Genomic DNA, 121,896 nt, shown 5'->3' with positions numbered 1-121,896 from the left:
AAAGACTCAGAGAAAGAAGAGGGCTGGTCCCCTGTGCCCTGGAACCTAGGAAGCTCTGTCAGGCTGGTGCTGGAGTTGCAGGGCACATGTCACTCTTGCCCATTCAGGCAGAGCCCAGGAGGGCCGCCTGGTGCTGGAGTGTCAGCTCCAAGCATGTGGTGAGGAGGGTGCTGGCTGGGCTTCCTCCTCCACAGCGAATGTTCCCTTGGGGGAACTGCTTGAGGGGCAGCAGGGGGTGGGGTGGGGGAGGTGCTTATCCTTATCCTGTCAGCCTGGCTGGGTTTCCCTCAGCTTTCTGGTGTGTGAGGCAGCACTTCCAAGCAGTTCTCCCAAATGAGTAGAAAGGAGAGCATTGGATTGGGGTTTAGGAGAGGTCTGGAAGGAGCTTGAAGCCCCTCTGGCTGGGGCTCAGAGTCCTCCTACATCCCAGGTCTTGTGTCTGGGCTCCACTTACTCTCTGCCTGGGTCCTCTACCTCCTTCTGAAGTTCTGTTTGCATCTTGTCAGTCTCCATCCCAGGACAGGGGTCCGTGGCTAGTTCCTGGCTCAGAGCAATACCTGCCTCTGTGTCCCCTGTCCCTTGTTCACTCCATGACACCCCTTGCACGATTACAACAGCTATTGCTCTGCTCTTTCGTTCCTTTATCCTATATACCGGAGGTGCCAAAAAATGTACACACATTTTAAGAGATGTTAACTTTGGTCAACGTTGCTCAAGCAGTAGTTCACCGTAATCAGAAGTGTCTGGACGCTGATGGTAACCACTTTGAGCACCTCTTGTAGTTGCCGAAGTCAAACATGACTTGTATTCATCTTTTGTTATCAGTATATATTGAGTATTACAATTTTAATACAGTTTTTTCCTTTCTTAGAATGTATATACAGGGTGGCCGGATGGCTCAGTTGGTTAGAGCATAGCTCTGAAAAACAGGGTTGCTGGTTCGATTCCCAGATGGGCCACTGAGCTGTGCCCTCCACAGCTAGACAGAAGACAACGAGCTGCTGCTGACTGCTGCAGGGGCAGCCAGATGGCTCAGTTGGTTGGAGAGCGTCCTCTCAACCACAAGGTTGCCTGTTGGACTCCCGCAAGGGATGGTGGGCTGTGCCCCCTGCAATTAGCAACGGCAACTGGACCTGGAGCTGAGCTGCGCCCTCCACAACTAAGACTGAAAGGACAACAACTTGGAAAAAATCCTGGAAAAATACACACTGTTCCCCAATAAAGTCTTGTTAAAAAAAAAAAATAAAGAAAATGGCGACTGGACTTGGAGCTGATGGGCCCTGGAAAAACACACTGTTCTTCAATACTCCCCAATAAAAATTTTTTAAAAAATGTGTATACATATTTTTGGGCTATATACATGTGGCCAAATACATATTACATGGGTGTTCACATTTGTCAAAAGTCATAATACTGTACACTTACAATCTATGCATTTCACTGTATGTAAAGTTTGCCTCCCTTTTTTAAAATGCTAAAACTTTTCATTGAATACCTACAATGTGCCAGACCCGGGGCCAGCAGGGAAGACAAAGTTGCCTGCACTGTGGAGCTTATATTACAAGGGGTGTGGTTCTTATCTTGACGTTTCATTGGCCACTGCTCTCAGTCCTTGAGCGAGCCTCCCTCTCCACCTGCACTGGGGATGGGAGTGGGGGTGGGTCAGAGGGCAGGGTGCTGCCCAGAGGTGTGTTCCTTCAGCCAGTTACATGGTCACATGGAGGAGGCATGGAGCCTGCAGACTCTGCTCCCTAGCTGTAACCTCTACTCACTGTGAAACCTTAAGCAAGTGCCTAATCCCTTTGGGGCCACTTTCTTCATCTTTCATAAGACACTAATGATGCCTTCCTCGTAGTTCTGGCATGAGAGTTAGAGGCTCCATTATGAGAAAATTCATTGCCGGAGGTGGGGTCATCATTATTTCCACTTATTGGCGTGCTATATGGCTAAGAGCACAGGCTGGAGAGTCGCACTCCCTGGTTTCAAATCCTAGCCATTCATCAGCCAGCGGGGTAAGTCACCCACTCAAGCCAAACCTCTCAGAGCCTCCATTTCTACATCTTTAAAACTGGGGTAACGAGGGTACCTACCTCAGAGGCATGTCGCAAGAATTAAATGCAATGGTCTCAGTAGTGCTGGGCACACGTCAGGCTGGCAATAAATGGGAGCCAGTGTTTGTGCCAGGAGCTTTGGCAGGAGGGCTCTGAATGGGAGGGGAGAAGGCAGGGGCACAGGGCTGGGCTGTTGGCGGGAGCATGCGCAACAGGAAGAGTCACAGAATGAAAGTGGTCAGCGTTGGTGGTGCTCAAAGGCGCTCACGTGTCCCAATCCTCTGTCCACCGCAGGCACACAGACTTTGAGCATAGCAGGAGGGACGTAGCAGGAGATAGGGGTGTGAGTACACTAACGAGGAACCTGTTGGGCAATGAGGGTGTCCGGGGCAGGCAGGGGGACCGGAGCCAAGCCCCGAGTCCCTGAACATCCTCCGATGTGACCCACCCTGAAATGGGCCAGAAAGTAACACTGTTCCGAGATACCATCCTGAAGTGATTCGAGCGGGAAGACTGGTCTCATGCCGCTGGACGTAAGTGGCCGGCAGTGACCACAACCCTCAGTCCCTCCTCGAGACCCACGTGTCCAGAGTCCGGGGTCGCGCGCGGGCCGGCGTTTTCTCCGTCCTCGGTCCCTTCTTGGACTTGCCACTCCGGGAGCATACGACAGCACACCGAAACGGCTCGTTGTGACTGAAGTGTGGACAGCATCTAACGTCGGGTCTGTGTTGGCACAGAGCCTGGCCTGTGAAGAGCGGACCTTGGGTTCTTTTGGTTCGCGCTGGCTCCAGGGCGGGTCGGTTGGGCGGACGCGGAGCGGGCCTGGGCGCTCGGACCCCGCACCGGTAGCACCTTGGCCCCGCCCCGCTCCTCCCTCCCTCCGCCTCATTGGCAGCCGCACGCGCGTCGGGGGTTGCCAGGGCGACGTGTCGCTTAGTTGCGAGTCAGCGCAAAACCGAGCCAGTCGGCCGCCCGCGGAGGGAGCTGGGGGAGGCCGGAGGAAGGGCCGCGGAGAGCGGCGCGCGGCGGCCGGGCTCCAAGCGGGCGCCTCCTCCCGGCCCCGCACGGCCCCCCTCCCGGCGCAGGGGCAGGCCGGGGCGGGGGGCCCCGGAGCCGGCGCGGCCTCCGCCCCGTCGGGGAGACCAGGGGGCCGCCAGGTTGGAGCGATGCCGGACGGCGGCGGCGGCCCCGGCTGGGGCCGGTGACCATGGGCATCGCCGAGTCCACTCTGGACGAGCTGCCGTCGGACGCGGAGGAGCAGCTGCGCCACGGCGAGCAGCAGCTGGAGCTGAGCGGGAAGCGGTTACGGCGGCTGCCTAGCGCCGTTTGCGCCCTGAGCCGCCTGGAGAAACTGTACGTGAGCGGCACGGGGCTGCGTGAGCTGCCGGAGGAGATCGAGGAGCTGCGTGAGCTGCGCATCCTGGCACTCGACTTCAACAAACTCGAGCGCCTGCCCGACGGCCTATGTCGCCTGCCGCGCCTCACTCGCCTCTACCTGGGCGGCAACCGGCTGCTGGCGCTGCCCAACGACTTCTCACAGCTGCAGAGCCTGCGCTGCCTCTGGATCGAGGGCAACTTCCTGCGGCGCTTCCCGCGGCCGCTGCTGCGCCTGGTGGCGCTGCAGTCGCTACAGATGGGCGACAACCGGCTGCGCGCGCTGCCCGCCGAGCTGCCGCGCATGACGGGCCTGCGTGGCCTCTGGCTCTACGGCAACCGCTTCGAGGTGTTCCCGCCCGCGCTGCTGCGCATGGGCCGCCTGCACATCCTCGACCTGGACCGAAACCGCCTGGGCGGCTTTCCGGACCTGCACCCGCTGCGCTCCCTGCGCGTCTTCTCCTACGACCACAACCCGGTTACTGGTCCTCCGCGTGTCGCAGACACTGTTTTCCTCGTGGGCGAGGGCGCCGTCGAGCGCATGGCGGAGCGCGACGAGCCCATCCCCCGGCCTCCACCTCGGCGCCGGGCTCGGGCCTTTGAGGACGAGGAGGAAGAAGACCTGCTCATAGGGGGCGGTGGTTCCAGGGCTCTGGGGCCCCCCGGGGGCAGCCTCCGCGCCCTGGATGCCGCTCCAGGACTGGGCACCTGAGCCTGTGCTCTGGGAGATGGGCTCCGGCCACTCTGGGAGGAGGTGCTCTGGGAAGGTCTTTGGAAGCGGTGGGCAGAGGAGGGGCGACTTTGGGTGAGCTGCAGAGGATAGGCAGTCCTGGGGGCCATCTTCAGACATCTGCCTCCTGGATGGTCTCTGGGCAGTCATCAGACCAAGAAGTCCTGGCTGTATCCAGTCCCCTGTATCTCTGTCCTGTCCCTGAGAGCATCACTGACAGCACAGTAGTGGTGCCAGCTTCCCTTTGGAACCAGGGTCACCACTGTCTGCGGAATCATCACCTTGGCTGGGCCGGGGTGTCTAGGATGCCTACCAGCCTCCCTCCTCCTGGAGTTTGGATCGCCTAGACCCACCTTTTCTGGTGCAGGAGCTGCTACCTCTGGGTGGACTGCATGCCGGCATGAAGCAGGACTGCTCTTGAATGAGGGCCTGGCCCAGGAGTAGGGACGTGGAGAGGCCGGTGCCCAGGACAGAAGTGAGAAATGGATTGGGGTCCTAACACCGCAGCTGCCCTTGCCCCTTCAGGGCTCATCGTACATACCTCCCTCCCCAGGCGCCCTAAAATTTGTGTGGGGAAAAGGGGCTCAGGAGGCAGGATCTCCACTTCTGTCTTTGATTCAGTTCTCTTCTTCCAGCTTGTGCCTGGAATCTTGCTGGGAAAGGCTCTGCTTCCCTACCCACAACCTGAACCTTCCAACTGTCAATTTTGAAAAGAAGCCACTGTGCCTCTAGGCCTCCTGCACTGAAGAGAGAGACTCTCTGCTCTGAGGCTGCCCCAGTGCCTCTCCCACTGCCTGCACTCTCCATTCCCTTAAATGGGCACAGCCAGGGTGGCTGGCACGGCATGGGGCATGGGACGAGCACTGTGTGCCTCTACTCCGTCACCAGGGACAGCCTCAAGGGGGTGAGGAGTGGAGCCTCGCTCTGCAATTCCCAGAGCCAGATCTTTCCCATCCAAGCAATAATGGGAGGAGGGGGCCAGGGCCAGGGACACTCAGGGACACTGTCAGGGGCAGTCGCCCCACATGGTAGTGTTTTCTTTAGGAAGAAAAAAAAAAACGAGCTGTAAACATAAATTACATTTCTTGGAGAAAGAATGTGCGTTTCCCACATGCCTGTTTATTTATAAGCCCTGGGAGCACTGGGTCCCATTGCTGTGGGGACCCTGGGCTCCCTCTGGCGCTGCCCTCTGTCCGTGTGCCCCAACTCTGCATTAAACTGGCCCAGCCAACTGTTAGGTTCTGTCTGGGGAACAAGCACTTGTCCTCAGTCACCAATGGCTTTGGCTGCTCAAAGCTGGTCTCAGGTCTTGCTGTATCTCACTCTCTGCTTCCCAGTCTCCCACTGCACCCTACTTCCTTGGTCTTCTCCAGCTCAATTCTCAGGTCCCTGACTCTTAATATGTTTTTGAATCTCCCTCAAGCTGGGCTGAACTTTCTGTATTTCTTCACTGGTGCTGCCCCCCTCCTCCCCCTCTGTAACTCTACTCTTTCCTTCCTTATTCTGTTTTCTTCTGTCTCTTCATCTCTTATTATTCAGTTATAGGATTACTTTCTCCCCTCATTGTTTGGGGGGGGGAATCAAATATTTAAAGGAAGGAAGAAAACTGTAAAGTCTCAAGCCTAGAGGCTCATCTCCCCTGAGACGATGCTGCCAGGCCACCATCACCATGGCAACAGGACTGATGTCATACAAGACCCAAAGGTCAAGCCTGGCCCATCAGCTCTGCTGGCCATTGGGCTGAGCCTGGGTTAGGAGGAGGCTGGGGATGGTCTGGAGCCATTAGCTTGCAAGTGAGAGAGAAGGCCTTCAAATGGACAGAAAGAGCTGGTGGATGGGGAATATTGGAGGCAGCGCCCTTCTTTAGGAGGAAGAGGGGTCTGGGGTCTCTGCAGACTTTGTCTCTCTCAGGGCTTCTCAGGTGCCCATGCTCCCCCTGTCATAGCTCCATCAGGGCCAGTGGGCCTTCCTGGGTTCTGGGAACTTGGAGGAAGGAACTGAGATCTCAGATCACTCAGGTGGGACAGGAGTGGCAGCAGGCCAGAGACTCCTCTGACTCCGTGACTCGTGGGGAAATACTCCTAGTCCTGGAATCAGAAGGTGGGGGTTCCAGTCCTAGTTCTGTTAATGACCGACTGACCTTGAGTAAGTCACGGCCCCCTGAGCCTCGGTTTCTCCATTTGCACACGTGGAGTTGGATTTCTTTAGATATGTTGCAACTGAGGATTCCGTGCAACCTCGTGTTTGCCCACCTTCCCTGTATGCAAATCTCAGATGAAGGGGGTTGGTGGTGCATGTGGAGCCATGGTATAACCCTGGAATAACTGCTGGCACTGCCAGCCCAGGTGTCCTGCCTCTCTCTGGTCTGTTTTGCTAATCCTCTTCCCTTGCTGCATTTGCCTGAGTACTCTAGGTCGGACCAAGGCCCACGATGAGCCCCCCAGGCCATCCTGACACCTGGTCCCTGGCTTTGCCAAAGACACACGCTTGCTCTCCACTATCAGGAGGTAGTTCCTTCTGGAAGTTACAGAGTTTGCTTAAAGTGGTGACGATCCCTGGCTTGGGAGCAATATTGAGGTGCTCTGTCTCCATGCAGATATGGGGGAGATCAGGGTAGAAAAGGGGCTCTTGCCAGGGACAGCTGGGCGTCATAGCTCCCCTTGGTGATGAAGAGAGCGCTGGATTAGGAGTCCTAGCCCACCCCCACTTAACTGCCTGTGACTTCTCACTTGGCTTTGGGGCGCGGGGAGTAGGGGAGCCAATTTTGGACGGGCATTTGTAACAATGCTGTTCCTTCAGTTGTGTGGGGGTAGTCAGCGAGGTTAGGGCCACGGGGGTGTCGGGCAGAAGAGCCCTGGAAGAGTTATATTTGTGCCAGGCATGCAGGGCAGAGGCCAAGGCAGTCAGCAGATCAGAACTGAAAGGCAGGCAGTGAGGACTGGAGCACAGGACAGAGGCTGTAGCAGGGCAAGAGACAGCCCAGGGACGGAGACTTGCCCCTAATATGAGTCGGAGGCCTAACCCAGTGCTGGACCCACACCAAGTGAGGTCACCTCTGTCCTTGGCTGGCGGTCAGGTCTGGGCGTGGTGGTTGTAACCTGCTCTTCCTCCCTCCTGGAGCCTTGCGACAGGCTTCCTGGCGAGCAGAGCAGCAGAGATAGGAGGTGGGGATCGGATCCTTGCTAGCTTTATTACGGCCATCTCCCTCTCCCTGCCCACCCTCAGGGCTTGGGACAGTAAGGACAGGGAGCTGGGGAACCCGAGCCCCTGCCCAGAAGCACCTCCCTGCCTCCAAAGCCACTGCATGGGCTTGCTCAGCCATCTGTCCCAAAGCTTCCTCAAGACGCCTGGGTACTCTTGTTCTGAGGATGGACATTTATTAGCACACCCAGGTGTGCCACACAGAACATGTATTCAGACAGGTGTCCCTGCCCAGGGGGGCTCACAATCTAAACGAGACACAACGTATACACACAGGACACAAACACAGGAGGAGGGCATTTTAAGGGACACAGGTGGTCAAGGGAGCTACGGGCTGGGGCATACAGCGTGTTCAAGCATTGTCCTTCTGGGTGTCTTTGTGGGGGAGGGAGAGGAGAGCAGGACATAGACCAGGATGGCCTTCCAGAAAGCAGTGGAATCCAGGAGGGACTTGCAGGAGAAAGTGAACACCAGAGGGCAGTGGTTTCAGGCACAGGGAGAGAGGGGCAAATTTCTCAGTGTAGTCCTGGATGAAGAGAGACCCAATGAAGTAAAGGTAGAAGAACGAGGCAAAAAGTCCAGGAGAAGGCCCCAAGCCCATGGCTAGAGGCTGTCACCTCTGCCAAGCCGAGCTGTCCCTGCTTCCAAGCCGAGATTTCCAGAGCCATTTTCCCCGAGAAAGCCTGAACAGAGGTTCTGGCAAGGGGCATTCTTGAGAATACTTACCTGACCCTGGGGCTCTCTCCAATCTCTGGGACAGAGATCAGAAGGCAAAGGAAATGACTTTTAACCAGAACTTTAAACAAGGTTGGCAGAAATTGATGGGACAGGAAGGGGGAGGATGGGCAGCGTCAGGTGGGGGTACTTAGTGCAGCTCCAGGAGGCAGCTGCCGGCCAGGTGCTGGGGAGCAGGAGGCGCGATGGCCTCCCTCACTCGAGTGGGGCCGGAGCCAGCAGGTGACACGTGACAACGGAGGGGCACTCGTTGCCTTTGTGCCTATAACAGAGGTAGCACCTTCCTTCTGAAGTACCCTGAGAGCTGCCAGGCCTCGGCTTCCCCTGGTGGTGTGTGGGAAGGAAGGGAAAGGGGCTGGAGTGGTTATTGCTCCTTTGCAGTCTGAGGGAACTGAGGCTGGAAGAAGGAAATAGCTCACCCCAGGCCACAGTTGCTGGAGAAGGAAGACACGGGGCCCTCAGTTCCCTCAGGCTGGGTCTGGCCATGGGCTCTTCTTAGTTGGAGAGAGTTTTCTACTCCTACAGGATTAAACCCAAAAAGGGTAGAGAGAAGCCACAGGCCCAGCCAACAGAGCTAGAGCTCTGCAGGGACCACGAAGGAAGGGGAGATGCTGACCTGTAACCACGGTGGCCCAGCCATAGTTCAGGTAGTAGTGGTGGGTAGTGGAGGGTCCCCCTTTGATTTGTCTGACCTGCCTTGGAGGGTGGGGAGGGTCCCCTGGGCACCGAGGGAGGGGATGTTAGTGTGGGTGAACTACAGGGGTACCCCTCAGACCTCAAGGAGACTCCACTCCCAACAAGCCTTGCTTCAGGCCTGATCCGGGAGGTGGGGCTGCTCCCTTGCTTTCGGGGCAGCTGGTGGGTTTATAGTCTAGATCTGAGGACAGGCTGGAAGGACCTCATTACCAGTGAAGACAAATCTCCAGGGTGACAAATTGAAGGGAGATTCCGCCCCAGGCTCCCCTCACCCGACTGCTGCTTCCCCTGGGAGGTGAAGGAGGGCTGGGACCCACGGAGGAAACAGCCAAGGCCCTACTTTTCCACGATCCTTTATTAATCAGAATGGGCCTCGCCACAAAAAGCAGGGCCCATTCCCACAAAAATATGATTTTGCAAAGAGGAAATCTTGCTGGCTTAGAGGGTGCGTATGGTGGAAAATTTTTGTATGGTTCTTTTTTCCTTTTTTTATCTTCAGTTTTTCTTCATTTCTCTTTGCTGCAAATTTTTTTTTGCGACAGTGGGTTTTTGTTTTGTTTTTTTATAAAACACTTGCGCTCAAGGACTCAAACACAATACAAACAATGGCCATCAACCCCCACCCCTGGGGCCCCAGCCAGGCTGGGGGCTCTGAGACCCCCCTTGGCTTTTTTGTGGCTGTTTTCCTGGCGTCTGGCGCCGGTGGGCAGGTGCGGGGTCCTGGGGTAGGTGGAATTTGTACAGCAGTTCCGGGGAGATGGTCACAAGAAAGGATACATGAACAAGATAACAACTAAGTCTAGGGCGCCCACAAAGACGGCAGGTGACGCTCATGAAGGGACCTGGGACACAGTGGAGAAGAGACAGATAGGCCCAGGCCGGCCTTGGCTATCCCTGGAGGCTCTGTGGGGGGAGGGGCAAGTGGGCCTCGCTTTCAGGGTACAGTAATAATACTTTGCTCGCGGGTAGCACCTTCAGTTCTCCTGCCTTGACCCCTAGGTCAGGTGACGGCGGCCTCACAACCTCCCCTATGAGGTAGGTGAAGTATTATTACCATCATTTTACAGATGGGGAAACTGAGGCCCCGAAGTATGGGTGATTTGCCCAAGGTCCTGGGATGGTGGCAGGGCTCCGGTGCCCTCCCCCACCCTCAAGTTCCCCCATTCCCTGTTCTCCTGTAGGCCTAGACCTCCCCCCGCCCTCACCCCATACCACCCGCCTCCTCCCGTGCCAGCCCACCCGGCCCGCGGCCCACCACTTGCTGCCCCTCCCCCGTGTCCCCGTTGCGCATCTGAGGGCTGAGGAACCGTAGGAGGGTTACACCAACGTGCCTGGGTGGGATCAGACTGGGAACAGACTGCCTGGAGATGCTCTGCATATGATTGGCTAAGAGTCCCATGGGCGGGGCTCGGAGAAAAAAAGGGACGCAGTTACCCCGCCCACTCTTTACAAATCGGTTCAATCCCTGGGGGCTCTGCAGTAGGCTTGGGGGCCTGGGGTGGGCTCGCTCAACCGCCCGCCTCCCGCGGGGTGGAGGGGAAGAGGGTCCGCTCTGCTTCTTGAGACATCACCCTCCCTTCGCTTCCCCCACAGCTTCCAGAGTCTCAGCCCTCCTGTCCCCGCCGGGGGCTGGTCCCCAGCCCGCCCAATAAGGACGGTGCAGTTGGGGCAGACCCCCATTTTAAGCAAAGCTACAATAGAGAAAAATTTGGATTTACAAGGAATGTGGGTGACTGTTTGCTGTACCTTAGCACTCTTCACTCTACAAAATAATTCACCTACTTTGTGTGTTATTCCTCCGGATCCTAGGGGGAAGGCTGGGGGCGGAAGTGTGAGATTCAATGTAAGAAAATTTTGATATGGGCAAAAATGTGACCTGTCTACTGTATAGAGCAGAATGCTCAGCTCAAAGGGGAAGCCTACTGAAGGAAAACGGTTCCTAAATGCCTATGCTTTTGCCATGCTCTGTAAATGGGGACCAGGGTCTCTTTCCTGGGGTGTCAACCCCATCTGGGGTAGAACTGAGGTCCGGGGCCGCGGTCACAGACTGCGGTCTCCCGGCGCCACCTGGCGGTGTGTTTCGGAATGTCAGGCCCAGGCTCTCGGACCTCGGGAATCGAGGCTGTCACCAGCTGTCTTGTATCAATACCAGGGCTCGCGTGGGGATGAGCAGGCTTAAACAGGGATCATCCTGAAATCTGCTGTCTCCAAGGGGAAGCCAATTCTAGAGTCTGCAGCAGCCAAGGCGGAGAGACCACAACTTCTTCGTGTGGGGCAACCCCAGAACTCAGAATCCTGGCATTTTCCCTACTTCCTCTGCCTTAACTGAGAGGGACAGAAGGAGCTGCTCTGAGGGACCCAGAGAAGTGCGGACGGTGAGAAGACATTCCTGCAGAAGGTCGCATGATGCAAGATCAGAGACCACAACAGGGAACACAAGGGAAGGTCTGTGAGCATGGAGGGGGGAGGGGTGGAAGGGGGGAGGGGTGTGTGTGGGGAGGGAGGGCTGCACAGACAGTGAGAGAGAAGGAAGGAGGAGGAAGCTGGGAATCGTGGAGAATATTGCCAACATGGCTGGGATATGAGATCTGGGAAGGATGAGGGTGTCAGGGGAAAGACCTAGTGGGGGCTTGGGAGCCCGAGAAGGAAGGGAGCAGGTGACTCCTCGTGGAATGTGCTGCACACAGTAGGTGCCTAAAAGGTATGGAACAATGTCCAAGAGATGAAATTGCTGGGGAATGAGCTACTGGAGAAGAACTGGAGGCAGAGAGGGACCCTGGGGGGGCGAGGGCTAAGAGTCCCATGGAGGGGGGGAACGGCAGGAGGCAGCCCAGCTCTCAGCCCTCTTGTGTCTGCCCCTCTTTCCCACCCCACCCTGCCCCATCCCTGCCCTCCTCACCCCTCCCCTGCCTGTCCTCTCCCACCCCCTGGCTCAGTGCATTGTCCTCTCTGGGCCTCCAGCCCGGCCTCACTTCATGGAATCCTGCCCTCTCTGCATAGTGTAGTCTTCAGCACTGCTGGCGCCAGCAGGACAGGCAGCGAGCGCCTCACCCCATACACACACACATGCACACTGTGGGCACAACACAAGTACACAGGGCTGCGGCTCCAGGACCCCAGAGGGGGCTACATACTATCCTTGGCGTTCAGGGGCCAGCCGGCACCTGAAACTGCCCTGGGACGGGCCTCTCCTGGCCAGGCCAGGGCCAAATGCCTCGGCCTCCCCTCTCCTAGGCCCAGAACCGGGGGCTGTGGAGGGGGCGGCCTCTCTCCACTCCAGGCACTGCCTTAAAGAAAACGGGGACCGTGTCCACCTGGCGGGCCTCTGGAGGGATCTGCCTGTCTGGCTCTCACGCTTTTCCCCACTTCTTTAGTATCAGCAAGTCAGGAAGGAAAGGGGCAAAGCAGGAAAATGGCTCCCAGAGCCCCTCCCCCGGAGTTGGACTGGTGGAGGACGGGGCTGGTACTTCCTAGAAATGGGGCCCAAATGATTCCTGGGACCCCTCCCTGGCCAAGCCGTCAGGGTCCTCCCCTCATCCATGGCAGGGGGGCCAAGCCGGGCGTGTGCATAAAGTGGTGAGGGCATGATGGGGACCCGGGCCCTTGGTCCCCTGGGCCTCCCTTGGCCCCACTCAGGCCTTCAGCTGGTGCCACTGGGCCACAGGCTGCCGGGGACGGGCAATCATGTCCTTCCAGTGTTTCACCTCCCCGGGCCCGCTCTTCCAGGACAGGTAGATCTGGGGAGACAGGGAAGAGGACAGCATTAGTGGCACTCTCTGAGGCATTGTCCCCTGCTCCCACCAGGGTGTGACACTCCATCTCCACAATGACACCCTCACTTGTGATCATGGGGACCAAGGGGCCTTTGCATGCAGTGACAACCTACCCCACAGGGGCCGTCTCCTCCCTCCCCGACAGCCTAACCTAGTTTCCTTGTTGTGCCTCCCTCGGGCCCGGGCAGGCCTGGCCCTTCCGAATTAGACTCCTGACCTGTTCTGCAGCGTATGGGGGTTGAAGGTGATGGTGGGGGGGGCAGTTCACTACCACGCCCTTCCCTACCAGACCTGTTGGGGACTGTCTTTCCTTAATTGCAGTGGCTCCTACCTCCTGGGCACTTACTACACGTAAGCACTTAGCTAGGGGCTCTATACACATAACTCATCACATCTTGACCTGTGAAGCCATTTTAGAGACAGAGAAACGAAGGTGCAGAGAGTTAAGAACCTTACCTACAGTCACAGAATTTATAAGTGGTGCAGAGGGATTTAAATCCCGGTCTTTGGACTCTACACGACCAGCCCGATCCTGCCGGCCTCTATGTTAGGTAGGGGCTGCACAGCGTCAGGGGTGGGGGTACGCACATGACCTCCCAGCCTTGTGACTGGTGGCTGGCTAAGAGCATAGGGCTACCTGAGCTACCCAGGCCAAAATCAGAACAAACTCACCTCCGCCTTGCTTCAGCCAACAGAAGGTAGGACTGTTTCAAAAGGTATCTAAGGAACGCCCAACTCCAAAAGGCTAAGCTACAGAAGAGCTTAGCAATAGATACGGTTACATGGCTGTTGGCCTGAGCTGGTCAAGGAGGGGGCTCAGCAAGCCCCAGCTGCACTTAGAACACATGGTCCCGCTGGGTATGGGTGATGCCATCCTGGAGCACTGTCTCGCCTGTGATCCCAGGGCAGCCAGCCACGTTCCCTGAGCCTTGCTAGGTTAGCAGACAGGGCCAGCTCTGCTCTTTGAGGCAGCTACTTCCCTCAGCCCCAATAGATAAGTTCTCCATTCCCATCTGTCTTAGGGGTGCCTCCACCTTGGCCCCCTTCTCGGTGGAGAGCCTTTCTTGTTTCCCCCACACAGGGCAATGCCTTGGGTGACCATGTCTCACCTAGCTTGCTCCTGGCATCTACCCTTCCCCTCTATCTGCTTTGATCACTGGCTTCCTACACTGGTCAAAACTCCATGTCTGAATGGATACACATGCCCTTAGTAGGGACGTTTCAAAAATAACTTTTATTCTAACAGTAACTAACATGTACATTCCAAGTGCTGTGCTAAGCATTTCACCTGTGCTATTGAATCCTCCCAGCACACTGTGAGGTTGGGACAGTCTTACTCATTTCAAGAGGAGGAAATGAGGCTCCAAAAGGTTATAGCTATTAAGAGGGAGGGCTGGGACCTGGACACTGGCAAACTGACTGCCAAGCCCACACTCTCAACACTAAAACATAAACACAGGAATAGACATTTCAAAGTAGAAAAATGGAAGGGTTTATGTCACAGAAGCACATCCTGGAAAAACTCAAGGCCAGGCATAGATTTTTTGGCTAATGTATGACAAGGAGAGGTCACTTTCTACAAGAACATCCACATATCTCAGGCAATTCTTACATCACCTTGTAAAGTGACGTAGGGTCAGTATTAGTAGCTCCATTTTGCAAATGAGAACACTGAAACTCAAAGAGGCAAGTGACTTGCCCAAGGACACACGGCCTTTTAGCAGCAGATGAGGTGGACAACAAAGCTGGGGTTTTGGAGTCTGACTGCAGCTCTCAACACTGCTCCCCCCCCACCCCCCCACATAGCTCACCCTCTGCAGATGGGCCCTGGGTGACATTGCTCCCAAGGTCCTTACCCCGAGGGTCTTGTCCAGAAAACTCTCTTTTTGAGATCCAGGGCACTTCTTCCTCCCACTTACTTCTTCCCCTGCCCTTGCAGCAGTCTGTCCTCTGCGGACCGATCCACAGTGTGGCCCTTAGGGGGGATCCCATCCAATCCCTTCATTTTCGGATGCAACAGGTCCCCTATGTCTCCGGCTGTCCAGCCCTGCGCTCGGCCACTACGCCTGCTGCTGCCTGTGAGGACAGAGCCTTGCTGGGCGCCAGCTGGCGCGTCACCCGCCCGCCTTGCCCCTACCTTGCCGATGACGTCGTTGCGGCTGAGTTTATCCTTGTCCATGACGGTGATGATGATGGTCGTCTCCCTCAGCTTCTCCGTGGGGATATCGAAGGCAAAGGACTCGTTGAAGATGGGGTTCAGGTTCCTCTTCATGGTCACTGTCTTCTTCTTCTCCACTCGCTTGTCCTTGTACATCAGCCACACCTTCACGTAGGGGTCTGGGAAGGAGCGGGGGAGGTCAGAGGGGCAGTAGGGGCTCCCCGGGATCCCCTTTTCTCTCCAGGCGTGGAAGCTGGGTGCAGGAGGAGCTGTGTGCTTTCTGCAGGGGGCCAGGAAAGCCCCAAGTGAGAATGAGGGGGACCTGGGGGATCAGCAAACGGAGGAGGTGTAAGGGACCTCAGCCATCACCTTGTGCCCTCCTGTGAACATGAACAAGGACACCGAGCCCCACAGAGGCCCGGTCTCGCCCGAGGTCACAGACAAGTAGTATCGAGCTGGGGTTGAAGTCAGGTCTCCCACCACAGTGTCCCCTTCTTCCTGATTCTGGGCAGGACAGAGTCCCAGATGACACTGACTCAGAAGCTGCTCCAAAGGGGCCCCACCCAGGGCTTTAGGGGACAGGAGCTGAGGCCGGAGGTGGGGCGCGGGGAACAGGAGTGACGGGCACAGAGTGGACACCCAGCATGTTCCCGTGTCCCTATCTCCCTGGCCCACCTGCCCTCTGCCTCGAGAAGCCCCAGTACCTGACGTGCCCCCGATGTCCATGGCTTTGAGGTTCCGGGCTTTGATGATGTTCACGATGATGGAGTTGGCAGAGGGGTTGTAGCAGAGAGACAAGAGCAGCTCCCCTCGGCTCCCCTGGGAGGGAGGGAGCAGGGGACAGCTGAGGCTGGGCCCTGAGGGCTGCTTCCCTCCCCTCCCCGCAAAGGGAGACTAGGAGGGGCGTGGGGACTAGGAAGGGTGAATGGTTATGGAGCTCTCTGGAGGGAGCCCCCTACCCCAGGCCCTCTCCATCCTGACCTGGGTGCTCACTCCCTTCTCTGTCTGCCACCTCTGTCAACACTTGCCCTCTCCTCACCTGGCAGGTCTGTGCGCTGCCTCCCATAGGGCTCCCATACCCCCCGACTCCCTGAACAGAGCCCAGCTTCTTTATCACAGCTCAAGCAAGTCCCCCGAGGTGCCAAGCCCCAGCGCTGAACCGCTGGTGGGAATAGCTCCATTGGGGCCGCCCATCTGCGCCCCCTCCCCACAGCGCTCTTGGCCTTCCTAAGGTTGAGGGGTGTCTAGGACTGGATCTGCCAGCCCTGACCTGCCAGCCCCCAGCCAGGGCGCTCAGCTGGGGCCTTACACTCCCATCGCTGCATGGCTTCAGATCCTTCCAGAAGGTCTGCATCTGGGTCAGGTCCACCTTGTTGAGGGGGATGGACACCTCCCCAATGGGGTCGTTGCGGCTGAAGCGGTCATAGTCCAGGACCTGGAGGTAGAGGACCCTCTGCACCACCTTCTCGTAGGGGAAACCTGGGGGACAGACAGTGCAGGTGAAGAGCGGGGCCGAGGGTCCTGGGTAGGAAGGCCCAAGACGAGCAGGGACGAGAAGGACCATGGGTGGTGCCTTCCCGCTGCCGCCCCCCCAGGCACAGCACGCCACACCTGAATTCAGACCTTCCTGAAGCCTTAGCAAGAACTGTCATTGTCTCCTCTGTGTGTCTCTCGACAATTCTCTGAGGTGGACAGTATTTTGTCCTTTTTACAGATGAGGAGACTGAGGCTTAGACGGCTTAAATCACTTGCCCAAAGTCCCACAGCTAATCAAGAGCAGAGCTGAGACCATTCATTCACTCATTCGTCATGTGTCCGTCTTGGTGGCCGGGCCATGGCCCCCTTGCTCTCTCGGCAGCCCTGCCACTGCCAGTCGTGCTGGCAAGTCTGGGAAGTGGCTCTGCCTGCGATGGCCATGGCTGCCAGACAGGAAGCCCCCGGAGGACTCAGGGTGGAGGAAAATGGTAAAGGCACAGAAGGAGTGGACATACTACCCCTTCGCCTCCTTCCAATGATCAGCCCGTCCGTCCGTCCTTCCTCAACAGGTCCCAAAGCTGTCCCCTTCTCCACTGTCCCCTCTGTCATCCAAGCCACTGGCACCTCTTGCCTAGAGAGTCACAAGAGTCTCCAAACAGCACTCTCCGTTTGCTCACTTCTTCCTACTGTCCATTCTCAACATAGCAGCCAGACTGAGCTTTTAAAAATAGAAATCACATCATGATACTCCTGCTTAGAGCCTTTCAGTGGCTCCCAGTGCACTTAGAATAAAAGCGTGTGCCTCCCTTGCCTTCAACTCCTTCCACAACTTGGCCCGCTGTCCTCCACTCTTCACTCAATGACGGCTCCGGCCACACCAGGTTTCTTCCTGGCCTTTCAGCACCCTGATTTTTTCTGCCTCAGCAGCACAAGCTGGCCTGACCACACCCCACGTCCGCTTTCTTTCCTGACACCCCTGATGGGGTCGGATTCCCTATTCTATCTACACTCAAGCACTTTCCTTTCCCAGCTCAGATCCCAGGCTGTAATAGAGATGTATCTGTCTGTTTCCTTGCGTCTTACTCTCTCACTAGGCTAGGATTTCCAGGAAGGTATCTCTGTACTCAATCACCGGATCCTAGAGTCTAACACTGTTTCTGGCACGTAGTAGGCACTCGATAAATATTTGTTAAGTGAATCAATAATTGACTAAATGAGTAAGTGCCAGTCAAATTGCCTGATGGAGCAGCAGGAGTGTGCTGGGTGGAGTGGGATGTAAAGCCTGAAGGAGAGCTGGGCCAGGAGCTTGGATGGGAAGGAAAAGGTACTAGGAACCAGGAGAAGGTCTGAAGCTGGAGTCATTGGACCTTGGGAGGCTCCATTGGAGGAGGGGCCAGCCCGGGAGGTGCAGAGGACGCAGACCAGCCTGGAGGCCTGATGGGTCAGATCCAGGAAGAAGACAGGACACTTAACACCTTAGCCTGACTGATAAGAGAAGATGAAGAGCTCTGGAGGATTCCAGAGACGCTAGAAACACAGAGAAGCCTCTGACAGGGGCAGGTACAATATAAGAGGAAATCCTATGTTCTCTGAACCCCTTGCCTCTGAATTCCTTCAGGGCCCTTTCCTCATATTGAGGGGGGCTATGTCTTGCTCATCTTGGAATCCCCCAGGGAACTTACCCAGGAGACCCTTGGCATCTATTCAGGTGAAATGCACGAAGACAAGTGTACTGGAAATGTTGGCGTTTCCAAGAGGTCTCTGCACCTGAATTAACTCTCTTCAACACCAGAGGAGGCAGTCTCCTATCTGGCAAACTTCTATTCATCCATCACAACCCATCTTGAATGACCCCTCTTCTGGGAAATGTTCTTCAGCAACACCAAAGGGAGCTCATACTGGGTTCCTGCAACACCTGTCATGTGTTGGCAGCGTGTGGCTTAATTATCTACACATTTGTATCCTCCTTTATACAGGAATGCCTTGAGGGCCACAATTCTGTTCTGTACCCCCAGTCCCCAGGAGAGTGCCCTGCTCAGAGTTAATGCTAGGTAAATGCCTGCAGAACAGACCGGTGGACTGGGGCTCTGCCCATAAACCTTGACCCACCAACTAGCTTCAAACACCTCCAGACAGCTGAGCCTTCTGCTGGCTGTGCCATCTCTAAACTGACCCCCACACTACCCTGGAGAAGAGGAGGGTCCAAAAACATACAAGCACCCACCAGCTCACCCCCAATGATTTATTTAGTGGATGCGCTGGCTGCCACTTTGCGGAAGGGGTGAAGTGCCAGATGGCTGGGACACCAGATGGAAAAGTCCGTGGGGCATACTGAAGGTTCTGGAGAAGAAGGTTTTGTTCTCACTGGTTGAATAGGGGGTTGGGAAAGGTTTATGGCTTCTCTAAGTGGGGAGTAGGGTCTGGGCACCCAAAGAGCCTGGGACAGAAATTGCTCCCTGATCACATACCAGCTTCCTGGTTACTGTGAATCCTCAGAGATAAGAGATAAAGAAGGGCCTGCAGGAGAGAGGACATTTCCTGTGCATCTGGACAGGCCTATCCCGGGTGGGGGAAGGGGGCCAGAAACTGGGAACAGATGAATGTTTTTAACATATAGTAGAGTGTTTTCTGCGTACCAGGCACTGTTGTAAGAGCTTTTATAATTTGCTGATTTGAATCCAAGGCACAGAGAGGTTCAGAAACTTGCCCCCGGTCACACAGCTAGTAAGCACCAGAGCTGGGATCCAAACTCAGGCAGCCTGGGCTATAGCTGTGCTCTTAACTACTGCATTAAGGGCACTCCAGATGCTCCATTTCGCGATCCTGTGGGTGCCTCCCTTCCTTCCTGTCCTCCTCAGGATGAATCCTGTGTTTGGGCTGAAGTCCCCATGGTGGCCCCGCTTCCCTCCTCAGCCTTTGGCTGTGATGCCAGCTCCACTCGATGCTATAACCTAATCCCAGCTAAACACAAAATGCATCGTTAATTGGGCTAGACACATGCTGCGTGGGTGTGTGCGAGTGCACATGTGTGTGTGTTTGTGTGTGTGTACAGCTCTACACGTGCATGTGTGCCTGGGGTCACATGTAGACGTGTGTGGTTGGGTGCGGGGGTTGTAGAGGGGAAGAGGGGCTTTGGGTGGGCGGGGGCCTCACCTTCGAAGAGGAAAGTCTCATTCCAGTGGGGGTTCAGGTTCTTCCTCTTCACCTTGGTCTCCAGCTTGTGCTTCTTGTCTGGCAGCAGGTAGATCTTGACAAAGGGGTCGCTGGTGCCACTGAAGTCCTTGGCCGGCAGCTCCTGGGCCTTCATGATCTTCACGGTGAGCGTGGACTCCTGGAAGTTGTAGCCGACACTGAACTGGATCCGGCCCAGATTCTCTCGGCTGCAGCCCTCGTGAGCCTCATCCTCCTCGGAGCCTGGGGAGAGCTGGGGGTGGGGAGAGGTGCGCTGCGTTGGGGAGGATTCTGCTTCCACAAAGCCTCCACTACAGCCCAGCACAGCTAGAAGGCCCCCTGTGCCTGAGGCCAGGCCAGCTGCGGAGGGCTGCACGCTCCCTCTGGTCACCATGTGGGGCGGGTGGGGCCCATCCCACATTGACACCCTGGAGGATACTCAGGCAGAGGGCAAGTGCCTTGGACAGGGTCACACAGGGAGGAAGGGCAGAGCCAGGACAGCCCCTGTCTGAACCCCAGGGCCGTGTGCACCCCTTTCCCCAGCCTCTCCTGGATGCCCTGGGTCTGCCACCCCCTCTGCTCTGACACAGGCTGCCTTTGCCTCCCCTCACCACTGCTCTCCTGGCTGGCCCTGGGTCCCCAGTGGCCTCCTCCAGTTTTCCGCCCTCCCACAGCCCTGCAGGACGGTTTTGAATATTTTGTGAAATACACCAACACAAATACTTGGGCTACCAAAGAGATGAGGGAGATTGTTCACATCTCCAAAGACTTGACCATGATATTTCTTTGGAAAGTGACTCTCTGGGGTTTTGAGGACGATGTGATTTACAAAATGAGAGAGTCAGGTTTTCAGGAGCAACGTCTATTTGTGTAAGCAGAGACACTGAGAACACGGACTCCCAGACCCAGTCAGGTAAGCCTAATATGACGGGGCTGGAGAGACCTGGGCGTGGGGGTGGGGAGGCGGGCCGCAGAGTTGTTTAAAAGGAGCCTCAGGTGACAGTACTGCACTCCGGACCTGAGGACCATGGGAAGGGAGGCCTACATCCGAATTCAGCCCCCTCCCCCATGGGTGGCACTTGGGCCGACCCAGCAACTGATGGACATGTGGAGGGTGGCATGCAAGTCCCATTCCTAGGCTGACTTTGAAATACTAGTCAGTAATTGGGGGGAGGGTCTCCCAGCCAAATCTTCTCAGCTGTGGCTGCTCATTGGGACTATCTGGGGAGGTTTTTAGAATCCTGCCCAGCCTCAGCCACTTGGGTCCCACCCAGGAGCCTGGGGGTCCATGTGGCCTAGGCATCCCTTTACTAAAAGCTCCTCAGGTGATTGGATGAGAGTCAGGGGTGGGGCTCCCGGTACCACATTTAAGATGAAATTGATGGCCCCTGTTTTCTCTCCCCACTTCCCCCACAGGAGTCTTCTCTGTGCCCTCTCTTTTCTCCTGGAGAGGTGGCCCAGGCTCTCAAGCACGAAACAATACAGATGATAAGAATATGTATAGCGTGCACCTACCATGGCAGAAGACTCTTACATCACCTTCTTACTGAATCCTGACAACAGCGGGCGAGGCAGTTATCACCACTCTAGCTGAGGAGACTGGCTCAGAGAGGTTAAGTCACACGCCCAAGATTGCACAGCAGTATGAACCCTCTCTGACTTGAAAGCTTGTTCCTTCCATTAAAGCGTGTCCTCATCCCAGGGCAGTGTTGGGACTGCCCCCCAAGCCAGTGAGGACTCACCTGTTCCAGGTGAGAAGTATCCAATCGTATAAATAATAGTAACCGCCAGGTACCTGGCCCTGCCCTGTGTGGGGTGCTTGGCCATCACGCTCCCTATAGCACCCCGAAGAGGCAGGCACGGCTGTGTTCCCATTAGGTTTGGGGCACAGAGAGATTACTAACTTGCATCAAGTCGCCTGTGATAAGTAGAGTGGGAGCTGGGAGCCAGGTCAGTGCCAGCCATGAGTGCCCTTCCAGCGGCCCTTACTCTCACATTCAGATCCAGTGTCTGGGGCTTCACCAGCCACACCCCTGATCCCGCCCGGGGCTGGAAGGGGAACTGAGCTGCCTTTCCCGATCTTTCTCACAGTAGAAGGTCCCTCCGGCTCCTGCCCCTCAGCTGGATTCAGACACCCTGCAAGCTCCACCCCAGGCCCACAGAAAGTGTGGCTTCCCTACCCAGATGCAGTTTTCCCCTGGTGAGCCTTCCCTCTCCTCATGCCAGCCCACTCCCCTTGAGCCTCAGTTTCTGCATCTGTAGGGGTCCTGGGAGGGTTAAATAGGCCCATGTTCCTTCCATAGTCCTGTTCCGCAGCCTGACCTCTTCACTGACGCCATGGAGCCTGTAAAGACCACTTGCCCCTCCCTGTTCCTCCAAAATTTGGTGTGGAGTTCCTGGTGACGAGTCCAGGTGGCCCCAGACCCACCTGAGGACGCTCTGGTCACTTGGCTCTTGGCTCCCAATCGAGGTAGTCTGGAAGGTGGGTGGGTCAAGTGGGCTTCACGTTGGAAGCAGGCAGTGGTTTTGTGCGTGCTCCCAGCCTTCCAGAACCACAGCCCTGAGCCCTAATTAACCAGCTGGGGCAGCTCCTGGAGCTGTTTCCATGGCAACTGGGCTGGCCACCCCTATCCCGCCCTGGGGGAGGTGCTGCCTGAGTTCTGGTAGAAGTAAGCATCAAACACCATCCGGGCAGTGCCCTGGGAGATGGGGCGGGGTGGCTCAGATGCCGCTGTGGCCCGGCCTTCTTTCTGACCCCTCCCCTCAGTCCCTTCCTCTGGCCAGCTGTGGGTACCTGCCTCCTCCTGACCCCCAACTTCTGACAGCCTGGGGTCTGGAGACCAGACAGCGGTTTGCTTCTTCCTCCTTCTCGCCCTACTCATCTTTATCTTCACTATCGACGCTAATGACCTGACTTTGGCCCAGGGCCGGGCAATTAAACCCTGCCTGCCCACCTCTGAGCCTCGGCTGAGAGGGCACTGGGCCTGCACTGCCTTCCTCTGCCTGTGGCTGTCTGCCCCTCCCGAGGGCCAGCAAGGGGCAGGCAAGCGGGCTGGGACAGGGCTGCGCCTTTTGGGAACCTAGGTACCGGGAAGCTGTAACCAATTAAGAGCCTGTGCAGGGAGGTGGACAGACTGTGGCGACGATGACAATGGCTGGGCCATCTCCATAGGTAGGGGACAGTGGGGGGCCAGGCATGCCACGGGGGGGGGGGGGGGGGCCCGGGGGGGCGGAGAAGGGGAGAGGTGAGGAGGCCCAAGGGAGACCAGAACAGGAACAGGGAAAATCTGATGCTCTAATCTGCATCCAAGAGCCATGCAGACTCTTTGGGCCCACCTCAGGCCTGCTGACTGGGAATCTGCATTTTAACAAGATCCCTGGGCTGGGCTGGAAAAGGGCAGTGGGGATGGATGATTAGTCACACAGAACCCTAAATGGCAAAGGGTGAGGTCTGGGGGCCCTGGGGGCCTCAGGGAGAGTGGGGGCTGCGGTGCCAAGGCCGTGGGCAAGGGAACTCTGAATTGAATGACATCAGCATCTTCCTTCTCTCTATGGGAGGGATGGAGGAGGGTCCTAGTCCAGGGAAAGGAAGTAACTTGTCCCAGGTCATGACCAGTAGGCACATGGCAGGCACTAGGTTCCCACCCTCACACCCTCCCCAAGCCTTCCTGGGCCTTCCAAGCTGCCAAACCTTGGACTGACTCCTGCATTCAAATCTCTAGCCTTTGGAAAGCACAGGCGGGGCAATTAGCTGTGCCCCACTGCTACCACCAGGGGGTGCTATGTGAAAGCCACAACCTCTGCCTTGGTAAAAAAGTGCCTCAGAACCACAAGGCTGGGATCCCGATGGGGTTGGGTGTGGACAGGAGAACCCCTCATAAAGGTCAGGACCACGGGGTTCCTCCTCTCCTGTTCTCTTTGGGCCTTAACTGGCCCCCAGCAACGGGGGTTGGAGAAGATCCCTGGGATGGAGATATGAGACACGCTCCACCGGAAGTGCTGCCTCAGACCTCTACTCAATTGGAAGCCACTCAGAGAAGGTATGTGCGCACACGTGCATGCACACACACTCACGTGCGGCACACACACACACACACAGAGAAGAGAAGGCACACCTTCTGCCCCAAGTCCTCCGGCCACTAGCCTTTTCTTCTAGGACCATAAAAATGTCTCACAGGAGTAGGTTTTCTTTGGCCCCTGTTCAACCCAGAAAGACACTGGAGGAAGATGGGTGTTCTTATTCCCACTTGAAAAATGGGGAAACTGAGGCACAGAGCGGCTGTTTTGGTGAAAGAGCTGGGGAAAAGAACCCAGGCTTCGCTCACACAGTCACCGTGCTCGTTCCCTGGCCTGAGTGGACGATGCCTACAATGTCACCCGTTTCTACACGTGCCCATCGCCCCGCCCCAGGTTTCCCGGCGCGGCCCCCCGCGTGGGCCCCAGGCCGCCAGCCCTTCTCACCATCAGCATCTCGCTGGTGAGGGAGTTGACAAGGTCTGAGACGGAGGAATGCGGCTCGGTCCGGCGGTCAGACTCATCGTGAGGCGTCTGGCTGGGCACTGGGGTTGTGTTCACTGCCTTCCCTCCTGTAGGCAACCTGGGGGCAGGGGGAGTCCCAATGAGCGTGGCTGGTGGGGGGCGGGGCTAGGCACCACGGGCCTGTGTGGCGGCAGGACGTTCTCTGAGACCCAAGCAGCTGCCGTGTCCTGCGGCCAGTCGGAGCTGTGTTCTGGTCCACAGGGAGACCTGGCCTCCCCCCCACACCCCAGTGTGACCCTCCTTGACTGTCCCTGTGGGTACTATTTTGGGGGTGCTCCCACTCCTTCTGTTCCCCAGAAAACCCAGCATCCTCCAGTCACTGCTTGCATGGTGCTGTCTGAGTATGCCTCCCTCCCCAGAGGCCCCCTGTACCCCTGCTGGGAGGGGAGGCTCCGTGGGGGAGTTCCAGGTTTTCTCCCTGCATCATTACCCTCTGCAAACACACCCAGAATGCCTCTCTGGATGCCCCACCTGTTTGTTCAGGCTCAGCGAGAACTTAGGTGCCCTTCAGACACGAGACTGACCAGGTAAGGCCAGGACGGCTGTCCACACAGCTCTGCCCAGTAGAACTTTCTGTGATGACAGAAGTGTTCTATATCTGTTATCCACTTGTGGCAACTGAGGTTTTGAAATGTGGCCAGTGCAACTGAGAACTGAATTTTTAATTCTGTACAACTTAAACTCATTTAGATTTAAATAACCACCTATTGGATAGGGCAAGTCGTTACCTTCTTGCTCCCCGGTCCCCACCCTTCTCCCACTCTGAGGACTGCACCTTTGAGAAGGCTCTTGCCCAGGGCAAAAACACGGGCAATACTGAAGCCCCGGATGTGACATTCCACCCTGCCCTGTCTACACCCCGTCTGCTTTGTCCACGCTGTTCCCAGGGAGCCAGACTCTCTGGCCTAGGTGGTGAACCCAGGCTATGTCCAGCTGGGACTCAGGAAGGGGGCACTAAAAGCCTGCCCAAGGACCAGGCTGGAACATCTCATGAGGAGGAGAGGTGGGGGCAGGCAGCGAGGAGGAGATGGGGAGACTGGAAGTGTGGGGCTAGGGACAGGCTACAGTACAACAGCTTTGAGAGTACCAGAGCCAATCGTGGAGACCACACAGGCTGGACACAAGCCATGGGCCTCAGTATGGACCAGCCACCGGCACACAGTTGGCCACGCAGGCACAGACAGACATGCATGGAATATGCCAGGCCCTGGCGGGGAGACACCAGGACCCAACAGCAAGGTATGTGCGCACACGTGCATGCACACACACTCACGTGCGGCACACACACACACACACACACGCGCACACAAGCCCAACAGATACCCAGGGGAACAGGGGGAGAATGGCACGGGGGACAAGGCAAGTCAACCAGAGCAGCAAGATGACACGCATACAGCGATGCACACACTTCAATCACGAGAGGAAACACATTTGGGCATGCCACGGTGTGCTGGTGAAGTGGGACAAACTGAAACAGAAAACGCAGGGCGCAGTCTCTGGGACAGACACCCTGAGAATCAGACACACGACGCACCTGCTGTGAGAACCCGGCCTTGCCTGGACAAGACGGAAACACCCCCCTCTGCCCGGGGACACACGGGTGCCCATCCCAGGGGCTCGGCCACAGCAGAGCACGCACACACATGGACACACATGTGCGGACACACACACGGACACACACGCGCGGACACGTGCTTACGCAGGCAGGCACAGGGAGGAAGAGGAGACTGAAATAGCTGGAGAGGTAAAGTCAGGTTAAAAATAGAGGGGGAGAGGAGGAGAGAGCGGAGATTGACTGCTGAAGGTATGAGAAAGTTGGAGTTATTTTGGCCACACCACAGCGTCAGCGCAGCTGCAAAGCAGCCTGGGAAAAGATGGTCAGCGCCACTGAAGCTATTGGAGGTCACAGAACAGAGAAAGACAGAGAGACAAGTGCACAGAGAGGCAGAGGGAGAGGCGCAGGGGCCCGTCACTGGCCCAGGGACATCCCTGTGAGGAGCAGATGGGAGGAAGGAGGGGGAGAGAGAGGCCAAGAAAGGTTAGTTGGAGCCGAGTGAAGAAGGCTGCAGGGTGGACAAGGGCACAAAGAGGAGCGAGGCGGCCGAGAGGAGAGGCAGAGAGGAGGCGGGGGGCACACACCGCAACAGGAGAAACATGGTGGCTTTGGGGCAAGGAGAGCGATGGGGGTGGTCAGGTCCCTGCCCTGCCCTGAGCCCCACTCAGGTGGGGGTGGGGCCATGGTGGAAACCATTTGGATCCCAAGAAGCAGTGGTGAAAGGGATGGGTGAGAGCAAGAGGCTGGGATGGGTGCCGGGCAGAATGGGTGACCGTGGAATGGGCACAGCAGGGTGTGGGAGCTAGGGCAGCTTTGGCCTCCCTCCTGGGCCCAAGAGCATTTTGAAATTCTTGGGGTCCCCTGCACTGGGGTCCAGGAGCTGAGGGATCCTGGATGGGGGCTTCCCAGCCACCAAATATCCTCGGAGTAGGGGCAGGCACCGACCCTCCCATCTCGTGTTCCTTGCTAGATGCACCCCCTTCTTGTTTGGGACCTGGGGTGGCCGCTTCTTCTCCTGGGGTTCTCCTGCTGGCAGACCTCAGGCGTTGAATGTTCTCCCCAACAACAGCCAAGGGCCACCCACCCCTCACCCCAGGTCTGGAGGCAGAAGCTGAAGAGGAAGGGACAGCTGACCCAAGCCTAACATTCCAAGGCCCAAGGAGCCAGGAGCCCAGAGGGGTGGAGCTCTAAGGTGCCTGGGGCCCAGCGGGTGTTGCCAATGCCAAGCTTATATGGGGAGAGTGCCGGGAAGGAAGCACGCGATTCTGGACGCCCTTGCAAACACCCCAGAGGCCATGAGAAGTGAGCATCCAGGATGGGGTGGGCGTGACCAGGTGGGAATGGCATGGGTTCACTTGGAAAGCCAGGCTGGGTCGGAGTGAGGTCCCACAACCTCCACCTCCACACCCACCTTTCCCAGAAAGGTAGGGGACAGCTGATGTAATGATCAAAAGGCATGGGTGTGTTAAAATATGGAATGAGACCTAAGTGGCAAAGAGGTAAAAATAGGCTGTGGGTGAAAATGGAGCCGGCTAATTAACACATGGGTGACGTGAAATCTCGTTTCCAGCCTGCATCTGCTCCCTCACACTTCACACCTTTCCAGGCAAGGGGCTCAGGTGTTTAGCAGGCTTTTCAGGGCTCCAGCCCCTTCCTGCAGCCTCTTAACCTTGGTCCCTGGCCCTCTCCCCACGGCCCTCTGACCTGCCTGTGACCCAGCTCTCAGGCCCCCGCCCAGGAAGCCGGGACTCCTGTGGCACCAGGTGGGGTGGAGGTGGCAGGCTCTGTTCCTCCTGCACCCCAGGACTTGGGCTCAGGGTGTGATATCCTCTGTACCACGGAGTGAAAGAACTGGTCCTGCTCTCCCCTCCCATTCTCTTGGGGACTTCCGACTTTGCCCACCGTAGACATGTAACTGTGGACTAGGGTGGGAAGACATGAGAATGCTGGTCTCCAGAAGCTACCGGAGGGGCAGGCAAGTCAGCTGTCTAACTCTCTGCCTTTCCTTCCCTACCCCACAGGCCCCTGGCAGCACCTTGGGACAATTCCTTCCTGCACACAAAGGCCTCTTAATGAGCAAGCGTCAGGGTCTCTGTCCGGCTGACAAGATCCGACAAGTGCCCCAGCCCAAGGGCCTGTTCCCACATTAGAAGCTTCACATATCTGAGCTGGAAGGGGTCAGCCTGTCCAATCCTTCATTTGACAGGCAAGGAAGCAGAGGTCCGGGAGGGGCTGTGACATGCCCAAGGCTGCAGAACAAGGTTCTGGCAGAACCAGAGATAGAAGCACGGCGTCCTGGCTGCGGGGCCACATGCACTGTCAGGCTTTGGTCTGACGAGCATCAGACCGGAGCCAGGTGAGGAGCCCTCCTCTCGTGACTACAGGTGTGTGGCCATGCCCAGCCTAAGGTCGAGTGAGAGAAGGCAGCCAGGCCAGGTGCAGGACGACCCCGCCTTTGTGACGCTGACAGAGCCCTGGGACCTCCAGCCTTTCCCAGTCCCCTTCCTCTTGAGAGTTCTCCACGCCCTTCCTGAGATGGGGGCATCAGGGCAGGCTTCCCTGAGTTCCCGATGGCTGTGGACAGTTAAATGCCTAGCCCTCTGCTCAGCCTGTGCTATGGCCACATAGGCTATTCCTGGTCCCCCCCAGGGCCCTGAGGGCCAGCAGCAGGGCTGCCAGTGACAGGTTGCTCTCGGCCCCTCACCCTATGACCTCCTCTTGGTACCTTGGGCTCAGGGGCTGCCTTTCTGGTTCCTTTTGGTCACCAGGCCTCTCCCATGGCCCAGACCCTCCCACCACGGGCTCCTCTTCCATCAGCGGAGCAGCCAGTCACACCTCTGCTTCGGGGAGTGTGACCATCACCCCAGCGGGGCCTCCAGGCAAGAGGGAGGTTGAGGTGGTGGGGATGAGGGAGAGCAGGCTGGCGCCCCTTCCCTAACATCCCCCATCCACCAACCACCGGAGAAACTGGGATTTCTGGGTCGGGGGTGGGGCAGAGATGAAAGATGAGGGGGCAGCAGAGGGGAGCCAAGCAGGAGGATGGGGCAGAAAGGCTGGCTTGCTCCGGGCAAGGGCAAACGTGCCCGGGGAGCAGGCTTGATCCAGAATGGTCCCAGGACAGCCGCACTGGCCTCCGACCCAAGGGACACCACCGGGGTGGCCGTGTGTGAGGGCACCGCCTGGGGCGGGACCGTCCTCCCGCTCCAGCATCCATTGAAGACACACCGCCTCGTCCAGCTCTGCCGCCGCCACCGCGGGCCCTCGCCTGAGCTCGTACCTCTTGTCCCCCTGAGCGTTCTGGTTCTGCTGGGTTCCTGGGTTTTGCAGGTCAGGGATATTGGCAAAGTCATCCTGTTCCGAAAGCCCTAAGACCAAGGATAGCACCACCATCCGGCCTTCCCTGCCCGGGGCGGGCAGCCCACCAGCCGGGGTGAAAGGAGGAGGCCCCATGGGCAGGGCAGGGAGGGGAAGGAGAGAGAGACAGAGACAGAGACAAAAAGAGAGAAGAAAAAAGCGTAAGAAACTGGCCCTGCAGGAGAGAAACCAAACTTCAGTACTGTCAACAGTTGTAGAGCAGAGTGGGGTGGAGGCAGGGACGGAGGGAGGGAATGGAGGGGAGGTGTCCATGGTCTGAGACCCAGCTCGCCTGGGGACCAGAGCAAGATTCTCTGGAGAAACAGGGAAGGGGCTGGGCAGAGGCCTGCTAAGGTGGTGTGACTGGCACGGTCCTGAGGGGACACTCAGGGGAGGCTGAGGGGAGCAGAGCCCAGGCCCTGGGACAGAGACGTCCAACAGCTAATTCATCTGCAGCTGAACAAAGGCCAGGGAACACTGGCTCTGGCCATCCAGGCCCCTGGGAGGAGAGGGAGGGCTCTGTCGCCATCTTGCTTCAGGACTGTGCAGACAGGTTTGGGGTCCCAGCTAGGAGGTTCTTAGAAAGTCTGGAAATCCACCCTATGCTTATGGAAGGCCCTCATAAAGACAGCTCCAGGTCGTGGTCAGCCAGGTGTGCTTAATGCCAGGATTCGTCTTAGAGCTTCCTCCCAGGTCCCTGGACACACAGCCCATTGGAGGGGAATGGAAGTCCCTTCTGGCATCTGGTGTGTTTTGGCCATGGTGGGCCTTCTCCTGTGTCCCCCTTCCTAGAGATCCAGGCAATAACCACCAAGGCTTTTGGGTCCAGTTCAGGGGCTACTCCTTGGAGAAGCAGTCCAGAAGGCACCAAAAGGCAAAGATGGAAAGAGAGAAAGTACAGGAACTTGGCGAGGTCAGGAGAAACCCAGGCAGGACTCGAGGGAGCCTGTGTCTTCAGTGAGGACAGTCTGGAAAAGGCTGGCTAGTCCCGGCAGATTAGAAGGTGAGAACCTCTTGGCCTTGTCATGTGGGCAGCAGCATGGGGCCGGAGGTCAAGGTGTGACATCTTTAGTATGGCTCAGTCTCAGAGAACCACTGGGCGACTGCAAGGTCACCTGCAATTTCAGGGATAAACGTGGCCCCCTGCCCCTCAAAGCCATTTGAGTTTGTGGGCATTTTCTGGGTACTGTGTGGAGCTCATCCAGCATTGTGTGTGTCATCCGACAAAGGCAGAAGAATTCTCAGATGGCACAGGCATGAAAGCATCTCAAGAAGGGCCAAGGGAAAGATGGTAAACCTGGTGGAATGTTCCAGAGGGGGACAGATCCTGGGAAGCCTACCATTTCCACCCCCATCCGGGAGGGCGAGGAAACCATAAACAACTGGCGATGGCTGTTTTCCAGACAGGTTATCAAAAGGGAACTCTAGCAGGTGAGAACCGGCCTCTGAGGGGAGGGCGGGAGCACAGGGGGGAGCTGGCAGTGGGCTCTGGGGAGGGGAGGAAGTTAAGTGGTTTCACTGCCTTCTCTGTCTTTGTATCTTTGTCCTGGGCACGATCATTCCAGGCTGACACTTGCACTGGCATCTAACTTTTGGGAAACAATCCACCCTTCCTTCAGGACGAATCCTCATTTTCTTTGTTCTCTGCCCACCGGTACTGTTTTAGAGTTGGTAAAATTCCATTTGCCTGCTTGGGAGCTGGTTGAGCTGGGGGAAGGCAAACCCAGGGAAAACATGTTTTTCTTTTGTTAATGCATTTTTCAGATACTCCTTTTGCGTTTCTTAAAAACAAAATGGCTCCTCGGCATAAATTCCCAATTTGTCATTCTCTCCAGATCGCAGGCCCCAAGGGTGAGACTGGGGGCAAGACAGGGAGAGTTGGGGGAGATGTGGTGGTATTGGGGGGGGGTCACACCCATTAAGCAGGAGGAATGCCTGCCTCCCTGAGAGAGAGAGTTGGGATCTTGGGGGGCCTGGCTCGCCCTCTCACCCTGACCCTTGACCTGGACTACCTGTGTTTAGGTGAGTGAAATGCCTCAGAGTCTAAACTGTACGACAGGCATCTGGGGTCAGCAAACTACAGCTGGTGGCCTACGTTTACATAGCCCACAAGCCAAGAATGATTTGTACATTTTAAAATGCGATTGAGGCGACATGTGTCCCGCAAAGCCTAAAATATTTATAATCTGCCCTTTACACAATTTGCCGGCCCCAGCTGGGAGGGACCACAGCGGAGGGGGTGTGGGTTTGGGTAAGCCCTGCCAGTGGCCGGCAAGTGAGGGGCACACAGCTGCGGTGGGCAGAAGCAGCGAGGACAAAGGATGCTGGCTCATGAGAGCCGCTCATCAAATCCTAGTTGACTAGGGGGGCGGCAGGCAGGGAGGAGGTGGTGAACAGGGGCTTTCCTGCAGCCGGACACTTTCTTCCCAGAGCCTGGGGATAGCCCCTGCCCCAGTCTGATGGCTGCGAGAACAGGAGGCAGGGCTGATGGCTGTGCAAGGAGCAGCTGGAGGTCAGGAGGAGCAGAGGGATGCAGGGACCCGGCTGGCTCTGTTCTGTCCAAGCCACCGCAGCAGCAATTCCCTCGACTCTCCTAACCCATGCCAATGCCACCGCATCCGTCTCAAAACAAACTGCGACCTGGAAGCCAGGAGGCTCTGCTGGGCATCTTGTCATGCAGGCGTCCAGCTGGAGTCCCAAGGGTCCTTGGGTCAGGGAGAGCCCTAGTGGATGTGCTGCCCGGAACTGCCAAGTAGACTCACAGGCAGCATTTGTGGGCCAGGCTGGGGCCCCAGGTCACTTGCACCCGAATGGGAAGCTGGTGTGGAAGAGCCTCTTCTGTTGGGTGCCTCTGCCAGGGGCAGCACTTCCGTCTGCCCTGGACATTCGGGCTGGAATCTCAGTCGGAGAGACAGGATGCTCTGAGGGACCTGCTTGCCTTCAGCATCCCCATATCTTGCCAGTGAGCTGGGCCTTGACTTTGGCTTTCCCCTTCCTCCTCCCTTTCTCCTCTCCCAGGCTCGGTGTGCTGATCTCCTGCTTGTGAACACTGCTCCCAGGAAAGAGCTGGCCGAGGGGAGTAATCCCCAGAGCCTGGAAGGAAGGTCATGTTAGGCCCAAGGAGGTGGTGATACCAGGGACAGAAGCCCAGGCCTGCCCTGGGTTCTGGGTGTGAGCATAGATGCCCAGAGGGATGGTGGGGAGAGGGTGCCCTGGGTGGGGGGCCCCTACCAGCGAGAGGGGGAGAGGGGCACATGGCTGGGGGAATGGCTAAGGTTCAACACTGACGGTGAGTAGTTACTTCTCAGACTTGCACACCTGAAATAAGGCTCTGATTTAGAAACAATGTTCTCTGGAGCTTTGGGAGGAGCCTCCAAGGTTTGTCCTTAGGAGACGGGTCATTACAGGAGACAGGGCAGGAGCTAGAGGACAGGTGGCTATAGGAGGTCGGAGAGGGAGAGGACAGGGGAAGTGAGAGGGAGGGAGAAAGCATGCAGCAGGAAGGTGAGCAGAGTACGGTTACAGAGAAGAAGTAAACTGGAGGGGAGGAGGCAGGGCCTGGGAGATGGAGTGAAAGGAGACCAGGTTTGGAAGGAGGGGATGAGAGAGGTCACAGGAGGAGAGGGCGAGGCGGAAGGGAGGCCACCAGCAGCGAAGAGGAGACAGATCTGGGGACCTCAGCAGCTTCCCTAGTGTCTCCACTTACTTTTAGGGGGGACCTTCTCTGAGCCCCGAGGCACTGAGGGTGGGCTAGGATCATCAAAGGGGTGGCTCAGAGACAAATCCTTTCATGGGGGGCTTCAGGCTCGAGCCATGAGCCCTAAGAAACTGGGGAGGGCGTGGCCAAGTTTGCTTGGCACTCTGCCCGGGAGATGGAGGGCCTGTCGGCAACTAAGGAGATGTAGGGGAAAGATGCTGGGTCGGGGAGGTGGGGAGTCAGCCCGCTCAAGGGGGGGACTTACAGGAAGGATTTCATGTCCAAGCCTCGGTTTCGAATCTGCCCCACCACGTGGTCCCAGCTGCCCGGGTTGGAGCGGCTACGGCCACCGGCCGCCCGGTACTTGGAGCCAGCTGAGGTGCCCTGCCGAACCTGGCCCCGGCCATAGGCCCGGGGGTTGTGGCCCGCCACTGAGGCCGTGTGGGCCTGCAGCTGGCCTAGGCTCTGGCTGGTGGTGGGCTGGCTGGGCTGCCGGCCCCGCTGGTGTTGGCTTAGCGGCTGCTGCAGGCTCTGCTGCCGCGTCAGAGTGCGGGGTCGTTGGCATTTCGGCTCTCCCGTGGAGCTGGGGATAGACTCAAGGGTAGTGGCCGTGGACAGGGTGGAGTCCTCGAAACTTGGGGCGGGTGGAGGAGAGGAGAGAAAGGAGAAGCAGGTGAAGGGATCACAGTGGAGGAGAAAGAAGCCCAGAGCCAGGCCTAGGAGGCCCCAGTGCAGGCTTCGCTCTGCCGGACCTCGCCAGGCCTCCATCGCAGTTGTCACCGCTCGCTGCTGCCGTCGCCGCTGCCACCACCTCACCCAGGAGGCCACCCTGAGGCCCTCAGGTGGGCCCCGCCCAGCCCACCCTCTGTCCTTGATTCAGCTAGTGCCCAAATTCCTCCTGTCTGAGCCAATCTCTCGGCTGGTCTGAGTGGGTCACAGAAGAGGCAGAGGCTGCTGTGTGGTGAAGGCGGGTCCCCAAGGCCCTGCAGCTGCCTGTCATGTTAGAATGGGAGGGGACGGAGGGAGCTGCTGCCTGCCACCCCCTCCCACTGTCTCATGGGGGGAACCCCAGGAAAGTCTGCCTCTGTGTTCTAAGTACTCCTGGCCTTTGGAGACACAAGGAAATCCAGGCCAATGCAGAGCTGGCCTAGTAACACACGGTGATTCGGGGGAAGGTGGCAATTCTTATGCTTTGTCCATGGAAGCCACGAGTGTCCTCAGGCTCCCACACCTCTACCCTGTGGCCAGGGCTGCCTCCAGACTCAGGCTCTGGCACAGATCTTCGCCCTCCTTCCAGGGTTCTGTTTCTGAGGTTAAGGAACCCCTTAACCTCATATCTTGGGGAATGACTCCTAGTTAGAGGAGGGGACCTTGGAAAGGAGCAGATGCGGTGGGAGCCCTAGGAACCACTTGTCTGAACGCTTTGCCACAGTTCTGACAGAAAACAGCATGACTATCCTGTCCTCTATGCATTTGAAAGAGGGTGCCGGCCTCACAGGCCCACCAGCCTCTCAGAAAAACGCTGGGATTTGGGGGCAAGGACCGACAGGAAACACCTGGCTGATCAGAGGCAGGATGAGGTCAGATACATCGGTTCAAAACCCTTCTCTGGAAGGGTTCCTAACTTTGGGAAAGGGAGTCTACCTCTCAGTTTCCTCATCTGTAAAATGGGGCTGAAAAATAAGCCCCGCTGCCTCTGTCACAGGGTTGCCATGAGGACCTAATGAGGTTGGGCCCAGGGATGATGTGTGGTACAGTCAACACTCCCTGTGGTAGCTGCAAATGTCTCAAGGAGACGGAGCTAGGAGGAGTCAGAGCCTCCTGGCCTCCCCGGGCAAGCTGCCTGCTTCCTGCCCTGGCTAGAGATTTCAGCACATCCGACAGGCAGGGCCAGAGCCAGAGGTCCCAACGTCCTCCTCCTCTGTCCCTTCCCTCTGCCACCCAATCCAATGCACTAAGGGAAGATATGGGCCCTGGGCTACCTGTTTTTGTAAATCAAGTTTTACTGGAACACAGCCACTGTCATTAATTTACAGGCACATCTCGTTTCATGGCACCTTTGCTTTACCGTGTTTCACAGATACTGGACTTTTTACAAATTGAAGGTTTGGGGCAATCCTGGGTGGAGCAAGTCTATCAGTGTCATTTTTTAGCAATGAACTATTTTTTAATGAAGGTATGTATACTGTTTTTAGACATAATGTTATTGCACACTTAATAGACTACAGTATAGTGTAAATATAACTTTTATATGCACTGGGAAACCAAAAACTTTCACGTGACTTGCTTCATTGCGACATGCGCTTCATTGTGACATTCGCTTTATTGCAGTGGTCTGGAATGGAACACACAGTATCTCCAAAGTTTGCCTGTATAGTCTGTCTATGCCTGCTTTGGGGCTACAATGGCAGGGTTGAGTAGGTATAAAAGAGACTATGTGACTTGCAAAGCCTACGTATATATTTCCTACCTGGCCTTTTACAGAGAGAACTTGCCATCTCCTGATCTAGGGCACCAGGGCAGCCATGTACCCCCAAGCTGACCAAGGGAGGGGGCCCCAGGGCCCTTGGAGCCGCTTTCACCACTGCAGCCAGACCTCAGCTTTGCTCACCCCCGAGCCTACCCTAGGAACCAAACGACAACAGTTAGGCTGCCCCTGTGGGCTGAGAGAGAGAGAGAAAGAGAGAAAAATAGTGAAAGAAAGTCAGAGAATAGTAAAGAGAGAGAGAAAAGGAGAGAGAGAGAGAGAGAGAGAGAGAGAGAGAGAGAGAGAGAGATTGAGAGAGAAGCAAAACATGGCTTTAGCTGGGGTCTTGGAGTGGGCAGCAACCTTGCCTGGCTCGGGGCTGGAATCAGGGCTACCACCAGGGGCAGGCCCAGGCCTGGCCAGCCAGGTAGGCTCGCAGCTCCTGGGGGACAGGCCGAAGCAGGGGGAGGACAGCACCTGGGCGGCCGCCTCCTCCTCCTTGCTGACCTCATTTTGGTTTCCTATCATATCCAAAATTAGTCCAATTTACAACCTCTCAGTCACAGGAAACTAAAATTGGTTCCTCCAGGCCTTGAGCCAGCGGATGGCATGGAGGCCTCAGCCAGCCTGGAGTCTGTGGCCGGAGCAGCTTAGAGAGGGCGAGGTACTGGGACTGGATCTCAGACGGGAAGTGGAGCTTCCCTCCAGGGTCCTCCTGAGGCCTGACGTCAGGGGCAAAATTGGCCTGTGTTCCCTCAGGCCAACAAGCAAATGAGACCTGGGCACAGTGGTTCCCAAGGCAGGAATCACTGGCCTTTTGAAGAGAACCAGGAGGGCCCAGATTGAGGCAACAGGATAGCTCAGCAGCTAAGAAGGGGTCCGGCCCCCGGCCTTCTACATGAGAGGCTGCTCCATTAGCTGGGAACAAGGCAGTTCTAATAGCTGACAATGGAACTTATGTCCCAGTGGTCAATGAGAATGGTCATAGTTCAAAGGATTTAGAGCCCGGAAGGGCTCAGTTGTGGGGAAATGGAAGGTTCTAAAAGCCAAGATGAGAATAAGGCTTCCCTACGGTGGGGGAGAGGGCAACATACTATCCGCTGAGGATAGGGGCCAGCCCTAAATCCATCACCTAAGAGAGGGACCGACTATCTGCCTGGCAAGCTCAGACAGCCATTAAAAAGAAAATAGAAATTCTGTCTGACGTCCAGACCACCCTCATCAGAAAAGAGATGTTAGCTGGGGCTCAGCAACCCAACCTCCAAGAACACACCATCCCAACAGCTGACGGTGGGACAGCCCGCTGACCAAGACTGGGACAGCCAGTGATGATGGCTGAGGTGAGGATGAACCAATGGGGACAGCCTGGCTGTTCATGGTGGGCCTATGGAACAGATGGTGTTATGGTACAGGCAAGACTGGGACAAGTCAATGGATCACCCGATGGTCAAAAATGGAATGGCTCAACCTCTGGGTCTAGAGCCATCTGCTGACTGTAAGAGGGAAGGCCTGGTGACAGATGAGTGGCATAAAACACAGGCTGAGAGTGGGCCAGCGCCCCAAGGATGGGATGGTCCAGTGGCTGAACAACCACAGGCCTGCTCCCCACGGAGGGGTGACCTGATGGCTGAGATGGGGCTGCCAATCAAGGAGGATGGGATGACCCAAGGACTGAAATAAAGTTGCCCTGGGGGCAGAAAATGGGATGTCCTGGGCACTGGCAAAGAAAGAGACTGATGGGGGCAGGAGCCAGAGGCTGAGATGCGACACTGTATGGCTGCTAGTTGTGCTCAATGGCAAGGACGATGGGAGTCTCGTGAAGGAATGGAATGAGCCAGGGGCCGAGGACGGCACCTCTGGGGGCAGCAGCGGGCATGCCAGGGGTCCCGCTGTCCACCCTGGCGGGGGCAGGCCTGAGCTCGCGCTCCGGCAGCCATGGGGCCATCACTCACTTGGACAAGTTGAGCTTCCCTGCGGCCAGGTGGCTCTGCACCGTGCGCCAGCGGCCTCTCCCCGCCTTGCCACTGCTGCCTGGCTCGCTGGGGGCAGTGCCGCCGCTTCTCAAGGCGTCCTCTCCAGGTGGCGGCACCGGTGCTGGCTTCTCCCCCAGCCGGCCTTCCCGCTCCACCGCCAGCCCCGCTGCAGCGGCCACTTTGGCGCCTGACAGGAGAGTGCCACTGGAGGCACGGGCGAGGCAGCCAGGTGAGGCACCCAGGCCAGAGGGGCACCGGGGGTGGCGGTGGGGGAGAGAGGGCAGGTCACACGTGGGGGTGGGGAGGTAAAAGAGGAGGAAAAACAATAACAGATAAAAGGAAGAAAGAGACAGTGAGAGAGGAGGAGAGGGACAGACGGACAAGAGACAGACAGAGAGAGAGAGAGAGACATCAGCACTGCAAATGCGTTAACAGCAGAGCCTGCAGAGAGGAGAGAGGGGGACCAGGGGGCCGGGAGTCGGAGAACAACGCACCACACAATGGAGGGGGGCCCCTCCCCACCGCCTTGGGCAGGGGCGGCAGGGGTTGGGAGAGGGCAGCCACCTCCAACTCTATCCCACAGGACAACGAAGGGTTAACGACGGAGGAAGAGCGGGCTGTCCAGGCCAGGAGGCCCCCAGGCAGGGAGAGAGAGAAAGCCGTGTTAGTCAGAGTTCATCACCACTACCACCATCACCGCCATCACCGCCACCACCTCCACGACCGACCACCGACCACCACCACCGAGCAGCCAGGGCAGCAGCACACAGCAGGGAGGAGGAAAGCTGAGCCACACCGAGAGGGAGGGACCGAAACGGGCAACCCCATCCTGACTGCACAGAGGGGGTGGGGCCACGGGGACCAGCTGGGGGCCGGTGTGGCCGTGGAGGGGGCTCTCCTGCGTGGCTGGCCCTGGGGGGTGGGGACAGGAGACGGGCAGGCAGGCAGGGGGGGGGGGCGGGGCAGGAGGGGTTGCTCGTCTCCATGGTAGCCTGCCCATGGGGTGCATGGGTGGGGACGTGGGGGAGCAGAGGAGGAGGGGGAGTAGGAGGGGGAGAAGTGAGGGGCTGGGAGGGGGAGGAGGACGTGCGCGGGTACTCGGTACATATGATCAAACCAGGTAAAGTCACTCACTTGAGGGACAGTCGTGGGTCGCCATAAGGGGCGTAGGGTGAAATGTTTAGAATAAACTCCTTGGGAGGGTAGGAGCTCCATTTCTGCTGCACTGTGCTCTCATTGTTATTCCAAAAGTCTCTGTCTAGATCGCTGGAGGGGCAGAGAGAGAGGGGAGAAAACAGGGAGATACAAGAAGAAACAAGAACCGCCAGTCCTGCGGGGCCGAGGGGCCGGGCTGGGCACACAGGGCGGGGTGGGCCAGGGTCGACTCCTGCAGGAGGAAGAGAGGTGGGCAGGCTCGCAGCCGACGCCCCTTGCACGCACGTACACACACACGCACACGCACACACTCGAGGGCGGGAGAAGCCGTGCAGAAAGGAGGCGAGCTGCAGGTGAGCCACTGGGGCCTCATACCCGGGGAAGCTGGTGGGAGAGAAAGATGGTGAGAGAGGAGAGGAGAGGGGACGAGGCCCCGGGTGGGATGTGCTGGGGAGCAGGAGGAGGAGAGGGAGCTGGTTTCTGTCTGTAAAGGGCTGAAAGGTAGACAGACCCTGCTGCCAAATCCCTGGGCCCCTCTCCTCTGGCCTCAGTCTCCCTGCCTGTCAAACCAGAAGGCTGGCTGTGACTATGAAGCCAGTCAGCTATCCTGCGGCAGGACGGAGGCCCCAGTTTGGAAAGATTCGAGCTTCCCCCCTTTCGTCCACTTCCGCGGGGCAGGCCCAGCTAACTGCCCGTCTTTTCCTCTTCCCCTTGGCCTGAGGTTCCCAGCCTCTCCTGCGCTCTCCCACCTCGGGAAATGAAGCCTTTACACGAGACGGGCAGGATCTCAGCTGAGCTGGAGACCCTCTCTGCTCACTGCAAAGGTGATGGTTTGGGTCACTGCCTCCCTCCCCACAAAGGGAAGCATCTGCAGGCCTTCACGTTGCTGACAGCATGACCAGGGTCACAGAGGCCCTTCAGGTCCTCTGTCCTGGGGCCTGTGTAAAGGGAGCCTGCCCTTCTCCTGGGGGACAGTGAGCAGACTCAGCCTCGGGCCCTTGCCGTGTACCTGGTCGGGCAGCCTCTCCCTGCGCCCTGTGCCTTTCCAAGGTGGAGCTGCTCGGCCTGGAAGGGATCTTCTGCCCCAGTGTTCCCACCCGCTCCTGCTCGGTGACATGTCGTAGGGAAGCACACAAGTCGTACGGAAGCTGCCAGAAGGCATGGCCTGGAAACCCCAGGAGCTGAGGACAAGTTTGACCTTGATTTCGGTTCTCAACCTCAGACTCAGAAACAAAGGAGAGAGAGAGACAGAGAAGCTGGGCTGCCACCACAGGACTCCTTGGGCCTCCCTGCTGTGGACAGAGTCTCTGTCCAGAATATACCTTGGAAATGTCTCACAGGGGACCCTGTGACCAGGGTTCAAAGCCAACGCCCTGAGCCTGCTCACCGGGGCAGTGGGGGCCAGGGATGCGAGAGGCAGGACCGGCCAGGTCCTCAGCGGTGGGAGGCCCCTGCCTGGGGAGGCTCCCTCCACAGAAGACCCTATTCCCACCAGAGACATCCTTTGGTCCCCTCTCCCAAGTGTAACAGAGAGATGGGACAGTTGGAAGACTTCCTTTCCTTCCCCGCCTCCAAATCTCCAAAATCAGGGCCATCCAACCCTAGGTACCGGAGAGAAAGATTCACCCAGGGTCATCACTGCCAGGCTGGTTTCCCAGCCTATGTTCCAAGGAATTCCAGGGTCCCTCAGGTTGTCCACTGCCGTAATAGGTAGAAAAGGGGGTCTTAAATTAAATAAGTTTGTGCAACACTGGTTCCTTTAGTGCAGGACTTCTCACAGTCTTTAAGGTGTCAGTGAATACCAGTATCTCCAAGAGGGAGCTTAGTGTGCAGTGTTTCCCAAACTTAGTTGGTCATGGAACCCTTGATTTGTGGAATAATTATTATTTATAGGGGCATGGGTGCTTTGAGGAACACAGTTTGGGAAGTGAAGCTAAAGAATGCCGCTTCCCAGAAACTCTGATAAACCAGTCCCCTTAAAGGAAGCCCTATGGCCAGAGGGGAGATGGTGCAGTGGGTAAATCTTGCTTCCTGCCCCTCCCCTGGCTTTGGGCCCTGGCCAGAGGCAAAGGCCTAGGAACCTGGGGTGTGTCGACAGAAGTGGTGGCTTCCTTCCCCTGAGGCAGAGGGTCTGACAGCTCAGCAGGGTGCGAGGGGGCAGGGGCTGCAGGGCTGTAGACAGGTGGGGGACAGCCCACTGCGGCCCTCACTGCATCTTAGAGAGCCCTCAGGGGTTTGCCACGCAAGCTCTTGTGGGGAATCCTGTCTCCTCCCGTGGACCCTATCCAGGACTCCTGGTCCTGCTCCACACTCCCTTGCCCAGGAAGTTCCGGTCACCTGCCCGAGACAGCCCCCCTGGCCCAAGGCTACAAACTCAGTTCGGGGCTTAGCCTGGAGGTGGCACAGGTGCTGGGCTGGCCCAGTGCTCCCCCCACATGGTCCCTCCGCCTTCAGAAAGCCTGGCGCCTGGGCTCTGCAACAGCCCGAGACCAGCCAGCTCTGGCTTTGAAGACTGGAGAGTGTGCAACAAAACCCGGCTTCAAAGGCTTCCCGCATCTTCCTCAGGAGCCTGCTCCCACCCCCAGCCTCAGCCTGCCCCACCTCTCCACTTACCCGCCCAAACAGACACACACCCAGCAGCTGCTTTGAAGGCCCCAAACAGGGTCAGAGCAAGAGATGGAAAGAGGAGGGGGCAAGGAGGGGCGGAGAGGGAAGGCCTAGGAGGCCAGGAGAGGAAGGAGGGAAATAGGAAGGGAGAATGGGAGAAGGGAGGGCCAGGGAAGGGCAGAAGGACTAGGTGGGAAGCGGGCAGAAGGAAAGGGGAGGGGCACGGCGGGCCTTTGGTTGGCAGGATAAGATGGAGGTGCCCCCCGGCCCTACCTCGGCCTGACAGCCTCCCCGTGAAGGTCTGGGCTCAACAGAGGAACAGGCTGGGGCCATTGGCCAGAGGACAGAGTCCTCTAGAGGGAGCACCTATTTCCAGATCCCCCAACCAGGTGGGGCAAGGGGACTTCTCCTGGTATCTCCCAGTGACCCTTAGCAGGGGGCTGGCACACGTGGTCCCCCGTGGAAGGCAGGACTCTCAGAGCAAAATGGGGAAACCCAGGTGAGTCAGAGGCAGTGAGACATGCAGTGGGCACCAGGGGTGACGGGGGAGGGCAGTGGCCCCGCACCCGGCCTGCCCTCCCTCCAGGTCACCCTGAGAACACTGATGGGTCTGAGAAAAGAGCTGGAGAGCTGGGTGGGGTTGGATGGAGGCATCAGCCACCAGGGCTGAGGGCCCTGCAACGTGGTGAGGGTCTGGGCAGCACAGGCAGAGAAGGCGCCCTGAGGTGTGGGGTGGGGAGAGAACATGGCACTGGGGTATTTGGGGCGGGGCGGGTGTGTGTGTGTGTGTGTGTGTGTGTGTGTGTGTGTGCAGGTCTGGGGAGGGGCAGGGGCTCCTCCCAGCGGGGCTGCCTGCGTGTCCCCACCCCAAACTCGCAGCCTGGCACCTACTTGATGGCCTTCTTCTCATTGCGCCCACGCCCTGAGTCTGGCGTGCCCACCGTCTCCAAGGAGTTCTTGTAGCGCTTGCCCTGTGGAGATAACATCAGGTCACTCGTGGGACATAGGGCTGCACCCTCCCAGCCTCCCCAGCATGCCCACCCCCCACTCCTGGGAAGGGGAGTAGACTGGAGCCCAGCCTTGCCAACAAGGTCGGAGGCCAAGGTGTGAGGGTGTCACCACTGTGGGGTGCCAGCCCCACCAACACTTGCTCTTTGGTTGCCAGCTCCTGGGCCCCATTGAGCCCTAAGACCTGCCCTATCCCCTTGAACTGCACTCCATTCCTTATCCCAGAGATGGGGCTCCTCCTGTCCCCCTGTCTCCTGGGGCTCTGGCCTGGCTCCCAGAAACACATCTCTCTCTGCCACAGACAGACGGCTCTCAGGCGCCTGGCCACGTCACACTGGCCACGTCACCTCCCCCAGATGGTGGGGTGGCATCCTGCAGGGCAAGGTTGTCAGTGGCCCGTGATGTGAGCCTCAGGGGCAGAGAGTGTGCATGTGCCCAGTCCTGCCCAAGCTGTGTCTGTCATTGTCTGGGAGTTCCCTGGGGTCCTTGTACACAGGGGCTGGGAGGCATGGCAGGGCCTGAGCACTCTCCTTTGTGGAAAAAAGCCTTGGGAAGAGAGACTGCTCACTGACTCGAAGGCGGGGGCAGCCTGGGCCAGCCCCCCAGCGGTCCTCACACCAGCATGGGCAGGGGAGGGGCAGGTGGGCACACCAGGTCCCTGATTAGTGGAAGGGCCCTGGCTGCAGCGGCAACTGGGCCTGCCGCCTGGAAGGTGAGCACCATTCACCTTCTCGGTTTGGGTTTCTAAATTTAGCTCATGCAGAGCCTGGCACAGTTAACATTCCTGGCTGCCACCAAGTGTCCTCGAGCACAACTATGGGCCATGGGCAGTGGGGACGGGGGCTGTGCAGGCGCTGGGGCTGCCCCCACAGTCCATTGTACCACTGGGCACTGGGCGACCCCTGCCCAGCCGAGTGGGGACACACACACGTTTCCCCATTTTCCCAACAGCCAGTCATGAGCACCAACACCACAGCCACAACAGTCAATTATTCTATTCTCCCTAAAGCAAAATAAAAGCCACACAGCCGCGTTTCCTGGCGCTCCTGCCAGCTGCAGCCCCTTCCTGGGCTCAGCCGCAACGGCAGCTCAATGGTGCGCCCCTGAAGGGTGTATGGGGTGGGGGGAGCCCCTATGTCTCAGGGGTGCCAGGGTCCCGGTCCCAGCACTGCCCCACGTTCCGCATGTCACCCTAGTCAAGTCCCTTGCCCTCTGGCCTCCTTTGCTTCCTTTCTGAAATGGTGTGGTGTCACCGGATGAGCCCTGGGTCATCAAGCCTCAAGGCTCTCGTCATAGATATTATTTTTCTCCTTACTTACTTCAGCTCCCACCCCTGGGAATGTGGCGGCCAACAGCAGGGACCGGATCGCCTCTAGTACTTGGTGTGGAACTTGGTACCCAGCAGTTCTCACAACTCTCAACTGGGAGGGCCTGTTAGTGGCCCCTCCCCCCAGGTCCCATCCCCAGGCTGTTGCTGCCTCTGAGCCAGAACTTTGAGAGTTAAAAAACAGAGCTGCTGTGTTCTCTGGGTCCACAGAAGCTGCCCTCGCTCAGCTGCATCTCTGATCCTTCCCATCGTTACCCAAAGTTCAAATCCCAAACAATTCCTAGTTCCAACGGGGACCATCAGGGCCTAGAGCCCTCCGTGGCAGTCAAGGGCCCTTCTTGGGCAGGACCCTCAGGCAGGAGCCCTGCCCCCACTCCTCTCCAGCACTTCAGTGTGGGGCTGCTGCTGAAGGCCCCCCAGCCCTACTCGTCACCTCCTCTCCTCTTCCTTCCTAATCTTGGCAGGAAACTGGCCCTGATAAGCACTCTCTTCTAAGGCTGGTTAGCTGTCTCAAGGCCAGGCATGGCTGGGGTGGGCTGCCTGGCTCACCCAGGGCCGCTCCCCTTCCTTCCACAGCTCAAAGAACCCTTCCCTCAGGTGGCAACTATCACTGCAGCAGGAGCTGGGGTGCTATGGAGGACAGGAACCAGGGACAGGATTTGGGGGGTCAGGGGGAAGTTAATGGGGCAAGGATAGGAACTTCAGCCGGGGTCCAAGAAACATCAGACAGCTTCTAAGCAGCCTATACCATCAGCCTGCTCATCAGGGAGGGAGGTTGGCCAGGCTGATCTGGAAAAAGCCAGCTGGAGATTAAGGAAGTTATTAATGTTTAGAAATGTGATCTGGGCTGTCAGGGTATCACATCACTGCTGCTGAGGGGACAGGCAGGCAAAGAGAGCCCAGCAACTGTGCAGGGCACATTTAAAAGCCCCTTCCATGCAGCATGGAGACAGCCTGGGCAAAAAGCTCCCTGGGTTCTGTGACCTGGGGGTAGGGGAGGGATGGTGGCAGGATTGAGGGCTTGCTTGGCAGCTCAGAGGAGCAAGTCAAAAGGGCAGGCTGTGGTCTGGACCCCTGGGAAATGTCCTGAAGCTGGGAGGAGGGGCTGGGACCAGGGGAGGTTCTGCATCTCTCAGCTGCCCACCTGCTACAAAAGCTGTCATCTTTAAACTCCTGTCCCAGGTGAGGAAGTTTGGGGGTGAGGCTCTCACCACACACACACTCTGGAACACTTACCAGGGTCAGTTCACTCAGGCATATGATGAGATGATCCCCCTTCCACTCTGCAAGTGTGAACAGACACACACACACCACACTAATACCCTCAAAGTCCACACACTCAACACAAACACCTGCATTCAAGGTCACCAGCATCACCTGCTCATACACCTACCCCTGCCTTATAATACAGAGAGACAGACAGACAGCCTAACAGGCACAAGACGTGCAGGGCTGCAGCGGGGCTCAGCCACTCCCACGGCCTCTGAGGACACTCACATACGTAGAGGCACGTGGCCAAGCCCCACACTCCACCTCCCTTGAAATTCTGAGACAGACGCAGCCACAGGAGATCCAGGAACAATGCAGGACAGCCAGCCTGGCTCCACCTGAATGCAAGGAGCCACTGGGTCCCAGCGCACATTCTGAAGGAGCTGCTGGAAGTTGTATATCCCAGGATGGAGAGTCATGTTCCCAATTCCCGAGTTTGCCTTTCCTGAAGGAGGCACGCTGGGTCCTCATCCAGGGGCATCTGCCCTTTCTCTTCCTTAAGAGTGGGGCGTGAAGTCCCCGCCCCCACATTGCTGCAGCCACAGCCCTCCTCCCTGGGAGAGAATGAATGGGGCTCCCAGATGTGGTACCCTGCCCCCACTCCTACCATTCTCAAACTGGGGGATGGAAGGTACCTGCCAGGGACTCTTTCGCATCTACCCCCAGGAAAGGTCCCACACCTGGGAGGCCTCCCTGCCCACCTTCGGGGATGTCCTCCTGCAGCCCCTCGAAGTGCCCACCGCATTTCTGGGCTGGCGCGGCAGGAACTGGATACGAGTGAGGGTCTCCTGGGGTGGCCACCCTCGGGGAGCTGTGGGCTACGCGCGGGCGGCTCAGCCCGGCTCCCCCTCCCGGCGCCCTCAGTGATGAATGTCCCTCCTGACGGTCTCGTTACTTATTAATGGCCTAATCCTGCGCGTTAATTCTCCAGCTCTCGTTAAAAATGAAAAGAAGCGGTTTGTGCTTGTACAAACCCTGAGAACCAGGATGGATGTGCGGGCGCTGGGGGCGGGGCGGGGCGGGCGCCGCCGCCTCATTGGTCTGGAGACCCGCTCGACCACGCCCAGCCCTGAGGGGGGGCAGCGGACCGAGGGGAGAGGGCCTCGATTCTCAGTCTGCGCGTGTGTGCCTGCGGCTTTTTCTGCGGGAGATGGGGCGTGTGTGCGTGGAGTTGAGAGCGTGTGAATGCCCATGAGACCCGTGTCTGTCCGCGAATGTCCGCAGGTGTGTGGCTCTGGGTGTCCACGCAGACATACGGGGCCAACACCTAGGCGAACGCAGTGCCTGCATGCAGGTGTGAATTTCTAGCAAGTGTGCCTGACCATTCGAGCAGGTGGTCATCTGCACACGCCCTAGAGAGCGTTCAGGAGCCTGTAATTGTGGGGGGCGGGGTGCAGGGCCAGGCCCCGCCCCCGGGCCCTCAGGAGCCTCACCAGTTTGCGCTGACACCAGTGGCAGAGGCCGCAGAGGACGACAGTGACGCTAAGGCTGACGGTGATGATGGCAGAGACCAGCAGGACATCGCGGGTGGGCGCCCCTGGGGAGGACATGCACAGGTCAGACCCTCATTGGCCAGAGCCAACCACCCTCCTTTGGCCCAGAGCCCCCCAGAACAACCATGATAGCTTTCCAACTGTCCCCCACACTGGGGGCTCTGAGAAAGTTCTGCTGGTTCTTTCTTGCTGGCTGATCCTGGGACATCTCTTTTCCTCTCTGTGCCTCAGTTTCCTCATCTGTAAAATGGGGGAATTGTACTGGTTGGCATTTCTCCTGGTCTCTTCCTGCATGGGCCCTGTGTGAGTCCATGGCATCTATACCATCCTCCAAACGTGACATCTTTAAAAGGCGAGGCCAAGTGTGCCCCTAGCCCAGCCAGGCTTCGCAGGCCCTTCCAAGCCCTCTAAAACAGCCACTGTTTCTTTAAGGCCTTCCTGCTGAGCACAATTCCATCCCCTCCCGTTCATACTCTGAGCCACAACGCCAGCTGAATTTGCCCAAATGGTTATCATTAGCTCTTACAGTCCCTCTGAGGACATCTGCCCTATGGGCACTAACAGACACTCAAGTATCTGGCCAAGACACAACAGCCAGGTGTACAGTCAAAGAGGAAATCTCTGGAACCTTCTGATTAGTCCTCACCTCCTTCAGCCCAACTTTCCTTGGGCTGGAAGTCCACCCAGCTGGCCTCTGCACACCCCACCCCCACCCCTTAGTCCCTGAGCTCATTGTTTGCAATCTCCTACATGCTCCCCGGGCAGCCCAGCAGCTTCCATTCTAAGAGCTCAGGGGTCCTAGACTTCAGGAGTGGAAATCTTCATGGACCTGCCCTAGGAGGAAAATCCCAGGTTTCTGTGCAAATCCCACCTCTCGCTCTGTGTGTGGCTTTGGATGAGTCCATAACCACTATTTTCTCTTCTGCTACGCAGAATAAACCTTCTCCCTACCTTCTCACAGGTGGTTGTAGACATGAGCCCAAACCAAATGTAAGGAAAGCGAAACGTGACCGGAAGTGATCATGTGGGGAGTTGAGTGAGACTGGCAGAGATTACATGTGCCCTGTAAATATGTGTGCACTGAGATGTGTCCTCAAGTCAAGGAGACGCTGTTTATTTACAGAGCAGCCTGTGTGGGCTTTTTGGTGCCAGTGATGGTGGTAATTAAGAGCCAACGATAGCTGTCTGGTCCTGGTTCCTGTGGTTTCAGCTTCTGGCCTCCGGTCTCTCTTGTTTTGCTGTGGGGCCTCAGGAGCAGGGCCAGAGGTCATCCCAGCTCTCAGGACCATCAGGGCTCCCTCCCACTACCACTCCAGCGCCCTGGGCACCTGGTTCGCTACCTACTCTCCCTAGAATCCTGCTTGGGCCCCACTTCTCCCTTCCCAATTTCCTGAGCCTTCCAGCTGTGGGAAAAGGCCACCCTCACCTGGTCCCCACCTGCCAGGCCAATTCAACTTCCTCTTGTCTGGAGTCCACAGCCTCAGCCCCCCGGAGGCCCCTTTAACCAATTCACTGTCAACCTCAGGGCCCACAGCACCAGAGAGCTCTGACTTGGACAATCTGCAGACGCCAAAGAACTGGCCCAGCGCTTCCCTTCCCCAGGTGGAGGAGCACATTTGCCAACGTTCTCAGGCCAAATGAGACGCCTCCATCTTTAACCTCCAGACTTTTGGGGCATGGGGGTGGGCAGGACAAGTGGAGAGAGTGATGGCCATAATGCCACAGGGCATGGCCCCAGGGTCCCAGGATGCAGAGCTGTGGTAAGGAGATGGGCGAGTGTGCCTTCCGGGAAGGGGCCCTACACTTTTTCCAGCTCTCTCCACAGGAACTGCCCCTGCCACACTGGAAGGGTCTGGGGGTGTCATTGGGGTTGTTGAACTTCCTTTTCAATAAAGTAAATTCCACTCTTGGGCTGAGCTTTCTTCAACCACTATCTATTGAGAATCTACCATGAGGCAGAGGGGACAGGCAAGAATTCAGCTAATTATTTCTTAGTATGTTGGGTGCCCCACAACCAGCGAGTGGCAGGACACCAGCTTGGGGCTCCAGGCTCCAAAATATCTGAGAAAAGACCCAAGTGTGAGTACAGCTTCTGCCTCTTTTTAAAAATTATATATATACAGAGGGTGCCAAAACAATATATACACATTGTAAGAAAGGAAAAAACTGTATTAAAATTGTAATACTCAATATACACAGATAACAGATAACAAAAGATGAATACAAGTCATATTTGACTTCTGCAGTTATAAGAGGTGCTCAAAGTGGTTACCATCAGCGTCCAGACACTTCTGATTATGGCAAACCACTGCTTGAGCAACGCTGACCAGTGTCCACTTGTATACATTTTTTTGACACCCCCAGTATGTATATATATGTGTATATATATATATGTATATATGTATATATATGTATATATACACTTTTAAATTGACTTTTCAATTATAGTTGACAAGCCTCTGTTTCTCAATCACTCAGGTCTCCATTTTCACCTTTATAAAGATAAAAATGGCATCCACTCCATGGGATTGTTGCTAGGACTCCATAGACAGGTATTATTACTAGGGTTGTTGGTGTCAGTTTTGTCACAGGTGTAAACAGAGGGCTCTGGGAGCACAAATGAAGAAGTGATTGCTGGATGAGGGAGCTATCTGGGAAGGCTTTCTGAGGAGGTGGTATTTCGTGCCGTCTGGGGCCTGGGGGTGAGGTGAGGGTAGGCCATTCTGGGCAAAAGGAACAGCAAGAGCAAGGGGGAGGTCAGAAGTGTCAGGCACATTGTCTGAGGAGCTGGACTAACTTATGGGGTGTGAAATATGGAGACCAGGCTGGGAGTGAGAGTAGGCAATGAGAGATGGGAGTCTTTCAGGCTGAGGCGCTTGTGTTCTGCAGGCCATGGGTGTCATGGAAAGTTTGTGAGCAAGGGAGGGGCAGGATCAGAGGGGCTATTAGCAAGCTCGCGATCTGCCAGCTGTGCTGCTGTGGTAGGAGGCCACACTCAGGTGTGCTCCTCACCACACACACCTCTTGGCCATGGGGCAGTTCTTAAAAGGGTTACCTCCCTGGAGCTCCCTCCTCTCTTTGCCAAACAAGGTCCTTTTCAAAAGCTGCTCATCAACCTCTGTTGTAGGCTGGAGAGCCCGTGAGGACAGAGCCTGTCAATCCCAGAAGCCAGTGGGCACCCTCTGAATGGTCCCCAGAGACCCAGGGAATGCCCATCTTAAGCAGTTAGCTTTCTGTGTCATGCAGAATGAGCACTGGGCTTGGAGCAATAGGCTGAGGCCCTCTTCTGGCCACTAAGCAGCTGTGAGGTGGCTGTGGGCAAGGTGTTCAACCTCTCGGACATCAGTGATTTCATCTGTGGAAGAACTGACCCTTCCCTGCTCTGATGATGAGCAGGGATCCTAGGTGTTCCACATGAGGTAATAACTTAGTCCTCACAACAACTACTGAGGTAAGCATTACGGTTATTCCCATTTTACAAATGGGAAAACTGAGGCACAGAGGGGTCAAGTACCTTGTCCAAGATCATTCAGGTAGGTGGTGGAGCCATGGTTCAAACGCAGGCAGTCTGGCTCAGTCTACACTCTTTGCTTTGTGTGCTCTTGGGACCTCCTAGAGTTCCTGGGACTTTCTCAGGGGTATGAAGGCGGATGCTAACTAAGTAGATGAGGCTGTGGTCCCTCAAGCCCTCTTTAACCAAAACAGCAGCATTTCCCTGTTTTACATCTTGGGCTTTTGCAGACAATTCCATTTGAAGAAAGGGATGCGTTGCTAAGGAAAGTTGAGCCCCTCGAGATCGGTGACCCTGGGATCCCCTGCAGCATGGGCGGAGGCCATCATCTTTCCAGCAGCTGACCCACCAAGATGCCCAGCTCCCTAGCATCGCTCAGACAGCCCTTGAAGCCAGGGTGAAACAAACGCTTGTCATTGCAAATTGCATTGTTGGTTGCTGTGAACAAACGTGAACAATGTCCTCGGGCAACACGTGATGCTGCCGTGAAGGGGAACAAGCACATTCTCGCCTGCCAGCCAGAGTGAGACCATTCCCAGAGCAGGGAGTCAGGGTCTCAGGCTGGGAGGGACCTCGGAAGTCATGGGGTCAGGCCCCATCAGTGCACAAACCCCCTGGGCAGCGCTGTGGGTGACAGGAAGCCGCTTCTTCAGGAGGCAGGTCCTCCCTGGATGGGCACTATTAGCGAGGGCTGCTGTGCCTTGCACTGAGCTAACTCTGTCTCCCTAGAACTTTCCCTCATGGTCCTAAGCTTGCCCTCCAGAGCTGGTGAAAACAGACTGGCTCCCTCTGCCACATGACAGGCCTCCAAATCCTTGCCGACAGCTCTCATGTCCCCTTCCAGTCTTCTCCAGGCAATCCTGCCCCAGCCCTTCTGAACCCTTCCTCTGATGACATACATGGTTTCAAGTCCCCTTAGCGTCAGCATATTAACATTTGGGGAAAGAAAATATTGCAGCCCTAGTCAGCCTTTTGACAGGGCTGACTTCCACGACCTATCCTTGGGCAGAGGAGACATCCTGGGTCCCAGGGGTGAGACCCAGACAAGGGCAGACGGATGACATCGGGAGACCTGGGAGGCAGGGTGAGCCAGGAGCAGGGAGAACCAGGCCTCCTGGGTCCAATCCCAGGGGTGTCCTGGGAGTGAGATGTGAGCTCAGGTACATTGCTGCCCCCCTGCCCAGGCCTGTGGCGGGCACGTCAGCTGATCAGAGTTCAAGATTACTGATGAGCTGATGGAGTCCTTTGGGCAGAGCCTTTGCCAGGTCCTGTGGGCAGAGCCTGTGCTCCTGACCATGCCATTCCCCAAGGAGCTCTCAAGGTAGAGCATGTGTGCTCCAGGAGGCAGCCCATGTCTGAGGCGGACAAAATGCTCACACACAGTCTTCCCCTCTAGTATGTCAGATCCAGGAGGGCCAGGCTTGCTATCCTGTTCACCACTGTCTTCCTAGCACCAAGGACAGAGCTGTACAAATAGTAGGTGCTCAATAAATGCTTGTTGAAAGAACGAGTAAGGAGGACTCCCAGGCCTCTAGGGATATTAATAATAATAGAGGCTACCATTTATTAAGCATCTACAGTATACCAGATTACAGGGTCCATGAAGGCAGGGGCTATATCTGCTTTGCTCATTCCAGGATCTTCTATGACAGGCTGACACATGGGAGGTACTCAGTGAATATTTGTTGAATGTTCAATTCTTGCATACGTCATATGTTACCTTGCTTGTCACCCAAACAAGATGGGGAGAGAAGAGATGGGAGAGGCTGCAGTGACAGAGTTTGAGAATCTCTCTCTTTTACACACACACACACACACACACACACACACACACACCAGGACCACTTCCGTTCTTCCCCTATGCCCACCTTTGCCTGACAAGCCCTGACTTTTCTAGACCCAAATAAAAAGCACCTCCTCCAGGAAGCCTTCCATAATCTCCTCAGTGGGAATTAACTTCTCCTGCCTCTGAGCTCCCCTCACGCTGTGCCTACACCCTTCTTTTAGGGTTCAGTGATTAAGTGCTAGGGCTCTGGACCAGACTGTCTGGGCTCAAATTCTGGTTCTTATTCTTCCAAGCCATGTGACCTAATCTCTGCATGCCTTGGTTTCCCCATCTGTAAATGGGAGCTAATAATAGTACAGCCCTCATAGGACTATTGTGAGGTTTAAAGGAATTAGCACATATAATGCGCTTAGCACAGTGCCTGACACAGAATAAATAGGCAATAAATGCTAGCTAGCTATTCTCATAGCATTACCATGTCTTGCTTGGTATGAAAGACATCTAGGACATGAAGTGTTGAACGAAATACTGAACTAGACACACATGTAGTTTTCCCCACAGGCAGAGGCCAGTGTCATATCCCACTCCATTCTGTGCGTCCTCCCCCCACACACTGCCCAGGACCTGATCAAAATCAAGCATCAGTGAGTGCCTATGGCAGGGAATGGGGAGGGCTGAGGCAGGTGTGGAGTGGGGGGGGAGGTGTGTGTGTGGCGGCGTTGGGGGACAGCTGGAAGCCAGGCTGGAACTTCAAGTGTGAACTGCAAACCTAACCCCGCCCCTTGCCAGGGCTCTGCCCCCACGCCCAATTCCTTCTCATCTCCTCAGCAAGCCATGATTTATGGATAAATAGAATCAAACAGGGCGGCTGGCTGCTGAGAGGCCCAGGGGAGCTGCTGGAGAGGGAGTGAACTTCTGCAAGCAGCTCACCAGCTGCCCAGGGAGGACGGCAGGGCAGCCAGAGGAGGAGCAAGTACCCTCACACACAGGTCACAGACACTGACACCCCATGGCTGGCTCGCTCACACACACACACACACACACACACACACACTGCACACGCCACGGAGACTCACCCTTGGCACAGACACCCATGCTCACACTCACACACACACATGCATAGACACCCATAGCCATGGCCTGAGCAGCTGCCCAGACCATTCTGCCATCTGTGCGGTCTATGTGTGCATACATTTCCTCTAGCCTGGAATTCTCTTCTTATGTCCATTACTTGTCTGTCCATCTGAGGCAGAGCAGTGGACAGGAAGCAGAGTTAGAGGCAAATGACCTGGATTCCAGTCCCACCTCTGCTTCTGGCCAGTGACCCTGGCATGACCCGCTCTGGACCTCAGTTACACCTTCAAATGATGACAACAACCCCTAACCTCCCGGGCTGGGGTCCTGTCAGGATCAGATAACAGCTCACGTTAATTGAGCACATGCCTTTTATGGCAAACACTGTGCCAGGAAGTGTATAAGCACCATCTTGTGTGATCGCCACAACCTTGTACCACTATGATTCCTATTTCACAAAGGAAGAAACAGGCATGGAGAGTTAAGGCAACTTGAGCCTGTGCTTCACACAGCTCCAGCGGCCTCCTCTGAGCTGAAGGATGTGACCGCATTCTGTCATTCGCTACACTGTGTGACCTAGCCACACCCAAATTTTCTCCTTCCTTCGAGAAGGCCATCTTTCACACCTGAGGCTTTACATAAGCTGTTCCCTCTGCCTGGAATGCCCTTCCTTCTATTCTCTACCCTCAAGATCCCTAGACAAAGATGGCCTTCATTCCCTCCCACATTTCTTTCTGCTTCCCCTGTAACTATGGCAATTCTTCCTTGGGTTAATAATTACCACTGTCTTTTCCCCACTGGGAGCACCTGGAGGGCTTAGACCCCAGATCACTCACGTCTTTAGCCCAAGACCTGGTACACAGGAGAGGCTGGAGAAGTAGGTGCTGAACAAATGGCATGAAATTATTCAAGGTCCCAGGTAAGCCTACCTCTTCCAGGAAGCCCTCCCTGATGGCAAGTGGTCAGAGCAGTCTCTTCCTTTTCCAAACTTGAACGGACCCTCTGTCCAACCCCCTTTTCTTGGGAGTAGTCTTGTTCCCCAAGCAGGACCAATGGGGTTAGGTCCTATCTCCCCACTGCTCAGGGTCTCCCACACCCCACAGTCCATAGCCCAGGGCACAATACATAGAAGCTGCTGGACACACTGGAAATCTGTGCACATAGGCTCTTTTCCCCAGAATTCACTTGCTCTTACACTCTCAGATGGTGACACGTACATTCCTCATATCTAGCCCTTCCAAAGTTGTCCCATAACCCTGACACCCTCCCAAACTAGACCGCTCCCCTCTTTTGGGCACCCCCAGATCCCAGGCCCTTATGCTCCTTTCCAAGTGCCTTTAATCACAGTAACTAATGTATGCTCAACACTGAATCATGTTCATAGTTTTCAGCACCTTTCTGAAGGTAAATATTCTTACGTTCATTTTACAAAGAAGAAAACTGAGGTTCAGAAGGGTTAAATATTTGTCCGAGAGCACACAGCAGAAGAGACATAAAGGCAGAATTGAACTTGGAGTCTGTAAGACTCCAAACCCTGCAGCTCTCACACTGTTCTACCCTCTGGGAGCTGAGCCTTGAAACAAGTCACTCTGAGGAAAGCAGAAAGAACAGAAAGAAACCGAGTGAACACAAAATAAAGAGCAGCTGGGGAAAGGGCTTACACCTCCCAAAGAATTTTACCCAAGAGAGCTATGCCCATTTACCCCAAGCACTTCAGAGATCTCTTTCACACACACACCTTTCCCTGGGCTCTTTTCTCCCTCCACTGGCCCAGCCCTTGGCCTCAGTAAAGGACTTTCATTAGAGAGAGGCTCAGTCCACCTAAAGGTCTCAAAACAGGTTGGGGGTCGAGCAGCTGGGGCTGGACAGAGTAGGAGCAGGAAGAAATGGAGGGTGCCTAAGGACGTGCCTAGGGTCCTCTCTCTGGCACTGACTAGGGTTCAACTACTATTTCATGATGTGGGGGTGGTTGGGGCCACATCCGCCAGGTGTTCCCATCCTGATCCCTTCTTCTCCCACCTGATTCTGCACCAGGATATATCATGCCCCAGTGCCTCCCCCATCCTTTGGTGGCTGCAGGATGACGTTCCAGGTAGAAAGCAGTGAAAGCTGGAGTTACATGTTTCCATAGGAAGCAGCCCTCCACGTGCATGCTGAGCACTTGGAAATGGAGGAAGGTGGGAGGGCATTTACAAGTGCAGAGCCTGCCAGCACTAGGGCTATTTGGGCATGGGAAGGGGGGCATCTTTTGTGCCTATCCCACCTCCCTCTCTCCTCCCAACCCAACACACACACACACACACACACACACACACAGAGAGAGAGAGAGAGAGAGAGAGAGAGAGAGAGAGAGAGAGAGAGAGACAGAAAAAGGCGTAATTGGAGAGAAAGCAACAGAAAACCAATGAGCTAAACTCTGAACCCCAGACAGCCAGTCAAAGCGCCAGACCTCCTGTCATGATGGATTTTTTGCCCTCTTTCTATTCTAAAATCCCTGCTCCAGGCCACCCACCTGGGGAATGGGGGCAGCTCATTTCTTGCTATAGGAAAAAGAAAATAAGATGGGCCGGTAGAAGGAAAAAAGAGAAAGAAGGGAAGGAGAGCCAGGCACTCATTTCCCAGGAAAGCTGGGCCTTGGCCCTACCCCCATGCCCTCCGGACAGTCTCTGAGTGTCCTTCAGAAAGCAGCGGAGGCACCCAGAATCCCTCCAGCCTCACCCGGAGCAGGAACAAGGCTGGCAACAGAGGAGGCCTGAGGGGAATTGTTTTGGAAAGTTACAAGTAGCTGAAAATAGGGGCTTAGCACGAGCAAGTCTCCTCAACCTTGACTGTAATAAAAACAGATAATGCGTGAGTGAGCTAGGGAGAAAGCGCTGGCAGGGGCCGCAAAGGCCTGCTGGATGCAGACAGTTTAGAATTCAGAGGAGATGCCAAGTGAGTAAACAGCGAATGAAGGATTATCCGGATGGGCCAGGAGCTGTTCCAGCAAGAAATTGGACGGGGACATGTCAGGATCCACAAGCATTCCGACTCCTCATCAGGGAGTGGGGCCTGGCGAGCTACCCGGGCCTCAGCCATGCCTTCTCTCCCTCTGCTCTCTCTTCCAGCAGAGAGCACGGCCTTGGTAATAATGGCTCACATTTGTTCAGTACAGAACAGTTTACAAAGTGCTCCAGAGTTTACCGAGGGTTTCACATCTATTGTCGTGTTTAATGGAGGTGATGGGGTATCTTCTCTCCGGTGACCTCCTCCACTCACCACTGCCACCCCCACTTCCCACAATTCCTGGCTTAGGGAAACCTGGTGCATCTGGATTCAGTAGTCAGCCTCCAAAAAGGGAAGGAGGAGACAGGCCATCTGCAGACCCCAGAAAGCTGCTGAATCTGGAAGTCATGAGGGTCAAAGCCATTTAGGATGAACAGGGCCAAGTGCCAGCTCTGAGCAGGGAGCCCAGGTTAAAGGGTGTCCAGCCAGGAGTTAGCCTGGAACCTTCCATCCTCCCCAGCCACCCCTATCTCAAAGCTGATGAGCTGCCTGGCAGCCATGAAAACAATCACGTCCATCAGAGCAGCAGGAACTCAGATGGAGGGCTTCTCCGCCATGAGTGTAGAGCAGGGGCAGGATCAGGGACGTGTGATGATGAAGTGCAGGCCTTGACCACTAGTTACTCCCATGAATAATACATTGTTGTGCCTTGGCCTAAATCAGCATCTTACTGTTATTAATAATACACGGCTGCAAAGACGCTGGGGTGGGAATGGAGTGCAATATTTTATTCGAGGATCTCAGGGCACTTAAGAGTTCCTCAAGCTGATGACTCAATTTTACCTCCCTAAGTCATAGGTTTCCTTACAGGCCAGGGCACCTGTTCTACCCTGACACCCTCTCACCTAAGGTTGGGAGCCATATTCCATCCTGAGATTCAGACTCTTGACCTGGGCTTTTGGAGGGGGAGGGGTACACATAATCTTCGCCAGCTTGAGAGCGCTCAGGGATGCAACACAGTGTGAAGCGGCTCCCAGAGGTGTTTAGGAAGGAGGGGGATAACTAATGGGAATCCAGTTGTGGGAGAGATGGATGGAAAGAGATCACTGGGGATCTGAGTCCAGTTCTGCCACCCATTGTGTCACTGTGGCTGTGTGACCTTAGGCAACTAACTCAATTCTCTGGTCCTAAATTGCCTCGTTAGAATACAGGGTGTCTGAGATTCCCTATCGGAGGTGTTATTCTACCATATTTTAGGGTATTTGCATGGCAAATATTAAGACAGAGCAACCAAGCACGGCTCCCTGAGCTTTATCCACGGTACTGAAACAGCTACCGGGCGCTCTGCCTCTGTCCTTGGTGCTGAAACAGGACCTGAGCACTCCTCCAGGCCACCGTTTGCATTGCTCCAGACGTGCGGGATCCAACTGACTGGACCCTTTTTCAGGACTGCATCATAGTGGACCCACCTTCCTCTGTCAATTCCTCCCTGATCAGCCCCAAGATGAAGCCCCGCCAGCAACCAACCGACTTCAAGAGCTCCCTTTACCCCGTGAGGTCCTCTGATGCTGAGGACCCCAGTCAGCGGGCCGACTCGAGACAAAAAGAGCCTCCCAGCTCCTGTAAGTGCCATATTCCATTTCCTCAAGAGGAGCCTGCCTCACTGCCTCCTGGAGGCTGGCGCGGGTACTGCGCTCAGAGCAGGAGCACAGAAGGTCCCCAGGGTGGGGCTGGGCGAGTGGGGGTGGGAGCGGCAGACGGTCTGGCCCCTCGCCGCCCCCTCACTCCTCCCGGGGCAATCTGGCGCTCTGAGCTTGCAGTGCTGCCCAACACTGACACGCACGCTCCAGGCTGTCCGTGATCCGGCAGCCTTGGGCCGCCATGCTGCCTGGTACACAGTGAAGACTCAACCCAGGTGGCCAAGCCAGACCAGGCAAAACTTCCTGCTCCCTCCTCCAAGATGAGTGGGGTAGACCCATTTAAACAAACACAACTTTTTCTCCCAGCACAGGGCCAGTCCGACCAAGACGAACACAAAGGCCTGTAACACCCCTCCCCCAGGGCAGAGGCTCCCTACTTCACACCCATCCAAAAAAGAAACTTGCCCACAGCCCCTCCCTAGAAAAAAGTGGGGGTGTGGGGGAGAAGGCCACAGCGGCAGCCTACTCCTGTCCCTCCACCCCGCAGGTGAGGGTTCTTTGAGAAGCAGATCTGTTTGGTGTTTCTAGGGACTGCTTGATATTAGCCTCACTGGGTGTAAAAATTCGCCTCCTTCCAAAAAAAAAAAAAAGCAAAACAAATAAAACCACCTGAAGACAACAATCAAAATCACAGCTTCTCTGGATCCAGGCAGGCAGTAAAGATAATAGCCTTTAATTACAGTAGATACTATAGCTAATGTCATTTATTGAGCACTTACTATAGGCCTAGCACTGTGGTAAGAGCTCTGCAAACATTATCTCATTTAGCCTTACAAGCCCCCTGAGGGGAAACACCATGATCAGTATCCTACAGATGATGAAAGTGGGGTTCATAGAGCTGAGGTGACCACTCAGAGTGGTGCAGCTGGTGAGTATTGCGACTGGCATGGGAAACCACTTCTGTCTGCCTTTGTCAGCTGAATCTACCTCATCATCCTTCCATGTTCCAGAAGGCTTGCTGCCCCTTAGGTGTGTCCAAGACCACCCATCCGTGCACCATCCTCACATCTCAGCTGAGAGCCACACGGAGGAAGAGACACCCACAGCACTTTACAGCCTGCAAAGTGCTTTTACAGCCACTGTCCAAATCAACCCTCATGATGCTGAGGCCCTCTTCTCATCTTACAGGAGAGAAAACTAAGGCTCAAAGGAATAAATGGCTTGTCCTAAGTCACACAGTAAGTAGTGGAGCAACTCAGATGGAGACGGTGGGACTCTAGCCCAGTGCTCTCTGCCCTCTTCTCCAATGCCGGGGGCTTTGGAGCAAGCCAGGGAGGGGGTCCTAAGGGCCTTTATCTCCAGAGGGGCTTCCTGAGCCCCTGACCTGAGCTACTTCCCTCCCACTACTCCCTAGGGCCCATCAGTCGGCTCAGCTCTAACTTGGAGTCTCGACGTCTCACTCTAAATGAATTTTTTTTTCCAGGCAATTACTTCCTGCTAATTAGGAGGCAAAGCTGCCAGTCCCTGGGCCCTGGGCTGACCCCTTTTCTCAAGTCACAGGGGTAGGGGTACAGGGTAGCAGCACCAGCCACAGAAACTGCCTGGGTCGGCCCTATCAGCTGAAGGAGGCCAGGAAACTTTTGAGGGTGGGGGCTGGTAGAGGAGTAAGGAGCCCCAAGGAACTGGAGGAAGGTAGGCGGGCTGCTGGGGAGGGAGGGACTCTGAAGTGGGAGAGAGCCAGGGGACAGGAGGCTGGAAGAGCCTCGACATGTCATGCAGAGTAAGAGAGAGAACTAGGCTCAGGAGCAGCTGGGGGAGCCAGGAGGATCCAGAGAAACCAGGACATGTGTCATATTGTAGGAAGGAAAAAGGAGGAATCACAGGCAGCAGAGAGACAGAGGAGGAGGGAGAGACCTCCCCTCTGCCCAGGGAGAGGAAGGAAGAAAACACCCTGGAAAGTGGTCAAGATTACAGAAGTGGAAGAGGCAGAGAGCGGGAGATACTGGGAAACTCCAGGAAGGGGAAGGAGAAAGGAAGGACAGGGAGGAAGGAGGAAGTGCTGGAGGAAAGCCCTGGGGAAAAGGGGGGGAGCGCAGGAGGGACAGCTGGAGTGGCAGCTCCCAGGGCCCCAAGAAGGGCTCTCTCTACGTCATTGTCCTTGAGCCTCCCCCAATGTCAGTGCCCAGCCAGTCGGGCCTGCATGTCCCCTTACGCATCCACAGGTACCGGCGGCATGATGGCAGGCCACCAGCCGGCTCAGGCCCAGATGCTCCATCCACCCAGGGCAGCTGACCCACCTCTCTTCCTGCCAACCTGCCACCCTCTCCAGTGGGCTAAGACAGGGACCCTCCTAAGTCACACAGCAACATGACCAGAAGTCTCTGGGACTGTGCGGTCCAGCTTCCCCACTTTACCGAGGTAGGATCAAGGCCCAGAGAGGAAATGGTGCTTGTACAAGGTTATGTAGCAAGTGAGAGACGAGGCCAGGTATAGAGAGCGCAGGGGCTGAGTCCCATTGGTGAGTCCTGTTTCCTCCTGGGCAAAGCCAATATTAGCAGGAGACAAAGACAGGTCTTGCTCACCAGCAAGTCAGTCTCTGATGAGTTTAAGCCCTGTGGAGTGTGGGCTAACAGGCGGAAGAGAGCAAGGGTACTCAGGGTCCGGAAGGGAAGCACAAGAAGTCACCACTTATGGAGCACTGGGTTCCATCCACATGGGTTATAATTACAGCTGACATTATTGAGCACTTACTAGGTACAGTATTTCAGTGTTACATGAAGGATCTCATTTAATCTCCACAATAACCCTATCAAGTATGTATTACTATTATTCCAGCAGAAGGAAGAAACGGACTTAGGAGGGTTGAGTGGTTGGCCAAGGGCACAGGCTGACCAGCGCCACGGTTCTAACTCAGACCGCTGGCCCCATTCTGAGGACCCCTCCCCCTGCCATTATCTAACGATGTTCAGATTCCTGAGTTCCCAAGGTCCCAGCCCAGCACTGGCAGTATCTAGGCTCCAGGTGTCAATAGGGTTACAATCCTGTGTTGTGGGGCTTCTTGTGGCCCAAAGGGCGGGGGGCAGTGTCCGGAGGTCCTAGACTTGAATAAGCCCTGTCTTAAGGCACTGCAGTCTGGGTTCTAGTCCTGGCTCTGCCACTAACTTACTGTGTGACATTGGGCAGGTCATTTGCCTTCTCTGAACTTGGGACTCCTACCTATATCATCAAAAGGGAGGAGACCAGGTAATAAGAGCTAGTACACATGTGGTGCTAACTCTGTAACATGCCCGGTTCTAGGCAGTTTACGTTCATTAATTCTTAGCATCCTCCCAGCCGCCCTCTGAAGTAGGTGCTATTATTGTGTCCATTTTACAGATGGAGAAATGTGGCAGTGAGAGGTTAATTAACTTGCCCAAGATCACAAAGCTAATCAATACACAGACAATCGGGGATATGAACCCCATTACTTTTGATCCAGAGCCCCTACTCTGGCTGCCACGCCACATTATTTCCCAAATGACTTTCTCAGCCGGTTTGGTGCCCCAGAGCGGGCTGCTTATATCCATCTGCACAGGCACACACGCCATCATGTGTCCACAAGAGAAGCACACACACACCGTCCTGTGTCTGTATGACACAACACATGCTTGTTTCCACACCTGCTCCTGTGTCTTCACCCAGTTGCTGTTCGGAATAGCCACGCTCGATCATACACTTCCATAAGCATTCTAGGAGCACCAAGAACAGGTCAACTCCAGCAGGTCCCATAGCACGCATACACGTCCCCCGTTTTGGGCACTGGCTGACTTGTGGGGGCCCTGGGCCATACCTCAGCACACAGCCATATGACCGTGATGTGAGCCACCACACCCCTTCTCCCCTCCCCCTCTAGTGCCTGGGTGGCTCACACGTCACATCACACACCTGCCGGCACCCCCATCCATGCTGCCTTCCTCACGCCTCTCCCCTAACAGAAGCAGGCACCTTCTCCAGGAAGGAAGCAGGCACAGGCCCAGCTCCCACGGCCCAAAGATGCCAGCCAACCCGGGGGTGGAGAGGGAGAAAGAGGCATTGACCAGATGCTCGGGGGATCTGGGGTCCACAGTTCCTACCTGAGACTAAGCCCTGCCTTGGGCCTGAGTGCCAGAGCTGAGCTCTCAAGACCCTAGAGATGGCCCCCCTTTAGCACTGCCAGATATGGGGCTAGATGGGGGACCTGGGGACCTCTGTCCATCCCTCCCAAGCAGGACGGTGGTATTGTGAGGGCTTCTCTGGCCAAGCTACCATTGCACCCCCAATACCCCATCCCTGGTCCCTGCTCTCTCCTCCCCCTGCCCAAGCATCTCGGAGTTCTGAGTATTTTTAGGCCTCAGCTGACAGGCTGTGAAATCGCTCCCTTCGCACCTCCCCAACCAGGCGGGGGCTGGAGAGGGAGGAATGGGGTTGGGGGGGCACACAGCCAATTCATCAGGCTCCTCCATGGCCAAGCAGGGAGTAAAGGGTGCCTCCCCGTGAGTGAGAGGATCCTTCCCCGGTGCCTGTAGAGAGGCAGGAGACGGGGTGGGAAGCAGGCTCCACCCCACTCCAGGAACCTGAGAACAAAGGTTTTAGGGGACATCTCAAGCACTGAGGAAGCGCTGGGAACAGCCTCTGAGTCAAGCTCTGTAGCCAGTAACAATTCCCAGCACTGCCTTCCAAGTGATGGGCCAAGAGACAGGCTGGCTCGGCTCCTACTGGGATAAGGGAGCGGCAGGCAGTGTAGCCAGTGGTTAAGACCTAGCGTTGGCGTGAGGCTCACTTGACACTCCTCCCTGCTCTACTGAGTGACCTGGTGAGACACTCCGCCTCTCTGGGCCTGTTTCCCCCTCTGTACTGCAGGGATAATGATATCTCCCTTACAGGACTGCTGTGAAGATTGAGTGAAATGCTGTCTCTGAAGAACACGGTGGTCTGAGGACCCACAAACACTGCTGGGAAGACTCTCCCTTGCCACTTTCCGTGACCTGCACGCACGTGCTCCTTCCTTGAACTGCTTCCCCTACTGTGATGGGGCCTACAGCTCATCCTGGCCTCAGGCTCTCGGGTGCCTGCCTGTCCTTCTTCCCCAGGGAGACAAGTCCCCAGCTAAGGTGTGTAGACAATGCAGGCCATCTCGGCCTCCCTGCTTCCTGTTGCAGGGCTTACATACGCATCCTATGTGCACATGGACCCAAATATAAAAGCGCATGTGTTGCCAGCACTAGGTGTGAGGTGTTTGTTCTGGGACAACCCCCTAGAGAAGTAGGAGGATGTACCCATGCCCTGCTGTGAATGGGCCCCTGTACCAGGGCCATGGGCACAGGGAGGTGGGGTGGTCCGCCTAGTTGCCATGGAAACAGGTTGGCTCTGGAGCTCCAGGCCTGGCTGCTGGAGTGTGAGCTGTGTGGCTCCTCCCGGGCCTAGCCCTGATACCCACAGTGGGGGGTGGGGTGCAGATGGAATCCTCAGGAGTATTAACTGTGTCCACTGGGCCCTGGGCCTGCCTATCTTGGTTCTAGATCCCTCCCTGGAAGGCTTTCTATGATACCTGAGCTCCTCAAGGAAACACTCTGGGGGTGTCCATCCATGCCCATCTGTAGCAGGCTGCCCCCTTGACTGCCCATTACCTACCACCAGCTTTTGAAGGGCAGAACCCCAGTCTGGCTGGACACTGCAGACCTCCTGGAGTGGGTGCCTGGGGCTCAGCCAGGTGAGAGCCTCCACACTGCCTCAGCACTAAAGTTCTTTATAGAGATCTGCTTGGAAGCCATCCATGGCTCTCCATGGTTCTAATTTTTTTAAAAAATCGCGTTTTCCTGTTTCAGAAGGCCAGGACCTTCATAACCCGGCCCGTCCGACCTTTCCTAAGCCTTAACTCCTACAACTGTGCCCCCAACGCCTCCCTTCCAGCCACATTCAAGCACTCACTGCTGCCTCAACTGACCAAGACTTGTCATACCTCTAGGCCGTCGTGTGTGCTGTTCCCACCACACCGGATGCCTCACCCTGGCTTGCTCACCTGACATGGCAAACTCTTATTCTTCCTCAAGACCCAAGGCCCTGGACCCAAAGCTCACGCTCCTGGGTCTGTAGTATGACTGGAATCCCACACTGACTTCTAACTGCAAGTTCCCCCTCCGGCTGTTCTGATGGTAACTGACTGACACCGCCTAGAAGGAGCCCTCCTCTACTTCTCCACCACGGCTGAAGCAGGAGCATGTCCTCCTCGGAGTTTCTGGAACCTTCATCCCACACATCAATCACTTGGAGCAGGTAACGCTGATAACAGCTGCTGTTGGCTGAGTGCTTACTATATGTTGGGCTCTCTGCAAGACATTTCCCACCTTCTCTTGCCTCATCCTCCAACCCCATGAGAGGTCAGAACCATCCTCATACCCATTTAACAGAGGAGGAAACTGAGGCCACAGTGGTGAACTAACTTGCTCCAGGGACACAGCAGCAAGTGTCTCTGCCAGGATTCGGACAGCTGTTTGACCCTAGAGACCCAGCTTAAGCAAGCCACCACCTGCTGCTCATACGTAACTGCTTAGGTTATACTGAGCGCTCCACAATAACAACTTGCTGTTTTTATTGCACTATTATTACCGCAGGGTGTGTTGGGTAACCTGAGAGGGCTTCCTTAGGCTGGCCTCCCGATAAAGCACAAAATCCCCATTCCTGGAGAAAGTAAATAAGGGCTCAGAGGGGCCCTTGAGCTGCCAGGGATGGGGGTCAGGATAGTAAAGAGGTGTGCAGGGAGCCCCAGTATTTGAAACTGGTGGAGTGGGGAACCTGAGGAGTGCTGGAGTGAGCAAATGCTCAAGGGGGGCACAGCAGGTCCAGGACGGGCAGAGTGGGAGTGGGCCCTCTGTGTGCTGAGTTGGCCATCGCTCTCTGGCCCCGCTGACACCACCCTGTGGTAATGAGACGGATCCAATTTGTACCCAGGGCCCCGCCGGGAGCAGCTGCCGTGGCAGGGTTTGAAGTAATTTAATTGGACACATTAGCCACACAGCTCTCTCCTCCGCTCCCCTCATGCAGGGCCTCACGCAGGCGCCCCTTGTGGCCTCCCACACCCCATACCACCCTCCGCTGGCTGGGGGCAGGGTGCACGCTGCACCCACCTGCACTGTGAGACCCCCACCTGCTAGGACTGACCCCTTGGCACCCCTCCTCTTTCATTCTGTGGGCTTCTGGGGCTCCAGAACCAGAGGGCTTGCTGGGCTCTGTAGGCCCCAGGTTCTTCCCTTTCTCTGATGCAAGCAGCAACCATGGGAGCCCCTGGGGCTGCAGCTCAGACCCCTCCCTCCTGTCTCCTCTGATGGGCAGAACAGGTCACTTCTTTTTCTCCCCCAGCCAGCCTGACAGCCCGCGCTTCCTGCATTCCTGGAAGGGCACTGAAGGAACAGGGCCGCTACCACGATGGGGGTGGGGGGGGCAGTCTTCCTCTCAGGTTCTGAGGGAGGGGTGCATAATACATGCACAGAATCAGACATAGTCACAAACAGACATGTGCCTAGTTAGACCCAGACACAGGCACACACAAACACACGCATGCTGACTGACCCACGCACAGTCGTGGAAATGCCTGTATTTGTACACATCAAAGCTCTAACGCCCCACGTCCACACCTGTGCATGCCGCGCAGACAGGTGAAGCCCTGCTCCTAGCAGATGGAGGCCTCACAGGCCGCCGAGCTGGCAGGTGGGAGGGTGTGGCAAGGGGCAGGCAGGGTCCCTGGAGGGCACAGGCCCCGCCTGGCTGGGTACAGGTCCCCAGGGCTGGGCAGGTGCCCTCCCCCAACGCTTCCCGTCACAGCTCCCTGCGCACCTCCGAGCACCTCCATGCACCTCGCTACAAATACACTCATTAGCTGCTGTTTACAGCGGGCACGGCACTCAGATGAGCGCAGCTATTACGGCAGCCGTTCAGCTGCCACCCGCGCTGCACGGCATGTAGGTACACACACAGCAGTGCTTCTCCCCACTGACCCGTACCCTCCCTTTCCACCCCACACACAACCACGGTACCTGTTGGCTCTGAGCCCAGCCCCACAGGTGACACACCTCTTCCAAGGGGCCTTCCAGGTGGAAGCTGTAGGGGACCCCCGCACCCCCCGCCCCAGCACAGGCCTGATGTGCCAGCCCACCTTCCAACCAACTGGGTCCAGAATTCCAGGCGCCAGCTCTGGGCGCCGTCCAGCCCCTTCCACAGGTCCCATGCTGTCTGCCAACTGTTTCAACCCTTGGGGAATTTTGCTGGGTGAGACCAAAGCCCTGCCCTCCAGACACAAGTTGGACAGGGCCCAGCAAGTTTGCCCCTGCTGCCTGGAAGGTCAGGGACTTCCATGTCCATGGAACTGGCACAGTCCGCCTGGCACCACTGGCTGGGGTTCCCTGGCAAGGCAGGCGGGCACTAGGGTTGGGCCTGGCACAGGCTAGCTCCGGCACCTGGCCAGGCCAGTGACCGCCCCAACAGAGAGAGCTGACCTTACCAGCTGCCTGTGCCACCTACCAAGCACTGCCCATGGAGCAGGGCACTGGCTCCATGCAGGGCTCTGCCTGTGCCCACCTGGAGGCCTCAGTGCCTCTGAGGAGGCTGTGCAGTCGACTCCTCTTGCAGCCAAGTCCCCTGCTCAGGACGGGGCCTCCTCCCTCCCACCCCCAGGAGTCCCCCTTCATCACTCCTCTTCCTGCTGTTCCGGCCTCACTCGCCTGGGAGAAGCAGTTATTGAAAACGGTCCATCAGATTCAATAAGGATTCAAAGTCCCTGAGAGAATAGGGGGTGGGCAGGGAGTGGGGGTGGGGGAAAAGGAGGGGAACCACCCACTCCTCCTCTGTCTTCCTGAAAGACTTTCTGCAGTAGCAGGGCTGGAGGGGAAAGAAGAGGACAGTTCCCCACTGGCACTGTATGTTGCCTTCTGGGCCCCTTGGGCCTGAGCTCCGGATCAGCCAGGGGCATGGCCCAGCTGCCCAGGGCCTGGCCTGTCTTTGCTCACCTGACACCCACCTGTTCCCCTACCTTCCAGCTGTCCCTCACCTGTCACCTGCTGGCCTCTGTCTTCCCACCCTCATCCAGCCTGTTCTAGTCCCTCTTTCCCAACTACCTAGGAGGGGCTTTGAGGCTGTCTGCCTCCCCACCATCCCACAGTCCTTGAGCACCCAACCCATTGATCAAGCTGTCCCCACAAGGCCACTGAACAGCATGACCCGAGGCCAAGGGGTCCTGTCTCTATGGGAAACACTCCAGCCTGGGAGCACTGGCTACCCTCACCCAAGTCCCATAGCAGCCCTGCCGCCCGCCCTGCGTTTCAGACCTGCTCAGCCCCAGGCACCGCTCTGGGCCATGGACTGTGGGGAGATTATATGATCTTCTGTCCCAGACTCTGACCCAAGCCCAGGATGCAGGCAGGCCGGGGAGGTTTGGGCCTGTGCCGATGGAGCAAGTGAGGGGTGGGGGGGGGTGGACGGGTGGATGACGGTGTGGGGAGACTTTGTCAGTGACATGGTTACACAGAGTCAGGCCTTGGACTATCCCGTCCCCCAGCCCTGGTCCCTAACCCCGTGGCCCTCCGAGCACACTCCTGTTCTGCCTTTTCAGCCATACCCCTCATTCCTGCCCCACACCTCACCCACTGCCCCTAACTTGTGCCCAGTGGGTGCCCAGTCGCCTGGGCAATGTTGTAGATCCTTCCGCCTTGAGAGAACCTACCCTGCCAAGGCCCCCTGACCCATGCAGTGTGCCCCCCCCATACTCCCTATGGACAGGAATGACCTGTCCAAAAGAGTTGCTGTAGGGGACAGAGCCCACTAACAGGTGGAACAGATGAGACCTCAAGCACTGCTATTCCCGGGGACAAGCTGGAAGAGGCTGGGGCAGGGCAGGCAGCCTTCGGACCTGACTTCTCTCCCCACACTGCTGCACAGGCCCAGACTTTCCCTCTCTGGCCCTGCTCACTCGGCTCACCGCAAGGTCACCTCTCCCTCCCTCCTTCCCTGCTGCCGTCCTGCCTGCCCACTGCAACGCTGACACCTGCAGGCCTGCTGAGGCCCTGCCCAGGCTGGGGACAGGCACAGAGGGACACAGAAAGGCCTGGACAGGCCAGCTTCGGGAGGAACAGAGGATGAAGGCTAAAGGCAGGGAGAGGGCCCAGTGCCTAGAGGAAGGGGCAGAGGTGAGTTTGCAGGCCTGGTTGAGGGAGGCTGGGCGCAGTTTGGAGCAGAAGCCAATGGGGGTCTTCATTCTTCACTGGGCGCCAGCTTTTTCCCATAGTCCCTTGCTTCAGCCTTGATCTGAGAGGGTTCTTCCCGGGGGCCAGGGGCCCAAGTGGAGAGGGAAATATATCTGTTGCCTGTCCTGTCGGGTAAGGGTCTTAGCAGTAGGCTGAGCCCTATGGGGACTTGTAGAGTGAGTGGCATGAGGGTGGGGGGTGGTGCAGGGTCCCCCTGGAACTAGCCTGGGACATGGGGGAGCAGGAGAGGACAGGAAATTAAAAAAATTTAAAGGATTGGGCCACAGGTGTTCCTGGGAGTGGATGAAGGGGTTAGGATGTAAAAGGTACCGGCCCCTGGGGGACCAGAGGGGCTGGCCTGAACAATTTGCATATCTCACTCCCACCTGGTGCCAGACAAAGGAAAGATGGGGGAACAGAAATGGGGGCACACATGGCTGGGGGAGCAGAGTCTGGGGGGCCTGGGGTGAGCTGGGGGGGAGGGAAAGTCTAGCCTGTAGCTGTAGGAGTTATAGGAGGTGGGCAGGGATGCCAGGGGGCACAGAGGCCAGAGTGAGGTCTCTGGCTCCTCAGAGATCCCCAGCGGACTAGGAGCAAAAGGAGACTCTGCTGTCTGCAGCCTACGACAGACCCCACCCAGCCCAGTGCCCACACCAGAGAGAAGTAGCCCTCAGGCCAGCCTGTTTCCCAGAGCTGCCCCTGCCATGGCACTGGTGGGCCCTGCAGCTGTAGTGGGAGTGGGCAAGACAGGCATCCACCCCAGACAGGGAGGCCTATTCGAGGAGGGAGGAGAGGGAGAGGTCTAGGGGCTTCCAGCACTGGATTCCAGGCCCTTTGCCCAGGAGATGCCAAGCACGTCAACTTGGCCTCCATGGAGAAGGTAGAGGTGCTTGGAGGAGGGGTGATGTCACGGTGCCCGGGGCTGAAAAGGAAGCGGGGGAGAGAGGACAAGGGCACAGTCCCAGGCCACTGGCCTAACAGGAGAGGGACAGCTGCCAGCCTGGCCACACAGGGGGAGGGGAGCGTCCTTACTGCCTCCCCCCTCCATCTTCATATCCCAGAGCTGGTCTCTGAACTAAGTAAGCTATTGGCTTCTGAGAAGGGGATCCAAGCAGGAGAATGCCTCTGCCCTTGGTCCAAGTGCTGGAAGCTGGCAGCCCTTTGGGGGAAATTGCCAGCGTAGGTGACCTGGGTCCAGACAGATGAAGGGAGGGGTCTCCAAAAGTAATGTCCCTTCAGCAATCACCTAGAGGACATTCATAGATAGGCATGAGATTCTAGAGAGGGAGACTGAGTCTCTTTCACCCTTATGCCCAAGCACTGAGTGCAATGCCTGGCACCAGTAGGTCCCCTTCACTGTTGGGCTGCAGTGACGTGATGGGAGTGAGAGCAGACTTTTCAGGAGTCAGGGACAAGTTGAGGCTGCCCCAGAGGGAAAGTGCAAAGTGGGCGCCCACTGGACTGCCCTCAAAAGCCTTGGGGCTCTAGCCCCTTCTGTGGAGGGTCTTAGACCCGTTCCCTCCCTGCAACACCTTTGCCCCCAGGATATCAGCAGCAGTACACCCAAAGGCTCTCATTTGGGCGCAAGTCCTCAGGCTGGGGTGTCATGCTTTTAGCATCAGAGAGAAACCCAGAAACTGAGACCCGGCTGCCAGAACTGGCAGCCTGAGGTGCTGGGCCTGGGGTGGGGCACCCCAGGTGGGAGGTAAGTAAGACTGAGCCCGGCAGGAAAGGCAGGGGACCTGCCTACAGGTGGGCACTGCGAGAGGAGGTGAGGAGGTGTCGTAAGCCAAGGAGGAAATGGCAGAGCAATTGCCCGAGGAAGGAGGAAAGGTTCCTGGCTTGGCTCTGAGGACGCCAGGATGCTGAGCAGACGTGGGCTCCAGGCCACTCCCCAGCTCCGGCTCCAGAGAAATGCAAAGGAGCACAGCCCCTCCCCCCCTTCCCTGGACAGGACTGGAGTGAGTTTGGGGTTCTTGGCTTTCCCCCTCCCCAAGTCCAGGAGAAAATTCCCCTAGCACCCCCACCCCCATCAATCTCCGCGCTTTCCCGGTAGGTACTCCTCCTCAACGCTCCTGCGGTCCTTGCCCAAGCCCCCTCCCCTGCTGCTGCACCAGATTCCCACTTGCCCCCTGGCACCCTCTCAATTCAGTTGGCACCGCCGATGTCACTCCACTCCCCTGTGCCCACAACCTTGGCCCAAAGCTGCCCGGATCCTTGTCCCGGGGTCCCCCAGCGCTGGCACCCTCGGGGCACTGGTGCTGGGGACCCGGGGATGCCTCTGAAGGCACTGCCCGGCTCCTGCGGGGGCAGCGGCTGCTCGCTCCACCAAACACGTTGTCCTTGGGCTGCTAGGGGCGGGGGGAGGAAGCCCTTGTGGGGACACTGCGAAGCTGGCACCGGGCATCCAGCCTGGCAGTGCCCTGACTGCGGGGGACCGGGGTCTGAGCCGCTGCTGCTCAAGCCCGCGCCCCGGGGCTGGGATGACCCCGGCGGGGGGCAGTCTGCGCGGCTCTGGCGAACAGCAGCCCCGGGCTAGGGCTCCGAGAGGGCGCCCGGCGCTGCCGCCGTCCGGCCCGCCGGTGCGGGGCGCCCCAGCCCGCGCGGGGCCGCGCTTACCTGGGCTGGCCGCCTCCGGGTCCCGGTACATGGTCCCCTCGTCGCCGGCTCCTTCCGGGCTCCTCAGAGCCGCCCGCGGCCGCGCGCTGCTCCGCCGCGGCTGCAGGGCATGGGGCCGGGCGACCCCCGGGGGCGGGTCCGAGGGCTGGGGCCGTGCGGGCTGCAGCGAGCCGCGGAGCGGGGGAGCAGGGGCCGCCCGCCAGCCCTCCCGCCTGCCCGCGGAGCACGCTGCCGCTGTCGCTGCTGCTGCCGCCGCCGAGCCTCCTCCCTCCGGCCTAGGCGCTGCGTGTGCGCGCCGGAGCGTGTGTGAGTGTGTGTGTACGAGGCCGTGTGTATGTGTGTGTGTGTGTGTGTGAGCGCGTGTGTGAGCGCGCTCGGGGCTCCGCCGGCGCCGCCCGCCCGCTGCCGAGCGCCGCGGCCACCACCGCCGCCACAGCCTGCACCCGCTGCTGCCCGCTGCCGGCCGCGCGCCGCACTGCAGCCCGCGCCCGCCGCCGCCAGGAGCCGCCCCGAGGGCACCGCCACAGCCCCGCGCCCCGCCCGCCCGCAGCTCCCGCGGGGAGGGCACGGCGCCCTCCAGCTGGGCTCTTCGAGTCTGCAGGTCTCGCCTCACTGCGCGATCCCCTCGGCCCGTGCGCTCCTGATGACAGCGGCTTCGAACCCGGCAAGACCTCAGAGTCCGCCACCTCCTCCGAGGTGCTCATTGACTCCGCTTCCAAAGGCGTGGAACTCCAGTCCATGTTTTCCACTTGGTGGTGGCTCGAGGGCGTCAGCTCGGGACTCGATAACAAGATGGTCTCGGGGAGACGGGCTGGTGTGTGTAAAAACCAGGAATGGAGTTTTTTTTGCCAGGCTGAGACTGGATCGGCTACCCCGGCCATCCTCAAGCTTGCACACAAATAGAGCCAAAAAGTCTAGGATTGCCACCTCAGTGGGGGACTAGACCTAGTGACCCGCCCTACTTAATCCAGTCCCACAAAAGAAGAAAACAGACTTTACAGCCTGTGCTCATCCCTCTCTCACATGGCTGGCTTCTCCACTGCTCCCCTTCCTTGACCCCAGTGCTTCAGTAGGTAGGAAGAAAATCCCTCCTTGCCCTTTCAACCTTGGAGCTCTCTGTACCCATCTGTCAGATCAGCTTAGTCCAAATCAGGTGAACCCTAATTCTTCTTTCTCTACCGAATCGGAACTGTTTAACTCTGTGGCAGGGGAGAGAAGAGGCCCTTCTCTCAAGCATTTGAAAGGCCTGGAACCAACCCATCGGTGGTTTCAGGTACAGAGCCTTCCCTGCACACACCTACACACCTAATCAATGACACTGCTCCCCACCCCAAATACACACAGGCACACAAACACACCTCCCACACAAGGAGATACAGACACTGAAGGGTCACACAGCACAGGGCCTACCCCTACCCTGAACTGAAGCGGGTTGGCAGGAGGGTATAATCCTAGGCCTGCCACAGCGTCCCTCCCCTGCACTGGGAATGAAGTTCAGGTGAGGCAGGCTTTCCAGAGTCAAGGTTTCCTACCCCTACCTTGAGAAATTCACTTAACTGATTTTTATACTGCATAGCTCATCTCCAGCTACACCTCCACCTTCCCACAGCGCAGCAAGCAGCCAGCACCCACAGGGACAAATCTCCACCCCAAGTCCCCAACACACACACACACACACACACACACACACACACACACCATCCCCTTGAACTCACATGGAGCCTATCACAGACACACAGACACACACACACACACACCCCTCCACCCACAGCTTTTCCGGTTGAGAAACAGATAAGGAAATTCCTCCAAGCAAATCTCCATGAAGACTGTTCCGGTAGAGAACAGATTTCCTTGGATTGAATGTTCTAATTAAAAATGGAAGGGGAAAAAAAGGCATTTTTTAAAATGTTCTAGCCCACTATTCCTCAGTGGCCAGACATCTCAGCCCTCATCCCCTGGTCAAGGGCCATGACCTTTCATATACCCACATGCAGCCAATAATCCAGGAGCTATCCACACACCCCTTTTTGGCAAACCCCAGAAAGCCAAGCCAACAGGCTTGTACCTCGGAATCTCCAGCCTGTCTTGTTCCCGCTCCCTCCCCAGCTACCTCTCCCATTGCCCTAGTAAAGAGCAAATAGTGTACACCTTCCCCCACCCTTTCCATCTCCTCACCCATGCATCCCCATTAATGGGCACCACACAGAGAGGTTCCCTGTTCAGGAATCTCCCCACCCATCAACCTGAGCGTCCAGAGAGGGACAGAATTCATCACTGCAACTCAACAGATCTTTCTAAGTATTTAGAATCATGGAGTTTTTCAGAGTTGGAAGGGAAGAGGACAGCTGAGAGATAGCCTAGGCCACCCCTCAGGTGACAGATGGTGAAGACACAGCCTGTAGAGGGAAACGAACTGATCCAAGGAGATAAAGGCCCCGAACTAACAGCCCAGGGAGCTGATGAGAGAGCCAGGAGCAGAGTCCTTGGTCCTGACTCCCAGCCTGTGAGATTCATGAGAAGACCCATCGTTGCTCCCCTCCAACTGCTTACAACCTGTCCCTTACAAAAATAAAAATCCCAATCTCATTCACTCCCAGCAGGCATTAGACAACCATTGTTCAAGAATGTCAGAGCTGGGGGCCGGCCCAGTGGCTCAGGCGGTTAGAGCTCCGTGCTCCTAACTCCGAAGGCTGCCGGTTCGATTCCCACATGGGCCAGTGGGCTCTCAACCACAAGGTTGCCAGTTCAATTCCTCGAGTCCTGCAAGGGATGGTGGGCAGCGCCCCCTGCTACTAGCAACGGCAGCTGGACCTGGAGCTGAGCTGCGCCCTCCACAACTAAGACTGAAAGGACAACAACTTGAAGCTGAACGACACCCTCCACAGTTAAGATCGAAAGGACAACAACTTGACTTGGAAAAAAGTCCTGGAAGTACACACTGTTTCCCAATGAAGTCCTGTTCCCTTTCCCCAATAAATTAAAAAATAATAATAATAATAATTAAAAAAAAAAAAAAAAGAATGTCAGAGCTGGACTGTCCTTCAGACATACCAGGTAAACCCCATGAGATACTGTTTTGGAAACGGAGGCTCTGGGGCACTGAGAATCTTGGGTGGGTTTTTATTTCCTGTATCACTGACACAGTAAAAGCTTTGAAGACATTCTTCTATGGGCCTCAGTCACTTTGTCTAGGGGATGCAGAGTCATCGGAAAGAGTAAAGAATATAGATTTGTGTGGTTCTCTCATTCATAGCTATGTGACATGGGCAGACTACTTCACACCTCTGGGCTTTAGTTTCCTCATCCATACAATGGAGATAATAATAGCACCTCTTTCCTTCTCCTATTATAAAGATTAAATGAGATGATACAACTAAAGCACTTAAAATGATACGTGGAGCATAGAATTGATGGATATTAAATACCATTATTGTTATTTATTTATCCTTAACAGAAACACCGCATATTCCCCATGTCCATGTTTTGCCTTTCGGGGAAGTTCTTCCAAATGTCTAACCTCGAACCACTCTGCTGCATTTGAAAGCTACTCTTTCCTGCTGGAGCATCAATGAAAGCCAAGCCAACCGTATGTTCTGTCTCCTGAGCACTCATGGGGGACTGAGCACAGGCAGGAAATGAAATCTGAGGGAGTGAGCAGGTCCTCAGAGGGTGTGAATCATCTCTGTCCTGCCCTCAGGTCCTGTCCTTCACACGTGAGGGCCTGGGCTTTTGGTGTTCTGCCTCTCCCTTCCCAACCCCCATAGTGGGGGGCCCAGAGAGGCCCTCTCATTCTGTGATGCTGGCCCCTGTGTCCTGGGTTCCATGACGTGGCAGGAAATGCTGGCAGCACCTGGCTCCTCAAAGACTGCTACATTGCATGCTGTGGACCCCTCAGGCCTGTTTCCAATCTGGTGCTGTAATCAGGGCCCAGGTGTTCTGGATCAGCTTCAGGAGGGACTCAAAAGAGGGAGGGACGTTCTTTCCCTCAGGAGCAGATGCCCGCCTGGCCTGCACTCTTCTAAACAGGGCCCCTGAGGCCACCTGGCTGTGTTGCTAGGCCACAGCTGGGAGGCAGAGCTCCTGGGTTTCCCTCTGGCCTCTACCTGATATGATCTCCAATGCTGCTGTCCCCCACGGCTCCTGTACCCCCCCCCAACTCCCTCAGCACGGGCTGAATTATTAATAAAAGTGCTGAGGAAGCTGTTTGTGCGCACATGACAGAACATACCTGTCTCCTTGCCACCATCCATGTGGCAAAAGACTTAGGCTGAGCATTCACTTGACCCAGGAGGGACAGGCTCAGAGACCAGCCAGAAGGCAGCTGTGAAGGGCAAAAGCAAAGCCCCCTGATGTGCCAGGAGCCAGGACCTGCTCTGCCATCCTGTCCCTATAGCTACCCCCACCCCAGTCTTCTCCCTCCTCTTCTGCAGAAGACAAGAATCTGGAGAAGGGAAAAGAATAAAATTCACAGACGTCACCTCTCCAGAAAGGATGCAACAACAATCTCTGAGAAGTAGCTGCAGCCATCTCTATGCCCACGATGGGGATTGAATCAATGCTTGCTGATCAATCACTTCTCTCCAGACCTAGTAACTACCGAATCTTGAGGCACACCTGGGGTCCACACTTGTCATACATTTGCCCAGCCCTGCTTTAGGGGCCTGATAGTAAAGATGCAGGTCTGGTCCACAGTATCAATCTTAGACCTGAACTCTGGTTCTGCCTCTGTCACTAGCTAGCTGTTTGGCCTTGGCCAATTACTTGATGCCTCTGTGCCTCAGTTTCCTCATCCATAAAATAGGGCTTACAATGGCACCACATAGTTATGTGAGAAGACACTGGGGAGATGGCAAGGCACGGGCTGGATGTCTTTCTTGCCTCTCTGAAGGTGACCCCAGGCACCAAGGACCCTGCACCAAGCTGACCTTCCCCAGTGCTGGTCCTCATTCCCCACCCTTGGGCCACATTACAGGGCCAGGAAGATTTTCTTGCCAGAAACCCCTTCCCCAGCCTCAGCTCACCCCCCATCTTTCTCCCTGTAACCTCCTCCCCAACCAGACTCTGGCCCTGAATCTCTCCATGGTCACCCTGACAACCCCATGTGCTTGACTCAACCCCTCAAACCCTTTGCCACCCCAAAAGATGAAAGCTGGTCCCCTTCTTCTGGCCAGCCCCTTCTTGGGACAGTCCCAGACTCAGGATATTGGCCTTAGGCCTCTGTTTTGAGACACCCGCGACCTTTTTCTCAGTCTTGGGCAACTCTGGGACCCTGAGGCTGACTGGGAATCATGGGACTAGTGAGACGCCCTAACAGGATGCACTGTGGAAGCACCCCTCCTTGTCAGTTATAAGCTGAGTGACCTGGAATAAATCACTCAATCCTCCGAGCCTCTGTTTACCAGTCTGTACCACAAGGATGTTGGTGTTTAATCTTGATTTGGTCTTGAACTACTTAGGGAATATAATGAACACCATGGACCTCTCCTCCTTAGAAAAATGTATATACAAATATAGATTCATTTTCCCCATAATTGGGTGGGGGAGTCTTACAGCCTCCAGATAAAAATCCTTAGCCCAGAGGCCTACGTGGTTGCTCCCAGTCTGACTGTCTGAACCTGCTTCTCTGCCCTACTCACCCTCCACGCAATGATTCTTGGGTCATGCTGCAGGTGGGCTCCTGTTCTATCCCCACCATTTCTCCCTCCTGACTCGGTGGCCCCTTCTCCCAGCACCCCCTGTGGTTGCAGCCAGCTTGCCAGCATTTCAAACCCTCTTGGAGCCCATTGAACAAGCTTCACCTGCCTTTCAAGGTATTTAAAGGTTCTTTTGACCAAATGCTTTTTGATCCTCTGCTGATGGGAACCAAGCAGAGGCTTTTTCACTAACGGCCCCTCTCCTCCCATATATTAGTGACTAAGAGCTCTTTTGATACCGCAGAAACCTTCTGTGGTTTGTTCAAAGCCCTGGCCCTTGTGGTCACATACCCCAGAGATCCACGCCTCTGGTCAGCTCTAGCTGCCACCGCCCACCTCCAGCAGTGGCCTAGTTAATGGGGCCTCTAGGGCTAGAAGGCTCCCGCCTGCAACTGCGGGACCCCAAGCCTGAGCCCAGCTGGTAGAGGACCGCTTCAGTCAAGCCCCACTCCTCCCAAGGAGGAGGGGTCTGGGTATGACGGGGTCTGAGTAAGCATCCCCCAGACTCTGGCAGAACACGCCTCCTCTTCCCGCCTAACTGAGGCTGCATAGACGGGCATGCAGCCCAAGGGATCCATTAACCTGTTTCCAGGGCCCAGTAAATGAGGTCCCTTGGCCTGAGGGCTGAGAAGAGGAAACTGAGGCTTTGAGTAATCCAGGATACAAGCCTCAGCGAGTGCGGGACAGGAGCCGGTACCCATTCACTCAAGAGCTTCACCCGCTCCGCAAGCCCCATCACAGCGAGTGCCACTGCTCCGCCAGGGCCACACTCAAGGCCCCAGGGTGGGCCCCAACTCCAGGATCCAGGGACGAGCCATTAGGTTCAGAGCCAGGGCCGCCATGGCCCCGCGACGGGTGACCCTAGCGTGGCCGTCCTTCTCACCAACTTGGACAGACCCATCCAGCTCTCCCGAAGTCTCCCGCGAGGTGGGCGCTGGGGCGGGAATGCGCGTGCGCGGAGGCCGTGCGGAGCCCGCGTAAGCTGGTGAATTACCGTGTGCGGGGAAAGGACCCGTCTGCGCTTGCCACGGAGGAGGACGCAGCGGTGCGTCCAGGCGAGGGTATGAAACGCTCTGAAGGAGCCTCAGCCCTGGCATTTAGGCCCCGTCCCCGCGCCCCAGCTGGAATTAAAGACCGCAGTGGGGGTGAGGGGTCTCATTTCTCAGCAGGTGTAAGGGTCATCAGTGCTGAGGGAGCTGTGACTGCCCCGATTCAGCGATGCCTGGCTCTGCGCGTGGGAGGGTAACGGAAGGGGCCCTAACACTCCGGGAACGGGCGATTTTAGGTCACCAGGTCCCCTCCCTAAGGGCTAAGGGCTCTGGGGGCTGCTGGGCCCTTTGGCTCGGCCAGCTCTCCAGAATCCAGTCCTGGCCCTGTAAGAATTATAATAGCGACCGCCACCATTTATTGAGTTCTGAGGGTTTGCGCGGACCAAGTGCCAAGTGCATAACGCGCGCGTTATCCCACTTAATAGTCACAGCAGCCAGACAAAGAAGTCCCGTGGCGATCCTGTCGAGGCTGAGGATCACAGGGGGTGTGGCTTACTTACCTGAGGTCACACAAGCCAGAAGAAGTGAGGGAGGGGGACAGCTGGGGGAACAATCCAGCTCTGACCAGTTCTAGAGCCCAAGCACTCAACCCCTGGGCTTTGCTGCCTTTCACCTTAGAACTTTCCTGAGTTGGGCAGACGCCAGGAAGGGCTCTTCACCTGTTTAGCCCAGCTCCTGGGAAGCCGAGGGGGAAGCAGGTGGGGGGCAGCACTGGAAAAGAGGGAGAATATAGGAGACCACCCCCCACCTCTCTGGCTGCTCCCTTTCCTCCTGGATCCCCTCTCTTTCTGCTCCCACCCATCCTCCAACTGTGGGAATCCTCCAAGGTTCCGTCCTTAGCTGTTATCTTCTTTCTCACCCCACACTCTCTCCTGTGTGAGCTCATCCAACTCCCACGGCCTTAGCTTTTGCTTCAGCCAAACTCCCAACTCTGTCTCTGGAGCCCTGACCTCCCTCCCAAGCTGGCATCTGCCTTTTTGATGCAGCATCTCCACCCAGGTAGAGTGAACTCATTACCTTCCTTGGGAAGCAACCCCTCCCTGGGATCTCACCATGCCTGTTAAGGCTCCATTACTCTCCCAAGCTCCAGATCAGTTCTCCAAAGCCTCCTGCTGCTCTTCCTCCACATCAAATTGGTTTCCAGATCCTTCAGACCAGTTCTTTATGGAGGCTGTCACATCCTTATCACGAACTTGGCAGCGGCCTCCCTAAGCCCACTCACAGCCTTCTTACCCTCTGCCTCAGCAGTGGCTCCTGACCAGGAAGTTGCCTGCCTTCTTCATTCCAATCGAGTGCCCACTTTCACTGTGATTTTCTGGTAATGTGATCACACTGCTCCCCAGCAACCCACCCCTAGATCTTTGATGGCTCCCCACAGCCTGTGGAGTCAGGTATGAGAAACTTTGCCTGACATAGAGTCCTCCCCAGGATGGTGACCCTGCCCTCTTGGTCTTGTACAATGTCCTACCTTCAACTTAGTTACTGCCATGTATTTCCACCCTTCAAAGCCCATCTCAAATGCCACTTCCACCAGGGAGCCATCCTCGATTTCCCCACATGAGTTTGAGCGTCCCTCCTCTGTAGTTCTACACTACTTCCTCAGCACTGCACTGTGGAATTGTTTGGTAATGTTTGTATGCCTCTCTAGTCCTGCTCCCTACCCACCTCCCCCACCCATGCAATGGATCCAGAGCTCCTTAAAGGCAAGGATCGCCCATTATTATCCATCCTCGTCTTCCTTCATTCATTTTTTTTATTGACCCATTACGCAGACATTGTGCTACTATGTGCTAGGTACTGCAATATACAGAATCCCTATTCTGGGCTCCTCCTTGGGTAATTGGCATCCAGTGGGACAAGTGCAGCAATGGAGGGATGCTCAGGGCATGTTCAGGGGGTAAGTCTACCTTGGGCAAGCATTTCTCTAGGCTCCTGAGTGCCAGACCCTGGCCTAGGCACTGCGGGGGAATGTAAGCTTGAGGAAGACCAAACCGTGCCCTCCAGGATGGTGGATATATAGAAAAGCAAGATGTGCAGAAATGCAGGTATGAGCAAAGTGCTCTGAAGCCATAGAAGACAGACAATGACTTTGGCCCTGGGAAACCCAGAAGCTTCTCAAATGCCTAGTCCTTGTACCTCTTAAGTTTTCACTGAATTAAATCGGGTGGGAGAAGAAAGGGACATAATATAGACTGAAGAAGAAAAGGAAGGTTACGGAGGGGAAGGTAATGACAGCATTTTCACAACATTTGCACAAAGTGGCCCTGTCACCCATCCCAGAGGGGGGTCTTGCAAATGAATGAACTCTTGGATGTTCAGGCCTCTGAACTCCCAGGAAGAGAGGATATATGGATATATATATATATATATATATATATATATATATATATATATACATACATACTGGTCTAATAATATCGGTGATATTATTAGTCTATCCCGTCAGACCAGTAGGTCCTTCTTTCCAGGAAGCATCAGTTTCCCCCTGGGAAAATCAGGTGTACCCTACGACAACTTGATTCTCTCTCTGGGCCTCAGTTTCCCCATCTGCAACATGAAGATGTGGGATGATATGGTCCTGAGTGTCTCTGGCTCTTCGAAGGAGATGCTGTGTGGGACAGCTGTGTCTGACCAGGAGATGCCCTCTGTCTTCTCCTGCCCACCACACCCTGGGCTGAGCTCAGGAGTCCCCATGATGTCACAAAGGCAACTCCTTGTCCTGTTTGTCTTTCTGGTCAAACAAGGCCATGCAGAAAGTGAGGCATGTGTGGCCTTCTCAGCTGGAAGTTTCCTTGTAAATTTTGGGGCATAGGCTTCAGGTCTGTATTCTGAAAAAGTCCCCTGTGTGGGCCCTTCCCTTCCATCCCAGGTCCCAGCTCTGGGTTCCCTCTGGGAAAGCCCCATCTTTCTCCAAATCTCCATGGGCTTCTCCATTTTTGTCCAAAAGTGTTGGGGTACATGATAACCCCAGTGAAAGGGGAGGGAGGCTGTATGCGGGGAGAGAGAAGCTTCTACCATAGACCTCCTTACCTCTCTGGTGTGTGCTCTGTCCCCATCCCCTGTGCTGGGCTAGTATATCACTAAACCTCACCGCCTACCCCGATCCTGTAAATCAGACACCTTGGCCGTGTCCCTATCTCCCCTCTTTTCCTTACCCCAAAATGGAATTGGTGACAAGTCCTGGCCTTTCCCTGCTCCTGGCTGTCTCCAGTCCTTTTCGGCCTCCCCTGCCCCACATTTACTACCCTAGCCCAGGTCCTCTCCTTTCTCACCAGCTTCCTCCCTGGCTCCCCTCCTCTGGCTTCAGCTGGCTCCCCTTCCCTCCATTGTCCTAGGGCATCAAAACACAATGGTGACCATATTGCTTTTCAGCTCAAAGCCCTTCTGTGGATCCCCATTACTCTTGGGGAACAACTCATTCCCTGTCTGGCAGGAAGGGCTCTTCCTGACCTAACCAGAGATGAGCAATCTTTGAGAGGGTTCTGAGCGTGAGAAAGTGCTAGCTAAAGGGTAGTGTCGGGGGCGTATTTCAGAGAGAGGGAACAGTGAGTGCGAAAGTGGGAGATGTGGTGGAGCCTGGTGTGGGTGGCCAGAGGATACCCGGCACACCTGTGTTCCAGGCACTCTTCTTAAGCGGGGCATACAGCAATGACCAAAACAAAGAGCCCTGCCCTCGGGGAGCTGGTATCTAGTGGCGGGGATAGGTAATCGGCAAGAAACAAAATAACTAAATATCATGTTAGAAAGTGATTAGTGTTGTGGGAAAATAAAGGGTAGGGAGAAGCAAGGGTTTTCTGGAATGCTAGGGACGGATTGCAACGGTAAGACAGGGTGGTCAAGGCTGGCCTTACTGAGGAGGTGACATATGAGTCAAGATTTAAGGTGGGATTTAGCCCTGTGGCATTCTGGGTAGCAGTGCATTAGGGATAAGAAATAGCCAGTGCAAAGGCCCTGAGGTGGGACTGTGCCTGGAGGGTTCGAGGAACAGCCAGGAGGCTTGTGGGGCTGGAGCACAGTGAGTGAGGGAGAGAGGAATAGCAGAGCAGGTCAGGGGAGTAAGGGGGAGGGCAGGTCATTGTAAGAACTTTGGGAGATGGGAAGCTTCTGGAGTGTTCTGTGCAGAGGAGGGACGAGCTGCCATACTGTAAAAGGATCACTCTGGCTGTGTCGAGGGAGCAGGAACAGTTAGGAGACTGTTGCGTGAATCCAGGAGAGAAACGAGGCGGCTCAGACCAGGGTAGATACAGTGGGGGTGGTGGAGAATGGTTGGATTGTGGATCTATTTTGAAGGGAGAACCAACAGGATTTCCTGATGGATTGGATGTGGGTTGTGAGAAAAAGGGAGGAGGTGACATTACCTCCAAGGTTTTGGCCTAAGCAATGGAAAGATAGGATTGCCATCAACTGGAGTGGGAAGTTTTATGTTAGAGCAGCGTTTCTCAATCTTTTTTCATTATTGGCTACTCTCAAGGAGACTTTCTAGAATTTCTTCTCCAATCACCGCCCCCATGAAATTTTAATACCACAGCTATAATGTATACATGTGTATGTACTTTGGCCCTACACAGAAGGCCAAACCCTAGAACTAGTTTTTAACTCCTTGTGGAAGATGGCAGCCCCGTGGAGAACGCACGTGTTAGAAGGAGTTGTACACGGGAGGGCAGGAGCTCAGGTTCACACGTGATGGATTCGAGCGGTCTGTTCCAGGGAGGAGGTGTGGAGGAGACAGTTGGCATTTGAGTTCCAGGCTCGAGGAATGAGTTTGGAAATCCATGGCTTACCTATGGGGCTGGAAGTGATGGCACCCATGAGATGGCCAGGGCGGTGAGTACAGAGACAGACCAGGATGGAGACTGGGGTGGGGCACCCACAGCGAAAGGTCCGGGAGGACAGCAGGAACTAGCAGAGGAGACCAGGAAGTAATGACCAGAGAGGGTGGAGGAAAACAACACAACAGCTGACCTGGAAATCCAGCAGAAAGAGTGCTTTAGGGGGACGGAGTGCCAGACTGTGAAATGCTACGGGGAGGACCAGTGGCAGCAAGACTGAGAACTGACTGCTGGGTTTGGCCGCATGGAGGCCATCGGAGATGTCGACAGGAGCACTTTTGATGGAGTGGTGGGATACAAACAACTCCAAGAAGCTCCCCTGCAGAAGGGAGCAGGCGGACCGGGGGTAGCTGGCAGGGGACGTGGGATCCAGGCAGGTCTGTGTGAGACGGGAGGAAGAACTGGGAATTTGTTCAGTGATCTGGTGGAGAGGGCGAACTTGATGATGTGGGGGAGAGAACGTGCATGGGGGGCTCGCTGGAGCATCCTGGAGCAGAGCAGGGGGCTGGGCTCAGGGAGGAACATGGCTGACTCGTCTCATAGGACGTAGGACGAGGGAGGCAGAACGTGTGGGTGCAGATGCCGGTGGGGGTAGATGTGCCCATGTGAATCTGGAAGCACTTCTGAGAGACTGGATCGTCTCTGGGGAGTGGGAAACAAGGTCAACAGCTGAGAGTGAGTGTGGGGGAGGCAGGGATGCAGTGTGAGGTGAGGAGATTGTGCGTGACGAATAGTCACCTCACCGGAAGGAGCACGGGTGGTGGGTGTGAGGGGATCTGCAGCAGTGAGCTTCCACCCTCGGCCTCCTAGGGCTTCTTGCCCACTCTGCTGAATTTGAGGTGTCCACTGCTCTGTTTCCTCCAGAAGAGGGTCTCATCCTTTCTTTGGCAAGGGCTCGTACAATCAGGCAGCCGAGGTTTGAATTCTCCTCCACGACACACTTGCTGTATAACCTTGCCAAGTATTTTTTTTCTTAAATGTCCCTGTGGCTCAGCTTTCTCATCGGTGAAGGAGGGGCAGCGTACGAGAAAGCCCTCTGTGTTGTGCTATTTTGTATCTGTTGCCTGGCATAGAGGAGGGCTCGGTAACTGAAGAGTGAAGGGGTGAGTGAAGGGAGGAGAGTTTGCTCTCAGGCCCTGCCCGCCAAGGAGTGGGGAGAAGAGGGCTGGGGTAAAGTCTGTGCACCCCCTCCTCACTGCTGATGGCCTCCATCCCGCCAACCCCAGGGCTCAGTTCCCACCGTGTGAGCTGGGGACCCTGACATAGCTCTCAGGTGGGCAGCGGCGACTGGGGACAGACCCACCAGTGCAGCCCAGGACAGTCCCTAACCCAGCCCACAGCCAGGGCCCATCAGTGCAGGCAAGGAGAGAAGGGTTAGAGTTGGCGCCTCCTCTCCAGACCCCACCCTTGGAACTTCCTCTTCAGCCTGGCTCTTCCTGTTTTTCCTCCCTGGCCCTTGGAGGCCATTTCCTCCAATGGGTTAGGGCAGGACGTTGCTTTCTCTCTCCAGAGTCCAGAACTTTGTGGACTTGCAGACTTTCAGATCTGGGTCTTTGGGACCCCCTAGAAAATAACCTACGAGCTAGCCCTGCCCCCAAAGCTGTGATGCAGGGATCTCTGCTGAGGGCCAGAGTGTGTGTGTGTGTGTGTGTGTGACAACACACCATGGAAAGAGCTGGCACCTGGGAGGGGCTCACAGCCTGGCAGAGGGACCTGGTCAGCCACACCCACTGAGTCTCTTGCTCCTCATTCGCCCCCACCCCCCCCATCCCTCTGCAGCCCTGGAAGTAGCAACAAAGCTTCCCTCACAGGGGGCCTGTAAGGAGCAAGAGTTAATGGCCAGAATCGGCTCCATACTCTGTTATGAGATCCACAATGTTCCTTACCATTCCCAAATGTCTGGTGGGAGGGGTGGGGGGGCAGCTGCTAAGTGCCAGGTGGTGGTAAGGCTGGAGTGGGGGTGGGGCTGCTGAAGTGCTCTCACCCCCGTAATGACCCAGCTAGCATCCACCCTCAGCTTGGTGGTTAGGCCTGGCCGGAGGCTTGCCCTGAGGACTTGGCTGCCCTGCTCACTTGCAGCGTGCAAGTAGGTGGCCTAATAGAGCCCAGGCTCCCGGGAGCCTCGCAGAGACTGGCTGCTGCCCTATTCACACTTCTTGTGTCCAGCCCTGCCCCTGAACTCCCTACCCCAGAGGGCAAGGGTCAGTGCCCTCAGACAGGCATGGCACAGGGTCCAGGAGCAGTTCCTGGAGCTGGGGGTACTTCTGTCATCACTTAGCAATGCTTTCCCTGAACTGTAGGAAGTTACCAAACAGAAAAGGCATGGGACTTGCCTAAGGATGCACAGCCATTCTTTCTAGGATAGTGGCTGCCTCCCTCTGCAATAGCCAGACTCCTCCGCTTCCCTTTAGGGGACTATGGAATTAAAGAAGTTACTCCTTTCTTCATCCACTAGTGATGTCAAGCCAGAAGTAGCTTGGCAGAGTGACAATAACTGCTCTCTTTTGTTGGGGGCCTGCTGTGTGTCAGGCAGTGTTCTGGATGTTAGGGATACAGTGGCGAATGAGGCTTATCCCTGTGGGACTCAGATAATTGCATTACATCCTTGTAACACGCTATGTGGTCAGTACTGCTATCCCCGGTTTATAGATGAAGAAACTGAGGCTCAGAGAGACTAGGGAGTAAAGTGAGGTGCCATAGCCAGTGAGTGGCAGAGCAGGGATTTGAACCCAGGTGTGTCAGTCTCCATCCACAGCCTGGCCTCTTAACCACTGATATACTAGAAAGTGCCTGGAGTCAGAAAATGTGCATTGGCCGATTAGTCCAAGGCTGGGCTCTGGGCTTTGGGACAGTCTTCCCTTCCTTGGGCCTCAGTTCCCTTATCCATAGGTGATGCAGAAGGTTTTTGCCAGCATTTCTGCAATTCTGAAATGTAAAAAGGCCTGGAAGTCTGGCTTCCTGGAAGATCCAGTCAGGAATTCTCTTCTCCCTACCACTGTACCCTGGTGGGTGGGACAGGAACCCGGCCACCCTAGGACAAACCTTTGCAGCAAATGGGAGGGACAGAAACTGTGTTCAGGTTTGGCCTGGCCAAACCTGATCCTGTAGCTGTCTGGCCTGGCTTTGCCACGGTTCTCAAAGGGATCCTGCTTTCCATCCCCAGCACTGATCCAGCCCTGGGACTAGACTGAGAAGGCCCGAGTTCTAGTCCTGACTGCTTCCTCTAACTTGCTGTGTTACCTTCGGGGAAGCCCAGACCCCTCTCTGGGCCTCAGTTTTCACATGTATTGGATGAGACCATTTCTTATGTCTCCCCTGACTCTGCCAATCTGATTCCATAAGTATGTCGAGCCCTTCATAGTCCCCTCCCTTTCTGAGAATTGAGCCAGGCTGAGCGTGTTTGCTGGTTGTAGACTCCACTCTAGCTCCTCACCCCGACCCCTCAGCCTCCCTATGAACCAGGAAGGGAAGAATGACCTGTCTCAAGCCGGTCCTAGGGCTCCCCCTCGCTCCTCTGCCCTCCTTGACCTCACACCTAGGCTCTGAGTCCCCAGCCCCCCCAGGAAGGGTGTCTTCTCCGTGGCCTCCCTGATTAGTCCAAGGCTGGGGAAGACAGGGAGCCGGCAGCCAGAAGATCACGACAGGTAGGGCTGGGTGGGAGCAGGGGCTCTACGGAGACCACGCTCCGCAGAAAGCATCTCTCATCGTGGGCAGGCCTGCCAGGTGGTGGGAGGACCATTTCTTTCTTTTCTTTTTTTATCCCCATCCAAAGTGTCTGGCTGGGAGGGAGGCCCAGGAAGAGAGATTCTGAGATGGGAAATGGGTCCATGGCCTGGGCTCTGACTGGTGGGCATTAGCGTCCTGGGCCTCCCCACATCCCACCCCTTCAGACCCAGGCCCGAATCCAGGCTTCATCCGGTGGCTGGGCAGGGGAGGACCTGGGCCTGCTCTCCTCTCCTCCAGGTCTCTCATAATATTAACCACCTGGGCCTGAGTGCTCCACCCCATTTAACAGATGAAGCAACTGAGGCTCAGAGCAGAGAAGTGACTGGCAGATCAGGGGGCATGGGGCAAGTAGCCAGCCTCTTGGGGTTATCTGGCCTTTTCAGGCAGGAATAGGGGTTTGGGAAGCTGCAATGGGAGGCAATGATCTCTTCTTTTATTAGAGGGGTGGCAATAGGGGGGGAGCAAAGAGGCCAACCCAACTGCTGAGAGTTCCCAGAATATACTGTGTGCTTCCTCTCCACTCCTCTGCTGGGCTATTCCCTCTTCCTGGAACTCTGCTCCCCCTGGCTAACTCCTACTGATCCTTCCAGTTGTGGTTTAAAGGTTGCTTCCCCCAGGAAGCCTCTCCTGGTTGTCCCAGGGTCAGGTAGCCCTGATGTGTGCTCCCATTGCTGTCTAGGCTCCCTCCCCCAGGGCACTAATAACCTGCCATGTAGTTGTGTTTCTCCTCATCAGACTGGGAGCTCTTTGAGAGTAAGGCTGTGTCTTGTTGGCCTCTAATGTCTGTATCCTACTACCCAGTATGGACCAGGTACACAGTTTGCCCCAAGAGCTGTTTGTTGAATAACTAAATGGATGTCTATAGAGATCAACTATGTCCCAGGCCTGTGGTGGCCTGGGTGTCCAATGGATAATAAGAGCCAACCCAGCCCCATGGGGCACCCATATACACAGTGGTCCAGGACACTGTCCAAAGTGAGCCTGGACAAGGTGTGATGGGAGCTCAGAGAAAGGAGGGGTAGCATTAGAGAAAGGAACCTAAGAAGCTCTGGGAAGAGGTTCGAGAGGCCTGGAATGACAAATAGTGCATGTCAGGGGTTGGGGGGAGGTGCTTAGTGACGCAAGAATGGGTTGCTTTGTCCCAAGCCTGGGACTACACCCAGGAGTGGACTGGTGAAGGGGCCGCTGGACAGGGAAGTCAGGTCAGGTTATTGCTATTTCCAGGAGAGACCAGAAAGGGCAAGCATCATGATCAAGGTAACACAGCTGGGCAATGGCTCCCAGCCAGGGCTCTGCATCCTCCAGCCTCCCTCCTGCCCCCTCCACCCCCCTCCCGGCAGCCTCCTGGCTCTGGACAAACAAGCTGCCCCAGGGCCCTGGGATGCAGCCCAAGAGGCAGGTGACAATAAAAGCTATCAAACAGCATGTAAGAGGCAGCCACAGATTTCAGTGGCTAAGTAATCTGTGTCTCATGTTCATTTAGCAAAGCATGAGCCTCCAAATGTCAGTGCCAGCAGTCAGACCTGCAGCGGCGAGGCTGCTGATGCTGGGCAAGCTAGTCACTCAGTGTTCCTGGAGCGCCACGCCTGGGCTGCGGGGTAGGGGGGAGAGTTTTCACATGCCAGACCGGTCTGGGGGCCTCAGCTGGCTGCTTCCCCGTGGAGTAAAGAAGCATCACTTCTGGTCCTGGGAAGGCCATTCAGGAGCACGGAGACAGAGCTGCCCACTTACAGATGGGAAGATGGAGGAGGCTGGCCATTCGAATCCACCGCTGAGTGACTTAGGAGCCTGGTTTTACCCATGAGCCTCTGCTGCTGCTGCGTGTCCTGGGGCCTCTGCACGCCTCTCCCAAAGGGCAAAGGATAGGGGTTCTGCCCTCATTCAGCCCCCCACCAGGGCCATGGAGATGAGGCCCCCAAGGGCCACATTGAGGTCAACCTCGACTGTGAGCCCACATGTAAGATGTAAGGCCTTGGGGTCTGCCCCTATCTCTCTGCGATCTCAGGCAAATCCTCAGCCCTCCTGGGCCTCAGTTTTCCCATCTGTCAAGTGGCTAGAAAACTCTCCAAGATTCATCCGTCTATAATATCTTACAAGTGATGAATGAGGCAATGTTCCACCCGCCACACCACTTACCCTGCTCTGCTTTTCCTGTTCTCTGAAGCGTATAGGGCCTTGTTTTGCTCACTGTGATATTCCCAACGCCACAGCACTGCCTGCCATATAGTAGGTGCTCAATAAATTTTGGTGGCTTTTAAACTCCCAGCAGGTACCTCGCTTCCCCTTTGCAGGTCCCTTACCAGTGAACACCCCCTCCCCTGCCCAGGTTCTGTTTTGGCCCATCCTATGTGGGGCTGCATTGCAGACCTCTGTGCACGTGTTGATAAGAAAATCTGGAATCCTGTTTCTAGCCCTCCTTCTCCTTTCCATAGCGGGTGCGTGGGAGCCAGCCATGTCTTCTTTTAGATCCCCCGGCACGGCTTGGACCTGTGCCAGGCCTTGGTGGTACAGCCAGTGCTCCATAGAGTTGTTTACCGTCTGCCCCTGACTCACCCACCATCGCCTGGAGAAGGCTCTGCCCAGGCTGGGCCCAGGCATGGGGAAGCAAGGGAGACCATGGTCTTAAAAGCCCCCTGGGATCTTGGAACAAGTATGGGGTTGGGCAAAAGGCTTCCCAGAGTAGCTCTGGCCCAGGGGAGCTGGCACAGGGGTTTGAGGGGCCAAGGATGGGCCAGGCTGGGTCAGGACTCAGATCTGTTCTGGCCAACCCTATACCAGGGCCTCACTCTAGGCAGCCTGGCCTGGGAGCTGGGGGCCTGAGATGAATCAGCCCAGGTCTTGACCTTCAGGTGTTCACAGAGATGAAAAAGGTAGTGGGTATTACAAGCTCTAAAGGAGGCAGCCGTGGGACGTGTCGGGGTGCAGATGAGGCTGTCATTCAGTGGGCTGAGGCTTCACCGAGGAAGGGCTTTCCTGGCACAAGGGACAGCACATGCAGAGACACAGAGGCCACGCTCAAGCAGCAAGTGGTTGGACTGCTTTGCCCTCCTGCTCTATGACCTTGGCCATTCCTTCCCCTCTACGGGTATTTCATCTGTAAAAGTGAAGGTACTGTCGCTTGGGTAGGTGGTTAGGGGTTGTCTAAAAGTTTTCCAGGGGCCTCTCTAGCTGACAGGTATTCTGTGGGAGCGAGGGGAGGGCGAGTTGTCAACAGGACAGGGACAGTGAGGTCCTGGTGGCTGGCAGACAGGACAAACAGGGCTGTCTGTTTAGGCAAGGAGGGGAGCCAGGAGTAGGACACTGCCAGCCAATTAGAGTGTCTCTCCAGGCCCAATGTTTGCTGATGGAATAAGAGAGTCAGGTGTGTCAACAGTGGGGAATGAGGTGGCCCTGAACTACACACACATGGGCTATCCCTCCAGCGAGTCACCAAGAGCATCGTGCAGGGCGTGGTGTCAGGAGCCCGAGGAGCCCAATACATGATACACCCGATAATGGGGGAGCTCAGAGAGCATGCCCAGGCTGGGTCTCCAGCAGGGTGTGGCCCTCCCCCTATGGGTGCGGGGAGAGCCCCTGGTCTAGCTCCTGATGTCCCCACCCCGCTCCCCCGGGGAAGTCCTGCCCTGTGGATTCTAGTCTTGACTGCCACCAACTTGATGGGTGATCCTGGTCAGTTCCTTCCCTCTGTCGGCTTCAGGTTTACTCTCTGAAAATGAGAGGCAGGGAGAGAAGCGCATTAGCAATTTGCCAAAGGGACCCCCATCTTTTCTTCGGCCAGAGACGTTCTGTTTTAAGTAGTTTGCCTGATGATTCCTTCAAGCTCCACACAATTGCTGAGCACCCACTCCATGCCAGGTAGGTATAAAGTTGTATGAGACAGCCAGGTTTTTCGGCCCCAAAGAGTTCCCTCTTTAGAAGGAGCCCCCAATCCCAGAGCCTGCACGGGGAGCCACGTGTGGGTCCACAGCTCGGTGAGATGGCTTCAGGCTGGTTCAGCCCCAGTGCTACCACTTGCTAGCCAGGCGACTGTATGTCACCCTTTGTGCTTCAGGTCCCTCATGTGTGGACTGGGTAGGAGGAGAACCACTCACCTGGGAGACCACCTGGCATAAAGCCTTCAAAGTGTGCGTGGTGGGTGCCCGATAATGTCCTCTGATCCAGGCAGGGATAGGAGAGAGGGGATGAGGACCCCAAAATTGGTGGACAGCCTGGGGTTGGGTGGAACTAAAAGGTGCTGGGAGGCAGTGCCTCTACCCCTCATCCCTCTCCACTGCACCTCATCTACACCCCAAAGAAGTCAGCAGTTCAATTTCCTCTAATGGACCCCAACACACACAGGCCCCAGGCCTCATGTTGGAAAAACACAGTCCTGCACTAGGTCGGGTTGGCTGGGGGAGCAGAGAGGGAGCCAGACAGCCATTTCCTCATGCAGATGGAGACACCAACGCTCAAGTGTCAGGGAAACAAGTCATTGAACATCTACCAGGGACCAGGCAGAGACCCCAGGCCTTCCCAGTCCCCAGCCTGCACCTCTGCCCCATTTCTGGGGAGCGGAGTGAGTCTCAGATCATCCTAACACCAGGCCAGGTGTACCTTAGTTCCACCTGCCCTTCCTGGGGGTCTAACCACCCTGGATGCACCCTCTGCAGAGCCTGACTCTCCAAGGGAAGCAGATGGTGCCAGGTCTGCTGAGAACTGACTGTCCCAGAGCCCAGATGTTGCACAGATGTGAGCGGGAGGAGGGTGGAATGGGGGTTAGGAAGGCAGGGACCCTGGGCAGCTCGGGCCTGAGTCACCCGTCAGCCCAGGAGTGGTAATGAGCAGATTAGAGTTATTACAGCCAAATGACTCGGAGCGCGTCTGCTCACCTAAGCAACCGCCTGCGAAGGGCTGATCTCTCTCTCTCTCTCTCTCTCTCTCTCTCTCTCTCTCTCTCTCTCTCTCTCACACACACACACACACACACACACACACACACACACACACACACACACACACGACTGCTCCTGCTGTTATACCAGGCCCACCTTGCCCCTGCCCTTCCACCAACCATGACTCTGAGCCCGTTCCTGTGGCCTTTGCAAACCTGGGTGTGCCCGCCGGCCCACTGCCCAGACATCACCCCTCCCCTCTTCCTGGGCTCAGCAGGGGGACACTGGAGCCTGACTTGGAGCCTTGATAAGTGGACACAGTGATTCTTGCTCAGGGAAAATGATATAAAGTCCCCTGTCCACATGGAACTAGGGCAAAGATAGGGTGTGGCAGGGACCCAGCTATCAGGGCCAATCCTGGCCTGTCTGGTCACCTACCAGGGGCCTGAAAACACTGGGGCCACCTAGATCTGGGTGAGGGATCCCTGAGTCTGCAGTGAGGGCAACTCCTCCTTTCCCACTGGGCTTCATGTCTTCCCATTTACTTCCCCTCCAAGAACAGGAACACAGAACCGACGTGCCACATAGCATAAGGCGGTGTCAGGAAGCCAGTAATAATAAGACAGAGCAGATAGCTAAGACTTAGTGTTTACTCTGTTCAACAGGCACTGCTCTAAGTGCTGGACATGTCTTACTTCACTTTGTTTCACAACAGCCCTAGGAGATGTATCCTCATCATCCTCATTTGACAGATGAGATGACTTAGGCCCAGAGGGGCCACGTCACTGGCCTACGGTCACGCCGCTGGGAAGCCTCCCCTAACTACCCCATTCTGCTTCTCCCTGCACCCGCCTCAGGGCCTCGCTGTCTGCGTTCATGCCCCGCTGCGGCCCTGCTCGTCTACTCTGGGAATCACCTTCTGGAAAGACACTTCTCATCATGCCTGTCCCCAGTCGGAAACCCCGTGCTACCCCAACGCTCCCCGGATAGGCTTCTATCCTGGCATTTGGACCCCATCCCTGCTGACCAGCCTCCTGACCCCCCTCCATTCCCCGTGATTGTCCCCCACGCTGGGCTCGCGTCTCACACTTCCTGTCCACGGTCTGAGTGGTCCCACCTCTATGCTTTTGTGTGAGCTGCACCCTCTTCCTGGGGGGTTCATTCCTGTGCTTTACCTGGCTCCATTGCCCCCTGGCCTGTGAGTTCACCCAGGACATACAAGCACCTATGGAGGGAAGAGGTGGTGGGTGGGAGACAGCAAAGAGACCAGGGACTTTGGGGGCAGGTGTGTGACTTCAGAGCAAGTCATCATCTCTCTGAACCTCAGTTTCTGCAAAATGGGAATATGTATCCCAGCTTCTCACGAGGTTTAGTGATGGTGTATGTGAAGGTCCTGTCTCATCACCTGTTTTGACAGGTGTAGGCAGACCCTTCCTCCATTTGTGAAGCCCAGCGAAGGCCCTCTGGTGTTGGCAGCACAGGAAAAGCTGTCACCAGAGGCCTTTGTCCCTAGGGAGTCACCTACCTTCGGTCCCATGACTAACAATGACCAGGAGGCGTTTCTGTACACCAGGCAGCCCCAGTGACCCATCCTGGTGGAGGGCCCTCCCCCATCTCCGGGAACCCAGCACCAACCATCCCCTGCTTCTGAGAGGGGGTGGGTGACATCCTCCCTCCTCCACATCTCTGCTGCCTCAGAGTCAGGATCCAGGGAGACCGTCTCCTGGCAGCAGAGCTCGTATGGCCCACCCCACATGGGTGTCTGTGAGGCTGCCACACCCAGGGACTATAGACATTCTGGCATCAGGGCTGACTAGACCCTGGGAGTGGGTAGGGAGTCCGGCCAGGGAGGCTGAAGACAGGGCCAGCCCCAGCTACCCACTTGCCAGGGGGCAGGTACTAGCTGGGCTCACCCCCCAGAGAGTGCGGACAGGTGAAAAGGCAGTCCTGGCTACTCCAGGTCTGTTCCATTGTGAGGGAAAGCACCTGGCACAGGTACACAGCAGGTGCTCGGTGAGTGGGAAGAACCTTTCCCTGGTGAGACTCTGAACATGTTGGGTGCCAGAGGGTCCGAATTCCTGGGGAAAGGGGTGGACATTTGACAATGACTGTTGAGAGGATGTAGAATGTCCAAACCTTCCTCCCACAAGGGGCAGTGCTGACCTCAACCCCAGGACCCTCCGCATCCATTCACACCCACCCGCCACACCTTAGCATGTCTGCTGCGAGCCAGAATCAGTCGGACATGGGCAGAAACTGTTCTCAAGGGCTTCACACCGGCTTGGGGGCCATGGTTGGGCAGGTGCCAACGCAGCTCCTCAGTGCCAACCTTTTCCCACCTCTGGGGTGGGTTTGAGGTTCCAGGCCTGGCCCACCCAGCTCTTGGTGTGGGGGTCCCTCCTCACAGCCCAGATCCCTGAGCCCCGCTTCTGAGGCTCCCCAGTCAGCATTCGCAGCCCCAGAAACACAGAGCCAAAGCACATCTGAAGCTCAATCTCGGCCAGAAGTGTCTAATAAAAAAATGGATATTTAAAAAATAATTTACAAAAATAAATTTAAAAAGTAATTTACATTTATATTTTGAATGGGCCATGAATTCACATGATTCAAAATTCTTAAAGGATGTAGAGTGAAAGTCGTTTCTCTGCTCTGCCCCCGCCACCCAGGTCCCCTCTCCAGAGAGGGGCATTGTTGCCAGTTCTTAAGTTCTTCCAGAGAGTCTCTATGGACAAGCCATCACCTTCACATAAGCTTTCATTTGTTATCCTTTTAAAATACATACACATCCTGCTGTGCACGTGGCTTTCTTCCCTTAAAAATATATCTTGGTTATTTTTCTATGTCAACTGAGAAACAGTTCCTCATTCTTATTTTATGGTTGCAGATTATTTCATTGTATGGAGGGACCACAAATCATTTAACCGATCTCCTACTGAAGGACATTTAGCTTGTTTCTAGTCTTTGGCAATTACATTAAATGTTGCAATAAATAACCTCGTATGTATGCCACTTCAAATGCGTGCTGGTGACCCTACAGGAAAATTCCCATGAGTGGAACGGCTGGGTTGGACGTGTCTACGTTCAACTGTGAAGGGATGGAGAGGGTCAAATTGCCCTCCCCACCAGCCATGTCTGCATTTGTCTGTTCTGCCACAGTTTTGCCAGCATAGTGTTTTATCAAACTCTGTGTGCTTTGCCAATCTGATATTTGAATGATGATATGTCAGTGTGATTAGAAATTTTAAAACAGCAATTATATTGTTGGCTATTTACTGAGCAGGAAGGCCTATGTTACAAGTGACAGTATGCTCATTTCTCACAAAGAACCATTAGAAGCAGATAGTAGTTGTTGCACTTTATACAAGAGAAAACTGAGGTCCGGAGGGGTTAGGTACTTTCTTGAGGTCCCACAACTTTGAAGAGTCAGAGTGGAGATTTGAACCCGGATTGTTCGCCTGGTGCCCGCGTTCCTTCTTCATTCTCGGCTGCTCGGCTGTGAAGGGCTGTAAAGATCCCGAGGCCTGGGACCACCCCGTCCCTGCCCAACCCAACCCCACCCGGGCTCTGGGCCCATCCAGGAATATTGCTCCCAGAAGTGGGTGATGGGTGAAGACTTGGTCCTTCGCAGCCCTGCCTGGGGGTGGGACGCCCTCAGAAGGATGCAGCGAGCCCCACATCTGCCCTCCCAGGGCGAAGGCTCCGTGGGAGGTGGGCTCCACTTGTCCTACGCTCTGCAGGTTGTCTACAAGCTCCACTTGTCCTACGCCAACAGCAGAGTCAACACCAACTCCCTTGGCACTCACAGGGGTTCGTTTCCTGGCAGCAACTTCCGCAGGCTGCTCCCCCGGGCCTCTCCCTTTCCAGAGCGCTGCCCCTGCCCTCCCCAGGGAACCCAGAGCCCCAGCGGCCCTCTGAGTCCGTGCCCCCAGCTCTCTCTGTCACAACCAACAACCAACTGGTGAGTGTGTCTGGATCCACCCCTGGCGAGCCCAGAGGTAGGGGAAGGAGGGCACTGAGCTGAGGAGGTGTCCACATCACTGCGTGCCTCTGGGCCGATCCCTCTACCCTTACTGGTCCTCACTGAGCCCGTGGCCTCTGGCAAACCTCCCACATCTGCCAGCTCTTCCAGGGCTGGTCACCATCCCAAAGCAGGCTGAGAGACTCCAGGGGCCAGGAGGTACTGTTCCCCTGTGTACCGTCCACCAGGAGGCTGTGGGGCCTTCCCTACTAAGGCCTTTTTTCCTGCTCCCCTCCCCCTAGGCCCCAAATGGCTCAACAACTCTGAACTCTGATCCAGGCCTGTCCAGTAATGGGTGGGGCAGGAGGTTCTGTCAACATCGGCAGAAACTGGTTAACCAAATGTCAACAGGATTAAAGACTCTGATGGTCCAGTAGCCGAGTGTGACATGATGTGACATGATGGACAGTGGGGAAGGGCCCCCCAGGCAGGGCGTGTGTGTGTGGTATGAGAGAGAGACAGAGACAGAGTTTGCAAATGAAGATTGAACTCTAGAAGCCTCTGAGGAGGCAGTGGACGGTGACCCCAGGGATTTAGAATGGCAGGTTTGTCACTCAGGCAAGGAGGAGCTGTATCAAGCACCCACAGGAGGTCAAGTTCTGCACTGGTTTCTGGGGACAGGTGGGAGCTGGAGAGCAAAGAGAGGCGGTCAACTCAGCCCTGGGGTTTCCAGACGGAGAGAGTGGGCAGGGGGCTGACTGAGAAAGATCCCTGACCAATGCCCTGGGGGTCGCTGACAAGTCTGAGGCTATGAGAGGCTAAATGAAGGTCTCGAGATCACTCAGCAAGCCAGGCGAAGATCTGGTCCTGGATTCCTGGCCCAGTGCTCATTGCACAGTACCTCTCCTGCACAGCTTAATGGGACACACACACACACACACACACACACACACACACACACACGGTGTGGATGGCATATTTCCAGGTCTGTTGGGCTAAGCAGTTTGAGGGAAGGTGTCCAGGAACAGTGGGGGCTGCGTGAAGATTAGACTCCTCCCTGCAATGTAGGTGATGACAGAGACACGGGTTTGAGTCCCGGCTCCAGCGTTCTATGGGTGTGTGATCTTGTCAGGGGACTTTCTTCTCTGAACCTCCGTGTCCTCCCTGGGACAGCCGGGTGATAATGGCAGGGCTGTTAGGACGATGAAAGCAAAGTCCCTGGCCCCCAGCATGGCTCCAGGATTCTGCCTGCCATGATCAGTAAAGTATCATTGATGGACTTGGCCCTGGAAAGCATCTGGAAGAAACCAGATAAATAAAAAAGAGGGCAGCTTGGTGTCCAGTTCTTCTTCCCATGGCTGGCCCCTGGGATCTCTCAGCCGTGGAGCCAGGAGAGCTGATGGCGGAAATCCCAGGCTGAAGGCCTGGTTCCAGCAGGACAAGTTGGGGAGCCAGCCAGAGGAGTGCTGCCCAGCCCCTGCTGAGGCCCCCACCCACACCCCCAGGACCCTCCTTAGGAAGGTACCTGCAGAGTCGGGAGTCCCAGAGCCACCCAGTTCCGGACAGGGCCCAGGACATATGCTGTGCCCACACTGCCCAGGCTGCCGGCTAGCATACAGACGGGCAGGCAGGCTGGCTGGCCAGCGGGCACTGGGAGTGTAAATTCCACATTTGCATCATGGATGTTCCTGGTCCCAAGGGCTGTTGACCTTTACAGCTGCTGCCTCGGTCCTTCTTGCCTCCCAGGCCTCCTAGCTCAGCCAGGCTGGCCATCAATGCTGGAGCCTTGTAGAAAACAGCAGGAAGGGGCAGGGGCCAGGGCTCCAGGGGGGTCTGGGCTGGGGACCTGGGACCTGGGCCCTGCAGAGACCCGTTTGGCCTCCCCTCTTCACCCAGGAAGGGGAAGCTCACTGTCCCCTGACTCAGCATCAGGCCCCCGCCAGCCAGGATCTCCTTTGCTCCCCACTGCGAGTCACTGCCTGACACATAGGCAGCCTGGGTCCCCAGATTAGCAGTGACACTGACACATCAGTCACCCCTGGCTGCCTGTGATGTCTCCCTGAGGATTGCCCCATCTGTGCCGAGTGGCGGCAATGCTGAGCACATTGTCAGCCTGTTTGGTCTCAGCAGTCAGGCCGCCCCTCTGAGTGGCGGAAACCCCTCCCCGGTCCACCCCTACCTGCTCTGGCCCCACAGGACTCTTGTCATGGATAGTTTGGTCAGCCAACTGGCTGGCAAATTCCCCAAGATGCATCTAAATTAAAATCCACCTACTGGCCCTTCTGGGGAGCAGGCTCTGCCCTGGGTCCCTGCAACACAGATGGGGACACTGAGTCCTGCCCTTAGACGCTCATAATCATAAGACCTCGTTTATTCATTTTTATTGTCCATCCTACAGATTTCTCTTGGACCAGGTGGTGGGGATGCTTTGATGAGTGTTTTGGGTTCAACTTGTTCGCCCAGGGGATATGTTGAAGTAAAATCCTCAGTACTTCAGAATATGACCTTATTTGGAACTAGAGTCATAACCGATGTAATCAAGTAGGGTGGCCCTTAATCCAATATGACTGGTGTCCTTATAAGAAGAGGGAAGACGGCCATGTAAAGACACAGAGATGAGCAGACAGCACCATGTGACACAACAGAGGCAGGGATGGAGATGCAGCCATGAGTCCAGGAACACCGAGGGTAGCCGGCAAACACCAGAAGCTCAGAAGGAGCAAGGGGCGGCAATCCTCCCCTACACGTTTCAGAGGGAGCAGCGCTCTGCTGACACCTTGATTTTAGGCTTCTGGCCTCCAGAACTGTGAGACAACACATTCTGTTGTTGGAAGGCACCCAGTTTGTGGTACGTTGTTAAGGCAGCCCTAGGAAATGAATACAACGAGTGACACGGTCCTAGGCTTCAGGGGCCACCGTGTAGCAAGGGGAGACAAGACCCATGAAGCAAATGAACAAAAACATATATAATCACAAGACTTGGTGCTCTGGTAATAGGAGCTGAGTATTCGCTACCTTTCTGGCTATGTTACAAAAGTTTTTATGTAAGTCTTTCGATCTCCACACCAAAACTGTGAAGTAGGTGCTCTTGTGATAAGTCCATCGGGAAACCGAGGGACAGAAAGGTTGAATAATTTGCCCTTGGTCACACAGCTGGTATGTGAGAGGGGCAGGATCTGAACTCAGGCGGTGTGCCACTGGATCCCACGCACTTACTGCCACGCCATGCCCCTATGAAGGCAGGGGACACGAAAATAAAGGGCATGAGTGTGGGGGGGGACCCTTTAGGAAGAGAACTAAGGAAGAGAACTAACTTTTCAACACAGATAGGACCATACTGCCCTCCTCTTGCTCAGATGGTCGACGCCTCCCCGTTTTCCAAACCCAGGCTCCACTACTGGCTCGTCACCCTCCCTTCCAGCTGCAGGAAGCCATGCCGTGACTTTGGAGCCTCAGCCCCTTCCCCTGTAAAGTGGGAATGGGACGAGGACTCTGATTGCTGGAGGGATTCATGAAACAAAGAGTGAAAAGGACCTTCTCACAGCAGGCACTGCCTAAGAGGCTCTCACCCCATGCCTCTCACGGCCCCTCACAGGAAGTCACAGCAGAATTGACCCTGACGTGCTGGCAGGGCCTTATGCCTTTGCTCATGCTGTCCCCCTCCCTCGGATGCCTTTCCCTCCGTTTTGCTTCCAAGAGCCCTTGCCCTCCTTCAAGATCCAACTGAAATCATCACCTGCCCTCTGCCTTCTACCTGGGTTAGGTGTCGCAGAGATGTGTCCCAGGGATCCCCTCAACAAAAGAAGCCCTCCCTGTTAGCTCCCTCTATCCGTGGGAAGGGGCCCAGCTTCCGTCTTGCCTCAGTTTACCCATCCTGACAGTGCTGTGGCACCCGGCATCTTTGCTCCGTCCCTGGTCCCACTGCTTTTCTCACTTGCCCATCTGCCTACCAGCTGGTGCCCATAACCCCCTCCCTCACTGGCTGCCTTGCCACCCCGTCTTTCAAGCATCAGCTTCAGCAGGGGGTGGAAGAGAGGGGCTGCCCCTCTCTCCAGCTGACAGGCAGATTATATGGCTGTCTCTCTCAGAAGAGAATGGGGGACAAGGGTAATTAGCTGCCTGCCAGCTAGCCACTCTGAGGAGCTGGTTCTGTCCCCTGGGGTTTGTGACAGTAGTGAAGGCCCTTCACCTCCCAATATGGCCAACGTCTCCTTTCCTCCTGAAGGATTCTGGGGGCTGGAGCCTTGGGTGTCCCCAGCTCCTGAGTCCACTAAAGCAGACTTGTCAATCAAGAACTCATATCATTTGGGGGCGGTGTTAGAAAGAGTTCTGCCTGTGGCTTTAGAAGGCCTGGGTTCCAGTCCTCCCCTGCTTTGTAAGCCACTTCCTCTCTCTAAACCCTGATGCCCTGATATACGAATGAGAAAGGATGAGCTCCAAGCCCCTCCCTGGTGTGATTTTGGCAAACACTGCTGATTGTCCACCTAATACCCATCCCTCCCTGCTAACCACACTCCAGTTTCATATGGGTCACCTTGTCTCCCGTCCACATGGATGGATCAGGCCTAGCCTGAACTAATCATGCTCCCCAATTTCCCAGCTTCCGCTGAGTCTATGGCTGACCAGTGAAGCATACACAGAAGTGAGGTTTATCACTGTGTGAGGTTTCAGGAGATTTTTAAATAATTTTTTAAAATAAGGGGCAGATTGGGCTGCCCTTTTGAATCCAACGTTTGTTTTCCTTGCCAGGAACCTAAGCATGATGCCTGGAGTTCTGGCAGCTGTTGTGGCACCATAAGGTCGAAACCCAACATCTATTGATGGTAGAAGACATCATGAACAAGTGCACAAGCTCTGGACAGCTTAAGCCTGGATTCCTTGTTATGTGAGAAGAAGTCCTGAAATGTTTAAGCCACAGTTTTTTTTCAGGTTTTCTTTGACTTGTGACTAAATGGGTTCCTCAGTGATGCAGATTAGAATCTGTCTGTGATGTCTCCATTGCTCTAGGCTACGTTAGGGTATTTGGAGCCTGTGCTCAGTGACACTATTACATACCTGTTGACTGACTGACTGAATAATAAGGATCAAGTTTATACAAGTTCGTGATAATAATAATAATAATGTCGTATTATTATTACCCCATTTATTGAGGACTTGCTATACCCTCTATAAGAAGCATTATCTCACTTAATCCTCATAGCAACACTATGAAGTAAAGCCCTAATTGTTCCCATTTCACAGATGAGGAAAACTGAGGTTCAGAAAGTCACACAGCTGGTAGGTGGTGAGGCTGGAGTTTGACCCAGGTGTGTGTGCTCCAGTGCCTACTTTCTGTTCCCCTCACCTCACACCCTAAGGTCAAGGAACCAGCTTGAACATTTTGTTTTTGGCCAAAGAACAGTAAAGGGAGGGAGAGTGGCCTTGCTGGACAGGTTGGACTCGGGGTCTCTGTATCTCAGCTGTCATGTGTAACTGTGCTGAGCTTGGGAGCTGAGGGTTAGAAGTCCAGGGCGGCTGAAAGGGGATCTGGGAGGGAGGGACTCAGAGGCTTCCTGTGGACCAGGTCCTCTGGCCTCAGCTCTCTGGATCATGAAGGGGAGTACCACGAAGTGCAGCCCACCTGGCTCCAACTGCTCCCCAGACTCCTCTGGGAGGACCCCACTTGTCATTCAGAGATATCACCTTAGAGGAAAAGGCTGTAGAGGAAGTGGGGCCCAACCCCTGCTCCAGTCGGCTTGACCAAGGCCTTTGTTCTGAGATGGAGCTGTGAGTGAGGCAGCAGGTCCCTGCCTTCCATGAGCTTGTCCTTGAGGGAAGCCCAGAGAGACACGGGAGCCCAATGGAGGGGCACCCATCCCTGAGGAGGAAAGCTGGGAAAGGTAAGAGCTAAAGCTGAGGGAAAAGCAAGGGAAAAGCGTGTTGCAGGGGGCAGGAGAATGAGGGGCAGAGGAGAGAGAGGAGGCTGGGAGTAAGTGGGGGCCGGTCCCTAGGGTGAGTAGTGTTACATTGAGTGTAAGGGTGTGGAGGGGAGGGCAACGGCCACCTCGACTCCGGAATGTTCAGGCCAGAAAGGAAAGGCATGGAGCTAGACTTGGAGCATCCCTCACATCTCTCCTGGCTTAAATGTTCTGAATCTGAGCCCATAGCCAAGAAAAAAAAAAAGCTGTTGAAATGGTTACCAAGCACATGGACACATTTATGAGAAGTAACCCACTAGAAAGAGTGACTCAGGGGAGGTGTGCGATGTCCCCTCTGTCCCACCCTCAGAGATTAGGGGTCGAGGGTCCATTTTCTTGCTTTCTTCATGCATTACCTCTTGGTTCCAGTGGTTCTTGTGAATTAATGCAATTTCCACAATGATGCTATGAAAATTTAAACACTTCATATCACTGTTAAATTTGTACATATAAGTTTAGATAAAATGTGTCTGGAATACTTTACATTACCAACTAGATGGCCCTTGAACCTAGAATTGAAACTAGTGTCATTTTTTCAAAGATGTTTATAACATTTAATTAAAAATTAATGAATTCAGGTTTGATTTTAAATGTCATATTAATTATAATTTTATAATTATATAATTATAATTATTTTATAATCATAATGCCTCTTCATTTCAATAAATAATTTTGAACATTTTAGGAAAATACCTATTTGAAAAATATTTTTAAAATTTAAAATTTACTATAATTTATCTTCTTGATGAAAACTATATTTTATTTCTTTAGTCTTTTTAGATTACTCCTGTTACTAGAACACAAATTAGTATTTTTGGTGAAATGAAGGCATGGACATTTTTATGGAATAAAACTATAATAATTTATGAATTATGTAAGTCTTTATTTTATCACTTGCTTGTCCAAACACAGCTGGTCCATCAACAGAATATCCAAACATGCCAGTACCCAAGCATATAAAAACCATAGCTTTATACACACTTTTCAATTTTGCCACTATGGAGGGGTATTTGTCAAGGTAAGAGAAAGAAACATATTTTATTTAACAGCTTGTTTGCTTGATTTTTAAACATTTAGGCATATGGTATGTGAGTCTCCATTTGTGCTCTTGCAAATATTAGAGGCAAATCAGCTTTACTGATATATAATTCATATACCATAAAGTTTACCCTTTTAAGGCGTAGAATTCAGGGGTGTTTAGTATATTTACAAAGTACATCTTCCACCACTAATTCCAGAACATTTACATCATCCCCCAGAGAAACCCTGCACCCATTAGCTGTTACTTCCCACCCTCCTGTGCCCCCAGCACCTAGAAATCACTAATTTACTTTCTGTTTCTATGAATTTGCCTATTCTGGATACTTCATATAAATGGAATCATACAATATGTGGCCTTTTGTGTGTGGCTCTCTCACTGAGAATAATGTCTTCAAGCTTCATGCATGTTGTAGTATGTGGGATGTCATCCTTTCATCCTTTTTTTTTTTTAAGATTTTATTGGGGAAGGGGAACAGGACTTTATTGGGGAACAGTGTGTACTTCCAGGACTTTTTTCCAAGTCAAGTTGTTGTCCTTTCAATCTTAGTTGTGGAGGGTGCCGTTCAGCTTCAAGTTGTTGTCCTTTCAGTCTTAGTTTTGAAGGGCGCAGCTCAGCTCCAGGTCCAGTTGCCATTGCTAGTTGCAGGGAGCGCAGCCCACCATCCCTTGCGGGAGTCGAACTGGCAACCTTGTGGTTGAGAGGATGCACTCCAACCAACTGAGCCATCTGGGAGCTCAGTGGCAGCTCAGCTCAAGGTGCCGTGTTCAATCTTAGTTGCAGGGGGCGCTGCCCACCATCCCTTATGGGACTCGAGGAATTGAACTGGCAACCTTGTGGTTGAGAGCTCACTGGCCCATGTGGGAATCGAACCGGCAGCCGTCGGAGTTAGGAGCATGGAGCTCTAACCGCCTGAGCCACTGGGTCGGCCCCCTTTCATCCTTTTTTAAGGCTGAATAATATTCCATTGTGTGGCTAGACCACATCTTGGTCATCCATTCATCAACTGATGGACATTTGGGGTGTTTTTACTTTGAGGCTCTTATGAATAGTGCAGCTTTGAACATTAGTGTACAGTGCTTTGTGGATATATGTTTTCAGTTCTCTTGGGTATATACCTTGGAATGGAATTGCTGGACCATACGGTAACTCCACGTTTCACTGTTTGAGAAATTGCCAGGAAAAGCGGCTGCACCATTTTGCAAACCCACCAACAATGCACAAGTGTTCCAATTTCTTCACATCCTTGGCAGCACTTGTGATGGTCTGTCTTTTTGATGCTAGCCATCCTAGTGGGTGTGAAGGGGTATCTCATCGTTTTAATTTGCTTTTCCATGATGCTGAGTATCTTTTCACATGCTTATTGGCCATTGGCATATCTTCTCTGGAGAAATGTCTATTCAAACCGTCTGCCCCCCTTTTATTTGGAAAATCCAGGTCTGGTTTTCATACTTATAGGGATATAGCAGCAATCATTATCACCTGAAGAGAGAAGCCTCATGCTTGCTTCTATACCGGTGCACTTTGGGGTGGGCTGACTGAACCTTTTAGTTTCCTACCGCCTGGAATGCTTCCTCCTCACCTCTTGGCAAGCCTTCTTGATGACCCTTCTCTGGTCACAGAGTGATAACTGAACACCCCACAGTGGACCAGAGTCAGCTGTAGCTGCCCATGGCGAAGAATGCGAGCTCTGGAGCCAGCCTGCCCGGTTCACAAGCAGGCTCCCCCGGCCTCAGCGCTGCAAACCAGAGCAGCTAACTTCTCCATTCCCTCTTCTGTGAGCTGGGATTGATAATGCCCTCCTTACAGAATTGCTGGGAGGACTTGCTAAGCGCATATGTATCAATCCTATGGCAATTATGCAGGTTTCCCCCTGGGCGAGCACTTCCAATGACAAGGGGGTCACGGCTTTCAGGGCAGGACTTTCTATTTATGGATGGTGTCAATGGAAGGATGCCCCTGGGATGTTTGGCTTAAAAATCGCCTCCCTGTGATCCCCAACTTAGGGGTCCCAGGGCACCAGCGAGATCGTACCCAGCCCCAGGCAGCCCTGCTCCTTGAGTATTCAAGTCTGGGGTGAAGGCTGTGGATCCCCCCACCTTCTCCAGCCCCAACTGTCCATCCACTCCTCCTCTCTGTGTCATCCACACCTCCTCCCTCCTGCCTGAGTTGTGTGTGACTAGTCGCTCAGAAGACAGGAGAGGCAGCTGGAAAGGGACATAACACCCCTTAATTACCATTGTTTCTTCTAAAACCCAGCACCTAAATTTAGCCAGCTCAGCCTGGGCCCAGGAGACCCAGCTCCTCCCACCCCAGCAGAGGCAGGAAAATGAGGTCCGAGACAGAATGAGGTCCGAGACAGGGGTTCTCACCCCAGACCCTGTTTTCGCAGCACGGGGTGGGGGTTAGGTAGGTTCAGGATGGTCTGAGAGGCTGGGCTGGGGCACTAGGCTCAACACACACACACACACACACACACTCACACGCTTTTTGGCTACACTGGAGTACCTGGGCACAATCCCTCAGGAGCACCTTCCTACTGCCCTGGCCTCTGGTCTCCCCACACCACTAATGAAAGGCTGTCACCAGGGCTTACCCGGCACTTACTATCTCATTGAAATCTCCCAGGTAGTCATTGTCTTCAGCCCATGTCACAAGTGAGGAAACCAGGGCACAGAGGGGTTAAGGAATGTTCCAGAAGCACAGAGCTTGGATTCAGACTTAGGCAGTCTGGCCCCAGAGTCTGTGCTGGAAACCACTACACATCTCTGCCTTCCTGAACCGGATGAGACCTTCTCTCCTGATGGGTTGGAGTAATTGAACAGCTTTACAGCAAGAACGGTGACGCTTCAAGGTGTGTGCTAGAGAGCTTTTCTGAGGTAGCACCTCAGAAGTCAAATTCTTTACCCAAAGTTCCCCTCACTGAGGGGGCTCATTGAGTTTGAGCTTCTCCCTTGTCATATAATCATCATCATAATAACAATTATTATTATTATTATTATTATTATTATTATTATTAGCAGCTAATATTCTTCCAGATAGTTTTACGTACCATGTACCCATTCTAAAACTTGGCGAGTCTTAACGCATCGAATCCTCCTGACAGCCCTAGGAGGAAGGTCTTGTGAGCTTCTTTGTCCAGATGAGGAAGCTGAGGCTCAGAGAGGTTAAATCACTGGGTGGAGCTGGGAGCAAACCCAGGCATCAGACTCCAATCATGTCACACCCTCTCAGCCTCAGCCTCCCGCCTCCTGCCATACCCGGTGCAAACCCCCCCCCCCCTCACCCGACCCCCACCACACACCTGCCAGGAGGGGCCTTCCTCCAACAGCCAGGATAATGAGGAAGGGCCGAGGCACCGGACCCGACCCGCACAGTGACAAGGGGTGGGCTTGGTCCTAGTGGCAGCCTTGGGTAGTCCTGGCAGACGCCCCTCTGACCCGCCTCCAGCCCTCCCTCTGCAGGTGTGGCCTGGCTGACAAGCTCTGAGAGCCCCACACGCCAAGCTGCTGCTGAAGGCAAACATAAGACTCAGAGATAGAACGACCTGAGCTGTGTATGGATGAGGAAACCGTTTGGCCAGCTGCCTCCCCTTCTGGACACCACTCCCACCCTGGATCCAGTAAGTGGCATGACCACGCAGAGCAGCGCCCAGGCCTTTAACGACCAAACACTCCCTCAGTTACTCAGGAAGTCTCCATTAAATCCTTAGCCAAGGGCTGCGTACTCCTCCATTTCCTTCTCAGCCAAGGGGAGGGGCCTTCGTCCAGTGATCTCATTGAAACTTGAACACTATAGGATCTTCATTAAATGACAATAGTCATTATTATGGTTATTTCATCACGGCCGAGAAAAGACCACATAACCCTGTGTATTGGGAAAGGGATAAAAAAGGCCCCAGCCAGGAATGCCACGGCGGTTAGCTAAAGTTTCTCTCATGTATTTACTCAAGTGAGCGGCTCCCGTCTCTGGTGTCTCGTGAGCATGTGGCTCTCAGGCCGGGAGACGAGGCCCTGCGTCCTGGCATCCAGAAGACCAGGCTTGTCTGGATGGGAGCCTGGCACGAGCAGCCAAGCTCTCTCAGGGTGTTGCCCATTTTCTCTAACAAAGACAGCTCATTTCTAAGCATCCTATTAGAACTGCAGGAAAGGAGGATTCTGCAATGTGTCCAGTGAGTCAGGAATGATACCTGGAAGGTAATTATGTTGTTACTGTTTAAGAGGTGTACATACCCCTGAGGTTTTCCTTTTTTAATTTTTTGTTACGGGTTGATTTCAGTGGCAGAGCAATTGGGTGTAAGGACTCTTGAGGTTCCCTTCTGACCTGTGTGTTGTTCAGGATTATTACGTTCAGCTGAAGGAGATAGAAAAACCCAAAGAAATAGTGAGTTAAACAATACAGAAGCTCGCTTTTCTCCCACTGAACAACATTTGGAGGTATCTAGTCCGGGACTGATGAGGTAGCTCCACAAACCCACTTCTTTCTTGTTGCTTGGTCTACCTTAACACGAGACATCTGCCTCGTGATCCAAGATGGCCACTCCAGCTCCAGCTGTCACATACATATTCCAGCCAGCAAAAGGAAGAAGAGGAAAAAGGTGCAATCCCCTGTCTTTGAGTAACACTTCTTTTTACATCCCCGTGGCAGAATGTATTCACATGGCCATAGCTAGCTATAAGGGAGGTTGGGAAATGCAGTCTTCATTTTAAGTGGTTTTATGCCCAGCAGAAAATCAGGGGTTCTGTGGCACAGAAGACAGGAAGAACAGATATTGGGGAACAGTTAGCAATCTCCAGCACACCATAATGCTCTTCCATTCCACAGGGGATGGATGGCCAGGTGCTTTCTGGCACAGGGCCACAGGCGGCTTGCGATTGCCCTTCACTTGTTCTTGTGTGTTGCTCTTAACTTCCTATCACAAAACCAGAACTACCCTGAGATCAAGGAGGAGAAACAGTCTAGGGTGCCTCCCGGAGAGAGCCAAGCCGGACCCCAGAGCAAAACCCTTACCCTGGCATTCAAGGCCTTTGGCCATTGGGTTTCTCACCTGTCACAACCCCATGCAGCCTTTGCCCAGCCACTCTGAGCCACCACTTGCCCCATTTCTTGCTTCACCAGGTTGCCCCCTCTGCTTGAATGCCCCCTCCCAGAACTCCTCTGCCAGGGGGACCCCTGTTCAGGCCCAAAGACTCATCACGGAAATGTTGGCTTGTCAGTGCAGGCTCACTGGGCACCTCTGGGGAGAATCAGAATCCCTCTCTCCTTCCCTCCCTTGGGCTACGGGAGCCTTCCGTCATCCCTCTATTTATAGCCTATTCAAGTCAGGTGCCCCTGGACACGTTGCTGGGAGGGAGGGAAGGGCCCCAGGCTGGGAGAGCAGGTTCTATAACCTGCCTGGGGAAGGGCTGGGATTTTCCAGGATGACTTCTCTGGCCTGTGTCCCCCTCATTCATATCTGTCTCCTGTGGAGACAGAGCCCCCACATCTGCAGCAGCCCTCCTCACTGTGCATGTCTCCCTGGAGCCCCGGCTGTGCTCTTCTCCACCCCCGAGCCCAGAGTCCAACCCTGGGCCTGACCCTGCTCCCATCATTGCATGCTGACGTGAGTAACAGGGTGGGGTTAGACAGCACATGTGCTGGGGAGGGGACCCAGGAGGCTCAGGCCTGCTCTGGGGGAGGATCCTGCCAGGAAGAGCCTGACTGCACAGAGGGCAGGAGCTGGCTGGCACTCGGGAGGCAAGGAGGCTCTCTTCTCCAATGCTTGGTTTCCCTGGAAGTCCAGGTCACTCAGTGTGGGTGGTGGATAAGCACTCAGCCTCCAGAGAGTGCGGCAGGGAGAGAAGGGCCATGAGGCACCACACCCAATGTCATTACCACTTCCCCACACCCAGCCCAGCCCCTCTTAATTACCGAAGCACCTCCTGGTCAGCTGTCCACCGACTCATGCTGGATCCTTCAGCCTCTCCAAGCCTTTGCTCAACTCCTCTCAAATCACAGTCTTTTTATTCCCTTCCCCGAAGGCCTCTCCCCACCCCAGCTCTCTAGTCGGCACCACCCCAGTTCCTCCAAATATATTGACAAATCTGAATACTGAGCCAGAGTGACCTGGCGGTCCCAAGCCCCAACCCCCCCCCCCACTTACACACCCACTTTTAGATAAACATGCCGAAAGCAATGCCAAGGACGTCCACCAGCTGTCAGCCGAGGGTCTTCCCCACCTTGTCACAGGACCCCACGCCCGGCCCTGACTGCCTGGACCAAGCCCTTGACACTTTAGCAACTGCAGGGACACTCTGTGGGAGGTTCAGCCCTTTTGTCCCCAGTGAGGCTGACAGGCCCAGCTGACCAGGATCTTCCTGCCTGTTGTGGGCCACACGACAGGTTGAGTCCAGTGCATCTACCCTCAGCCTCCCCTGAATCAGGACTGGGTTTTGGCATTTAGAATCAGACAGACCTGGCTCTGTGACATAGAGCAAGTTACTAACCTTCTCTGGGCCTCTGACATTTGTAGCTGCCTCCCATCTGGCACATGGGGCTCACGAGGGACCTGAGGAAGGGACCAAGGGTCCCTCACATCCCTGTGACTTTGAGACCCCTCTCTTCCCTCCCTCACTCTTGAAAGGTGAGGGCAGGAGGCTCCTACAGGGGTGTGTTGGGGGGGGAGGACCAGTGTGACTTCCCACCTTTCCCCAGGAGCTGGCCTCCAGCCCAACCTAGCTCAGAAACCACCCAGGGGAGAGAGACCACGCTGGCTGAGGATGAAGTAGCTGGTGCTAAGGAGAAGAAACAGCCTAGGGCGCCTCCTAGTGGACACCACGGGAATATCTGCCCTGGCAGGGGCCAATTCCCAGACTTCCAGTCCACCCCTTCATGGATGGCTCTCAGCTTGGAATAGGAGTCCAGTACTGACCCATCACTGCCAGCTGTGGCCAAAGGCACCTCCACTAAGGAAACCTCAGTTTCCTCATCCCCCAAATAGAGATAATGATAACAATACCTCGTGCAGGACCACAGCGAGCCCTCAGCCTTGCCTTCACACAGGCATGTTTTTCAAGGTCCAGAGGCAGGGCAGCCGGAAGCTGATGGCCAAGCCAAGTGAGGACCCAGGCGCACTCTTGTTCCAGTGCTCTTTCCACTCTCTGGTGCTTTCAATGTAACCTTGGACCCTCCAGGCCTATTTTCCTCCATGTGGCTCTGGGCATTTTCAGATGTTTTAGCACTATTAACGCACCTGTCCCAGGAACAAGCTTATGACTGCATCCAATGAACCTTCCTGCCACTAATTATGGACGTGGTTTCTTTTCCAGTGCTCACAGGGATATCTGTTTCCCATCTCCTCCCCGAAAGGCCTTGCATGAGCCCTGAGGTTTCTGTGATGTTCCTCTTGCTGGGGCCACATGACATCACAGACCCTGAGCATAGGTCCTCTGCCAGGAAACAAGGCTGACTTGCTCAGCCAGGCGCTCCCATGGCCTGGGTGGGACCTTGCTTGTGCTCCAGGTGGGAAACTGAGCACCCGCAGAGGAAAGAGGCCTCCCCAGTCGAGAAAGGGGATGTGAAAAGGGTGCCCCCAGCCCCAGCCCCCAGAGGACCCATTTATCTGATCTCTAACAGTGGTGAAGGGGACATTCCTGAAATGCATGCTGGGTGAGGGCTGCTCCTGATCGGCATTCAGTTGTGATGGGAGTGACCCTGCGGCGTGGAGCAGACTGGAGGGAAACGGGCCCAGTCCCATGCTTTGGCTGCACACGGGGCTCTCTCTTTCTACTTGGGTTGTGCCCTCATCTGGGGGGCATGGAGTTGGAGCTCACCCAGCTTCCTCATTCCCGGGCCCTATCACTGTGGCCCCCCAGAATCCCCTCTTACATCCTAGGTAGGTCCCAGGGCCTCCTGAGAATCTAATGGGGCCTGACTTATAAACCCGTATGTGCTGTGGCACCCCAGCTTTTAAGAGACACCCAGAAATACACAGACACACAGCCAGGCAAAGAGAGGGACTGTGGCCACATGACTCTGAAGAAACTGTCTCTCACACATACACAACCCCCCACAGGAAAGGAGCAGGGTCCACAGAATAGTCAGGCCCTTGGGGAGTGGGCTGAGAGGCAGGGGTGTCAACAGATAGTTGGGAAACCCTGGGAATTCAGGGCAAATGGTGCCCCTCTCAGCCAGATCAGCTTGCCCAGGCCCCCACCCCGAGTGTCCAAGTGTGCTGGGCAGTGAGGACTCAGGCCTGAGGCTGGTAACCTGAGCTGAGACCTGGACAGCCAAGTAGGGGATCGGGTGACTCCAGGAGGTCAAGGTGGAGCCAGCCCTGGAGGCCCTCAACCGCCACCTCCCCCCTCCCCCCGCCAGCCCCTCCCAGAAGAAAACGGCTTTTACCTCCTCCCTGCTTGCTCCTCCCCCACGTCTCCTCACTCCCACCTACAACTGTTCTTCCAGTGCACTCCTCCCCTGTCCTCCCCTCCCTGCCCCTGGGGGCCGTCCCCTCCCTGCCTTTGTACCTGGCCCTGGCCTGGAGCCCCAGCCCACTGTGTCCCTGTCCTTAACAAACACCACCTCAGCATCCAAGGCGCAGCGCAATGCCTTCTCTGAGAAGCTTTCCTGTCACCCCCTCCCCACAGCAGAATTGCTCTCTGCCTCCGAGTGTCCCCGGACCCTGGCCCAGACCTGAGCCATAGCTCAGAAGCCTTGCCATTGTCACACTCCCCTGACTGCACCTGACTCCCTAACTCTGCGGAGAAGGCTGTGCTTTTTTCTATTTTGTTCCAAGGGCAATGGGAGGCCATGCAAAGGTTTTATTGCAGCTGGGTGAGGATTCGATTTGTGATTTAGAAAGGTCACCTGAGCAGCTGCGTGGTGGAAAGAGGCTGGGGGAGGGGCATGGGCCTGGGGCTCCGCAGGTGGGGCCCTGGTGGGGGGGGGCGTGGGGGAGGTGGACATACACGGGAGATATTCAGGGTGTAGCCTCTCCCCAACCAGTGTCCCCCAAGCCTGGCTATACACCAGATGCTCCAGGGAGATTTTAAAAAATAGATTCCTAGCCTCTCCCCCAGACACACCTAAATAGGATCTCAGGGGTCAGGGCCAGAATCTGTATTTTTTTTTATTATTATTATTGTGGCAAAAACCACACAACATAAAATTTACCATTGTAGCCATTTTTAAGTAAATTCACATTGTTGTGAAACAGATGTCCAGAACTCTTTTCATCTTGCAAACCAGAAGCTCAATACCCATTCAACATCTCCCCTCCCCGCTGGTGACCACTATTCTACTTTCTGTTTCTATAAATCTGACTACTTCAGATACCTCATATCAATGGAATCATAGAGCATTCGTCTTTTTGTGACTCAGAATCTGTATATTTCAGTTCTGATGAAGCTGGGGTGTGGCCCAGAGCTTGGAAGCCACTGTTCCCGTTACTCAAGCTGAAAGGTGCCCTCTCCCAGTGTCTGTGCTCGTAGGGGCAAAATCAGATTCTCTGACCTTGAGGGGGTGTTCCCTTTGACGTCTGGGGAGAATTGTCTCTCAGAGAAGCTCTTGTAGTCTCCTGAAGTCAGATCAGGTAACCCCCCCCCAAATTATTATTAATTTCCAGGGCCTACATTTATACAGTGTTTTGGATCCTGGCTATTCAAAGTCTGGTCTCCCCAGAAGCAGAGCAGCGTTGGCACCCCTGGGAGCCGGTGAGAAATGTAGACTCTCAGACCCTACCCCGCTGTTGAGTCAGAATCAGCATTTTAACAAGCTCCTGGGGATTTGTGTGCACAGTAAAGTTTGGGAAGCACAGCTTTAAGGTCTGTAGAGCAAGGTCTGAGGTCTGCTAGGAGCTGGGGGAAGGAGGCCTGACTGCAAAGCCTCCCAGGAGGAGTAGCTGAGGCCTGGAAAGTGGCCCAGGCTGCGGTGGGCTTGCTTTCTTCTCTCCCACCCCACGCCCATGGTCACCTTTGAATAAGGCTGCCCTCACACACCTGTCCTAGGTCAGTGGCCCCAGGGCAGCCACTGGAAGTTTAGCCCCGGGCCTTCAATCACCTGCCTTAGGGTCAGCTTTCCTCAGCTGTGTGTTCTCAGGCCTTGGGCCTCTACATGGGAAACCTGTCTCCTTCCAAACCTGGCTGGAGGAGGATGGCCCTGCACTTGGCCTCCCCTTCCACAGCCTGGCCTGACAGACGCGTCCAGCAGGGTCCCGGCTCTGGTGATGTCCCAGCAATCCCCCTGGTCCTCACAGTGACCCTGAGAGGTCGTAGTTGTAATTGTGGCTTACTGAGCACTTATTAAGTGCCAGGCACTGTACAAGAGGCTCCATCCTCCAGGAGGATGCCCACAAGGGTTATCTCCATTTGACAGAGATGAAACTGGGGCTCAGAAAGGTGAGGTGACTTGTGTGAGGTTCCATAAGGAATGGGTGCTGGACTGGGATTTGAACTCCAGTCTGTCTTTTAGGTCTGAGTTCTTACCCAGATGCCTCTTTTCTTGCTGCATTTTTACAGAGGAAGATGCTAAAGTTCAGTTTTGTAACCTACCCAAGGTCATATGGCTGCTAAGTGCTAGATCTGGGACTTGAACTCAGGACTGGGTACCCCCAGACCCAGAATTCTTAAGTGGTGCGTCTGCTTTCTTTACCACATTGCAGATGTGGGAGCTGAGACTCAGAAGCTGAGCCAGTCAGCCTGAGTAGCTGGGAGCCATGAGCACTTGGACCATCCACCCCATTTCCAGCTACCTATGTTCCCCCCGGTGTCAGCCCCCTCCACCTAGGCTGTCATCTCCAGTGATAACCGGGGCTATTGGACCAGGGTCCCTGGAGCCACAGCTGCAGCCCAGAATACACAGGGAGCTCAGCACCGTGAGCAGAAATGGAAAGTGACACTTCTCAACCCCAAGGCTATGCACCCGAGCAGGGGAGCAGATCGTGCACCTGAGCACGGGAGGTGGCAGAGCGCAGTTGCTGCCAGCAGATCAAGAGGCAGCAGGAATGGAAATTGACAGCTCACCCACTTGGGCCCCATTGGCCACTCACTCTCCACAGCTGGGGCGGCGGCTGGGGCAGGGTGGGTCTGCAGAGCTCCTGGGACGGCCCCTGGTTAGCCAGGCAGGAAGGGGCAGAGGCTTTCAGCCAGCTCCCCATCCAGTGGCAGGATGAATAGGGGTGACAAGCGAGGATTCAAATAGCTCACCCCATCACTAGTTGTGCAACTGCAGGCAAATTGCTTAACCACCCTGGGTCTCAGTTCCTCATCTATAAAATGCAACAGTACCCCTGGCATTGCTGTGAGCAGGTTGGAGTGTTAGCATATATTACGTGCCCAGCACTCAGGAACCACCATCATCTCTGTTGTCCGAGTCCTGGTTGCGGTGAGGAGCAGAAGAATGATGCATAGGAAAAGCATGTAGTGCCTGGCATACAGCAAGCTCCATGTCAGTAATAGGTATTATTATTCGAGCAAGCCTGGCCACATTATTTGCAGAGCCTAGTAGAAAATGAAAACATGGGGGCCTTGTTCAAAAATTATTAAGAATTTCAAGATGGCAACAGCAGAACATTAAACCAAGCTTGGGGTCCTGTGCGGCTGCACAGGTTACAAACCCGTGAAGCTGGCCCTGATCGGGAGACAGGACACCTCAGCTGTCTGTCCTCGGGAAGGTTGCCTGTCGGCTCAAAGCTGGAGCTGGGTAGGAGCTTGCCCACACTTGCCTCCTCTGATCTCCAGATTATTCCAGGAAACCCCTTGGTACCAGGAGCTCCCGGACAGCCCTTTCTCATTAGCCCGGCCCCAGATTCATTTGTCATGCATGAGAGAAGCCCTTGGGTCTGCTTTGCACCCTTCCCAACAGGCCCAGAATCCTTGAATGGTCAGGCAAATGGCCTTTCAAGATCATCCCCATGCACATCCCAAGACAAGAAGGTCCTGCCCAAGGAAGCACAGAACCCAGGGGCAGGGCAGGACGAAGACCTTGCGTCTGACTCCCAGCCTAGGAGTTCTGTTTCATGGACGCAGCTCAGACTCCCAGGGGTTCCGGGGCTCTGTGGTGGAAGAAGGGTATGCAGAGGAAGGACATCCACCCATGGGTCAGCCTGGGCTGTCCCTGGAGGTGAGAATGGGAGAAGTTCTGTTCTCTTAGCCTCTGTGTGTTTTCTGCAATGGCACAAATTGCTTTTGTAATAACAGTAAAAAACAAAAAACAAAAAACTGACATAAATAAGGAAAAGCACAGCGTTCTCCTAGGAACCAAGAAGATGAGCCCTTGATGCAAAGTATATTCAGCGGGAAGAAAATTAAAACTGCAGAGATGGTTAGATTAGAGCAACTGATCTGGTAACAACTTCTCACCGCTCACCCCTCAATTAGAGGGGGTTTGAGGGACTAAGAGGGTCAATCCCACCTGGGCTCTGATATTGGGGGGTGGACGTGCGTGCGTGTGTGTGTGTGTGTGTGTGTGACTGAGTATGTGTTGGGGGTCTGTCGGTTCCTCTGGAAGCCAGGCCCCAGGCGCCCAAAGGGGAGGGAGGTGATGAGAACACGGGATTTGAAACCAGCCAGGATCAAGCTGGAATCCCAGAGCCATCAATGGCTGTGTTACTTCACGTCCCTGAGCTGCACTTTCCTCATTTATAAAATGGAGAAAACAATGTCTGCTTCATAGGGTTATGGCTGTGGGGAATTAAAGACAATGACCTGGCACAAAGGGTAGCACAGAGTAGGTGCTCAAGCGCTGTGAACTCCCCAACAATGACCCCTCCCCCTTACACTGCCATCGTGCTGGACAGTTTCATAAGGGGATCCTCGCTGGGGTCTGTGACCTGATCCCAAGGGATAGACGGGCCGCCGGTGGCGTCCTGGAGGCCAGGGCCTGGCATCCCACACGAGTCACCATCTAATCCCACGCTCAGGGGGTGTAGACCCTCCTCCTCAAGTTAGTCCGCTGTGAGCGGAGCTCTTGGAAGGACCCTGGAGGAGCTATTTGGCGGAGCGTGGAGACCCCTAGTGGCTATATGGAATACTGCACTTTTCCTGAAGAAACCTTGCACCTGGAGAGGGCAGAAGGGGCTCTTGGCCAGGGCCTTCTCTCCCTGGCTGGGTGAACGTTTCTTGAGCCCCTACTATATGCCAGGGCTTGTGCTAGGTGCTGTAGCAGCAGGGAGGAGGTAACGCCCACCCCAGAGAATCCCATCATCAGGTCATTCTTATGTCCATCGAGGGCTGGGGAGGGCCTGGTGGGCCATAGTACAGAGATTAAACATGGTAGAGACATTATTCAGCTGGGTATTAAACCTTGGAAGCTCCCTCCCTCTCCCTGTGCCCAGGTCTTTTCAATTGCCTTCTATTATTTGTTTATTAGATAAAATTCCTCTCTTTAAAGTGTACAGTTCAGTGGGTTTTATTATATTCACAAGTTTGTGCAACCATCATCACTATCAGATTGCACAACGATTTTCTCACCCCCAAAATAAACCTTGCACCTGTTAGCAGTTACTCCCGATTACTCCGGACATTTCATGTAAATGGGATCATACAATACGTGGCCTTTTGTGTCCATCTTCTTTTATCTACCATAATATTTTTATGGTTCATCCATGTTGTAACATGTACCAGTCCTTCATTCCTTTTTATTGCCGAATAATATTCCATTGTATGAATGTACTACATTTTAAAAAATCAGTAGACAGATGGTTTTAAAACTCTGACATTCTCTTGGCCAAGAGAAGTCACTAGATTTATTCAGGCAGCAGGACCAAGAGAGACATGAGGGAGCCCGGACACTGCCTCTCGAGCCTGCTCATAGGAAAACCCAGAAGAGAAGAGATGTGAAAATCGACTCTGAAGAGCTCCAAGGAGGCAGAGTGGGATAGACCTTCAGCAGGAGTAAGCGATGGGCCACACCCATCCCCCCACCTCCTTCAGTGAAGATAACCTGGCCGTAGCTATACCCACAAAGCTGCGTCATCAGGGCACAGCTGAACAGTGAAAAGCAAAAATAACCTACGTGTCCAACGATAATGAATTTGTTCAATAAGCTATGTCACATTCATCCATGGGAGTTCCACGCAGTTAAAAAGGAAGCAGTGTCAGCTGACTTTTATTCTGCTTACAGTGCCAGGTCCTGTTTGTGCATCACATGTGCTGACCCACTCAACACTCACAGCGAGGCAATGGGGTAGGTGCTCTTATGACCCCTGTTTTACATGAGGAGACAACAGCAGGAAGCAGTTAAGTCACTTCCCTCGTGTCATGCAGCTAGAAAGCGGTGGGGCTGCGACTGGAACCAGGCTTCCCTTGCTTAACATCTCTCCTCTACCACCTCTCCGACGGTAGAAAAAAAAATTATTAATATTTACTGACATGAGAAACTGGTTCAGTGAATACATCAGGTTATAGCACAGTACGCAGAGTATGAATCAACACAGGAAGGAGATACGCCAGACTGCTGATAGGGGAGACCTGCACAGTCAGATTAAGAGTAATTTTTACTGTCTGTCTTGTGATTGTGTTTTCCCAATTTTCTACAAGGAGCATGTTTGTGTTTTCAGGAGGGAATTCAACACAGCGTATCCCCTACGGAGGGCAATTTTGCAATATTTATCAAAGTTGCAAATGCATTTGCCCTTTGACTCGGCAGCCTTGAGTCCACATTTGTCCTATAGGTGGAGCTGTGCACAGGTGATGTATGAGGTTACGTGCTGCCGTATTGCTTATTGTGTATAGCAAAAGGTTGGGAACAGTTTAAACATGCATTTTATAGAGGGGAGGAATACTATGTAGCTGTAAAAACAGGGACGCATTCTACATTGCTCGGGAAAGAGCACTGGGATTTTTTTTTTTTAATGAAAAAGGCCAAGCTTCAGAACAGTGTATTTATAAAGTTACTTTTGTGTAAGAAAGAGAGGGAGGGAGAAAATATATTGTATGTCTGCTTGTACTTGATCACAATAGTGCTGGAAGGCAGGGTGATAAAATATTTAACAGCCAGTACAGAACAGATGACAGCTGCGGCTGTAACCACTGCACAGGGATATCCAAGAAACTAAAGAAGTGGCTTCCTGTAGAGACGGGAAAATGGGGTGAACAGGACAGGGATTGGGGGTGGAACGAGACTGACTTCTCAGCCTCTGCCTTTTTATACTATTGTAATTTTTGAACCATGGGACTGTATTGCCTGGTCAAAAAAGAATAATGTCCAAAACACCACGCACAAAATAGTGGCTTCCCTCCTTGCCCTAACCCTGGAGTGAGGGCATGGCTTGGCGAGGGGAAGTCGTGGTGGACTGTAGTGAGCTCTGAGCGTTGGGGCAACCCCTCGGGGCTGCACCTGGCAGTCTCTCCGTTGCTTCAGCTCAGCGGTGAAGACTGGTACCATCTCTGGGGCATCAACCCCCATTATACTGGCCCAGATACGTAGAAGATGGCATAGGTAAGGGGCAGCGCTGTTCCTCCCCTTCTCAAAGACCCCTCGAGTTTTCTGTTTGGGACAAAGATCCTGGGGCTTCCTCAGCTGCCTCGGCTTGGCACATAGTAGGCTCTTAGTAAGTGTTTGTGTGTTTAATTAATTACCCCCACCCCCACCAGCCTGATTATTTCACCCTTGGGGTGGTAAGCCTCTTACCCACACAGATCTGCCTTGGGAGCTTAAGCCGTGGAGTCGCTGGTATGCGGGGCCATATTACTTTAATCAGATAATCCGACTGCCCTTTCCCTTGCATCTGGTGGAGACCAGGGCATGACGGAGGGAAATGAAAGCATCACACATCGATCCCGTTGGGCAGATGTTTATCAAGCACCTACCGCGAACGGGCCGCAGGCTTAGATTCTGCGGGGCAGCGTGTCCCTGGACTTCCTCTCCTGGAGCAGCCCATTCTCTGCGTACCCTGTCTCCTCTCAGGTGGGATTCGTCAGAGCTAACGTTTATGGGGCACTCTTATAGGAGCTGCTCCGAGCACTCCACATGCAGCAGCTCTCGTGGTCCTCCCAACACCCCTGTATGGGAAGTGCTTTCATGTCTTGATGCCTGCAGGTGCATGTGACACAAAACACCCAGAATTGCTTAACCAAGAGGAGACTTCATGGACTTGCACAACTGAAGGTTGATGGGCTTCAGGTACAGTGAGATCAAGGCTCTGGCGGTTTTTCTGCCTTCCTCTGTATCCCCTTTGTCCCCAGGCTGCCTTTCCCTCATGGCTGTGAGATGGCCATCAGTAGCGGCCCAGGCAGTGCGTTTCCTTGTTCGTGTCCAGTAGAAGAGAAACAGCTTTCCAGGACACTCTCAAGAATAAGGAAGATTCCCAAAAGCTGCCCCGAAGCCTTACCTGACATCTCATTAGCACAAATTGGCTTAAACCTGCTCACCCCATAATCCAGCGGGACCCCATAATCTCAACCCTGGGACTACACATCGGAATCACAGAGGGAGTTATTGAAAAAATACCAGGTGCTCAGGCACTACCCAAGTCCTAGGAAATCAAAACTCTGGGTGGGGCCTAGGCATTAGTGTTTTACAAAACTTCCCAGGTATTTCTAATGCACAGTGAGAGTCTCAGGGTTAGGCTTTGGGCATTACCTTCCAAGGAAGTTGTCTGCCCGGTGACAGAGAGCCCGGCCCGACTGAATGAAGACATTATCAGAAAATTTCACACCTGTGGCTCATTGCTGGACCCCACGGCCCATAGCGTGCCAGCAATTAATAATTTTAATAAATCCTATAATTTTCTTGTGAATACCATAATTACATTGCTTAGCAATTTATGTGTGTGCTAAAAGCATTAATTTGTTAAATGTAAACATCTGAAATATGCCGCAATTATCATAAGCCGTGTTAGCATGTCTTGGTTTTGTTAATAAGCTGGGAGCTTCCAAAACTGGAAGTGGCCCAGGACTCCCCGCTCCTGAGAGATTCCAGCCTGAATTCTGGCCACTGGCTGAGTCCCCAAGCCCTGAACCCTTCCCCTCTGTGGAAGGTGGAATTTTTGATCCCAATTCTTCACGGCCCTGTAGTGCCATTACCCTTGCACTGTGGCCTTATGGTGGGTAGAGTACACTCACTGTCTGCTCTTGACTTTGAGCTTGATCATGTGACTTGCTTTGACCAGTGGGTACGAGGTATACAGAGGTTTGAAATGTGCTTCCGTGACTGAGCTGGCCCCCTTGCACATCTGCTATAGCCACTGGAAGAACACATCCCAGATGACTGCTGTCCCTTCCCTGGGTACCCCAGGATGAGACATACATCTGAGTTGAGCCAGACCTGCTGCCTGGAGCAGAGCCACAGAGCCAAGCCCCACCAAGCTGCAGACCCATGAGCGTGCAAGCCCACAATTGTTTTATGCTGCTGAGTTTGGGGGTGTTTTGTTACACAGCGTTACTGTAGCATTCATTGTCTGACACACCTTCTCAGATTGGGCTGTGGACAGACATACCAGCCCCGGGCTCTTTGCTCCCAGAGGACACTAGGTGCCCAGCACAATGGAGAGACTGTACAGAGAGCATCTAGTGTTTGTGAGGGTTATGGCCAGACCTTAGTGCAAGCATAGTGATCACAAGCATAGGTTATTTTGGAATCAGACTGCCTGCCGGGGTTGAAATCCAGCTCTAGTACTGGTACTTACATGCTGTGTGACTGTGAACAAGTCCCTTAACTTCTCTGGGCCTCAGGTAGCTCATCTGTAAAATAAGGATGAGAATAACACTACTACCTCAGTCATGCAGATTAAATAAATTAGTGTGTGTAAAATATAGCAGTCACTATATAAGTGTGGGTTCCTGTTGTTAAGCACTCTCTATGCATCGTTATTAAGTACTCTCTATGCTTTTCATTCTCTCAACAAAGCAACTACAGAGACTTATCACTGTTTTATGGATATGGGAACTGAGGTTGAGAGGTCAAATGACCTGTCCACGGTTACACAACACGTAAGTCACTGAGCCAAGGTAAACAATTTCATCTGATTCCAAACCATTTTTTGTCTTCGTTTCCCCACATTAGAGCAGGCTTGGTACATATCAGGCACAATGAATATTGATGAATGAATGAACAGACATGGCTACCTGGAAAGCAGGCTGGCCTATGACTACAATTCCTTATTCAACGCTCTCTTTATTTCACCTGGCTTGTAACTGGGCTGGGTGGGTGAGTGGGGACCTCCCTCTGGATGGTTTGGGGGGGTAAGGTGCAATGGGAGCTGCCCTGGGTTGGGAGGCTGGGTCCTGAATTCAAGTCCTGGCTCTGCCACATTCAGCTGTGTGTCCCACAGCCAGCTGCTTTCCAAACTTTCTGAGACTTGGTTTACTCCCAACTCAAAGCACGTTCCTGCCAAGGGAGAGCCAGGGAGCCTCAGGGCAGCCAAACCGAGGGCCACCAGAGCCAAAGCCAAACTTTGGAACACCAGAACCTCCTCTCTGTCCTCTGCTGCCTGCAAAATGGCTCCCTCCTTCCCAGAGGGAAACCTGAGCCCTGCTGAGATGGCATATTCTGGGGTCCAGACATCTGCGTCCTCCTGTCCCCCAGCCCAGAGGGAAGGCATGCCCTGGGCTTGACCTGCAGGCTGGGCCCAGAGCACTCTAGGGCCAGATGTGCCCAGGACTATCCTGAAAGAGAAGGGCAGGCAAATCCCCAAGGCCTAGCGTAGGGGAAAGAGTCCCGGGGTCACATCCTAGTTCTGGTCATTTTGCCACACAGAGCCTCAGTTTCCTTGAAATGGGAATCAATTCCTGCATCTCGGGGCGATGCAGAAGCTCCAAAGGGGGTCCCAGAAGGAGAGAATCCTCTGTCAAGTACAAGGGATTGAACTCCAGGAGACTATTCTCTGTACCTCAGAGTCCATGTCTGGAAAGGAGAGCAAGGAGCTCAAAGGATCCTTCTAGCTGGGAAGACCCTTTGGCCTAGCCCTGGAAGAAATCATCACCCTCACTCGGCGTCACTCACGAGATGTCACGTGGTTTCTGCTGTGACACATCGTGAAGTATCACCATCACCCATGATGTGTCCTTATCCAAAGTGCCTAATAACCTGAGTCCAACAATTTTACTGGGAATACAGAAGACAAAGGAATGAACCTAACAAGACAGGAGAGAAACAAGGAGACAGATTCCCGAAGGTGGAGCATTTTGCAAGACAACCTGTTCAGCCTTCACAAGCTACTGTGAAAACAAAGGGACCTGCTAGACCAAAAGAAACCTAAGTGCATCTAACCAGAGGGTCCTGACAGCACTCTAGTTTGCTCGAATCAGCAGAAAGGACATTTGGAGGACAATGACAGAATTTGGATATAGGCTGTACACTAGATTAAAAACAAACACACGTATCGACGGAGAGGTCAAGATTGTTAACTGAGGAAAAAAAGCGAATTATAATGGAACAAGGACACTATGATCTTGTTTCGATAAAAAAAGAAATACATAAAAAGGGACCTGGGAGGACAGACAATATGGTATTTTCAATACTAGTCCCCAGATGGTAGGAAAAGAGTGGTTGTATTTTCTTATTTTTGCTTCTCCGTGTGCTCCAACTTTCTACAATGTACATATACAGCTTTGGTGATAATCAAAGGTTAGTTTAAGTGACAGAAGTTCCCCGCACAGTCCCTAGCTCTGACAGGCTCCTCTGGCCTCGGTCTCCTCTCCCAGCTCCTGCCCCACCTGGGAACTGCCATCAACACGACTGAGGCAGTGGTGGCGTGGGCCACAGCTTCTTCCCTCCCTGCCTCCCATCTTGCCTCTATGTGGAGGAGTGTCCGTTGAATTACAGGGACACTCCAGCCTCTCTTGGTGCTCACTGGCTCCTCTTCCTCCGCAGAGAAGTGACTTATCTGATGGCCTCGTTGGCGGGAGCTCTTGGGCAAGCATGGCCCAGCCCCCCTTCTCTTTTGGAAGTCCCTACTGGTCTGCTCCTGCCCAGCGGTCAGGAGCCTCCCGAATTTCCACTTGGACCAGGGACGGGGTGATTTCAGCGGGGGAATGTCAAGTTCAAGGGTGGGATACTAGGAAACCCCCTCGGCTGCTGATCTGAAATCACAGCCGTAGGGAAATATTTTGATCTCTGGCTGGCTGGCTGTTGTGTGTCTCTCTCAATTGGTTCCAAACTCGGATGGGGAAGAGATGTGTTCTTTACTGGATCCTCTAAAAGTCAGTATCTTGCTTTCTCTCCCACAGTGGTTACTGCTCAAGTCCAGGTCCCAGTGGAAGGAAGCCAAGCTTCTAGAGGCATCTTCTAGAGGCGAAATTTCAGGACTGAGTTTCTACTGAAGAGAAGAATAGAAGTCCCTGCATCCAGCCAGAAGTGCAGCTGAGGGTGGTGGTGGGGATTGGTCATCCAGAAAGAGGAAGCATTCTGGGCAGTGGTTCAGAGGCTGGATGGCCCAGTGGGAGAGGCAGAGTGAGCCAAGAGGAGGCCGTGCCCTGTGCATGGCTCAGGGGCGCCTGCAGGCCAGGCTGAGGGACCCCGACTTGAGCCACGGGGAATAGGGGGCCACGAAGTGTTTCAAATTGAGATGTGGCACAGTCGCCATCATCTATTGGGAACATCTCTCGGGGCCACTCTGTGAGAACAGATCCAGGAGGAAGTGGCCTGGGAGCAGGGAGACCAGCAGTGGGGTTGTTGACCCGGAGTGTTTACAGGGAAGAGGAAAAGAGCAACCTAATCGAATAAGGGACAGAGGCAGCCTCCACGTTCCAGCGAGCTGAGAACTTCATTTCAGAAACAAATCACTCCTGGTTGGCCAGGGCTCAGAAATGGGTTTCTTAAATTATGCAAAGGTGGGCCCTTGAGCAGTGGTTCCAAACCCCACTTCCTTCACCAAGCTGGAACGGAATTCATAAATAATTTCACACATGATTTTTTTCGCACATGATTTTTTTAAAAATCAATGTAATATTTTAACCATAATATGAAGGAGAACTAAAAGGAAAGTAATTCTTAATAAAATAATTTCAGAATGAAAATGTCAAGCCAACCACAGCAGGAGATGGGATGACGTGGCCTGACACTTGCTCCTAGAGGTGGGACCACCAGGAACGAAACAGCTATGGAGGCAGATGGACCCAGGTGGTCCTGATGGTGATTCAGACACCGCAAGTGGTGTTGTAGCTGGTGACGTGAAATGGGCAAC

At 55.0% G+C, this 121,896-nt stretch overlaps 2 protein-coding genes across 6 annotated transcripts; one reads left to right on the top strand and one right to left on the bottom strand.

Annotated features, from left to right (window-relative positions):
* Nucleotides 1-3,116: 3,116 nt before the first annotated feature.
* On the top strand, nt 3,117-4,283 carry LRRC10B (leucine rich repeat containing 10B). The gene has a single exon (XM_033121890.1). The coding sequence runs from the start codon at nt 3,259-3,261 to the stop codon at nt 4,135-4,137; it is 879 nt and encodes a 292-aa protein (XP_032977781.1). The 5' UTR covers nt 3,117-3,258; the 3' UTR covers nt 4,138-4,283.
* A 3,214-nt stretch (nt 4,284-7,497) lies between these two features.
* On the bottom strand, nt 7,498-70,008 carry SYT7 (synaptotagmin 7). Of its 5 annotated transcripts, XM_033119716.1 has the most exons (13): nt 69,675-70,008; nt 45,750-45,853; nt 41,604-41,683; nt 38,085-38,216; nt 36,930-37,154; nt 32,776-33,144; nt 28,737-28,859; nt 23,827-23,962; nt 19,348-19,618; nt 16,028-16,197; nt 15,423-15,537; nt 14,698-14,897; nt 7,498-12,524 (listed from the first exon to the last, which is right to left on the bottom strand). In XM_033119716.1, exons 1-13 carry the CDS (start codon nt 69,703-69,705, stop codon nt 12,420-12,422), a joined length of 2,061 nt encoding a protein of 686 aa, XP_032975607.1. In that variant the 5' UTR covers nt 69,706-70,008; the 3' UTR covers nt 7,498-12,419. The 5 variants fall into 5 exon arrangements, with proteins under 5 accessions (XP_032975607.1, XP_032975608.1, XP_032975609.1 ...); XM_033119717.1 differs by lacking the exons at nt 28,737-28,859; nt 32,776-33,144 and having other exon boundaries at nt 69,675-70,005; XM_033119718.1 differs by lacking the exons at nt 28,737-28,859; nt 32,776-33,144; nt 38,085-38,216 and having other exon boundaries at nt 69,675-70,004.
* Nucleotides 70,009-121,896: the final 51,888 nt, after the last annotated feature.

This window comes from Rhinolophus ferrumequinum, chromosome 11 (genome assembly GCF_004115265.2).
Source record: "Rhinolophus ferrumequinum isolate MPI-CBG mRhiFer1 chromosome 11, mRhiFer1_v1.p, whole genome shotgun sequence".
In the NCBI taxonomy this organism is placed as follows: Eukaryota; Metazoa; Chordata; class Mammalia; order Chiroptera; family Rhinolophidae; genus Rhinolophus; species Rhinolophus ferrumequinum.
Note: the sequence above shows the minus strand (reverse complement) of the source record. Positions and strands in the feature narration are given on the sequence as shown.

What these genes read in the sequence shown, in the direction of transcription:
- SYT7 (XM_033119716.1), bottom strand. Translation starts at nt 69,705, where the DNA reads ATGTACCGGGACCCGGAGGCGGCCAGCCCAG. An exon ending in GGGAAGCTCAACTTGTCCAA is followed by an intron (nt 33,145 to 36,929) that starts GTGAGTGATGGC and finishes ACCCGCCCCAAG; the next exon opens with TTTCGAGGACTCCACCCTGT. An exon ending in GCAACGACGTCATCGGCAAG is followed by an intron (nt 12,525 to 14,697) that starts GTAGGGGCAAGG and finishes CTGTCTCCCCAG; the next exon opens with ATCTACCTGTCCTGGAAGAG.
- LRRC10B (XM_033121890.1), top strand. Translation starts at nt 3,259, where the DNA reads ATGGGCATCGCCGAGTCCACTCTGGACGAGCTGCCGTCGGACGCGGAG.